Source organism: Globicephala melas, chromosome 18, assembly GCF_963455315.2.
Source record: "Globicephala melas chromosome 18, mGloMel1.2, whole genome shotgun sequence".
In the NCBI taxonomy this organism is placed as follows: Eukaryota; Metazoa; Chordata; class Mammalia; order Artiodactyla; family Delphinidae; genus Globicephala; species Globicephala melas.
Window position 1 is genome coordinate 78,836,576 of NC_083331.1, and position 142,318 is coordinate 78,978,893.

At 46.5% G+C, this 142,318-nt stretch overlaps 2 protein-coding genes across 17 annotated transcripts; one reads left to right on the forward strand and one right to left on the reverse strand.

Annotated features, from left to right (window-relative positions):
• The first annotated feature begins 16,161 nt into the window (after positions 1–16,161).
• Positions 16,162–80,339, forward strand: UPF3A (UPF3A regulator of nonsense mediated mRNA decay). 16 transcript variants are annotated; one of them, XM_060288022.1, is made up of 14 exons: positions 16,164–16,434; positions 17,138–17,244; positions 18,874–18,980; positions 20,161–20,259; positions 20,394–20,504; positions 23,785–23,840; positions 23,930–24,088; positions 29,042–29,202; positions 30,912–31,206; positions 41,313–41,461; positions 43,052–43,135; positions 56,856–56,976; positions 62,599–62,727; positions 66,386–68,599. In XM_060288022.1, the coding sequence occupies exons 1-14, from the start codon at positions 16,228–16,230 to the stop codon at positions 66,419–66,421; spliced, it is 1,821 nt and encodes a 606-aa protein (XP_060144005.1). In that variant the 5' UTR covers positions 16,164–16,227; the 3' UTR covers positions 66,422–68,599. The 16 variants fall into 16 exon arrangements, 15 of the variants coding, with proteins under 15 accessions (XP_060144009.1, XP_060144008.1, XP_060144005.1 ...); XM_060288026.1 differs by lacking the exons at positions 30,912–31,206; positions 43,052–43,135; positions 56,856–56,976 and adding exons at positions 61,627–61,825; positions 63,185–63,335 and having other exon boundaries at positions 16,162–16,434; XM_060288023.1 differs by lacking the exons at positions 43,052–43,135; positions 56,856–56,976 and adding an exon at positions 63,185–63,335.
• Positions 74,915–83,939, reverse strand: CHAMP1 (chromosome alignment maintaining phosphoprotein 1). The gene is made up of 3 exons (XM_030856640.3): positions 83,762–83,939; positions 80,952–81,071; positions 74,915–78,442 (listed from the first exon to the last, which is right to left on the reverse strand). Exon 3 carries the CDS (start codon positions 78,402–78,404, stop codon positions 75,924–75,926), a length of 2,481 nt encoding a protein of 826 aa, XP_030712500.1. The 5' UTR covers positions 78,405–78,442; positions 80,952–81,071; positions 83,762–83,939; the 3' UTR covers positions 74,915–75,923.
• Positions 83,940–142,318: the final 58,379 nt, after the last annotated feature.

Genomic DNA, 142,318 nt, shown 5'->3' on the forward strand with positions numbered 1-142,318 from the left:
CCCGTGAATGTCCTCTTTCCGCTCCTGCATCCGGGGGCCACGCTGCAACTAGCTGTCAGATTGCCTAGGCTCCTCTTGACTCAGACTTTTCTTATCTTTCGTGACCTGGACAGCTTTGAGAGGACTTGTCAGATATTTTGTAGAATGGTCCTCAGTTTGAGTTGTTTCAAGTGTTTCTCATGATTGGACTGGGGTTTTGGGTGTGAAGTACCTTTCTCACCACATTGTGTCAGGGTTACATGTTATCAGCATGACTTACACAGGAGGTGTGGACCTGATCACTTGGTGGCAATGGTGTCTGCCAGGTTTCCCCACTGCAAAGTCACTGTTTCCCTCTTCCCACACTTTAGAAGCAAATCACTAAGTCCAGCCTACCCTCCGTTTGTCGAGGGGTTTAAGTTAAGCTCCATCCCCTGACAGTTTCATCTGTTCTCTCCCATTTGTTCATTTTATTTATTTATCCCATTTATTTATCAGCATAAACTCATGTATACGTATTTTCTATTTTAGGTGATAATTTTATGCTAACGTTATTTATTTTGTGGCATCAGTTGTTTCAGCTTTGGCCATTGGAAGTCTTCAGCTTGGCTCTTACGTCCTTGTGACGTGCCTCCATCTTATGTCCTTGTGACGTGCCTCCATTTTTTCTTCTCATTTTTCCTTTATTTTGGTAAAATGTATGTATACAACATAAACTATGGACTTCAGTTAATACTAATGCATCACTCTTGGTAACAACTGTACCGCATCAATGCAAGATAGGGATATGGGGACACGGTTAGTATATGGGAACTCTTCTGTCCCGTTTTTCTGTAAGTGAAGAAATAAAGTGTGTGCATGTGTGGATAGGGAGCCATTTTAATCATTTTCAAGTGTCTAATTCAGTGGCATTTATTTCCAACTTTTTTTTTTCACTCCAAACAGAAACTTTGTACCCACTAAGCAGAAAGTCCCTCAGTTCTGGTAGCCTCCAATCTAATTTCTGTCTCTGAATTTGCCTATTCTAGATAATTTCGTGTAAGTGGTATCACACAATATTTGTCCTTTTGTGTCTGGTTTATTTTACTTAGAATAATATTTTCAAGGTTTATCCACGTTGTAGCTTTTATCAGAACTCCGTTCCTTTTTATGGCTGAATACTATTCCAAAATGTGTATATTTACCACATTCGTCTGTTGACAGACACTTGGGTTGTTTTCACCTTTTGGCTGTTGTGAATAATGTTGCTATGAACATGGCTGCCTGATTATCTGGGTCCCTGTTTTCAATCCTTTGGATATATACCTAGGAGTGGAATTGCTGGGTCATATGATGATACTGTGGTTAACTTCTTGAGGAGCCAGCAAACCTTTCTCACAGTGCCTGTACCATTTTACATTCCCATCACCAGTGCACGAGGGTTCCAACTTCTCTGCATCCTCACCAATGCTTTTTACTGTTTTTCTGTTTTTTGTTTTGTTTTTTACTGTAACCATTATAGTAGGTGGAAGTGGTATCTCATTTTGGTTGATTTGCCTTTCCCTAATCACTAGTGATGTTGAGCATCTTATCCTGTGCTTATTGGCCATCTGTATACCTTCTTTGGAGAAATGTCTATTCAAATCGTTTGCTTACTTTAAAATTGGGTTGTCTATCTTATTGTTGTTGAGTTGTTGGATTTCTTTATAGATTTTTGATATTAAACCCTTATCAGATACATGATTTGCACACACTTTCTCCCATTCTTTGGGTTGTCCTTTCACTCCCTTGATAGTGTCCTTCAATATGCAAAAGTTCTAATTTAATGAAATCCAATTTATCTATTTTTCTTTTGTTTTTGACTTTTGTAGACTGTATTTTTGGTGTCATTTAAGAAACTATTGCTAAATCCAAGGTTATGCAGAGTTTCACTTCTGATATTCTGAGATTTTTATTGTTTTAGCTCTTAAATTTAGGTCTTTGATCCATTTTAATTTTTTTAAATGTTGTAAGTTAAGGGTCTAACTTCATTGTTTTGCATGTGGATATTCAGTTTTCCTAGCACCATTTCTTGAAGAAACTGTTCTTTTCCCATTGAATAGTCTTGGCATCCATGTTGAATTGATGATAAATATGAAGGTTTATTTATGGGCTCTGAGTTCTATTCCATTGGTCCATATGTATATGCTTATGCTAGTACCGCACTGTTTTGTCAACTGTAGCTTTGTAGTAAGTTTTGAAATTGGGATGTGTGAGTCCTCCAACTTTGTTCTTTTTCAGGATTGTTTTGCCTACTGTAGTCCCTTGAATTTCCATATGAATTTTAGATTTTTTTTTTCCATTTCTGAAAATAAAGCCACTGGGATTTTGATAGGGATTTAATTGAATATGTATGTCTTCTTAGTATATGTCTAATCCATAAACATACGATGTCTTTTCATTTATATGTCTTTAATGTGTTTCAGCAATGTTTTCCAGTTTTCGTTGTACAAGTCTTTCACCTCCTTGATTAAATTCATTCCTAAGTGTTTTATTCTTTATGATACTATTGTGAATGGAATTGTTTTCTTAGTTTCCTTTTTGGATTGTCTCATTCCTAGTGTATAGAAATACAACTGATTTTTGTTTGTTGACTTTGTATCCTGAATGTGTTCATTAGCTGTAACAATTTGTGTGTGTGTGTTCGTTCTTCAGAATTTTCTGTGCAATAGGATCATGTCATCTGCAAGTTGAGATAGTTTTACTTTATCTTTTCCAATTTAGATTCCTTTTATTTCTTTTCCTTACATAACTGCTTTGGTTAGAATTGCAGTATTTTATTGAAAAGAAGTGGCAAAAGTAGGCATTCCTGATCTTAAAAGAAAAGCTTTTAGTCTTTCATAGATGTCCTTTTTAGTGTTGGAGAGGTTCTCTTCTATTCCTGGTTTATTGAATGTTTTGTTTAATCAGGAACGGGTGCTGATTTTGTCAAATGCTTTCTTTGGATCAGTTGAGATGTTCAGGTTTAATGAGTTCTAGGATTTTGGAACTGTTCAAGGAAAAGACAAAACCATAAATGGCAGTCGCACGCTTTATTTGGGGTAGCTTTATTTGAGCCCTGTTTTGACAGGTTGCAAGAGGGGATAGCCCCTTCCAGAGACAGCAGCATGAGGTCACCACCCAGAAGGGGAAGAGGGCAATGGAACTCCTGGGGCAGAGGGAAGTTCCAGAGGGGCTCACATGTCTCCATGATGGAGTAGCAGCATGCAGGGGGTCTCTGGGTTACAGAAGTACAAAGTGCAGCGGCACCTTGGGGTCTTTTTTGTCTTATTTACAGCTACCAGACACTGGGTGTAGTTTTGATGAGTATGCAAAATAGGCAGGCTCTGAATGGCTGAAGATATGCTTGTCTGGGCTACATATAAACAGGTGCATGTGAAAATTTTGATTTGGCTCTGGTGGACTTAAGCTAACCATCCTAGCCTGCTGTGAAGAAGTAAACAACATGAGGATCAATATGCAGGGGCCTATTTGACTCATTTGTGTAACATCTTTTAGGTTTCTTTCCCTTCATTCTATTGATTTTCATATACTGTACCACCCTTGCAGTCCTGAGATAAGTCTTCAATTTTTTTGAAATGTTTGAGAATAGATGTTAATTCTTTAAATGTTTGGTAGAATTCTTTAGTGAAGCCCTCTGGTCCTGGGCCTTTCTATGTTGGAGGGTTTTTGATTACTGATTCAGTCTCCTTACTTGTTACAGCTGTTTCTTGAGTCAGTTTTCATACTTTGTATGTTTCTAGGAATTTTTTTTATCTGGGTTATTCAGTTTGTTGGTGTACAGTTGTTCATAGTATCCTGTTATAATCCTTTTTATTTTTGTAAAGTGAGTAATAATTTCCTCTTTTCCGTTTTATGATTTAGAAATTTGAGTCTTCTCTTTTTTTTCTTTGTAAATCTGGTAAAGATTTGTCAATTTTTTATGGCTTTTCAAAAAAGTAACTTTGAATTTTGTTTACATTCTCTGTTGTTTTCTCAAGTATGTCTTATTTCCGCTCTAATGTATTGTTTCCTTATTTCTGCTAGCTGTGGTTTTAGGTTGCTCTTCTTTTTCTGGTTCCTTAAAGTGTACAGACCATTGAATTGGTACTTTTTTTTGAATGTAGGCATTTATAGCTATAAATTTCCCTCTGAACACCATTTTTGCTGATCCCATAACTTTTCCTGTTTTTGTTTCTGTCTTAAGGTACTTTCTAGTTTTCCATGTGATTTCTTTTTTGACCCATTGGTTGTTTAAGAATGTGTTTAATTTCCACATGTGTGTGAGTTTTCCAGTTTCCCTTCTGTTATTGATTTCTAGTTTCATTCCATTGTGCTTATTAGAAGGATATTTTGTGTGATTTTAGTCTAAGTGTGTTAAGACTCTTCTTGTGGCCTAATTTATGGTCCCTCTGGCGAATGTACCCTGTTCACTTGAGAAGATTGTATGTTCTGCTTTTGTTGGGTGGCGTGTTCTGTATATGTGTGTCAGGTCTAATTGGTTTATGGTGTTGTTCAAGTCTTCTGTTTCCTTGTTGATCTTCTGCCTCGTTGTTCTTTTATTAAAAGTGGGTTGTTAGAAGTCTCCAAATATTACTGTAGAACTTCTATTTCTCCCTTCAATTCTGTTCACTTTTGCTTCATATATTTGGGATTCCTATCAGATACATATATATTTATACCTGTTACAGCTTCTGAATTCATATGAAATAAGCAGGTGATCATTAATATGTCTTTTTAAAAATTTTTTTATAAAAGTATAGCTTATGTACAATATTACATACATTACAGGTGTACAACATAGTCAAAATTTTTAAAGGTTACATTCCATTTATAGTTAAAATTCTGGCTATATTCCCTGTGTGCACAATACATCCTTGTAGCTTATTTATTTTGTACATAATAGTTTTTACCTTATACTCCCTTACTCCTATCTTGCACCTCCCCCTTCCCTCTCCCCACTGGTAACCACTGGTTTGTTCTCTATATCTGTGAGTCTGTTTCTTTTTTGTTGCATTCACTATTTGGTTGTATTTTTTAGATTCCACATATAAATGGTATCATACAGTATTTGTTTTCCTCTAATTTATTTCACTTAGCCATAATATGCTTGAAGTTTGTCCATGTTGTTGTACATGGCAAAATTTCATTCTTTTTTATGGCTGAGTAGTACTCCATTGTGTGTGTATATCTATCTATCTATCTGTCTGTCTATATATATACCACTTCTTTATCCATTCTTCTGTTGACAGACAGTTAGGTTGCTTCCATATCTTGACAATTGTAAATAATGATGCTATGAATGTTGGGGTGTGCGTATCTTTTTGAATTAATGTTGGGTTTTTTTTGGATATATACTCAGGAGTGGGATTGCTGGGTCATATGGTAGTTCTATTTTTAGTTTTTTGAGGAGCTTCCCTACTGTTTTCAATAGTGGCTGCATCAAATTTACATTCCCATCAACAGTATACAAGGGTTCCCTTTTCTCCACATCCTCACCAATGTTTGTTATTTGTGTTCTTTTTGATGATAGCCATTCTGACCAGTAGGAGGTGATATCTCATTGTGGTTTTAATTTGCATTCTCTGATGATTAATAATGTTGAGCATCTTTTCATGTGCCTGTTGACTGTCTGCAGTCTTCTTTGGAAAAATGTCTGTTCAGGTCTTCTATCCATTTTTTACTTGAGTTTGTTTTTTAGATATGTGAGCTATGTATATATTTTGATATTAACCCCTTATCAGTCATCATTTGCAAGTATTTTCTCCCATTCAGCAGGTTGTCTTTCTATTTTGACGATGGTTTCCTTTGCTGTGCAAAAGCTTTTAAGTTTAATTAGGTCCCATTTGTTTATTTTTGTTTTCATTTCCTTTGCTTTAGGAGACATCCAAAAATATTGCTACGATTTATGTCAAAGAGTGTTCTAATTATGTTTTTATCTAGGAATTTTGGGGTTTCTGGTCTTAACATTTAGGTCTTTAATCCATTTTGAGTTTTTTTTTTATATAGTATCAGAGAATGTTCTAATTTTATTGTTTTATATGTGTCTGTCCAGTTTGCTAAGCACCACTTATTGAAGAGATTGTCTTTTTGCCATTGTATATTCTTGCCTCCTTTGTCACAGATTAATTGACTATAAGTGTGTGGGTTTATTTCTGGGCTTTCTATTCTGTTCCATTGATCTGTGTGTCTTGTTTTTTTGCCAGTATGATGTTTTTTGATTACCATAGCTTTGTAGTGTAGTCTGAAGTTAGGGAGCATGATTCCTCCAGATCTGTTCTTAAGATTGCTTTGGCTATTTGGGGTCTTCTGTGTTTCCATACAAATTTTAGGATTATTTATTTTAGTTCTGTGAAAAATGCCCTTGGTATGTTGATGGGATTGCATTGAATTTGTAGATTGCTTTGGGTAGTATGGTCACTTTATCAATATCAAGTCTTCGATCCATGAACATAGTGTATCTTTCCATCTGTTTCACCTTCAGTTTCCTTCATCAGTATCTTTTAATTTTCCAAGTACAGGTGTTTTACCTCCTTAGGTAGGTTTCTTCCTAGGTACTTTTTTTTTTTTTTTTTTTTTGTGGTACGCGGGCCTCTCACTGTTGTGGCCTCTCCTGTTGCGGAGCACAGGCTCCGGACGCGCAGGTCCAGCGGCCATGGCTCACGGGCCCAGCCGCTCCGCGGCATGTGGGATCTTCCCGGACCGGGGCACGAACCCGTGTCCCCTGCATCGGCAGGCGGACTCTCAACCACTGCGCCACCAGGGAAGCCCCCCTAGGTACTTTTTTTAATGTGATGGTAGATGGGATTAATTCCTTAATTGCCCTTTCTGATAACTTGAAGTTAGTGTATAGAAATGCACAGATTTCTGTATATTAATTTTGTATCCTGAAACTTTATTGAATTCATTGATGAGCTCTAGTAGTTTTTTGGTGGCGTCTTTAGGATTTTCTATGTGTAGTGTCATGTCATCTGCAAGCAGTGACAGTTTTACTTCTTCCTTTCCAATTTGGATTCCATGTATTTATTTATTTATTTTCTTGTCTGATTGCTGTGGCTAGGACTTCCAATACTGTGTTGAATAAAAGTGGTGAGAGCGGGCATCCTTGTTACTGATCTTAGAAGAAATGCTTTTAGCTTTTCACCATTTTGTATGATGTTAGGTATGGGTTTGTCACATATGGCCTTTATTATGTTGAGTTATGTTCCCTCTATGCCACTTTCTGGAAAACATATCATAAATGGATGTTGAATTTTGTGAAAAGCTTTTTCTGCATCTTTTGAGATGATCATATGATTTCAGTTCTTCACCTTGTTAATGTGGTATATATCACATTGATCAGTTTGGGAATATTGAAAAATCCTTGCATCCCTGGGATAAATCCCACTTGATCATGGTATATGATCCTTTTAATGTATTGTTGGATTCAATTTGCTAATATTTTGTTGAGGATTTTTGCATCTATGCTCATCATTGAGCCTATTTTCTTTTTTTTGGGATGTCTTTGTCTGGTTTGGGTATCAGGGTGATACTGACCTCATAGAATGAGTTCAGAAGCGTTCCTTCCTCTGCAGTTTTTTGGAATAGTTTGAGAAGAATAGGTGTTAACTCATCTCTAAATGTTTGGTAGAATTCACCTGTGAAGCCATCTGGTTCTGGACTTTTGTTTCTTGAGTGTTAAAATTACTGATTCAGTTTCATTGCTGGTAATTGGTCTGTTCATATTTTCTGTTCCTCCTGGTTCAACCTTTGGAGATTGTACATTTCTAAGAATTTGTCCATTTCTTCTAGGTTATCCATTTATGGGCATTTAGTTGTTTTTAGTAGTCTCTTACGATCTTTTGTATCTCTGTGGTGTTGGTTGTAAATTCTCCTTTTTCATTTCTGATTTTATTCATTTGGGCCCTCTTTTTTTCTTGATGAGTCTGGCTAAAGGTTTATCAATTTTGTTTATCTTTTCAAAGAACTAGCTCTTGCTTTTATTTATCTTTTCTATTTTTTTTAATTCTCTTTCATTTGTTTCTGCTCTGATCTTTATGATTTCTTTCCTTCTACTAATTTTGGATATTGTTTGTTCTTTTTTCATTTCCTTTAGGTGTAAGGTTAGGTTACTCACTTGAGATTTTTATTGTTTCCTGAGATAAGTTTGTACCTCTAGAAGCTTCCCTTTTAGGCCTGTGTTTGCTGTGTCCCCTAGATTTTGGGTGGTTGTGTTTTCATTTTCATTAGTCTTGAAGTATTTTTTTATTTCCTCTTTGATTTCTTCAGTGACCCATTGGTTGTTTAGTAGCATGTTGTTTAGCCTCCAAGTGTTTGTATTTATTGCAGCTTTTTTCTTGTAATTGATTTCTAGTCTCATAGCATTGTGGTCAGAACAGATACTTAGTATGATTTCAATTTTCTTAAATTTACCAAGGCTTGTTCTGTGACCTAGCATATGACTTATCCTGGAGAATGTTTCATGTGTACTTGAAAAGAATGTGTCATTCTGCTGCTTTTTGATGGAATGTTCTTTATATATCTATTAAATCCATTTGGTCTAATGTGTCATTTAAGGCCAGTGTTTCCTTATTGATTTTCTGCTTGGGTGATCTGTCCATTGATGTAGGTGGAGTGTTAAAGTCCCCTGCTGTTATTGCGTTACTGTCTTTTTCTCCCTTTATGTCTGCTAATATTTGCTCTATGTATTTAGGTGCTCCTATGATGGGTGCGTGTATCTACAATTGTTATGTATTCTTGGATTGATCCCTTGATCATTATGTAGTGTCCTTCTTTGACTCTTGTAACAGTGTTTATTTTAAAGTCTATTTTTTCTGATATAAGTATTGCTACCCCAGCTGTCCCTTGATTTCCATTTGCATGGAATATCTTTTTTGTTGTTGTTGTTGTTTTTGCGGTATGCGGGCCTCTCACTGCTGTGGCCTATCCTGCTGCGGAGCACAGGCTCCGGACGCTCAGGCTCAGCGGCCGTGGCTCACGGGCCCAGCTGCTCCGCGGCATGTGGGATCCTCCCGGACCGGGGCACGAACCCATCCCCTCACTTTCAGTCTGTGTGTGTCTTTAGATCTGAAGTGAGTCTCTTGTAGGCAGCATATATATGGGTCTTGTTTTCGTGTTGATTTCAGCCACTCTGTGTCTTTTGATTGTAGCATTTAGGCCATTTACATTTAAAGTATTTATTGATATTATGTTCTTATTACCATCTTGTTAATTGTTTTGTGTTTGTTTGTAGGTCTGTTACATTCCTTTCTTCTTTTGTTCTCGTCTGCTTTGATTTGATGACTACCTGTAGTGTGATATTTGGATTCCTTTTTCTTTTTTGTGTGTATCTATTACAAATTTTTGGTTTGTGGTTACCATCAGGTTTTTATATAGCAACCTATACATATACATGATTGAATTAAGTTGCTGATCTTTTAATTTCAAATGCATTTTAACATCCCTGCTTTGGACACTCCTCTCACGATTACTATGTTTGATATCATATTTTGCATCTGATTGTCTTCCGTATCCCTTAACTGCTTATTGTGGATATAGATGATTTTTACTTCTCTTATCGTTTAACCTTCCTACTAGCTTTGTGCTTTAGGTGATTTCCTACCTCTCCCTTATGTTTGCCTTTACTGATTAGCTTTTTCCTTTCGTAGTTTTCATGTTTCTAGGTGTGGCCTTTTCTTTTTCGCTTAAACAAGCTTTACATTTCTTGTAAAGCTGGTTTGGTGGTGCTGTACTCTTTTAGGTTTTTATTGTCTATAAAGCTTTTGATCTCCATCAAATCTAAATAAGAGCCCTGCCAGGGAGAATATTCTTGGTTGTAGGTTTTCCCTTTCATCACTTTAAATATATCGTGTCACTTCCTTCTGGCTTGTAGGGTTTCTGCCGAAATGTCAGCTGATAGCCTTATGGGAGTTACCTTGTATGTTATTTGCGGCTTTTAATGTTCTCTCTTTATCTTCAACTTTTGCCATTTTAATTACTGTGTGTCTTGGTGTGTATCTCTTTGGGTTCGTCCTGTATGGGACTCTGTGCTTCCTGGACTTGGGTGACTGTTTACTTTCCCAGGTTAGGGAAGTTTTTAGCTATTATGTCTTCAAATATGTTCTCAGCCCCTTTCTCTTTCTCTTCTCTTTCTGGGACCCTTATAATGTGAATATTAGTGCACTTGATGTGGTCTCAGCGGTCTCTTAAACGGTCATTTCTTTTCATTTTTCTTTTTTTCAGCATCAGTGATTTCCACTACTCTGTTTTCCAGTTCACTGATCTGTTCCTCTATATCATTTAGTCCATGGTTGATTCCTTCTAGTGTATTTTTCATTTCAGTTATTGTATTCTTCATCTCTGTTTTGTTGTTCTTTACATTTTCTAGTTCTTTGTTAAATATTTCTAATTTCCTGCTCTGTGCATCCGTTCTTCTCCTGAGTTCCTGGGTCCTCTTTACAATCACTGCCCTGAACTCTTTCTTGGGTAGGGAGCCTATCTCCACTTCACTTAGCTCTTCTGGGGTTTTATTTTGTACCTTCGTCTGGAACACGTTCCTCTGTTGCCTCATTTCACTTAAGCTGCGGTTTGTAATTTTATGTATCTGGTAGGTTGGTTATGTTTCACAACCTTAGAAAAGTGGCCCTCTGTAGGAGACATCCTCTGCAGCAGTGCACTCCCCTCTCGTCTCCCAAGCTGTATGCTCTAGGTGTTCCCCCTGTGAGGACGTGTGGGTCCTTCTGTTGTGGCAGGCTGACTATGTGGGCAGTCTGGTGGGCTTGGTTGGCACCTGGTTGGGGTGGTTGCCAAACTCTGCCTTGAGTGGAGGCTGCTAGCTGCTGCTTGGTGGGGCCTGGTCAGGAGGCAGCTAGCTGCAGAATCCCCAGGGGCTCCAGGGCTAGTGCTGGCTCACTGGTGGGCGGAGTCACGGTCCAGAAGAGTTCGGGGCTATTGCCTGCCCACTGGTGGGTGAACCCAGGTCTTGGGGTTAGTGCCAGCCTACTGGTGGGCAGAGCCAGGTCCTGGGGTCTGGTTGCAGGGCCCAGGGGTCCCAGAGCTGGTGTTGGATCTCTGGTTGGGGGGACTAGTTCTGACACAGTTGGGTCCAGGGTCCAGGGTGTCCTGAAGCTTGTGTTGGCCTTCTAGTGGCCAGGGCTGGGGCCCAGCTGGTCCCAGGGTAGGTCTGGCTGGCTGCGGGAGGCTGGGTTTGCAGGCTGTGGAGCTGTGGTTCTCTTGCGTCTGGCGTTTGCCCCCTGGTGGATGAGGCTGGTCTGGATGCTAGAGCCGGCTTCCTGAAGGGCAGGGTTGAGGCCCAGGGGATTCTGGGGCTGGTGCCTGCCGACTGGTGGCTGAGCTGGTTCCTGGGCACTCTGGTGGGAGGGCCTTGTCCAGGGGCGGCTGTGGTCTCGGGAGGTCTCAAGGCAGCCTCTCTGCTGATGGGTGGGCCTGTGTCCCCACTCAGTTAGTTGCTTGAGGCGTCTCAGCAGTGGTGCCTACAAGCTATTGGGCCAGGGCAGGGCTGTGTCCTGGGGCTAATAAGCTAGAGGAAGGGTTCCACAGTGGCCCTTCCCAGCACCAGTGTCCATGTGGTAGAAGGAGCGAGCTTCCAAGAGTGGCTGCCGCCAGCGCCTATGTCCCCAGGGTGAGCTGCAGTGGCTTCTTGCCTCTCCAAGATCAGCAGGCCAGTCTGACCCAGGCTCCTGTCAAATTACTGCCCCTGCCCTGGGTCCTGGAGCGTGTAAGTTTCTGTGTGTGCCCTTTAAGCATGAAGTCTATTTCCCTCAGCCCTCTGGCCCCCCCAAAAGTAAGTCCTTGTGGCCTTCCAAGCCAAGTGCTCTGGGGGCTTGTCTTCCCAGTTCAGGACCCCTGGGCTGGGGAGCCTGACATGGGGCTGAAACCCCTCCCTCCTTTGAGAGAACCTCTGCAATGTAATTATTCTCAAGTTTTTGGGCCCTGGAGGTATGGGACTTGACTATATCGCAAGTCTGTCCCTCCTACCTATCTCGTGGTTCCTTCTTTGTCGTCAATTGTGGAAGATCTTTTCTGGAAAGTTCCAGCCTTTTTCACGGATGGTTGTTCTGCCAATAGTTGTGATTTTGGTGTGCTCGTAAGAGGAGGTGAGCTCAGGCGCTTTCTACTCCACCATCTTGGCCAATCCAGGGGTTTTGTAATGCTGAGCCAGCATCCTTCCAGAGCCATTTCCCAGGCAGGTAAATACAGCCACGCCCAGTCCTCTGGGCCGGAGCCTGAGCTGATTAGGGAGTCTTAGTTTTGGAGCTGCTTTTCTCCTGTAATATGTCACTTTTAATATGTCATAGCTTAGATAATTGTCCAAGCATCTGGATCAGTTGTGGCAGAACTTACTGAAATGATGTAGCACATTTTTGGGGGGCAAGAAAGAAAATTTCTTATAGTTTCACCCATTGGCAGGTGATTTATTCCATGAAAGACATGTTAAAATTGTCTTTTATACAGTTTATACAGGGCTTCCCTGGTGGTGCAGCGGTTAAGAATCTGCCTGCCAACACAGGGAACACGGGTTTGATCCCTGGTCCGGGAAGATCCCATGTGCCGTGGAGCAACTAAGCCCGTGCACCACAACTACTGAGCCTGCGCTCTAGAGCCCTTACTCCGCAACAAGAGAAGCCATCGCGATGAGAAGCCCGTGCACCGCAACAAAGAGTAGCCCCCACTCACGGCAACTAGAGAAAGCTAGTGCAGCAACAAACACCCAACACAGCCAAAAATAAATAAATTAATTTATAATAAAAAAAGAACAACTCGGGGCTTCCCTGGTGGTGCAGTGGTTGAGAGTCCGCCTGCCGATGCAGGGGATGCGGGTTCGTGCCCCGGTCTGGGAAGATCCCACATGCCGCGGAGCGGCTGGGCCCGTGAGCCATGGCCGCTGAGCCTGCGCGTCCAGAGCCCGTGCTCCTCAATGGGAGAGGCCACAACGGTGAGAGGCCCGCGTACCAAAAAAAAAAAAAGAACAACTCTTAGTCATTCTAATAAAAAGATGGGATTAGGTCCTTCATTTGTTCAAATCTTTTCTTTCAAGCTCTTATCCTCATATTAGACACATTATCCTATTTTTTCATAGAAAAATGTTTTATTCCAAGGCATTTATTTACAGCATCATTAACAAGTAAGGTATTGTATAGAAATGAATTTTCCAAGCACCTAATATTCTCTCTTAAACACTAAAACTTTTTATCTTAGCCTAAAATGTATCTTATATATTTGTACCTTTTTAAGGGTTAGAAATATAATAGCTAAGGCAGAAAAATGTGATTTATAAGGTAGAAGAATAATAGCTGTCATTTCTTGAGGTCCCCATGTGCTAATAACTCCCGTAAGTCTTTGGAGTAAGACCTGCACAGATGAGGAATCTGAGCCCAGCTAGCGATGCATCCAAGGCAGCGCACAGGCCCCATTTCCTGTCTCAGCCCCTCACACTACACATGGGCTGTGTGCAGTGAGGCGCTTAGAGTCCCTGATAGCCTACTGCTATTTAGACTCAAATAGTGTGTTCCTGAGTTTTCATTTTTCTTTTAAAATGGCTTCTCTGTCTCTTCTCTGTCGGGCAAATGGCTTTTCTATCTCTTCTCTGTCAGGCAAATGGCTTCTCTGTCTCTTCTCTGTGAAGCATCACATGTGCCTATTTTTATGCCTCTCCTCTCTTTAGCTGGGCTAGAAAATCAAATTATGGAATGGAAAATAATCACTTTTAAAATAAATAAAAATGAAGGTATTAATACTCTTCCACACTTATTTTACCCACCAGACAATAACATTGCTTCATTTAGTTTTTTCATCGATCACGTGGTGTGATTTTTTTTCATGTTCTGGAAAAGTGAACGCCTGATAATTAACCCATGACCTTGTTGACAGTGCTTTAAGACATAAAAGAACAAGAACTTCAAGACATTTGACTAAGCTGTTTTTCACATTAACAAGTTTAATATCAATGTTTAGTCTTCAGAAAGTGTCAAAAAAAAGGGAGGGTAGTGTGTAATTGTAGTGCCAAGTATTTTTCTGATATGACTCTAGTATCTCATAATAATGCCTAGTTTCCTAAGAAGTCAGCCTTCTTGCCACCTTTAAAGTGACTGTGCTGTCATCTTTGAAGAAAAACAGAGTGTAACGGTCACCAGTTGCTTTAGGTCATGGTCATCCATCAATTAGACCCGTGCTCTGGAGCAAAATGTAACCCTTCCTATGACCAGGAGGTGGAGTGTTCAGTTAGGGTTAGGTTCACTGACATGTGGCGATTAGTTAATACGGCTTTGTTTTGGATGTAGTTCTATGTGTATTTTAAACGAAACATGCTGGGTAATGTGTAGGAAGGTAGATATTCTTTACGCTGTACTTTTCTTTCATATAAAATCATGAGCGATTTAACAGGTGTATGTCATTCACTGTCTTGAAATTGGTATTATAAAATTGTATTTAAAGAATAATTCCATCCACCGTGAATTCTGAAGTTCTGCCATTTCTCACCATCAGCCCCTTGTGCCCCTCCCTCCCACCCTCGGGATATAATAAACCATCTTCTCCGACAACCACATTTTCCTTTTCTTTGTCACAATAAGAGCTTTTGATCAGCAGAACTAGGCTTTCAATACCGAGTTGATTGGAGGCAGGAAAGGAAACTGGATCTAGTGTGTGTGCAACTTCAGCATAGTTTGTTCCTATAGGATTCCTTTAGACTTGATTTGAAATAATGAAAACTGCTCCTGGCCTCCTTTGTGGGGTTTTAGAGAACTCAGGTTTGGAACTGCTCTTTTGAGTCTTTCAGCCCATTTAAAATGACACATTTCAATTGTGTTCATAGGTAGTGAGTGGTTCAGGGATAAAGGACTGGATTGAGTTAACCCTGGATTTACTCCCAGCGGCTGCCAGCGATTCCCTTAATCTCTTAATGCCTCAGTTACTCTATTCTCCAGTTTCTTTGTTTGTTGGTACTTAAAGTTCTGGGAAGAAAGGTGCTACGAATGAAAAACATAGCCAACACGAATAAGTTGAAAATACGAAAAAACGTGGCATTTAAAAATTAACCTCTATATGAATTATTCTAACCAAAAGTGTTTCTGCCTGAATGTTTGTAAAAGAAAAACATGGCTGCTGTCCCATTGAGCGCCTCAAAAAGTTGAGCGAAAATTATATTGGAAAACATTAAGGCCCTGTTTTTTTCTTTTACATCTTTATTGGAGTATAATTGCTTTACAATGATGTGTTAGTTTCTGCTTATAACAAAGTGAATCAGTTATACATATACATATGTTTCCATATCTCTTCCCTCTTGCGTCTCCCTCCCACCCTCCCTATCCCACCCCTATAGGTGGTCACTAAAGCACCGAGCTGATCTCCCTGCGCTATGCGGCTGCTTCCCACTAGCTGTCTGTTTTATGTTTGGTAGTGTATACATGTCCATGCCATAAATGCTGGAGAATGTGTGGAGATAAGGCCCTATTTTGAGTGCCGTGAGTCTGAGCTACTCCAGTCCTTGCCACCTGAGTCCTAGGGACCGTCGAAGTGAGGCTTCTTTCTCTGCGGCCAATTTCTTCTCTCAACTCTGGGGCATTTATTCTACTCCGCAGAGGAAAGCCATGTACTGATCTGTGCTGTTTGTCAATCGCTTGCTTTTTCCTGAATGTAATTGCTACTCTCTGATGAAACGTTCAGATTTCCTTGGAAAAGACTAAATAGCTGTAAACACTTTATTAAGCATGTGTATGTCATTCTCTGGGATGTTTAGCCAAACGGCCAGCTCTTCTCGGTGGGAAAGAGATCCAGCCCTGCACAGCCCAATTCAAGGCTCCCGCTTGAGCCAAGTCCTCAGGTCCCGAATTTCCCGCTGACTCGCTCCTGGGCGAGGCCGCCAAGCCCCCGTCCACCCCCAGACCCTTCTAAGTCGGGCTGCAAGGAGACCAGGGCATGGGCCCCGAGCTGACCGCTGCTCTCGGGGCCGCCCCCGCAGGGCCAGGGCCCGCCCTCGGCAGCCCAGCTCCAGCTTCAGGTCCTGGCCCCGCATACGCCCCCCCACCCCCGCCCCCTCGTCCAGGAGCCGAACGTCCCTCCCCACGCGCGTCCCCGGGCCCCGGACGGGCGCGGCAACGGAAGTCGGAGTACGGGAGAGGGATGCGGAACTGCAGCCAGGGACGGGGGAGGGGGCGTGCGGCCTCTGAACAGTGGGGACTGGGTGGGGCGGCCCAGTCCTCGCGAGATTTCGGCCCTGACGAGAGGCTGAAGCGGCTCGGCGGCGGGTCTGGGATGCGCTCGCAGAAGGAGGGAGAGGGGGGCCCAGGGTTGCCCGTTACTACGCGGGGTCCGAGCGGGAAGGAGAAGCCGTCGCCCACAGAAAGCCACTTCCGCCGGGAGTCTCAGCGGCGGGAGCCTGAAGCGCCAGTAGCCTGGTCCTCCGGCTGTGGGGGCGGTGCAGTCGAACCTCGCGAGGAAAAGAGGACGGTCCTCAGCAAGGTGGGGGCGGGGCGGTGTGAGGGGCGGGGCCGAAGGTGCGGTATCCCTGCGCTCCGGGGCGGAGCCGCGGGCGCTTCAGCACCGCGGACAGCGGCCGGGCCGCGCTGCGCTGCCCCCGCGGCGTCTGGGCTGCTAGGGCGCCCTTGACGCGATCTTCTCTGGCTTTGGAGGAAGAAAAGTCACTTCAGCCTGTAGGTGTTTCCCGTCGAGGCTGGGACGCTGGGCTTACCAGTGCCGGGCAGTAGCCTTCCACGTTGCCGAGGGTCCGGTCCGGTCCAGGGGAGACGGCGCAGCCGGGAGAGCAGAGCCCGTGGCGCTGGAGTGGACGCGGGTGGACCCTGCGGGCGGGAGGCGGAAGGTGCTGCTGTGGATGTTGCCCTGCAGGTACCTTACCTCCTGGTAGGGAGCGTGGAGGCGGGCACATACCAACAGTTATCTGGTTTTAATGAAAAGATTTTATGAAAAACGGCTGCTATGCCCAGCCTTTTCTGACCTCACCGATCCCTTTTACATTATTCAGCCCTTGTTATTCTTTTGACAGCCATGTTCTCCATGCATATGTTCCTTAATCTTTACTAAAATGCGTGTTTCTGCTGGACTCCTGAGTTAGATTTTACTCTGAGCATAAACACAGGTGACCAAGCTTTCAGGTAAGCTTAATACAGTACTAGCGAAAGGAAACCCAGCCAGCGTTTCTCCCCAGGTGGTCATCCGGCGGCTTCCTCCCAGCCTCACCAAGGAGCAGCTGGAACAGCAGCTTCACCCCCTTCCTGCACACGATTACTTCGGGCTCTTTACTGCTGATCTCAGGTGAGAAGATTTTACCAACGTTACGAGGCTGAGAGGGAATTCCCTGGTGGCCTAATGGTTAGGACTCGGAGCCCGGGTTCAACCCCTGGTTGGGGAACTAAGGTCTCACCAGCTGTGCGGCATGGCCAAAAAAAAAAAGGCTGAGAGGTTTTGTCAGTTGATGGTAAAGGAATATAGATAATAGAAGCCATCTCTGTTTCCATCTTCGTTCCCACATATATGCGGAAATCAGTGCAGGCCTTTATTTCTGCACGTTATTTCTAAGTAGGCAGATAATTAAATTTACCTAAAATAGATTTGAAGATCTCCGTACCACCACCATAGCCTAAAAAGGAAAGCAGTCTAACAACGTATTAATTTTTTTATTTTGGATATCACTAAACCTTACTTCATATAACCTTTTAAAGTAAATTGTATTAAGATATAAGAAAGAAAAGTGAATAAATAATAGATGTATAACCTAATGAATTTTTACAAGTGAACACACCCATGTAACTAAGACCAGATAAAGAGGCAGAATATTCCAGACCCCAGCAGCCCCTAGTGTTCCCTTCTATCACTGACATCCCCACCCTCAACCCACGCCCACTAAGTTATATCTTTTTCAGTTACCTTTTACAGCTTGGTAGGAAGATGTTTCTGACAATAATTTAACACTTCAAAATCTCCTTTTTATTAAAAAAGAGAGCAGACCTCAAGTTAGCCCAACAGATGACAGTTCAGCTAGAATTTGGTGATTTTCACTATGTGATTTCTTATTATCTTTATTATTCTTTTTCTCTTCAATATCATGAGTTCTCATTTATGGTAGCCATTATAAACTTTCCTTTTGAATAAATACATTTAAGTAAAAAAATGTCAGTTCGGTCAAAGAAAAATATCACAGGTAAATGTAGATTTGGTTAAAAAAAAACACAACATAAACATGATTTTTTGAAATGACTAAAGTTTAGGAAAACTAGTACAGTTACAGGAGGTCAGGCACTGGACTCAGAGTGACTCAGATTGGAATCCCAGTCCCACCATTTTACTAACTGCTCCCTCTGTGAGCACCTAATTTCTCTGAGCCTCAGTGTTCTCATCTGTGAAATGGGGTTGAAAGTTCCCACCTATGAAGGACATTGGTAGCTGTGAGCTAGAGGGGAAAGGCTTAGTTCTTCTGTAGATCCTATGCCATGTGCTACAATAAATACCCTTTTAAGATACCTAAATGTGTTCTCTAAATCAGTAAAGGAGCTCATTTACAATACAACATTTCCTCCTCTGAATGAATCGTGACTAGGTTGTATTGCAGTCATGATATGTGATTAGGGATGATCTTTGAATAACCTTGCCTTTGATTTTCTACCTCTGAGCACCAGTATTTTAACCCTGGCTCTGTGCAGTAGAAAAACCAACCTAAAGTGTCTCTCCCAAATCATTAAAAAGATCTCGGTTAATATTTTGTTCGTTTTTGGTTTATTTGCTAAAGAATATCCAGATTGCTGTAATTAACTGACAAATGGTTCTTTGGCATAAAGGTTTTATCTGAAGTAGTTTGTTGTATCCAGAAAAGAAGAAAAAAAAAAAAGACAAAATTAAAAGAAGTCTTAAGTTTTTTACTGTTTTCATTGTTATCTCTTTTTTCAGTCTTTATCCTCATCTCTATTCAAGAGCATACATTAATTTTAGAAATCCTGATGACATCCTGCTTTTTAGAGATCGTTTTGATGGATATATCTTCATTGACAGTAAAGGTTGGGTCATTGGCTTTTTAAACTCTTTATTGTAATATCTAAGTACATTAATTAAGTTTTGCTGGATGTTTGTGAATTTTAATTGAGTCCTTAGATGCTAATCTAAAATAAATTCATAAATTTTGAGTATGTGATTGTGATTATGGGTTTATGTTAAAAATTAAAATTACATATAAACCAAAGAATTAATAGCAATTTTGTGTAGTAGTGACAGCCTAGTTAGGTATCATCATCAGAGAGTGAAGTTTTTCACATAAATGAGTTTTCTGGATAAGTGAACTTTTTACTCTTTTACGTTCCCAAAGTAAATTATTTTATCCTGGTACTATGTACTAGGCATCATGGATGCAGCACTGAAAATGGAGCAGACATTGTCCCTGTCTGTCTGAAGCCCTGCTCTCCTCCTGGTTCTTGACTTTATTCTGAGTAGTTGAGGATAAAATAAATACTCAAAAGTGTCTTCCAGATACATGAGAGTTAAAGTATCATAGCCCTCTGGCAAATGTGAAAGCGATCACTCAGCGGGTTTGGCAGCAGGGTGGAAGTGTTCCCTCTCTCCGTGAGGCAGATGCTGTCTGCGAGCGTTTCTGTGTGTCTGTTCCCCGCCACCCCTACATAACAACAGAGTCAGCTTCAAGTGACTTTCATTCTAGATTTTTCTATATGAAGCAAACCTTACCTGGATATCATGAACACCCTTTGAAACCCTCTCTTTTAGCTGAGTGTCTCTTGTAAACAGAGTCATTTCCTTGAACTCATATACCAGATTGATAATTAAATTAACCTTTTAAAATTAAAAAATGTAAGATGTTACTAGGACACCTATTGAAAGGTATTCCAAAATAAACTCTTTGGTGGGAGAGCGATAAGGTTTATTGAGGTAGAAATTACATATGGTAAAAAAAACCACTTTAAGGTATACGGTTTAAAGAATTTTGAATGTATTCAGTCATGTAACCACAACTACAATATGAGGAATTGTGTTATTTAGTAAATAAGTGCTCATCCTTTGTTTAAATCTGGAGTTTGATGTGCTAAGATTACTGTTACTTGAAAGTATAATTATATTTTAAACAGTAATATTGTCAATGCTATGCTCAGTGCTTAAGTAAGCTAGACTATTGTTTTAAAATGAATACAGAATTTCAGAATGGCTTTTGTAATTTGTTTCCTGTTAAAGGCCTAGAATATCCTGCAGTGGTAGAATTTGCTCCATTCCAGAAGACAGCCAAAAAGAAGCTAAAGAAAAAAGACACCCAAGCTGGAAGCATTGAAGATGGTGAGTCCTTTTTCAAATGCTGGATTGTGAAACTGCATTAAACACATTGGTCAAATTAAACACATTGGTCAAATATAATTTCTCTCCCTATATGGGGAAGAATATATTTATTTTCTTTCTATCTTAATATACAGATCCAGAATATAAGAAGTTTTTAGAAACTTACTGTGTGGAGGAGGAGAAAACTAATGCCAATCCTGAAACTCTTCTGGGGGACATAGAGGCAAAGACAAGAGAACTTATTGGTCTGTTTTGCTCATTTTTTTCCTCTTTATTGAGATATGTATTTATAGAGTATATATTTGTTTTTCCTTTTTCATGATTATTATAGAAAATTGACACATGTGACAGGCTTGGCAGAAATACAGAGTATTTCCCAGTTTTGACAAAAGGAAAAGGGTAGCAGGATGGTAACTTGGGAAAATATTTCTGAGCATCTGTTGATGGAGGGAGAACACCTGAGTTTTCAGTTACAGTCACTTTGTTTCAAAGTTATGACGCTTCTGAATGAGCAGTAGAGAAGACATTGGAGTGCTGTGTGCCGGGCTGCATCAGGTAAGCTTATGTCTCAAAGTTGAAGTCAGTCATCTTTGCAAAGAGCAGTCATAGAAAGGAGATGCTTTGCTTAAGTATGCGGTCATCTTGCTGTTGTTCAAAAAACTATCAAGGCCCCTGAGCGAGTGAGGCAGATGAGTGGATAAGCCCAGCCAGAGCACAGAATCTGGTTTGAATCAGGCCTTCAACCCTCTAGCCCCAAGTGGAATATTTTGGAAATGGCTCTCTCCTAGCAGCATTCCCCCAGAACTCAAGAGTAGACGTGAAACTCCTTTCTCTATCAGGCAACCTGTTTGTCTCTCCCAAACATGCTTGTAAGTGTCTCCCTTCCTGCCTCTGCCGGGGCTGGGGCCTCACCGTGCAGCCCGGTGCCCCTCCCACCTGTTCTGCCCTCCCTTCCCCATGCCTACCTCCTGCTCACCCACCAAGACTTACAGGACAGAGTGGTTACGCTGTTGATAATTTATCTTCTTATTTGTCTGTCTCTCTCTGCATTAACTCTCCTCTCACTTTGTCTCTCCACCCCCCAAGAGAACTGTATTTTTGTCTTTGTAGTCTTAGCATGTAATTGCTTGAACAAGTTTAGGTATTTGAGTAAATTAATAAAACAAGGTTAACATTAGTGAAGCGTTCTTCGTTAGTCTAGTAATGAAGTTCTGTATTTTATAAGAGGTGATTCAATGTGAGGCTCGAAGGATCTTTAATCACTAAAGTATTTATGGAGATGTGCTTAGCACATGTTGACTGGGTACCGACTCTGAGCCTGGGCACGGGGACAGCACTGGAACAGGACACACAGGCTTCTGCCCTCATGCAGCTGCCCTCCTACTGGGGCGACTGCAGCAAACACATGCAGAAATGCTCAAGCCAGAGTACTTCCGCTTGTGATAAGTGCCACAGACGTAATGGAATAGAATAATGGGATAGAGAGAGAGGCCCCTCTGAGACTGTATTTGAGCCGAGACCAGCTGGGCCAAGAGATGGAAGAAGGGGGAACTGCAAACACAAGGGCTGGAGGCTGGAGCTCTGGGCCTGCAGGAGCGGGGCGCACGCCTGTGTGCTTGGCACGTGGTGGGCAAGGAGCAGAGTGGCTGGAGAGGTGGGACCACAGCATGATGGGCTGGATTTTATTTGAGGGACAGCTGGGGACCGAGGGAGTGATGTGGTCTGATTGATTTTTTTTCCCCGTCACTCTGGTTGCTCCATAAGATGGAGAAGCTGGGCTCTGGTTAGGAGGCCCTCGCTGTCGTCAGGGAAGGCTGCTTGAACGAGAGCGGCAGAGTCAGCATGTGTTCTGGAGGTTGAACTGACCAGACCGGCTGAGGACTGGGTGTGAGGATAAGAAAGCAGAAAGGATGAAAGCCTCCGGGAGCCTGACTTGAGCAGATCAGTGGGTTATGGCACCAGGACTGACGTGGGGAGGAAACAATATTGAGGGCAAATCGTGATTTCACTGTAGAACATGATAAATTTCAGAAGAGTTAAACGAAGCAGCAAATTAGAAATTATTTACAGAACTCACCCTCCTCGTCTTGTTTCTTTACTGCTTCTTCTTAAATGCCCTTGTACAGGGCCGCTGCAGGGAAGTAGCAAGATCTTCCACTTCTGGGCAGTTGTTAGATATCCACTTGCTGATCACACACACATCCCCCACCAGAGTCCAGCCACCCTCCTGCAGAGGAGGGACGAGCCTGTCCTCTCCCGTTCCCAGCATCTCGCCCAGTGCTTGGTGCACAGTAGGTGCACCGTAATTGTTTACTGAATGAATAAATGTGACTTAGAATCCACTAGCCCAGGACGAGCCTGTAGAACTGTGACTCCTCTTTCTGCCTATTTAAATTTAGTCTTAATCAGGCAATTCGTGGCAAATGCCTTTTTCTTTTCTTAGATTTTGACCTTTAGTGGATTCTTATGGTCAAGGCTGAGCAGTGTGGGTTAAATGCAAATGTTAGTTCACTCTGAAGTTGCAGATTAGTGCAGGCATATCAGGGTCTTCAGAGCGCGGACAGACCTGGGCTCAGGTCCCAGCTCTGAGACTTAGCAGCCGTGGGACCGGCTTCCTCATACGTGGTTGTCGCCAAGCCTAGTAAGCGAGAACGGTTCTACTGTTGGTTAAATCAGTGTTGTACTGCGTGGTTGTGCATCTTGTATTTAGTAAATGATACACTTTTATGGCTTGTAAAGCACTTTCTTATACAGGGTCCTATTTACCCACCACATCAGTCCTTTGGGGGAGCAAGGCGGGTGTTTGTAAGGAAGGAGGGAAGGCGGGTGGAGCCTCAGCATCGGCTCCCCAGCCCCACCCGGGTAGGTCTCAGCTCTGCCCTAGTTGACAAGCCCAGAACCACCGCCGTACAGGGCAAAGTCCTCACGCCTCTCCAGCCCCGCCCTGACCCCATGGGTGCCAACATCTGTGGGTGCTTAAGTCCCCTGTGTAAAATGGCATTATATTTGCACGCAGCTTACCCACATCCTACTGTATACGGTAAGTCATGTCCAGATTACTTGTAATACCTGATACACTGTGAATGCTATGGAAATAGTTGCCACTGAGTTGCAAAGTCAAAGTTTTGCTTTTTAGAACTTTCTGGAATTTTTCTTCCCATATATTTTTGATCCACAGTTGGTTGAATCTGCGGATGTGGAACCAGTGGATGCGGAGGGCCGTCTGTATATAAATACGTTATAACGTTGGGGAAGTTTAATGTATTGTTCTCATTTTGCCGTTTTGCTTTGTACATTTTTGTGAGTAATGTATGGGACTCCCTTAAGACTCAGGAATTAAATGCCTAGTGTGTATAAGTCTGTCAGTGCCTCCAAATTACTTGACTTTATAGTGATAGAGTAGGAAAGTTTTAAAATGATATAGTCTTCCCTTAATTATTTTAAAGATTAAATTGAAAGCAAGTATTTAAAATAAAGAAATCTTATTTTAGAGTTAAACACTACATTGTAATTTTTGTATTTTAGCTAGAAGAACCACACCTCTTTTGGAGTATATTAAAAGTAGAAAATTAGAAAAGCAGGTAGGTCTGGCCTTTTACCCAGTGAATAGCCTTCTTGTTCCCATCATGTCTGTGCAGACAGTTTATACACATACTTTCCACATCTTTAGAGAATTCGAGAAGAAAAGCGAGAAGAACGGAGGAGGAGGGAGTTGGAAAGGAAGCGCTTACGGGAAGAAGAGATAAGAAGGAGAAGGGAAGAGGAGAGACGTAAGGGGAGAGCAGCGGAAAAACAGCAGAAAACTGCTGAGAAAGAAGTAAGGAGGAAGGTAATTTTGAGGAGACATTTCATTTCTTTTTTCCAAAAATGGTTCAACCTTTTCGGTATTTTAGCTCTTCAGAACTTGCAGAACATTTTCATTAGTGTAGTCTTTCACAATTATAGTTCTTTTTCTCTATTCTATGACAGTGGTTCTCAGATGGTGTTCCCTGAGCCCCAGGCTTTCTTGAGCTTGCTGTGTTTGGGGGACCACATGGGTGGAAGCGTGGGCGAGGACCAGGCTCCTGGGTGTGGCAGAAGCACTTCACGCAGAGGAGCCCACATTTAAATGTCGTAGGCTGGGCTTCTGCTTATATTTGCCTTTCAAGAGAGATTTCCTAACTAAAACACGACACATTTGAAACCCGCTGGCTTCGTGTCTACTGGCCTTTCTTCATGCCGACGGACTCAGAGAACTGGGTTGTATCATTTCTTTTGTGGTAGCAGCAATGGTTTCTACATCTCTTGCCCAATTTTCCCTTTGACTGATGCATTCATTTATGAGGGTGGTTTAATTCCCACAGAGGGAATTATCCTCTATGTAAAATTTATTGCCTAAATTGGGGTCAGCCCCTACCTTCTTAGTATTCTGCTCAGATGACTTTAAGCCTAGATTTCAACCGCATGTGAATCTTACCTCTTCCACAAAGGGTTTAAGGTGCCTTTTAGGGATTCGTTAACATTGTATAATATAAAGGAAAAAAATGGAAGGTCAGGACTTGAGGGAACAGAGGCAGAAAGGAAAGGATAGGGAAGAGACCACAGTTGCCGTAGTTGAGCCATAGATTCGTTTCTGATATGCTCAGCAGTCAAAAACAGAAAAGTTGATCAGAAACGTAGTTTTCACTATCCATGAGGAGAAAACATGCCATTTCTTCAAGGAAAGCAAAGCTTTTTCTAGGCCTTTGCTTCTAAAACAGTGTCTCCCGTAGGTGGTCCTGTGGGGTTCACTAGCAATGGAGGGGACTTCTTAACCATATTCCTGTGACACACACAGCCATCTGTATCGATCAGAACTGACTGGGCTATGCTGCAGTAAAAATAGTCTCAAGGTCTCATTGGTTTCGTGCAGCTAAGGTTCTCTTCTTGTTCACATTACGTGTCCATTGTGCATTGCTCATCATAGCCATTCAGTGAGCCAAGCTGACGAGGGTCCGTCTTGCATTTGCTTCCGCAGTCGTTATGAAGTGGAAGGAGGTGTGTAACACAGCAGGTTGCACACTGGTTCTTAAACCTTCCACACAGAAGTGGCAGGTCCCATGTGCCCACATTCCACTGGCCAAAACGCGGTGCACGTCCCCACCTACTCTCAAGCTGAGGGACATTGCAAGTGCTAGGAGGAAAACCTGGAATAGCTGATGAACAGCACTAATGAATAACATAACCTCTGAAGACTGTTGCTTGAAGTGGCTCTTTTTAAGTTCAAGGATTTGCTGAAAAACTCAACCTGATGGAAGGTGTGGGCCAGGTCATGCTGCTGCAGCACGTTTCCTGCAAGATAAAGCCTCAGCGGGCAAGATGAGGATGAGTAGGTAGCCGTTTGACCCGCAAGGAGTCAGCCAGAGTGGGTTCCTTCATTCTGGCTTTGATGACAATTGTTACAGATCCATGTAGTTTTAAAATCTCATAATCTGTTAGTAACATTGATGAAATTGAGGAGCCCAGTCAAGATTATTAAATGAAGATCGTCCATCCCACCTCTGCCAGGACATGGACCTAATAATGGGCGTAGCCAGGGTGTCCCTCTGGAAATAACTCTGAGACTGTTCTCTGTTTGTCCATGTGGTTTAAGTATGAACACAGTTCTTCATAACAAAAGTGTAGCAGATATACTTCCTATAACAATCATATGTAGTCTCAACAGTATAAACTAACAGCCCTTGAAAGATAATAAAATGAAACCTTAATATTACGGGAAGGCCTTTGTCATCTTGGAAAGACAGCTCTGTCATGACCAGGGGGCAAGTAGGTATCCATCTACAGGTATGCAAATATTGTCTAACCTTTTCCTTTACCTTTCTCAGCAAAGAATAATAGCACCTAATGCTTTATATTCTGAAAAGCATTTTTGTCAATAGCTTTGAGAGTTTTTCAAGAAGAGTCATTAAAACGTGTAGCCTACAATTTTGCCTATAATTTTAAGTAAGACTTACAGTATTTGGAATATAGCATTTTATTTTTACATGTTTGAATATGGAATTAGAATCCAAAATAAACCAAAGACATAAAAGCAAATGATGTCAAAAAGTAACTGTGGGGCTCTTCATACAGAAACAAAGAAACCAACACAAACTGTGGGGCTCTTCATGCAGAAACAAAGAAACCAAGTAACTGTGGGGCTCTTCATACAGAAACAAAGAAACCAACACAGGCACAGCAAGAGAAAGGCTTAGTCTTACTGAATCTGGTAAAACAGAATCCTGGTGGCAGCTTAGACCCCAGTGACGTGGGCCGCCCACAGCTCTGTCCTTCGAGTGTCTGGTGTTCTGACCTGACAGTACATATTTGACTCCCAGGGTGGCCTTTAGTGAGCATCTGTGCTCAATTTGGGGATCTCTGACCTAAGATTCATCTAGAGAATTCAAATTAAAAAAAAAAAGAAGAAAACCTAAAAAATAAAACCTGTAAAAAAAACCCAAAAGAATTTGTATTAATACCCTAAAAGTAGAGAGGCAGAGAGAGGTCCTCGTGGCTGTTGTTAACAGTAAAGAAGAATGATTCAAGGAGAGCCACCCAGTGGTTTATTTTCCTCTGAGACTTGAGAACTAAGCAGTGAGCTCAAGTTGAAGTAGGAAGTCAGGTTACCAAAGTCACAAGTAAAATTCCCGAATACTGTATATAAATTGTAGGCTATAAATACTGTTACCTGAAAGAGTTGTGCGATCCTTTCCACGAAGCTCTTTAGAAACAGATGTGTGTGTGAGATAGGTTACACGCATGTAGAACAAGCATAGATGTGGGCTGCACGGGGACACTTGGCCTGACCGCCCCCCCCCACCGGCTCCCCTCGCAGGGAGCTTCCCCCCCACCAGACTCACGCCCTCTCATGAGTAGCCCCCCCCCCACTGTCTGGTCCCTGCCTTCCCTGACCCCCTTGAGAAACCATTCCCCCTCCTCCCCTGCCCCACACCTCATTGTCCTTTTAGTCTGTTTATCATGTGTTTGTAGCGTTTCATACCACCTGAGATTATCTGGTTCACGGTTTTCTATTTTTGTCACTGTGTATACCGTCCTCCCACCCCCATGGCCACCACCGCCTTGGCAAGACTATCAAGTGTGAGTCCTTAATTGTGGGCACTTGTCTCTTACCCACAACTGCGTTCCTAGCCCTGAGCCCAGGGACTTTACCCCAGTTCATGGCACACAGCTGCTAAAACCCTTGTAATCTCTGGAGTGACAGGAGTGTTCTCTGTATGCTAATGAGCTGACAGGTGGCTGGGACCCTGGATAGCTTCAGGATGGGAGCTGCTCATCAGAAAGACCAGGCGTGATTATAGCATTGGAACCTCCAGCCCCATCCCCACCTCTGAAGAGGGAAAGGGTTGGAGATTGAGTTCAGTCACCCATGGCCAGAGGTTTAATCAATGATGCCTGTGTAACGGCGTCTCCATAAAAGTCCCTGAAGCGTGGGGTTTGAAGAGCATCCCAGCTGGTAAACACACGTATCCCACTGCCAAGGGGGTGGAGCCGAGAGAGCCCTGTGCATCTCTCCATCGGGCTGTGCCTGATTTGTATCCTTTATAATAAACCAGTAATAGTAAGTAAAGCACTTCCCTAAGTTCCATGAGTCAGTCTCATTCAAGAACCCCCTGAATTTATAGCCGGCCAGTCAGAAGTACTGGTGACAACCTGGGACTTGCAACTGGCCTCTGAAGTGGGGACAGTCCTGTGGGATCTGACATCAATTCCAGGTGGATAGTGTCAGAACTGGGTTGAGTCATGGGACACCCAGCCTGTGCTGGACAGCTGGGGAGGTGGTGTTGGAAAAAGCTTTGGCTTCAGAAATATTGTAAAAACAGTTCATAGGTGCACTAAATTATTTGTTGGATGGATGGAGACTTATACTGTTGCACTGCCCTGTGGTTTGCATATATTAATTTTTTAATTAAAAAAAGATACACTGTTGTCTGAAAGGATCCCCCACAGGCAGGGAACATAGTCCACTGATGAGAAGCAGCTGGCAGCGTTTGCCTGACGGTCCATGTTTCATCCTTAAATGGACTCGTTTAGTCTAGGTGTATCTGTGTGTAGTTTTTGTCTGCTGCAACTTACATAAGTTCACTTTTATAAGTGAGAACAAAATTCTCACAAGTAGACTTCGGTTCATGTTCTACAAACTGACTGTACCTGTGGTACTTAAAGTTCAAAGAGCAGGAACAGGGAGGAAGAGGCCTAATTTCATACCTAAACGAACGTATCATAGGAACCTTCTAAATCTGTTTCAAGAAAGAGAGTAATAGGTGTTTTTAAAACTATTCTCAGTCATTAATATAAAGCCATCCTTTAAAAAAATTTTTTTCCTTATTACTGAAGTAATACATGTTCATTTTAGAAAAACTGGAACCTGTAGATGAAAGGAAAGAAAATAATTTCATTTCTGCCAACTAAAAATAATAACTCTTAACACAGCGTTGCAAGCCTTTTAGAGGTTTTTCTATGTGTGTGAATGAACATGCAAATAGAAATTGGATCATTCCACTTTGTAACATTCTTTTCTTTGTTAATGTAATATCTTTTTTATCACATTATCCTAAATTGTTTTTCATAACTAGAAAGTATTTCATTGAAAGAATGTTCCCCTGTGTATTTAACCAAAAACCTGTTCATTGGACCTTTAGCTTATGTTTTTTTGCTATTCAAACGTTTGGGCTCAATGTTGGTGTATATTTTAAATTATTTATTAAATACCTTCTTTTATAATATATTCCTAAAGTGATATTTTACTATCATTATAATTTCTCAGCTTCTCAAGAAATCAGAAAAGGGAGAGGAGTCAAGCAGTGAGAAGCCCAAAGAAAGAGGAGAGGAAATTGACACCAGAGGTGGGAAACAGGAACTCGGTCCCAGCTGTGTAGTCGTGAAGCCCAGGCCCTTGGAGAGCTCGCTGCAGGAGCTCAGGGAAAAGTGAGCCGTGCTTTTGTTTCTCTGACCATGTTAAGCACCCGAGGTTGTCATCGAGTTGTGGTTGTATATCCTTTGTCAGTATGGGTGCTTGTATTTCATAATCTACCTGGAATTCAGGAGTTTGCTGGGCTGCTCTTGCCCACACCTTTGTCTCTCCTTGGCCAGCAGTCACGCTGATGGTGGACTGCTCAGTCTGCATCCTCGAGGCTGTCTTCAAACAGGGAAGTGTCCTGGTATTGTTTCCTCCATATCTCCTCTCCTGGTTATTCTCTTGGATTCCTGCCTCTGCACTTCCATCTTCAAGATCTCCTTCCCACTCTCTTTACTTGGTGATTTTATCAGTTTGTAATTTTCCTCTGTCTTTTGAGATATCTTGCCCTTTTGATCTTCCAGACCTCCTTCAGTGTAGCTGCAGAATTGTAAATTGGAGAGCCCAGCCTTTTAGGTGCTGGAGATCTTCTGTGATACAGAAATAGAGTCCCAAGTGCTGCCCTTTCTCTGTTGGAGTGGTCAGTCCTCTGGTCCCGCCAGGATCTGCCCAGCAGCCGTGGATGCTGGTGTCCACTGGCCCCGCCTCTACGCGGCGGGGGTGTCCCCCGTCTGCTCACGCACAGCGGCTCATGAGAGGAGTTTGAGCAGAGTGCTCTGGGGACGGGATGCACGGCAGCCTCAGCAGGGAGCCCCTCCCTCCTGGGTCCACAGTCAGGGGGCCGTGTGCAGCTGGGATTCTTGTGCCCCTGACCCAAGGCTCCTCCCCATGTCCTGCACGTGGGTGCCTGCAGAGCTTCCTGGAGCCCAGGACCACGCTGCTCAGAGGGGTGGCTAGGGGTGAGTTTGGAGGGGAAATGGCAAGGTCGTGGGATGAGGCTGCTTTTTGCCCAGAATCACAGTACTCGGAATGACTTCTTACGACCTTTCTTGCACGGTTGTGATAAAGGTTTTGTTTCTTCTTTATAGGGATTCTGGTTAATTGGTTTGTTTATAAGATTAATTTGTGCATGACTATCAAATCTGTGGGCATTCTGGTTTATGTTACGGGCGTATCTCTTATTATTGCTTATGATACAGCAGCGCCTTTGGCACGTTTCTGGCACAGATCTGTGCTTGTAGCTCTTTGTTCCCATCAGCCCTGCTGCCATTGCGTGCGGGGAGCCACAGACGTACGTATATGAGGCTCGTGGAGAGAAGGACTTTAAGAACCAGATGAGCTAAGAAGCAACTTATTTACTTACTATTCCTTTAATTCAGTTTGATATATGCATGCATTAATTTGTTTAGTTAATTTTAGCTCTGCTTGGAACAGAAACTCAGCTGTAAATACCAGCTCTGTGTCACGACGGATGTGCACCTGGGCTGCTAGGAAAGTCCCTTGAGTACTTTTAGTTTCATTTACTTTATCTGTAAAAAAAAGGGAGGATTATATTTACTAAGAATTATAAAAATATGTGTATATGGTACCTTAGCATAGTGCCTATTACATATGTGTGACTCAAGTGTAACAGTAAATATTGTTATTACTATTGTTTATTCATGTTTTCAAGTTTCTTATTGAATGCCTGTCGTGTGCCCGTCATGTGCAAACTTGGCACTGCAGTGATGAGCAGACTTACATATCCCCTGTCTGCTTTTGAACTTATAGTCTGGAAGGGAAGACGGGTAATTGACAAGCAGTTTATGGAAGGTTATTGATAATTTGTGTTGAATCACAGGTCAGAAAATGACAGTGATAAAGAGCAAAGGGGCGTGGAGAGAAGATTCCGAGAAAAAGAACTTGAAGCACAAAGATACCACTTGGATGACAGCAGAAAACATAGAGCTCACTATGAGTTGGATAAGTTTTCAGGAAGAAGCAAAGAAGAGCTGAAAAGGGGGAAAGGATTCACCCCAGACCGAGGGAAGAAGGGGAGCCAGGATGGGGGCGGCCCTGTGGGGGCAGCAGAGACACCAGGAAGGGAGAAGAGTGAAGATGAGCTGGCACCCAAGAAGGAGGACACGGGAAGCAAGGTTCTTTTATTCACTGGGGATAACCTTTCACTTCATTTTCGTCTGCTCAGAGTATCAGCTGTAATCCTGCAGGCTTACAACTGCTTTTCCAGACAGAAATGTTTTATCTAACCAAGAGTCTTGAGGTGTCTTGAGGTGCAGGATCGTAGCTTCTGACAGCGTCCTAGGGAGCTCACTGCCCTGAGAGTCTGTATTTGCAGAGCAGTTATTCTTGTCCAGTGAGAGGCACCAAGTCCTGAAATGAAACCAGCATCATCTTTGCTCAGAGAATCAATTTTTTTTTTTAACCAGGAAAGAAAAAGAACCTTTTATTTAGTATAAAACTGGCACATTCACACTATTTGCTTGAGAATAAGTAATGGAAAGATTATACATTTTACCCCTAAGACAGTAAGGAAAATATTAATGACATGTCATGGTGCTTTCTTTTACATCATTAACAGAGTTACGATTTTTTTAAATTGAAGTTTAGTTGATTTACAATATTGTGTTAGTTTCAGGTGTACAGCAAACTGATTCAGACATTTTTTCCAGATTATATCCCAATATAGATTATTACAAGATATTGAATATAATTCCCTGTGCTATACAGTAAATCCTTGTTGCTTATCTATTTTTATGTATAGTAGTTTGTATCTGTTAATCCCATACTCCTAATTTGTCCCTCCCTCCTTCCCTCTCTCCTTTGGTAATTATAAGTTTGTTTTATGTGTCTGTGAGCCTGTTTCTGTTTTGTATATACTTTCATTTGTATTATTTTTAGATTCCATATATAAGTGATATCATATAGCATTTGTCTTTCTCTGTCTGACTTAACTTCACCTAGTATGACAATCTGTAGGTCGATCCATGTTGCTGCAAATGGCAGAATTTCATTCTTTTTTATGACTGAGTAATATTCCATTGTATATATACCACATCTTCTTTATCCATTCATCTGTTGATGAGCATTTAGGTTACTTCCATATCTTGACTACAGCAAATCCCCTACATATGAATGAGTTCCATTCTTAGAGCATGTTCATAAGTCCAATTTGTTTGTAAGTCCAACAGAGTTAGCCTAGGTACCCAACTAACACAATCGGCTATATAGTACTGTACTGTAATAGGTGTATAATACTTTTCGCACAAATAATATATAAAAAAACACAAAAAATAAAACATTTTTAATCTTACAATACAGTACCTTGAAAAGTACAGTAGTCCAGTACAACAGCTGGCATACAGGGGTTGGCATCAAGTGAACAGGCAAGAAGAGTTACTGACTGGAGGAGGGAGAGGAGGTGGGAGATGGTAGAGCTGAAGGGTCATCAGCAATAGGAGATGGAGGGCAAGCTGCAGTTTCACTCACACCTGACATTGATGGAACACACGTTTGCATCTTTGAAAGTTTGCAACTTGAAGGTTCACATGTAGGGGACTTATGTATTGTAAATAGTGCAGCTGTGTACATTGGGTGCATGTGTCTTTTCGAATTAGAGTTTTTGTGTTTTCCAGATATATACCCAGGAGTGGTATTGCTGCATAATATGGTATCTCTATTTTTAGTTTTTTTAAGGAACTTCCAAACTGTTTTCCATAGTGGCTGCACCAATTTACATTCCCACCAACAGTGAACGAAGATTCCCTTTTCTCCACACCCTCTCCAGCGTTTACTGTCTGTATACTTTATAATGATGGCCATTTTGCCCAGTGTGAAGCGATACCTCATTGTGGTTTTGATTTGCATTTCTCTAATAATTAGTGAGGTTGAGCATCTTTTCGTGTGCCTGTTGGCCATCTGTATGTCTTCTTTGGAAAAGTGTCTATTTAGGTCTTCTGCCAATTTTTTTGGATTGGGTTGTTTGTTTTTTTGATACTGAGTTTTATGAGTTGTTTATGTATTTTGGATATTAACCCCTTGTTTGTCACATCATTTACAAATATTGTCTCCCCTTCTGTAGGTTGTCTTTTCGTTTTGTTGATGGTTTCCTTTGCTGTGCAAAAGCTTTTAAGTTTAATTAGGTCTCATTTGTTTATTTTTGCTTTTATTTCTTTTGCCTTGGGAGACTGACCTAAGAAAATGTTGCTACGATTTCTGTTGGAGAATGTTTTGCCTATGTACTCTTCTAGGAATTTTATGGTGTCATATCTTATATTTAGGTCTTTAAACAATTTTGAGTTTATTTTTGTATATGGTGTGAGGGAGTGTTCTAATTTCATTGATTACATGTAGCTGTCCAGCTCTCCCAACACCCCTTGCTGCAGAGACTGTCTTTTCTCCATTGTATATCCTTGCTTCCTTTGTCATAGATTAATTAGCCATAGGTGTGTGGGTTTATTTCTGGGCTCTCTATTCTGTTCCATTGATACGTATGTCAGTTTTTTGTACCATGATGCTTTGATTACTGTGGCTTTGTAGTATAATCTGACATCTGAAAGTGTTATGCCTTCAGCTTTGTTCTTTTACCTCAGGATTGCTTTGGCACTTCTGGGCCTTTTGTGGTTCCATATACATTTTAGGATTATTTGTTCTAGTTCTGTGACAGATGTCATGGGTATTTTGATAGGGGTTGCATAAAATCTGTAGATTGCTTTGGGTAGTGTGGCCCTTTTAACAGTATGAATTATTCTGATCCAAGAGCATGGGAAATCTTTCTATTTCTTTTTTTTTTTTTTTTTTGAGGTACGCGGGCCTCTCACTGTTGTGGCCTCTCCCGTTGCGGAGCACAGGCTCCAGACGCACAGGCTCAGTGGCCATGGCTCACGGGCCTAGCTGCTCCGCGGCATGTGGGGGCTTCCCGGACCGGGGCACGAACCCGTGTCCCCTGCATTGGCAGGTGGACTCTCAACCACTGCGCCACCAGGGAAGTCCTCTATATCTTTGTATCATCTTCAATTTCTTTTATCAGTGTTTTATAGTTTTCAGCATATAGATCTTTCACCTCCTTGGTTAAATTTATTCCTGGGTATTTTATTTTTTGACATGATTTTAAATGGGATTGTTCCTTTACTTTCTCTTTCTGATATTTCATTGCTGGTGTAAAGAAACAACAGATTTCTGTGTATTAATTTTGTATCCTGCTACCTTGCTGAATTCATTTATTAGTTCTAATAGTTATGTGTGGAGACTTTAGGTTTCTCTATAGAAAGTATCATGCCATCTGCAAATAATGACAGTATACTTCTTCCCTTCCAATTTGGATACATTTTATTTCTTTTTCTTGTCTGATTGCTGTGGCTAGGACTTCCAATACTATGTTGAATAGAAGTGGTGAGAGTGGGCATCCTTGTCTTGTTCCTGAATTTAGCAAGAAGGCTTTTAGGTTTTCACCATTGAGTATTATGTTGGCTGTGGGTTTGCCATAAATTGCTTTTATTATGTTGAGATATGTTTCCTCTATACCCACTTTGGTGAGAGTTTTTATCATGAATGGATGTTGAATTTTGTCAGATGCTTTTTGTGCATCTACTGAGATAATCCTGTGGTTTTTCTCTTTCTTTTTGTTAATGTGGTGTATCACATTGATGGATATGTATATGTTGAACCATCCCTGCAAGCCTGGAATGAATCCAACTTGATCATGGTGTAATGATTCTTTTTATGTGTTATTGGATTTGATTTGCTAATATTTTGTTGAGGATTTTAACATCTATATTCATCAAAGATATTGGCATGTAATTTTCTTTTTTTGTAGTGTCTTTGTATGGTTTTGGTATCAAGGTGAGGGTGGCTGCATAGAATGAATTCGGGAGTGTTCCCTCCTCTTCAATTTTTTGGAATAGTTTTAAAAGGATAGGTATAAGTTCTTCTTGTATGTGTGGTAGAATTCCCCACTGAAGCTGTCTGGTCCTGGACTTCTGTTTGTAGGGAGTTATTTTTTATTACAGATTCTATTTCACATCCAGTGATTCGTCTGTTAAAATTATATGTTTCTTCTTGACTCAGTTTTGTTAGGCTGTATATTTCTGGAAATTTGTCCATTTCTTCTAGGTTGTCCAATTTGTTGGCATATAACTGTTCATAGTGTTCTCTTATGACTTGTATTTCTGTGGTATTAGTTTTTATTTTCATGTCTTTCATTTCTTATTTTATTTATTTGGGTCCTCGCTCTTTTCTTGGTGAGCCTGGCTAGAGGCTTGTCAATTTTATTGATCTTTTAAAAAAAACAGCTCTTGGGCTTCCCTGGTGGCGCAAGTGGTTGAGAGTCCGCCTGCCGATGCAGGGGACACGGGTTCATGCCCCGGTCCGAGAAGATCCCACATGCCGCGGAGTGGCTAGGCCCATGAGCCATGGCTGCTGAGCCTGTGCGTCCGGAGCCTGTGCTCTGCAATGGGAGAGGCCACAACAGTGAGAGGCCCACGTACTGAAAAAAAAATACAAAAAAAAAAAAAACAGCTCTTGGTTTTATTGATCTTTTCTGTTGTTTTTTTAATCTCTATTTCATTTATTGCCTCTCTGATCATTAGTATTTCCTTCCTTCTGCTAGCTTTGGGTTTTGTTTGTTCTTGTTTTTCTAATTCTTTTAGGTGGTAGGTTAGGTTGTTTATTTGAAATTTTTCTTGTTTCTTGATGAAGGCCTGTATCGCTATGAACTTGCCTCTTAGAACTGCTTTTGCTGCATCCCATAGATTTTTGTAAGGTTGTGTCTTCATTTTTTTTTGACTCAAGGTATCTTCTGATATCTTCTTTGATTTTATCGTTGACCCATTGGTTTTTTAGTAGCATGTTGTTTAGTCTCCATGGGTTCATTCTTTTCCCATTGTCCTTTCTGTGGTTGACTTCTAGTTTCATACCACTGTAGTCACAAAAGATGCTTGAAGTAATTTCTGTCCTCTTAAATTTTTTAGGCTTGTTTTGTCACCTAATACATGGTTTGTCCTAGAGAACATAACATGTGCACTTGAAAAGATGTGTATTCTGGATTTTTTTGGATGCCGTGTCCTGTAGATATCAGTTAAGTCCAACTGGTCTATTGTGTCATTTAGGATTTCTGTTGCTTGATTTTCTGTCTGGATGATTGGTCCAGGGATCTGATGTCAGTGGGGTGTTAAAGTCTCCTGCTATTATTATATTATTGTCAATTTCACACTTTATGTCTGTTAGTATTTGTTTTACATATTTAGCTGCTCCTCTATTGGGTACATGTATGTTAACAAGTATAATATCCTCTTCTTGTATTGATCCCTTTATCATTATATAATACCCTTCGTTGTCTTTCTTTATGGCCTTTGTTTTAAAGTCTAATTTGTCTGATATGAGTATTGCTACTCCCGCTTTCTTGTCATTTCCATTTGCATGAAGTATCTTTTCCCATCCCCTCACTTTGTCTGTGTGTGTCTTTCACCCTGAAGTGAGTCTCTTGTAGGCAGTATATTGTAGGTTCTTGTTTTTTTATCCAATCTACCACTTTTTTTGATTGGAGCATTTAGACCATTGACATTTAAAGTAATTATCAATAAATATGTACTTACTGACATTTTAATCCTTGTTTTCCAGTTGTTTTTTGTAGTTCTTTGTTCATTTCTTCTTTTTCTTCTTTTTGTTTTTCTTTTTGTGGCTTGATGATTTTCTTTTGTGGTATGCTTGAGTTTCTTTCTTTTTGGTTTTTGTGAATCTATTGTATATTTTTTATTTGTGGTTACCATGGAGTTTGAGTATTTTAACCCATCACTATATCTATTTTCTTTACACTGATAGTAATTCAAGTTCAAAAACATTCCAAAATACTTACATTTTAAAACTCCCCTCCCTCACATTTTGTGACTTGTAATGTCCTGTTTTACATGTTCATGCTTATCCTTTTACTGTTAATTGTAGTTATAATTGCTTTTACAATTTTTTTATTGTTTTTTAACCTATGTACTGGCTTATTTAAGTGATCTCCAATCATTTTATATACTTGCCTTTCCTATAGATCCTTGCTTCCTTTCTATTTAGAGAAGACCCTTCAATATTTCTTTAAGGGTAGGTTTAGTATTGCTGAATTCTTTTAGTTTTTGCTTGTCTGAGAAATTCTTTATCTCTTCTTCTATTCTAAATGATAATCTTGCTGTGTAGAGTATCCTAGTTGCAGGTTTTTCCCTTTCAGGACTTTGAGTATATCATGCCACTCCCTTCTGGCCTGAAAGTTTCTGCAGAGAAATCAGCTAATAGCCTTCTGGGGGTTCCCTTGTAACTAACTCCTTGTTTTTCTCTTGCTACCTTTAGAATTCTCTCTTTATCTTTCATTTTTGTCATCTTAATTCTGTGTCTTGGTGTGGGTCTGTTTGGATTCATCTTGTTTGGGACCCTCTGTGCTTCCTATACCTGGATATGTGTGTCCTTCTCTAGGTTTGGGAAGTTTTCAGCCATAATTTCTTCAAATACATTTTCAATCCCCTTCTTTCTCTCTTCTCCTTCTGGAATCCCTATTATGTGTAGGTTGGCACATTTTATATTATCCCATAGATCTCATATTTTGTTTTCATTTTTTTAAAATTTGTCTTTCTGTCTGCTTCTCTGATTGGGTGATTTCCATTATTCCATCTTCCAGATCACTTACACATTCTTCTGTGCCACTTAGTCTGCTGTTCATTGCTTGTTTTTTCTCTCAGAAATTGTCTATTTTTGGTTGCTTCATCTTTATAGTTTCTAGTTCCTTGTTACAGTGATCTACATTTCTATCAATAATCTTTCGTAATTCAGGTAGCACCTTTATTACCTCCTTTTTGAACTTGGGGTCCAGTAGACTGATGAGCTCTGTCTCATTATTTGTTCTTTCAGGAGATTTCTCTTGTTCTTTTAATTGGGAGTTCCTCTGCCTTTTCACTCTACTTAATTTTCTCTGTCTCTAAGAATTTAGGAGAAAGAGTTATCTACTGAGGTCTTGAAAGTGTGTTTTTATGTGGGACTGTCCCTGTGCAGACGGTGTGTATTCAGTGTTTTTGGTGCCAGGGCTGGTTTTGGTATGCCCACCAGCCACGTCATTCCTCAGGGTGTGCTGTCCGTAAGCCCCTTGATGGGGTGTGGTCAGTGTTGTACTATACAGAGCCTGGGCTGGCTGTGAGGTGGGGCCTCCTCTCTGCTCCGTGGCTGTCACTGCCCTGTCGGGGGTGGGGGCTCTGCTCCCCAGTTGTTGGAGTAGAAGCCCTGAGGGTCGAGTTCAATCAGGCTCTGTTGCTCTTGAGTGTCTGCCCCAAAGGAGGTGAGTGCTGAAGCAGCTGAGGCCACAGAGGACCTAGGCGTCACCTGTGTAGGTGTCCACAGTTCTGCTCAGAAGCAGCCCGGGGTCGCATCCTTTTCTCTGTTGTGTTCATCCCAGATCTCACGCAAGGCTGTGGTGTGGAGTAGGCTGGGGCTGGGGGTTGGGACGTCGTGGGTACAGGAATTGAGGTGGCTGCACTGCTGTGTGAGACCTGTCTGCCCCAGATCCAGCACTAAGCTGCCATGTGGACTGGGCGGAGCCAGGGGCTCACACTGACAATGGCTGTTGCCGCCCCACCTGGACCCTACCCGAGACACAGGTCTGTCTCTTCACTGCTAGGCCGAGTCTCTGCCCAGATCTCATGCCAGGCTGTGGTGTGCAGGGAGCCATGCCAGGGTGTTCACCCCTTCAGGTCTGGAGTGCAGAGAGGTGGCAGCTGTGACTGCAAAGCTCTCTCCGCCCTGACTGTCAGCACGCTGCACACAGGCACTCCTTGTGAGTAGAGTCCCAGCTTCTCCAGCACCTCTGTCTGTCTCAGCGGATTTCCCAGCAGGCAGGGGGGCCGTCTCCTCCGTGCGGGACCCTAGGACTGGGATGCCCAGGGTGTTGCTCAGCCTGCCTGCTCCCCGGGGTGAGGGTCCACCCACGAGGACTTTCTCCTCCTTACAGATCTCCCCGGGGCACAGGTCCTGACCCGGTGCCTTTCCTTCTGTCCAGGCCAGTTACATGGAGCTGTTTCTTGCAGCTTTGGCTGTGTAGAGGGTCTTCTCCCAGTTTCTATGAGAACCATTCCACAGGTAGATGTGTTTCTGATGTGTTTGAGGGGGGAGATGATCCCCCTCCAAGAGCGTTCTGATTATTAGTGGGTAATGAGGTAGCCGTAAACACCCAGGCCAGCTCTGCACAACTGGCATGGCATTGGGATCACAGCGTCACAGAGGAGCACTGTAAAGGGTCATCTCCCTGCCAGGCCCGGCCCCGTGGTGCTGGCCAGCCCTCACAGCCTGGCGTCCAGGTGAGCCGAGGGCACGGAGGCCTGGGCTGCAGGCCGTATCCACGTGCCCCGCCACCCCCGACCCTGGCAGCCTCCCTCTGTCCTGTGTCTGATTCTGTCATTTCAGGAAGCTGTAGAAATGGGAGCACAGCATGGAACCTTTTGAGGCTGGCTTTTTCACTCAGCATAATCCCCACAGATCCATCCAGGGGGTGGTGGGTATCAGCGATGTTGATTTTTATTTATTTATTTATATTTTTTATAAATCTATTTATTTATTTTTGGCTGCGTTGGGTCTTTGTCGCTGCGCGCGGGCCTTCTGTAGTTGCGGTGAGCGGGGGCTACTCTGTTGCGGTGCGCGGGCTTCTCCTTGCTGTGGCTTCTCTTGTTGCGGAACGTGGGCTCTAGGCGCACGGGCTCAGTAGTGGCTCACGGGCTCTAGAGCGCAGGCTCAGTGGTTGTGGCTCACGGGCTTAGTTGCTCCACGGCATGTGGGATCTTCCCAGACCAGGGCTCGAACCAGTGTCCCCTGCATTGGCAGGCGGATTCTTGACCACTGTGCCACCAGGGAAGTCCCGCTATGTTGATTTTTAAAGTGTCTGCAGTGAAGGCAAGGCCAGCCCCAGCCAGAGGGAGTCTTTCACCCTTGACCAGCCCCGTCCATCTACTCAGAGGTTTCTGCAGTTACTGTAGCCTCAGAGCTTTCTGCTGGGTTCGTTCACGCGAGCACTGGTTTCTCACCTGCCTCTTCATTTAGCAGCAGTGAGTGACGGGCATTGGCACAGCTTTGGGAGTGGGAACCCGAGGTGACTCTCCCGCTCAGTTAAAGCTGTGGTGCTGTAGTGGCGATAAGGTGCTATGTGTCATAGCTCCTTTCTCACGAGGTGAGCTGCGATGTCCTTCTAGAATCCGTCTGTACACACAGACATTACCCTGCGAAAGCAGAGCCATGCTTTTGGCCCCGGGCAGAGGTGGTGTGTGAAGCCTGTCTCTCTGTCTACATGGGATTCGGGTCTGTATGGCCTGCCAAGCCCTTTCCCACCCTTCTCATTGGCCAGGCTGATATTAAGGAAAAGAACATTCTGGTAAACCCCATGGTGGTAACTGTGGGGCCTCCACACACAGCCCAGGAGTGGGCAAAGGTGAGTGGTGAGCCCTGGAGAAACAGCATAGGACGTGCCCACCCGAGTCACACTGCCTGGCCCCTAGGTGGCCGTGGAAGGCTACGGCTGCTGCTCCGCCCACATGAGCAGACGGCTCCCTCGGGTGGGTCCACGGCAGAGCTGGCTGGCTTCCCCAAGGCTGGTCCTGGCCTGCAGAATCGCTTTGTCCTTCCCTGGCTTTGCTTTCCTCATTCCCTGAAGCAGTTTCATTTCATTTTATGTACTGTATCCAGGAATGTTTTTATCCCGCCACCTCTAAGAGATTAGTATGATGGCTGGCTAGCATTTTCCATAAAGGGGACAGTTGAGGAATAAGCTACACAGAAATTGCCAATTACAAATGTATGTGACTGTTCAGGTCAGAGCCCTAAACAGCCACACCTCTAGAGGCCATGCCCCATTATGTTCCAGACTCGCATCCGCCCTGCGTGGCGAGTTTGAGGGGCTGAGATGAGTGTGTCTGAGTCTTCACCTCTCAAAATAGGAGGGAATGCCGTGGTTGTATTAATTCCACAGAGTGTTCTGGCTTTGAGCAGTAACAGTTTCCCAGACACTAACTTTACTTACAAGTTACTATTAACTGTCTTTCTTTTTCGTGGCTCTTTTTTTTTTTAATCTCAATGCCTGATTTCTGAGATAGTGCTGTGAAAAAGTCTGATTTTTAGCTTCAAGACTGATTTTCTTTAGATAATTAGGATTATCAGGCCCTAGAAATAGATAGACCTGTCGCCCCCTCCTGTATTGCTGGCCCTTGGAAGAGTAACACGCCCTCTGTCCTGGCAGGACCGACCAGGCTTGCAGCTGTACCAGCCCAGAGGTGGCATCCGAGCCCGTGAATGTGATGGAAGACCCCCTGAGGAGGGCCGTGACGGGAGGAGGGATGAGGTGGAAGATTCACCAGGGGCTGGAGCTGAGAAGAGCGAAGAGGCAGAGTGAGTCAATGTGCATGTTGGTGACGTGGGTGGTCTCCCACCCACACTCTGTGGATTAGAGAGGGCATTCCTTCCGGAAGCATGTAAATTAGCCTGGAATAAAACCGACAGGTGAAACTACTCCTTATAGAGAAACTAGAACTATAAAGGTGGCATAGAGATACCTAGAAACCATTCTCAAGCGATCTTTTAAAACTTTGAACAGAGTTATAGATTTGGCCATTTCTGATATAAACTAGTATATGTAATTTAGCCAAAGCAGAAGAAAAATAATCTCCTTCAGAAAGTAGCAAAGTATGACCAAAACCAGAAGAAAGCTAGTATTGTGTCAGTGTGAATTCTGAAGCATTTCAAACATGGTGTAGGAATAACTTGGACTTTCAGTTTTACACATTTGTAAGTCAATGGTCTGTATCTCATTGTGCTTTTTGTTGGTTTTCTGTGAGCTGTGGTTTCTGGAGAGTGAGCAGCTCTCATTTCTCATAACCATTGTAATTCAGTCGTTCATGCACCTTCAGTCGTAAGGATTAGCTGAAGCCTGTCGTGCTGCATTCCCTCTGATAGGAACTTTAACACCGTATAAAGCCCAACGGCTTTAATTGTTGCCCTTTTAACAATACGGCCACTGAATTAACAAAAAGAGTCCAGTCTTTTGATGGAGTGCTCATGTTTTATAACATAAATGGCATTATTTTAGAGAGGACTATTTAGGTATGGCATCTGGAGTCTTTCTTTTTGCAGTCTGAGGCAGTTTTTTCATAACTTAGTATAGTTTTCTGCAGCTGTGCATTCTACAGTATTTTTTCCTTTTAGTGAAATTTTTAAATGTTAATGCTTTTGGCACTGTGCTTTGAACCATTTATTAAATAAAAATTTTAGTTGCTATGAATTTGAACTCCAGTTATGGTACTTGTCCTATATAGAATTATATATAACAAAATACTGCTTTTTAAAACGTAGCTTTAATCATCTGAATATTTTGCTTATTATATCTATTCCTTATAAAATATAAAATGTTTATAAAAAACTGAGATTAATTATTAAAAAACCTCTATGACTGTTAGACATAAGGTCAGTTTCAAGCATTGCTGTGCTCGTGTTCTTGCCTTATGAGCTCCAGAAGGTGGGGGAGGGGAGAGAAGAACTTGCTGTGGATTCAGTGAGTTCCAGGTGATCCAGCAGCATCAGCTCTGGCTGAAAAGGGCTAGATAGTAAACACTTTAGACTTTATAGGCTATACGGCCTCTGTCACAACGATTAAACTCTGCCATCATAGTGAGCCTTAAAATACATTTACAATAGAAAATGAATGGGCCGGGCTGTGTTCCTATAAAACTTAATATATAAAAACAAGCAGCACACCATATTTGGCCTGTGGGCCATAGTTGGTTAGTGTTCAAGATTCATGGTTTAAAACAATGGTTGTTATACTTTTTGGTCTCAGGAACACTTTACGTTCTTAAGAATTATTAACAACCCCAAAGGACTTTTGTTTATTAGCTAGATTATATCTATTGATGTTTAATGTATTCAGAATTAAAGCAAAAATGTTTAAGCACAAGAATACATAAACACATGTTCTTTTTATAGCTGTCAGAGTAATAACATCAACACACATCATTCTAGCCTCTGGAAAACTCCACTATACACCCGTGAGAAGATCACAGTAAAAAGGCGAGTAATGTCTTTTAGTCTCTTAATGAGTAATTATACCCAAGGGAGGGACCAAGATGGTGACATTGGAGGCTCCTGAACGTCCCTCCTCCCATAGACACACCAAATATACAGCTACACACACAGAAGTTCCCTCAGAGAAAAATCCAGAAACTAGCCAAGCGACTCCTACACACCAGACAAATGAGTCAATACCCACATCGAAACAGGTGGGAAAGTCGGAGACAACCTCTCACCATAAGCCCAAACCCCAGCACAGCACCATACAATCGCAAGGGAACCCCCAGTTCCCAGCTTTTTCCTGAAGAAAAGCTAGGGCTGCCACATCTAGCACCCCAACTTTTAAGGCTCCCCATCTGAGGGATGGACCTTTAAATCACCTGGTTCTGAAAGCCAGTGGGGCTTCTGTCCATGAGACCCACAAGACAGGTGCATGAGAGCCCTCTCTGCAGCTATCCCCCCAGGTCTCTGCACAGGAGCAGGCAAAAACGCTCATCTACCAGATCCTCCCTGGAAGGGTGGACTGCGTACTCTTCTGGTTGCTACTTGAGAGCCCAGATTCTAATCAGCCTGCACGTGCGTGGAAGTGGACTGAGACATTGATGGGTCTTGGCACACCTTCCACTACTGGAAGCCACTAAGAACAAAGACAGTAGCATGGACAATCATAAAGGTTTGAGAGGCAACCACATACTCAGGCCAAGCTGATTGACAAGGTTTATCTCCTACATGAGACTAGTCTGTCCAGACTGGGAGAGGTGGCTGTTTTATCTAATGCACAGAAACCAACACAGAGACTCAAGGAAAATAAGAAATAGGGGAATATGTTTGAAACAAAAGAACAAGGTAAATATCTCGAAACTGATCTTAATGGAGATATGTGATTTACCCAGTAGAGTTCAAAATAATGGTCACAAAGGTACTCACTGAGGTCAGGAGAGCAATGCAGGAGCACTGTATGAATTTCAACAAAGATATAGAAAATATTAAAAAGTACCAAACAGAAATCATAGAGCTGAATCTTATAATAACTAAACTGAAAATTTCAATAGAGGAGTTCAACAGCAGACTAAATCGAGTGGAGGGAAGGATCAGTAAACTCAAAGGTAGGGCAGTAGAATTCATCCAGTCAGAGGGGCAAAAAGAAAAAAAAAAAAAGAGTAAAGATAGCTTAAGGGACTTATAGGATACCACAAGAAGACCAATATGTGCATTATAGGGGGTCGCAGAAGGAGAATAGGGAGGGAAAGGGGTAGAAACGTTATTTAAAAAATAATAATAATGGCTGAAAACTTCCATAACCTGTGGAAAGAAACACCCAGATACAGGAAGCCTAAAGAATACCAAATAAGATGGATTCAAAGTGACCCACACTGAGACATATTATTATATTGTCAAAAGTTAAAGAAGACAGAATCTTAAAAGCAGCAAGAGAAAAGCAACTTGTTATGCACAAGGGAACCGTCACAAGACTGTCAGTGGATTTTTCAGCAGGAACTTTGCAAGTCAGAAGGGTGTGGGATGTTATATTCAACATACTGGAGGGGAGGGTGGGAAAACACCAACCAAGAATACCCGGCAAAGTTGTCCTTCAGAATTGAAGGAGAATAAGGAGTTTTCCAGACAAAGCTGAAGGAATTCATCACCACATCTTGTAGCCTTACAAGAAATGTTAATAGGAGTTCTTCAAGCTGAAACAAAAGGCCACTGATTACCAACAGGAAAACAAATGAAAGTATACAACTCAGTGGTGCAAAGGTAAATACATACTTAAATTCAAAATGTTCTAATATTGTCATGGTAGTGGGTAAATCACTTATAACTAGTATAAAGGTTAAAAGGCAAAAGTTTTAAAATAACTATAACTACAATAATTTGGTAATGGCTACACAATATAAATAGATGCAAATTGTGACACCAGGAAAAAAATGTGGGATGGGGAAGTAAAAATATAGAGCTTTTGTATGCCTTCAAAATTAAGTTGTTATCAGCTAAAAGTGAACTGTTTTAATATGTTTTATGTAAGCCTCATGGTAACCACTAAGCAAAAACCTGATGTAGATACACAAGGCATAAAGAGAAAGGAATCAAAACATACCTTTAAAGAAAATCATCATGTCAGAAAGCATGAGAGCAAAAGAGGAAGAAAGGAACTTCAAAACAGCCAGAAAACAATTAACAAAATGGCAATTGTAAGTTCATATCAATAATTATTTTAAATGTAAATGAACTAAATTCTCCAGTCTAAAGACAGAGTGGTTCTTTTAGTCAATGTAGTATTGGAGGTCCTAGCCACAGCAATCAGACAAGAAAAAGAAATAAAAGGAACCCAAATTGGAAAGGAAGAAGTAAAACTGTCACTGTTTGCAGATGACATGATACTATATATAGAAAACCCTAAGGACGACACCAGAAAACTACTAGAGTTCATGAATGAATTCAGTAAAGTTGCAGGATACAAATTAATACACAGAAATCTGTGCATTTCTAAACACTAACAAGTTATCAGAGAAATTAAGGAAACAATCCCACTTACCATGACATCAAAAAGAATAAAATACCTAGGAATAAACCTATATAAGGAGGTAAAAGACTTGTACTTGGAAAACTATAAGACACATAAATTGAGGATGACACAAACAGATGGAAAGATATACTGTGTTCATGGATTGGAAGAATTAATATTGTTAAAATGATTATACAACCCAAGGCAATCTACAGGTTCAGTACAATCCCTATCAAAATACCAACAGCATTTTTCACAGAACTAAAACAATTTTAAAATTTGTGTGGAAACACCAAAGACCCCAAATAACCAAAAGAATCTTAAGAACAGAGCTGGATGTATCATGCTCCCTGACTTCAGACTATACTACAAAGCTACAGTAATTAAAACAGTATGGTACCAGCACAACAACCAGACACACAGATCCGTGGAACAGAATAGAGAGCCCAGAAATAAACCCATGCCCTTATGGTCAATTAATCTACGAAAAAGGAGGCAAGATTATACAATGGCAAAAAGACAGTCTCTTCAATAAGTGATGCTGGCAAAACCAGAAAGATACATGTAAAGCAGTAAAATTAGAACATTCTCTAACACCATATACAAAAATAAACTCAAAATGGATTAAAGACTTAAAGGTAAGCCCAGAAACCATAAAACTCCTAGAAGAAAACATAGGCAGAACACTCTTTGACATAAATTGTAGCAATCTTTTTGTGGCTCTGTCTCCTAAAGCAAGGAGCAATAAAAGCAAAAATAAATAAATAGGACCTAATTACACTTAAAAGCTTTTGCACAGCAAAGGAAACCATCAACAAAGTGAAAAGACAATCTACTGAATGGGAGAAAATATTTGCAAATGATATGACCAATGAGGGGTTAATATCCAACATATATAAACATCTCATACAACTCAACATCAAGAAAACAAACAACCCAATTAAAAAATGGGCAGAAGAACTGAATAGACATCTTTCCAAAGAGGAAATGCAGATGGCCAACAGGAACATGAAAAGATGCTCAAGATCGCTAATCATCAGGGAAATGCAAATCAAAACCACAATGAGATACCACCTCACACCTGTCAGAATGGCTATCACCAAAAAGAACACAAATAACAAATGTTGGCGAGGATGTGGAGAAAAGGGAACCCTATTCATACATTGTTGGTGGGAATGTAAATTGGTGTAGGCACTCTGTAAAACAGTATGGAGGTCCTCAAAAAACTAAAAATAGAACTGTTTGACCCAGCAATTCTACTCCTGGGTATATATCTGAAAAAAAAGAAAACACTAATTCAAAAAGATGCTTGCACCCCAGTGTTCATAGCAGCACTATTTACAATTGCCAATGTACAGAAGCAACCTGTGTCCATCAACAGAAGAATGGATAAAGAAGAAGGGATATACATATACACACACACATACATACACACACTGGAATACTGCTGAGCCATAAAAAAGAATGAAATTTTGCCATTTGCAGCAACACGGATGGACTTCAAGGGCATTATGCTAAGTGGAATAAGTCAGACAGAGAAAGACAAATACTGTATGATATCACTTATGTGTAGAATCTAAAAAAGAAAACTAGTGAATAAAACAAAAAAGAAAGACTGACAGATATAGAGAACAAATTAGTGGTTACCAGTGGGGAGGGGCAGGAAGGAAGGGCAAGATAGGAATAGGGGATTAAGAGGTACAAGCTATTATGTACAAAATATTTACGTACAAGGATGTATTATTGTACAACACAGGGAATATAACCAGTATTTTATACTAACTATAAATGGTATATATTAACCTTTAAAAATTGTGAATCACTATGTTGCACACCTGTAACTTATGTAATATTGTACATCAATTCTACATCAATTTTAAAAAACAGAAAAAGAAAAAAGGAGTGGCTGAATGGATGGAAAAAAAAAGATCCAACTCTATGCTGCTTCAAAGAGACTCATTTCAGCTTTAAGAGCACACACAGACTGAAAGTGAAGGGATGGAATAAGATATTCCATGCAAATGCAAACCAAAAGAAAGTAGGTTTAGCTATGCTTATATCAGACAAAATAGACTTTAAGTCAAAAATTGTAATGAGACAAAGAAGGTCATTATACAATGATAAAGGAGCTAATTCTTCAAGAGGATTTAACAATTATAAATATTTATGCACCCAACGTTGGAGCACCTAAGATATATAAAGCAAATATTAACAGATATGATGGGAGGAATAGACAGCAATGAGATAATAGTGGGGACTTCAAGACCCACTTTCAACAATGGCTGATCATCCAGACAGAAAATCAATAAGGAAACATTGGACTTAAACTACACATTAGACCATATGGACCTAACAGAACATGTCAACCAACAGCAGGAGAATTCACATTCTCCAAAATAGATCAAATATTAGATCACAAGACAAGTCTTAATAAATTTAAGAAGATTGAAATCATATCAAGCATCTCTTCCAACCACAATGGTATGAAACTAGAAACAATTAGAAGAAGAAGATTGGAAAATTCAAAAATGTGTGGAGATTAAACAACATGCTTCTGAAAAACCAATGGGTCAGATAAATCAAAAAATATCTGAGACAAATGAAAATGGGAACATGACACATCAAAACTTATGAGATGCAGCAAAAGCAGTTCTACGAAGGAAGTTTATAGTGATAAATGCCTACATCAAGAAAAAAGAAAGACCTCAAATAAACAACCTAACTTTACACTTCAAGGAACCAGAGAAAGAACAACAAACTAAGCCCAGAGTTAGAAAGAAGGAAATCACAAAGATCAGACCAGAAAAAAAGGAAGTAGAGACTAAAAAAGAAAAATCATTTTTTTAAAGATCAATAAAACTGAGAACTGGGTTTTTGTGGTTTTTTTAATAAAGAAAATTGATAAACTTTTAGCTAGACTAAGGGGGAAAAAAACAAGACAAATAAAATTAGAAATGAAAATAGGAGACATTACAACTGATAACATAGATACTGAGGCTCATGAGAAACAACTATGGACAGTTATACACCGACAAATTATATAATCTAGAAGAAGTGGATAAATTCCTAGAAACTATAACCTGCCAAGATTGAATCATGAAGAAGTAGAAAATCTAAACAATTACTAGGGAGGAGATTGAATCAGTAGTCAAAAACTTCCCAACAAACAAAAGTCCAGGACCAGATGGCTTCACTGGTGAAATCTACTAAACATTTAATGAAGAATTAATACCAATCCTTCTCAAATTCTTCTAAAAAGTAGAACAGATCAGGATGCTTCCAAACTCATTTTATGAGACCAGCATTACTCTGATACCAAAGCCAGGCAAAGACACTACAAGAAAAGAAAATCACAAGCCAATATCCCTGATGAACATTGATGCAAAAATCCTCAACAAAATATTAGCAAGCCGATTTGACCAGTACATTAAGAGGATCATACACTATGTCAAGTGTGGTTTATCCAGGGATATCAGGATGGCTCAATATACACAAATCAGTCAATGTGTGATACACCACATTAACATAATGATGGATAAAACTCATATGATCATCTCAATAGATACAGAGAAAGCATTTGACAAAATTCAATGTCCTTTCATGGTAAAAACTCTTGAGAAACTGGGTATAGAGGGAAGGTCCCTAAACATGTTAAAGGTCATATATGCAAACACACAGCTAACATCATACTCAACAGTGAAAAGCTGCAAGTTTTTTCCATAAGATCAGGAACAAGGCAAGGATGCCCACTCTCATAACTTTTTTCAACATAGTACTGGAAGTCCTAGCCAGAGCAAATAGGCAAGAAAAAGAAATAAAAGGCATCCAAATTAAAAATAAGTCAAATATTCTGTTTGCAGATGACATACTATGTACAGAAAGCACTAAACATGCCACAAAAAATCTGTTAGAAATAATAAATGGAAACAGTAAAATTGCAGGATACAAAATCTGTATACAGAAATCAGTTTGTTGTTAGTGTATAGAAATGCACCTATCAGAAAGAGAAATTAAGAAAACAATCCCATTTAAGTAGCGTCAAAGAGAATTAAATACTTAGGAATAAATTTAACCAAGAAGGTAAAAGATTATACACTGAAAACTATAAAATTCATAAAAGAATTAAACACAAATAAGTGGAAAGGCATTCCATGTTCATAGGTTGGAAGAATTAATATTGTTGAAATGTCCAAAAGGGCTTCCCTGGTGGCACAGTGGTTGAGAGTCTGCCTGCCGATGCAGGGGACACAGGTTCGTGCCCCGGTCCAGGAAGATCCCACATGCCGCAGAGCGGCTGGGCCCGTGAGCCATGGCCACTGAGCCTGCGTGTCCGGAGCCTGTGCTCCACAACAGGAGAGGCCACCACGGTGAGAGGCCCATGTATCCAAAAAAAAAAAAAAAAAAAAAATCCAAAAGAAGACCAAAAAGGACTTCAAATAACCAAAGCCATCTTGAGAAAGTAGAACAAAGCTGGAGGCATCATGTTCCCTGATTTCAAATTATATTACAAAGCTATAGTAATCAAAACAGTATGGTATTGGCAGACACATGGAGCAATGGAACAGCATAGAGAGCTCTGAAATATACCCATACATATATGATCAATTAATGTTCAAGAAAGGAGCCAAGAATACAATTGGGAAAGGATAGTCTCTTCAATAAATGGTGTTGGGAAAACTGGACAGCCACATGCAAATGAAAACGGAGCAATTTCTTACACCATACACAAAAGCAACTGAAAATGTGTTAAAGACTTGACTATGAGACCTGAAACCACAAAACTCCTAGAAAAAAACATGGGGGCAAGCTCCTTGACATTGGTCTTGGCAAGATTTTTTGCATTTGACACAAAAAGCAAAGGCAACAAAAGCAAAAATAAACAAATGCTACTACATGGAACTAAAAAGCTTCTTCACAGCAAAGGAAACGATCAACAAAATAGGAATTGGGAGATTGGGATTGACATATATACACTAATATATATAAAATAGATAACTAATGAGAACCTGCTGTATAGAACAGGGAACTCTACTAAATGCTCTGTGGTGACCTAAATGGGAAGGAAATCCAAAAAAGAGGGGATATATGTATACATATAGCTGATTCACTTTGTTGTACTGCAGAAACTAACACAACAATGTAAAGCAACTATACTCCAATAAAAATCAATTTGAAAAAAAATATCTGAACTAAACACCTTTTCAAATAATTGTGAAGGAAGTGATGTTTAAAAATAAATTACAGGGACTTCCCTTGTTGTCCAGTGTTAAAGAATCTGCCTTCCAATGCAGGGGACGTGGGGTCGATCCCTGGTTGGGGAAGTGAGATCCCACATGCCGTGGGGCAACTAAGCCTGCGTGCCACAACTGAGCCCGCGTGCCTCAATGAGAGAGCCTGCATGTGGCAAACTACAGAGCCCACGGCGCTCTGGACCCCATGCACCACAACTAGAGAGAAGCCTGCACACCACAACGAGGACCCCGTGTGCCACAAATAAGACCCGACGCAGCGAAAAAAATTAAGAAAAATAAGTAAATAATAAAAAACAAATTACAATAGAAGAGGTTAAAAAAAAGCAACCTATGGAATGGGAGAAAATGTTTGCAAACCACATGTCTGGTAAGGGGTTAGTGCCCTAAATATACAAGTAACCCATACAACACAACAGCAAAGAAAAACCAAACCACTTACAGACTGTCCCCAGCTTAAAATGGTTTGACTTGCGATTTTTTAAGTTTACAATGGTGTGAAAGCAATATACATTCAGTAGGAACTTTGAATTTTGATCTTTTCCCAGCTATCAATACGCAGTACAATACTCTCTCATGACGCTGGGCAGTGTCAGTGAGCTGCAACTCCCAGTCAGCCAGGCAATCACAAGGCTGAACAACCCATTTATACACTTACAACCATTCTGTACCCATACGACCATTCTGGCTTTGACTTTTAGTACAGTATTCAGTAAATTACACGAGATACTCAATACCATATTAAAAATAGCTTTTTATTAGATGATTTTGCCCAACCGTAGGTGAATGTAAGTGTTCTGAGCATGTTTAAGATAGGCTAAGCTAACTGCGATGTTTGGTAGATTAGGTGTATTAAATGCTTAATGATATTTTCAACTTATGATGGCTTAATCGGGATATAACCCCACCATAAGTCAAGGAAGAGCTATACCCAGTTTAAAAATGGGCAAAGGACCTGAACAGACATACTGCCAAAGAAGAAATACAGATGACCAACAGGTACATGAAAAGGTGCTCTTCAATATCACTAGTTACCAGGGAAATACAAATCAAAACCACCATGAGATATCACCTCATGCCTGCCAGAATGGCTGTTGTCAAAAAGACAAGAGATAAGTGTTGGCGAGGGTATGGAGAAAAGGGAGCCCTGGTGCACTGTTGGAGGAATGTAAACGGATACATACTATGGAAAACAGTACAGAGGTTCCTCAAGAAATTAAAAATAGAACTGCCGTATGATCCTGCAGCCCCACTTCTGGGTGTGTATCCAAAGGAAGCAATCCCGATATTGAAGAGACATCTGCATCCCCATGTTCGCTGCAGTATTATTCACAATAGCCAAGGTATGGAAACAACCTAAGTGTCCATCGATGGATGACTGAATAAAGAAAATGTGAGATATCTACATAGATATAGATATCTATAGATATATCTCTATCTATCTATATGCAACAAAATATTATTCAGCCTTAAAGAAGAAGAAAATCCTGCCATTTTCAACCATATGGATGAACCTGGAGAGCATTATGCTAAGTGAAATAAGCCAGACAGAGAAAGACAAAGACTACATGGTATCACTTATATTTGGAACCTAAAAAAAAAAGTTGAACTCATAGAAACAGAGTAGAATGGTGGCTACCAGGGACTGGGGCATGGGGAAAGTAGGGAGAGGTTGGTAAAAGGGTACAAACGTTGAGTTATCAGATGAATAAGGTCTGAGGATCTAATGTATAATATGGTGACTGTAGTTGATAACGCTGTATTCTATAATTGAAATTTGCTGAGTAGAACTTGTATTCTAATCAAAAAAAAAAAGTAAATATGTGAGGCAATGAGCGTATATTGATTAACTTAGTGGGAATCCTTTCATACTGTACATACATCAGATCATCTCATTGTACACTTTAAATATATCACAATTTTTTATCTGTCAATCATATATCAATAAAGCTGAAAAATATATAAATACAAAAGTATTGAATAGTTACACCCTCTGAAAGGTGCCTAAGATACCTCTTCAGGGATTATCAGAACTCATTTTGAGACCACTGTTTTAAAACAGTAATACCTCTTTATATTGGTACACACTTCCCAATGTAGGCTTTCAGATTGGCTGGGCAGGGCACGCACAGTGTCTGAGGTTTGGGGATGTCTAGCAACCTGTGGCTGGTAAGATCAAAAGCTGTTCACATATGTGTGAAGATTTTATTACCAATTACAGAAAAACTTTGAGTTTATCATATGTCTAAGAAATGGCAAAAATGTTAAGGAAAGAATTACCGTTCGTGTGGACACATCGTGTGGAATCACAGCTGACAGTCATGGGGAGGGACCGAGTTCTCCGTGTGACTGAGGGCTCGAGTGAGGGTTGGCCTCCTGTTTCACTTCTTTGTAATTCCTCTGCAAAACTTTCTTTTAATGTTTTCTGTTGTTTCTCATTTTGGATTTCAGTCCTTGGTTTTATTCAACTACTTAGTGATTTTAATAATTATATTCTAAACATGAACATAACAAAGGAGAGGAGCTGCCTATTGGGATTTTCATTGCTCTCAGCCTTTGCTAGTAAATCATAGACACCAACTGGAGTAATTCCTCAAATCTGACATGAAATATAGGCCCTTTGAAGGATCTCATTTACCATCTTTGGAAACAAGTTTTTACTTGCTAAATAATAGTAGTACTTACTGAGTAATCGTCTCCCATTTCATAAATCCCAAGGCAGTGAAACACCTGCAGATGTTTCTGCAGCAAATCCAGCAAATCCAAGGAAGGAGAGTGGCTGCTCCAGCCACTTCCCAGCAGCCCACTGTTTCTTCCCCAACCGCATTCCTCGTGGGGTGAGTGAATTCTGCACGTGGGGAAGATCCACGCGGACAAGGGCGCGAATTTTTTCACAACACACTATGAGAAAGGATCATTTACTTTCATCTCTTTCACTGAATTCTCATTTTTGTGTCTGTCTTAACTCTGATGAAAAGACATATAATCATCTATACTTTAAGCAGATTTGCTTTCTATTCTGTTCTTCCTATCTTTAAAATTAAGGACATGTATTAGGTTAAAGAGGAGAATTAAGTAGGTATTTGATCCTCTTGATCTGTTCATAGATTAATAGCAGTAAAGAAAAAGAAAAAAGAGAAGTTTATTTTCAGAACACTATTCAGAGTCAAGAGGTTTTTTAAAAAACAGATTTTCCCACTTAAATCTACCAGATAATTGCTTCAACCCAATCTTAGCTATAGGCAAGGTCTACTCGTAGTTATTTTTACATGAAAATTCAGTTTTAATCATTATTTTTTAATTTTGTCACTTCAGTTAGGTTTAGAAAAATGCTGTCTGTCTTCTTTGTGTGAATTTCTGCCAGGCTGCATTTTGGTGGAAAGCTAGCAGTTTCTTGTAAATGGTTATCCCTATCTTCTTTGTATCAAAAGCATGTTTATCCTGTGAAGCTCTAAATCTCTCCCAGAATTCTTCATTGCTACACATCTAAAAGAAAAATAAATACAGAAGTAGCCTTATATCACAAAAGAGATTTTTTAAGAAAAAGTCTTAGTCAAGTTAAACGTAAGCAGCCTGCCCCATAGAAAGAATGGTATTCTTCAGTAAAATAATTTAAATTATTATCATGGTAGAAAAATCAGTGTGCCAAGTTGCGAGCAGTGTGCCTACAGGTTACACACAGTGTGCCTACAGGGTACATACAGTGTGCCTACAGGTTACATGCAATTACTCCATCACATGCTCATGGAGTAGCCATTTCCTACATCACTAGGATCATACTTTTCTGAATCAAAAAATGGAGCAGTTGATTGGACAGAGGATTCTTATGCCAGTTTGGGGTGTGAGGGCCAATGTCGGAGATGCTATTTGGACACCAAACTGCTGGCATTTCTAGGATATCTTAATAGGTGGTAGAACCCATGACGTTTGGATTCAGGCCTTGCTATGGGCTGAATTGTGTCCCCCTCCACCCCAGTATTCACTTGTTGAACCCTTAGCCCCCAGTGTGGCCGTATTGAAGTAAAGAAGCAACTAAATGAGGTCATGAGGATGGGGCCCTGATCCGATAGGAGTAGTATCCTTATAAAAGAAGACACCAGACTCACTAGCTCTCTCTGCCACATGAGCACAGAGCCAGAAGGCCGCTGTCTGCCATCTGGAAAGGCCCCCACCAGCACCAATAGGCTAGCACCTCGATCTTAGACTTCCAGCCTCCAGAACTGTGAGAAATAAATGTCTCAGTTTATGCTGCCCACTCTGTGGTATTTTGTTATGGCAGCCTGATCAGGCTGAGACAGGCCTGTCCCAGGAAACCCAAGGACTGCAAGGGAAGGAACCCAATGGTGGTGGCCTGCAGCAATGGCTCCTCTCTCCTGGACCCCCAAGTCTTCCTCTTTTGGATAATTTTGTCAGCTTTCAAATGAGATTTGTTAGTTCTTATGTTATTAAAAAATTCCTCAAGCTAAATTGCCTTATCTCTCAAAACATAAAATAGAAGTATCCTTACACCCAGCATTGGAACTCCTAACACTGCACCCTACAGATTGAACTGCTGCTACCAAGCATAGACACACCAGCCGTTAGATGCCCTTCTTTTTGGAACAGCCCAGGTGTTCCTCCTGGGACGTGGCTAAGTGACAGCTCCACAATGCGCAACACTAACACCAGCTTCTCCACAGGGTGGGGTAAAGTCCAAAGTGCAGAATGCGCTTCAAACCCTTTATAGACTCACGGGATGTTTGCATTTGCAGAGAAAATGTTTGGGAAGATGTGTGCCAATTGCTAACATGTTTACAGTGGCTAAGAATTGAGGCTACACTGTGGAAGTAGAGCTTTTATGTTTTGATACACATTTTAAATCCTGCTTTGTAAAACCTCCGCAGACTCCGTCACCCCCCACCCCATGGCCCCGTCACTCCTCCACGGCCCACCCACTGGATGACAAGCCCATGGAGGCAGAGACTGAGATGTTTCCTACTGTTTATGCCAAATGGGTGGAACTCAGTATTTATTGAATAAATGCTCGAATGAGCAAAAGGACAAAAGACCTTACATTGCAACTTGCTCGTTCTTAAATGAGAAAATTCATCTTTAAGCCAATATTTATCTTACAAATAACAAATTGTTTTATGACTAGAATTTCTGACTACCTGAATATTTTTATGTATGTATTTTGCTCTAGAAACCACCTAAACCTCACAGTGAAATAGCTTTAAAAGTACTCAAGCTTTTAGGACAAATACTGATAAGAAATATGCCAAATTTTAATAGCAACTGAAGGTAGGATTAAGATGATTTTTAGTTCTTTTCTTTCTAATTTTTGAACAATGATTATGTACAAAAAATAGATTTTCTTTACTTCTCTTTCCAAATGGATTCAAAGCTTATAATTACCAAATGTATATGAATGCCTGAAATGAGGCATTTGAATTTGAAATGAGGAATTTGAAAACTAATTCTTTCCCCAAGGATCTCTACCAATCTGCTACTGAGTTTCCCAGGGAAGAACAATGGCAAAGTCTGCACTTAGGAATTCCTATGCAATTTCTTTTCCTGTTTTTGGTATTTGCTTAAGTTTATGCATGAGTAGGAACTATATTAGTACTATTTTCAACATTCTCTCTAATGTGTGTCTTTTTAAAAATGTCACTTACCTTGGAATGCAGCGTGATATATTTCTTCTTGCTAGAATCGCTTTGTTTGTGACCCTCCCTGTCTTACATTTCACAGATGTGACCACTTTATCATTCTCTCTTCCTGTGCTACTGTTTCCTCTTGAGCAGAGTCGCTTAGCCAGTTTTTTAGGTTATAGGTTTAAAAAAAAAAGTTTTATTATTGCACAAACCCCATGTTTGTCACTATATGAAGTTAAAATTTTCTAAATCATTCCCTTTCTCTTTGAAATTCTGTGTAATATTTACCAGTAAAAATTATCTTAAGGTCTTCCTTTTGGAATTGTTTGCAGGTTTTTGACAGCTGCCCAATGTCATCCAAATCAGGAAAGGAGAAGATCTGAAGGATTATGTTGTCAGGCCTGCGAACTAGCAAGTCAGACTGCCCCTGACACACATTCAAAGGATAATCCAGTACTTCTCTCTCAAGCACTTTCTCCATCTGCCCTAAACATCAGTGAGAAAGAGAAACTGAGAGACAGACTAAATTATGACAGGCCAGCTGAATCCCACCCCCTCACAAAAAAGTCACTTGAATTTAAAAGCACCTGTGCTTCTTAACACAGATGAACCTGTCTTTAGAATAAAGTTCTGTCCCACTGAAGAGACAGTCACCATTGAGCAGTCCTGGCTTAAGTGGAGTAGATACTCCCATTTATGAGTTCTTTACATCCAGACAACAGCTCTTTGGAGACACAGTGATTGTCACATTCATTCGTCAAATGGTCACTGCGTGCCTCTGTGTGGCAGGCAGTTTTCTAGGCATCAAGCATTCAGTGGTGAGCAAAGCAGACCCGTTCCTGACTTCACAGGCCTCAAAACCCTTCCTTTCACTTAAAAGGAGTGGGAACCCCTAAAAGCTCACCAATTCCCCTAAATCAGGAATTCTTTTTTTTTTTTTTTAAAGAAGATGTTGGGGGTAGGAGTTTATTAATTAATTAATTAATTTATTTTTGTTGTGTTGGGTCTTCGTTTCTGTGCGAGGGCTTTCTCTAGTTGTGGCAAGCGGGGGCCACTCTTCATCGCGGTGCGCGGGCCTCTCACTGTCGCGGCCTCTCTTGTTGCGGAGCACAGGCTCCAGACGCGCAGGCTCAGTAGTTGTGGCTCACGGGCCTAGTTGCTCCGTGGCATGTGGGATCCTCCCAGACCAGGGCTTGAACCCGTGTCCCCTGCATTAGCAGGCAGATTCTCAACCACTGTGCCACCAGGGAAGCCCCTGGAATTCTTAACTCGAAATCCGTGTTGGGTGCTCTTGTAACATTGCCACTCTTGTGGTCATCCATAGGTTCCCTAAATTAGTATCATGTTATGAATAAGCATATCATACATTTTTCTATAGAATGGTCTATATAAGCTTTCATCAGATCCTCAAAGGAATAACTTTTAAAAAGTAAAAATTTTTATACAGTAGGCTGTCAGTAATCCAGCATTGAATTGTTTTCACAATCTTCTTGCCACAAACATAAAATGGAGCAATTCGATATTATAGGCAGAAACTATCATCTAAAGTAACAGACACTTCATAAGTATGTTCTCTCCACTGAAGAGTTGGGGGGTCATCACTGTCACCTTCTTTATACTGAACAGAACCTGCCCCTCCCACCACTGCAGCTCTCCACCCCTCCCACCCCTCCCCAGGCCCACGTGGCTCAGGCCAGTCTGATCAGGGCAGCCCCCAGACATGGGCCGGTCTTCTCCTAGCGTGTGCCTGGGGGCTGCGCTGGCCAAGTGACGTGCGAGTCCAACAGGATGGCAGGGCAAACTCACCCTGTCGTTCTGTATGTGACCAAGGAGGCCCAAGGGGAGTCCACCTTCCCATGGAGCTGAAGTGCGCACTCAGAGCAGAGGTGAGAAGATGGTGGGCTCCTGTCGGCAGTGCTGGAGCTGCTGGACCAGCTCACCCTGGAGCCCACCTTCCCGCGGGCTTGTTGGGGGGCGGGGCGTGTCTTGTTGCTAGAGCAGTGTGAGTGGCTGTGTCTGTTACTTCAGTGAGATCTGATCTTAACTGGCAGCTTTGCTTTGGGTTGAACGTATGAGAAAGCTTTGACTTGGCGGAAAACCCTGCTGCTGTGGCGCTCAGGCCTCAGCTCTTCTCAAGCCCTGCCTCAGAACTACTGATATTCTAGGGACCCCCTTCCCTCCACCATGCTGCCTTGTAAGACCAGGAAGCCACACCAGCTTTCAGCCATAACCTCCACTTACAAAATAACCACAGAGAAGCACCCCAAAGGCTCAAGGTTCTAACCCAGAACTGACTGGTAGACTGCGATAAAGCTGTGCTTCGTCTTGCAACTTTGACTAGTTAAACAAGAAACATTCAGAAAAATTCTAAGTCTTCCAGGTGTCCTGGAGCCTAGCGTTTCCATTTAATACACATTTCAATAAACCTCTTGTGCTGCTTCTAAGAGGTAAATTACAGGTTCTACCCTCTAAGGAATAAGGGGCACAGCTGCTTCTCCACCTCTGCACACCACAGACACAAGCTCCCACTTGCCAAGGACAGCCCTACCCAAGGTCTACTCGTCATTCGTTCAGTTCAACTACGCTCGTCTGAGTGTGAACTTTGTGCTAGGGACTGTTGCTACACCCTCAAGACACAAAGCACAAGACTTTGCTGACAACAGTCTTTCCAGCTGGCAGGGAAACCCACACAAGTGAGTGGGTGATTATAATTCACTGGGATGTGCGCTGAAGTAAGGTGTGGACAGGAAATAGGATACTTCTTATTTTATCAATCATCTTCTCCCCAAGTACACTGATCTATTTGGGAGGAATAAAATCTGGGGTCCCTTGCCCTGGCAACAGGAGGCCAGAGCTCAACCAGTGAGGAGCTCCTGCCTATGACCCTGCCTCACGAGTGATGCAGAGGTGAGGTGATGGCTTGGGGCCGTTCACAGCAGCGTGTGGGGTGTTGCTAGCGGTGCCCAACAGGTGACAGCAGTGACTCCACAGGGGCCTGGCGTGTGCTCGTGCATATGCTGCCCTGCCTCTGGCTTCTGAGCCCCATCCCATTCTCCAGTCTTCCAGCTGATTCTCTGAGCTGTTTGAGATGCTTCCAATAAGTTCTCTTTCTGCTTAAGTCAGCTAGGATTGGTTTCTGTTGCTTAAAACAAAGAATTTCAAAAGAAAACTGATAAACAGGGAGATGGTTAGAGGCAACAGTAAAGACATTTGGAGAAAGGAAATTTGGGGAAATAAGTTACACTGCCCTGAGTAAAAAATCCCGCTAATATTGAGGAATGAGAATCTGGCAGCCTATGTCCTATGGTGGAAAATGGCCAATTACCTGTGGTCCCCTGAAATAAACTGTTCATTATGGGTCAGGTTTGGGGAAACTGCATTGGTGCTGCCACAGAACAGTGTGAAAGGTAAGAGGGATTCAAGATTGTAGGGAAGAGAAGCAATTCCTAACAGCACTGAACATTGTCAAATGGCAAACAAAATGTCTGAAGTCGTCAAACGTAAGAATTGGGACTTGCTATGCACATGCTAAAATAATGGGTGCCTTACAGTCAGAGGGTTGAAATAGCCACAAAGTGTCTGTGTGAAAGTTGGTTCAACAATCTGGAAAGAATGAGACTCTATGTCTCAGAATGAAGGTATGCCGCAGGCCTCAGCAGACGCAGAATACGTCAGACCCACAGATACCCAGCTGATTCTCCACGCCATCCCCCCACCAAGGAAGCTGACTTCCTTAAGCTCCCCCCATGCCACAGCCTTTTCCAGATCTGAAGTAGCCAATAACAAAGTCAATGTCTGGAGGAGGCAGCTTCCAACCAAAAGAACAAGCACTTTATTACTTCACGTCAGCAAACGTGAGGGGAACAAATGTAGGAATGGATTCCGAGTGTAGGGTTCTGAACAAGAAAGAAAAGAATACAGGTTGGACTGAATTTATGGACAGTGTGGTGGTTTAAACATCAGTTCTAGTTGTTTACTCAGCTGATTAATAGCAGCCTAAACTGAGTGGCAGCCAAGTAAAGTCGAGATGCCAAAAACTTCCATCAGAATTCAGAGACTTCCCAGGATAGTAAGGCTGGAATGAACTGGTTATGGGCAACCCACCCTCTTCCTCTGAACTATGGCCCCCAAGGGGCCAATAATACTCTTTTCTACAAAACATTGAGAATGCACTGATGAGGAAACACCAGAATCTCTGCAAAGACTTTAGTGACTGCAATTAAAGTGGGCTCTGTAGTAGACTGATAGCTACATTCTCAAATCTGGAACCTGTGACTATTGCCGTATGTGGGAGAAAGGGGGGATCTTTGCAGAGGCAACTAAGTTAAGGGTCTTGAGATGGGGAGATTCTCCTGGATTGTCCGTGTGAGCCCTAAATGCAATCATGTGTCCTTTTAAGAGGGAATCAGGAAAAGATTTTCCTCGCAGACATGCAGAAGAGAAGGTGACATGAAGGCCGAGCAGGAGAGACATGGGAAGATGTGGCCTTGGGGACCGGGGAGCTGCTGTCGCAAGCCTAGGGATGCCAGCAGAAGCCGGAGGAGGCAGGGAACAGACTCTCCCCCAGAGCCTCCAGAGGGAGGGGCCCCGCTGACACTGATTTCAGACCTCTGATCTCCAGAACTGTAAGAGAATACATTCTGTCCTTTGAAGCCACGAAACTCATGGTAATTGTTACAGCAGCAGTAGGAAACTCACAGGCTCCCTGACTTAAAGGGAAGATACAGGTGTTTTAGAGTCAAGGTCAGGAAGGTGACCCTAACAGTCAGAAGGGCCTGTACGGTAATCAGAATAGCCCCGCCCCCAGTCGCTCTGCGGCTGAAATGGACGAACCACCCACTAGATTCCTGCTTGGTCTGCAGAGCTAAAGCCCGTTTTGGGTCTTGTGAGCGCAGGTGTGACTTGATTCACCATGAAAGTGAGACATGGCCCTTCAACCAATTTCTAGATAAGAGTCAGTTCACAGACCCAGAGACCTTCGACTATTCGGAAAGACGGCTACGTTTGAAGAGCCTTGTAAGAACTTACGTGACTCTTCTTCCTATAGGCATTTACCTTAGATTGACCAAAATCCACAAGCTTCGCACTGCATTCTGTTCGCAGGGCCTCTGCCAGAAAGATGCAGGGCAAGGATGCCAGCAGGACCTCAGCTCCTGGCATCTTGTGAGCAACTGTGGAGTCGACTGTCTCAAGTAGGGGACGCAGGGGACAAGCATGGGTGCACCCGACGGGGTCGGCCAGCCTGGGGACAGCACTGCTGCAAACCTGGGTGCCCTGACGTGGCGAGCCTCAGGGACAGCTGGTACTTCCCTGTGCCCCCGCACATCCCTCTGTGTCCAACATACCCTGCTGCCTCGACCTCCACGTCTTTGTGGCTTTGTGTCGTCCTCATCTGGCCGTCCCCACAGCTGCTGGGAGGCCTCTCTCTCACCTCCTCACACAGGAACTTGCTTGATGTGCAGAATCTCAGGCCCCGCCCAGACCTCCTGACCAATCAAGGCTCCCACATGCCTGGGCCTTGCTGGGAAGCTCACTCTCCCCCTAGACTCAGCACAGTGTCCGCTTGCCCCTCACAGCGCTGGTTACCTGTGGCCCCGCCCCTCCGTCTCGGAGCAGGGCTGCTTCAGCCTTTTCGCATCTGACATAGTAGGCACCTAAAAACGCCCACCAAGTGACTAAATCAATGCACCCTTCGCTGGTCTAACGCATGTCCCCACTCCTTGGATGGAATATAAGAAGAGCAGCTGACCATGTGGCCCGTGCAGGACTCCTGGCAGCCACTAGACACGGGCGGCACTGCAGCTCTGCCCTGGGCTGCTGCACACCGTGGATGCCCTGTGGGAGTTCAGCGGAGCGGGGCTGCCCCTGGGCTCCCTCACGGCTCCCAGACAGGCTTCTAGGGCCAGCAACAAAAGGTTTCTTTAAAGAGGGAGGAAGGGACAGCCACGGGTGCCTGGGACACTTTGAAACTGCCACACCCGCCAAAGCCCAGTACTTGCTGTGCTGCTGCTTGTTCAGCAGGAAGCCTGCAGGGGGCGCCCTCGCTGCTCTAGGGAGGGTTGTTTCTTCTTCTAGGTGGAGAGAAACCATCCACGACTTCCAGATAACCTGCCCCCAAAAGCAAACACACACAGTCTGGCCCAGAAGTTGCCCACCACGGAGGCCAGAGAGCAGAGCTCCCAAAGCATTCTGGATATGGGCAAGGTGAGTGAGGCACTGGCACAAAAACTCAGTAGTTGATGTAAATACTATTTCCATGCGGTATTTTTAAAAATCTAAATTAATGCTAAGGAATCTATGAATAGCAAAATATAAACTTTTTTTTTTTTTTTAAAGTAAGAAGTGGATTTATTTACAGAGAAACACACTCCACAGACAGAGTATGGGCCATCTCAGAGGTCAAGAGGCCCCAGGGTACAGGGTGGTTAGTTTTTATGGGCTGGGTAATTTCTTTTTTTGCTTCCTAACTTTTATTTATTTATTTATTTATACAGCAGGTTCTTATTAGTTATCTATTTTATGCATATTACTGTATATATGTCAATCCCAATCTCCCAATTCATCACACCACCACCAATCCCCCTAAACGTTTTTAATAAAGACAGGATCTAGCCAACTCCTTTGTTTTTTTTTTTGTTTGTTTGTTTTTTTTGACGAGCAGGCTCAGCGGCCATGGCTCACGGGCCCAGCCGCTCCGCGGCATGTGGGATCTTCCCGGACCGGGGCACGAACCCATGTCCCCTGCATCGGCAGGCGGACTGTCAACCACTGCGCCACCAGGGAAGCCCCTAGCCAACTCCTTTGGCTGGTCTGTGAGTGTTGACGTGACATGGTCCTGAAGCTCCAGTGTGGGAAGGGCTCATGCATGTGGATGTGTCATCTACGTTGAAACCTTTTCATTGAGATGTACCATGAAGGAAAGCTGCTGGGCCCTTCTCCAGGCCCACTGGATCACAATCTGCATTTATTAAACCCCCAAGTGGTACTTACAAGCTATGTCAGACTTTTTCACCTTCTCCAGTCTCTACGGGACTGGCTGATAAACAATGTGCCGGGTTTGCGTGCACCAGAAAATCACAAAACGTGCTGAGGAACCGGGGAAGACTTGGCCCAGTTTGAAACTAGTAAAGCTTTACACTTAGCCTACTGTTGTTTCCTTAACAAGCGGTCCGCAAAACTTTTGCTCCTGTACCTTCCAAAAGAATTTTCATAATTTAATTTCACATACTTTTATCTTAATGAGAAGGACAAAATTCCCAGCAATAAAAATGTACATGTTAATTAAAATTTTGGACTTCCTATCACAGGTCTTAAGTACTAAGAAATATCTCTATTACAATAGTACATAACTAATCAAAACAAATATTAAAATAGAGGTATAAACTGCTATAGCCTGAATGTTTGTGCCCCTCCCCCCAAACTCACATGTTGAAATCTAATCCCCAGTGTGATGGCATTTGAATGGGGGACCTTTGGGAGGTCATTAAATCATGAGGGTGGAGCCCTCAGGAATGGGATTAGGGTCTTACAGAAGAGACCCCAGAGCGTCCCTCACGCATTCTGCCATGTGAGGACACAGTGAGAAGATGGCCTCATCTGGACAAGGAAGCAGGCTCGCCCCAAACACTGAATCTGCCAGCCCCTTGATCTTGGACTTCCCGTGTCAAGTACTGTGAGGAATAAATTTCTGCTGCTTATAAGCCACCCCGTCGAAGGCAGTTTCCTATAGCAGTCCAAACCAACTAAGACATAAACATAAAAGTCTGATGGTTAGAAATAACCTTCCTTGAATTAAAAACAGCAGGATGTTTATAATTCTCGAAACTGGTGAGGGCTCAGTTTCTCTCTCTACTCTCTCTACTTATGTGCGTGTTTAAAATAGTCAACAATAAAGTGTTAAAAAGAAAATTCCTCTCAGAAAGATGGGGATATTTTCCCCAATGGGTTCATATATTGACAGATGAATTTGATGAATACCTTTTGCTAGTAGAATAAGACAATGTTGGACAATTCTATTCCAGGTTTCCATTTTTATTGAACTAACTGCTGAGAAAGCTTGGTGACACTGAATGGAGCAGAGGAGTTTTGTTATAAAATACCACTTAACCCTTTAAAATTCTTTCAAGTTATATACCAACTGTTCATAGTTATCTATAATCAAAAATTACTTCTAATGTCTACCATTTGATAATTCTAATTTAATTGAAAGCAAAGAATTAGAAATCATCTGACTTTTGAAAGGCTTTGCAATTCAATGATTGGAGTCGTTCAGTTTCTCGGTTCCTGGGAAATATACAAAAGTCTTTTCCAACATCTCAAAAAATTATTAATTGTACCTGCTAGTCTTTCATTCTTGGTTTATTTATTTATTTTTTGACTGCACCACACGGCATGTGGGATCTTAGTTCTCCGACCAGGGATCGAACACACACCCCCTGCAGTGGAAGTGCGGCGTCCTAACCACTGGACCACCGGGGAAGTCCCTAGTCTTTCATTCTTGGAAGTGAACAGTTTAATCTGATCTACTCAAAAAGGCTTGGGGAAAAATAATCAAGGCAGTCCTTTCAGAACATCGTTGCCAGTATATTTTCATAGAGAGTTTTCTAAAGCCTTGGGTTGCAAATGTAATGAATCCAATTTATGGAAAATAGTCACCATGTAATAACCTTTGCCAGTTAGTTCTTACTATCAAGCCAGTCAGCCAAATCAGCCTTATTTATTCAGAAAAACTTCATTTTTCAATTCAAATAAACATGAAATTGATGTCTCAAAATGAGGACCTATTTATACAAAAGTTAGAAACATCTTGTAAGTAAATGCAGTAATGTCAAGATTAAAATTAAATGGAGTTAATAGTCTTTCTTATTAGCTAACTTAGAATAATGTGTGGCTAAACCAATGGGTTATTGATGAAGCAAAGAATGTGATAATGGAAGTTATATTTCTTCAGTAAATATGTGTACATGAATATATCTAACTCTAGCATTGAGCTTTTGGGAAAACTTAAATAAGATTTATTTTAAAACTCACAAATAAATCCTTTGATTTTGTTTTATACCATTTTAAAAAACAGTAAAATATACTGCTAGAAGCTACCCTGCCTGGCAACTAGCATATAAATTCACTTTTTAATCAATGGGAGGCATGAATGATAAAATATTTAATTGGATGAAGAATGATCGTAATTGGTAAATATACTTGATCAAAAGAGTTTTTTAAAACTATCTTAATGATTACTACACATCTTATCAGGAAGAAATCACATAAAATTTTACCCATAGACTTTCTGGAATGTATTTTGGACATCGTCCCGTTAACCAGTTTTCTCTAACTTAGCAAGCTTATTTCAGCCTGCCTTTACTATTTAAACTGCTGTTCCCTAAATTCTCCTCTGAACTAGCTCATTCGCTCATTCCACACTCACAAGCTCACAAGCTGATTAAACCCTGAAATGTATTCATTCTGGTGTCACTTTCTGGAAATCATACTTGGACCTCAAGCCCACACACCCTTAACAGTTTTTCTAAATTTTCAACTCTTTTATCCCATCACGTCCTGGAACTCATCTTGCGAAGCAGGCATCATCATCTCAGGTGTGTTAAAAGACAAACCATTTAATGTGCCAACGATCAGCAGACCTGTGAGTGAACGAGGTCTTAGCCCAGGTCTTGTTGTACCAAATCACTGATTCTTTTTGCCATTTGTTCACTTATCCCAAAGCCTTAAATGCCATCCCTCCTCCAGCCTACTACTTAAAGGAATAATACAGGAAAATTTAGACTTCATAACAGGAAAGCTCGATTAATCATTTGGATAGATATGTAGTCTCCTGATCCTTTCTGCTTGCCTTAACTCTGTCCAGAGCGAATCCCACCGCCGGAGTGGAAGAAGCTGGTGAAGGAGAGCGACGCTGCTGTCTTCCCACCGAGCCAGGAGCCCTGGGCAGGCCTGCTCCCACCTTGGTGCCTCTCTTCCGGTGAAGGAACATGGATTCACGGATGATAGGAAGCTCCACAGGTGAAATGTGGACCGTCGAGTTTCCCTGCTGGGAACAGTCATGTGATCTTTTAATGTGCAAGCCCCACTTAGCCCCCAGGGAGACCAGGCCTCCCCTTTTCAGAGCTGGATGAAGACAAGGACAGTCTGGACTTGAGATGCGCCCAGATGGTGAAAATCCTGTTCCTCAGAACTCCTCTCAGGGAGAGAAGTCCATGTGGCAGGAAGAAATACTTAGGAGAAATGATCGTTGTGGATGGGTTTCCTGAAGGAGCAGTGATTGGGCCCTCAACTGCCTTCTGAGGGTCTTTTCTGAGGCTAGAGCTGAATTGCTCAGGGCAGCAGGGAGAACCTGTGTTCTCCCCACCTGGCCCTCAGCCTCCTCTGAATGAATGTTGAGCAAATATTTTAAAACAATCAGCTTGAAGGGGAACCAACCTATTAACCACATTGGGCACCCACGTGGCTCAATCTGGCTTTGTTTCAACCCCCTTCCGTCCCTGAAGGTAGACAGACCACAGTTAAAGAGCTGAACTCCTTTGGCATCTTCTCTGCTTGTTTAGATACTGTATTTTATAACTAAAACCACAGTGTGAGCTAGGACGTTCCTGCTTCATCACAAATGTGACTCGCGATGCGAGCAGACACTTCCTCTCAGTCACTTTCTTCCTAACTGCTCCGTGCAGTAGATGTCATATCACCATTTTAAAGACAAAAGAACCCGAGGTGGAAAGATGTAAGTTGCCCCCTTACTTGGAGGCTGGTCTTCTTCTTCCCACACAAGTAGTTTCTCAGAGTGTGGGCAAGCCTGTGGGCCTAACAGTCATGGCTCATAACCGTGGTTCTCAACCTTGGCTGTATTAGAAGCATGTGAGACTCTACAAAACACCCAGTCCTGTGCTCCACACCCAAAAGACTTCACTAGTCTGGGTGCGGCCCAGGAACCAGTCGTTCTTAAAGCTCTGCAGGTGATTCAAATGTGCAGCCAGATTTGAAAACAGCTGGTAGGTAATATTGTATCTATGGGAAGGTAATATTGTATCTATGGGAAGGTAATATTGTATCTATGGGAAAACGCTGGGTAGCAAAGAATGCCCCCTCCTCTGCTCTTTCAACAATTATTTGAGAAAGTACTATATTCCAGGAATAAGGCCCTCAGGGTGGGGGAGACAGTCCGATAAAAGTCAGTAACAATAGAAGACTCGGCGTCTGTGAGTCAGAGAAGGCGTGACTTGCCCAGCCCGGGTGGCAGGAAAGCCTTCTTAGCTGAGGAGGCGGTGCCTGGGCTGTTTTCATCAGGACCTGAGGCCTCACTTCTGTGGTGACAGCAGGAAGGGTGCACAGGGAGTCAGGAACAACTTCTTGATCACTGGAGCCCCAGACCAGATGGGGGTCCACTGTAGACATTTTCAGGGTGGTGACAAGTTGGCTACACATAACTCAGATGTTCGATAGAATGAAATCCCCAAAGGACCTAACTCACTGCCAGGAAGAGGCAAGCCATAAAATCCTAAACTTTCAATACTAACTCAGTTTCCCTACCAGTGGTCAAGTTCTTGTTAGTATAATTCAGTCAGAGCAGTAAGTAACAATGGCATCTAACATTTATCAAGCGCTCTGTGCAATTCATTCTGTCTTGTGCCAAAACCACCTTGAGGTAGGTCTTACGAGACTGCCCCATTGTGCGTGTGAAGATACTAGGTCGCCCAAGTTCTCACACACACACACACACACACACACACACACACACAGAGTGATGGAGGCAGGTTCAAACAGGTTTGTCTGACTTCATAGCTCAAGGTCTCAAAGAGTGTGCCCTTTATTCCCAGCATGAGAGGAAGTGCGTGCTCGGCAAGCATTAAAGCTGTAACACCCAGGAAGGCAGCTCCTTAGCTTTACTGGTGCCTTACCTCAGTTTTGGTGATGGCCAGGTGATGGAAGTCCTTGCTTGGAGTGGGAGCTCGGCTTCCAGCCTCATACAGAACACTGGGCAGGAGAGAAGTCATGGGCTCCTTCGGCAGCTCCACAAGCACAGTGTCCAAGGCCAGGTCGGTTTCTATGCTGCTCCTTACTTATTTTTTTTCACCAGCAAGAGCAGGTGACCTTCACACTTGGGGCAGCCTGCTTGAATCAAAAAGTACCCTCTGCCACTCCCTTCATTGGTGCAAAGAAGACCGTTTGGAAGAGGTTGACTTCGCACTGTGACGATTCGTTGGCCATGCATAAAAGAACTCAGCAGACCAGTGTCAGGTTCCTGGTAACCTTTCATCGGCAGGTGTGTGAAAAACCTATTCATTCATTTATTCAGTTAGTATTTATTAAGTGCCTACCATGTGCCAGGCACCGGGGAATCAGTTGATCCTGTCAGTTTCACCTGCCTCACCCTGGTTGGCTGTGTGACCCTTAGATGGTCATTCAGCAGAGCCAGTTCTGCCTGGCAGCAGAGAAAGAGCAAAGGATTCTGGGGGCCCAGGTTCACCCTGCTGGTCCCTCCTATAAGGGGACTCATGATTGGCCATCCAGTTCTTTCTTGCTGACGTGGAAAGCATCTGCCCCATTCACTAGGTGAGACATTGTGCTATTTGTTTTCTGTATGCTCTATAGCACGTAGAGCGTATACAATGTTTGTCTATATTTTTGTTCCTCATTTCCTGCATTTCTGTCTTCTTTTGAATTTAGTTGACTTTTTCTGTAATGAAATGTTTAAATTCGTTCTTAATTTGCTTTTGTTTATATTCTATAGCAATTTTCTTTGTGGTACCATGAGGATTTACATCCTGAAATCATTCCTCTAATTTGAATTTACAGCAGCTTAACTTCAATAACACAAAAACTCTGCTCCTTTACAGCTCTATCCCCAGCCCTTTAGGCTATTGATGTCACAAGATTACATCTTTATACATTGTGTGCCCCAAACATTAATAATTCTTTTAAATGCACTAGTCTCCTAAATTATGCAGGAAACAAAATTTGGAGTTACAAAGTTACAGTAATATACATTAATACTAGTTATACACTAATACTTTTTTCTTTAAATGTATTAGTCTCTTAAATTATGCAGAAAACAAAAAGTACAGTTACAAACCAATGTCATAAAAATACTAGCTTCATAATTGCCCTATTTGACCTTTACTAAGATTTTTATTTCTCTACACGGCTTCAAGGTGCTGTCTAGTGTCCTTTCATTTCACCTGCAACACTCCCTGAGCATTTCTTGCAGGGCAGGTGTAGTGGCCACAAACTCCCTCAGCTTTTGTTTAACTGGGAATGTCTTAATTTCTCCTTCACGTTTGAAGGACAGTTCTGCTGAATACAGGATTCTTGGTTGACAGTAGTTTTCTTTTAGCACAGAGAATATATCAACCCAGTGTCTTCTGGCCTTCAAAACTTCTGATAATAAATCTTCAGATAATCTTATTGAGGATCCCTTGCAGGTGATGAATCTCTCCTCTTTTACTGCTTCCAAGATTTGCTCTTTATCTTTGAAAGTTTGATTATAATGTCTCAGTGTGGTTCTCTTTGAGTTCATCTTACTTGGAGTTTGTTGAGCTTCTTGGAGGTTTATGGTCATGTATTTCATCAACTTTGGGGAGTTTTCAGCCATTATCTCTTCAGATATTCTTGCTGCCCTCTCTCTCCTCCCCCTCAATGCTTGTGTTGGTCAACTTGATCATGTCCCACAAGTCCCTTAGGCTCTGCTCACTTCTCTTCGATCATTTTTCATTCTGTTCCTCAGCCTCAATAACTTCCATTGATCTGTCTTCAATTCACTGATTCCTTCTTCCTCCTGCTCTAGTCTGCCTTGAATCCCTCTAGTGAAATTTTATTTCAGTTGTACTTTTCAGCTCCATAATTTCTTTTTGGTACCTTTTTAGGTTTTCTATCTCTTTATGGATATTCACATTTTGTTCACACACCAGTTTCTTGACTTTCTCCCCATCTTCCTTAGTTCTTTGAGCATCTTTAAGACTGTGGTTTTAAAGTCTTTGTCTAGTATGTCTGCCATTACATCTTTTTTAGGTACAGTCTGTTGAGTTTTTTCCCTTTGAACAGGCCATACTTTCCTTTTTCTTTGTATGCCTTGTGATTTTGTTGTTGTTGTTGAACACTGGCCATTTGAATATAATAATGTGTAACTCTGGAAATCAGATTCTTCCCCTTCCCCAGGGTTTGCCATGTTTATTATTTATGTACTTATTTGTTTTACTGTTGTAGACTGTCTCTGTGCCAAGGATCAGCCTGAAGTGCAAATAATGTCTTTTTTTATGTCTCTTCTGAGCCTTCCCTTGGGCAGGTGCAGTCACTTTCTAATTTTCCCTGTATATGCAGTAGTATTTAATGTCTGGCTCCCAAAAGGAGAAAAGCAAAAAATGAAGTGTGTCAGGGGCAGGGGGTGGGGGTGGGGGTTGGGGAGGGTGCTGGCCCTTTAAATCACCTGAAAGCCACTTCAGCTAGAGGTGGAAGTATTTACAGAAGGAATGGCTGCCTGCCTCTTTGTCTGCACCTCTGTGAGCAAAAGCAGCAACTAGAAATCAAAGCACAGATGCTCGGTATTTGCAAGACAGGGGCCTTCTTACCCACACCAGCTCCTGCCAGTTGTGTGCAAGCTGCTTGCATGGCTGTGGGTGGGGAACAAGTAGCTGCTGCTCTGTGAAGAGCCAAAATTGACCAAAGTTAACCACGATTTACTGTCCAGTTCTTCCCCTGGAAGTTGCAAGCCTTCAACAGACTCCAGAGTTCCAAAATAGTTATGTCAGATGAATTCTGCCAGTACAGTTGCTGTCTGGGTGGGGAGACAGATTCCTTGGGCTTCCTACTCCACCATCTTCCCAGAATCCTTTCTGCCAGATTGCTTTGGATTTACATGTTTCCTAGGTTGAGGCAATTTTAGAGGCTTCCTACTGGCCTTTCCAACAATAATAGCCCTCACCTCACAGGTCAGGGAACCAATGTGGGGATACCGCCAGTTCCTGAGTATGTCTACTGTTAATTATGCATCCTAGGACTGGAGAAATGACCACAGGATGGTTTGAGGATACTGGACCCACTGTGAGATGAACCTGAGCTGAAACTCCATTGATTATCTGACCTCCAGAAGCCCCTACTCTGACTGGAGGGCCACAGTTATGCTTGGTGTCTCCTGGAATCAGTGTCAGTTCAGAACCAGTGTCCAGGCATTCCTGAAGGGTCTGATTAGTTCCTTTTGCCCAGTGCAGCCACCCTGGTAAATGGCCATCTGTACCTTTGGGGAAGGCTGGGAAAAAGGTTAACAGTATACATTTTTGGCAGTGTACTGGGATCCTTGCTCAAGGGGACCCAGCCTCCCCTTCATTCAAGGTCTGTGAACTGGCTCAAGTCTGGGAAATGACTGAGGGGCCATGACTGTTTTTATGATTCAAGTTGGAATTTTGTTCACTTGACCTAGAACTCTTCCATTTATACAAATCTAGTAAGAATTTAGTAGGCTTCCCATCCACTTCATCTAATCCTCCGTGTGGCCCATGGCAAACATTTACAAGAGATCAGTGGGTGTTAGAAGCAAAGTTAATTGAAAGTATGCTCAATCCAACTAAGCCGGTAGTTGATCAGGATCAAAGGGGTTGAAATATCATATTTTATTCCAACAGCATTTTCAGTTTTAGGGTTGAATGTAGCATCCAGTGTGCGGTATTTGTAATAACAAATAGCATTCCCGTGTTGCATTAACACTAAATTAGGTCCAAATCAGTCCTATAGGGTTTTTTTTTCCCTCAATTCATAAAATGAAAAAAGTAGTCTTGCAAAGGTAGACTTGGAAGGTGGAGAGAACCGTGCCAGGCTTAGTAAGGGTAGGACTTTAATAGGAAGGACTGACCAAGTATTATGAGGTGGGGTGAGAAGGTTATTGAGTAAGGTGTGGTTTGCCAATGGAAGGCCTTAAGTAACTGTACCTTAAGGGGTAATTTTGTATAAAGAATGCAACATACAATCAGTATTGTGGAGACCTTATTTTGGTGTGTAAAGCGTGGGCTGGGGTTGATACTGGAGGCCCCAGGCTATGGAGCAGTCTACTGCACCAACGATGAGGGCCTAGACCAGTGAGGCTGTAGCAACAGACATGTTGCCAAAGAAACCCAACCTGGCTTGCTATAGGCTAAGCAGAGGAATCAAAACCCCAATTTTCAAGCCCAGGTGTGGAAGGCAGAATGACCCCCAAAGTACAAGATTGCCAGAATCTGTGAGTGTGGTAGTCTTTATGTCAGAGATTTAAGGTTGCTAATTAGCTGACTTTAAAATACAGATCATCCTAGATTGTCTAGGGGCCCAATGTAATAACATGGTCTTTAAGTGTATGAGGGAAAGTCAGAGAAACATGTGATAACAGAAGCAGGGTCAGAGATGCCATGTGCTAGCTCACAGATGCAGGAAGGGAATCATGCGGAGAGTGCAGGTGGCCTCTAGAAGCTGGAGAAGTGAAGGGGATGAATTCCCTTTAGAGCCTCCAGGAAAGAACGCAGCCCTGCTCTCACCTTGACTTCAGCCCAGTGAACTTCGTAACTTTAACAGATCTGCATTGTTTCAAGCCACAAAATTTCATGCAATGTATAGCAGCAATAGGAAGTGAATGATCAAAATTACATGTGAACAGAAAGAGCTAGATTGAGAAAGGAGACAATTTCTGTGTTTTTTTTTTAATCTAAGGGTGTAATTCATCTTAAAGAGGCACCCTTCATCTTGTGATGCTTGCAGATCAGATCTGATTAAGCATCAGTCTGTCTTCATCCAAGACAAAGCTATGGAATCTACACCATTAAAAACAAAAGCAGCATCTGCCACACAGACACATTACAATTCACGAACTCAGAGTCAAATTAATGAAAACGACATTGGCTCCCTAGAACATAATGGCATCAAGGCCATGAATGTTGTGTAAAAATGGTACGGTAATTTTTATTCCCTTTCATGTTATGTAAAATCACTGGGGAGTCATTAGAAAGTTGTAATTTCATAGGTAAATAAGAAAATGAAAAGATAGAGAGGGTCATATTGATTAGTGAGGGATGCTATTGTATAGAAGGCAAAGTTACCAACGATTAAAAAGAACGTAAACAGGTTCTAAAGTAAGGGTACAGCTAACTAACCCTTGACCTTAGAGGTAAAAGGAGAAAAAAGTGGGAAGCCACAACTGAGGTGAGCCGAGAACATCGTGCTTTGGTCTAAAATTAAGGCCTTAATGCCCAGACTACACATGCATCACCGCTGCTTACCCTAGCGTTAATATCCTCTCTTATAAAAATATTATTAAAAAACCACCATGAGATGCCAAGTCGTAGGATCTAGTTAGCGCCCCCTTGAGCAAAGGTATAGGAAGGACTCTGTGAGAAGTCTGCACCGGAAAGTGTGAAGTCCTAAGAATCTGTTGCATGTTGTTACATATGCTCAAGCATGGTTGCTCTGACTGCAGGCTTCAAAAGGGGTTCTGGGCACTGGAGGCCCGTTGTTCTACCCATCATTTTAATCAAGTCAGTATACAAGACGGATATGGCCAGGATATCTTACCTCTCCTACTTGCTGGCATCATGCCTAGAAGCAAACTCCAGAACTGGAAGCTTGTTGTCAAGGTGCCCAGTATAAACCAACAATCCCATCAACCAGTACCTTGCCTGCCAGACTGTGCTCTCCAAACAAGTGACAGGTCTGAAGCTTGTAAGGTCTTCCCAGCATTATCTAAACATTGTCTTCCCAATTGGCATATGCATTTGGATGCCATGAATAAAGCGCTCCTTGTTCAGGTGTCTGGGAACACCTTGATAAAAGCCAGTATCTCAACCCCGGCCGTGTATCAGAGTCCTTATGGCACTAAATGCTTCCCATTGTTTAAATGAAGCACTCAGGACTGACCACCACTGAGATTAAATGACCTTTAATGGGCTAATGTGGATTAATGAGAATTTTCATAGAGAGCCTAATGTAGCCAGGCCTCTGTATCCTTGGTTTCCACATTCATGGATTCAACCAATCACAGATCAGAAATATTAGAAAAAAATTTCCAGAAAGTTCCAAAAGGCAAAACTTGAACTTGCCACTTGCTGGCGACTGTTTATATAGCATTTACATTGTATCAGGCGCTATGAGTAATCTGGAGATGATTTAAAGCATATGGGAGGACATGTGTAGGTTATATGCAATCTGCAGGGGGTCCTGGAACTGATTCCCTGTGGACACCAAGGGATGACTGTACAGTGTTTCCCTTAACCTACCTGACCACAGAACTCTGAGAAAACCGAGCTCAGAAAATGCTGCTCCAAGTATGAAAATTAGTATGCTAAAAACAAGTGGAAATAGGAAAGAATAACGGAATTTGGTATCATACAATGAAAGTTACACAAAAGAAAACACACATGAATATGTTGCTAACATGAAAGCCTTTGTTTTTAATTTGATTGATACACATTTGACAAAATATTTTAGAATAAAATAATCCATTAACAGGCACAAGGTATTTACAGTAACAACTGTGAAAAACATAAAACTGATGTACTCTTAAACAGTAATGTCTATTTATAAAATTTTTTGTTGTGAATCCGGAAGACTTTCATTTCTGCTCCTTACCCTGGTCTGAAGCCCCGACAGATGGTGCGGAAGGCCCAGGAGTAGGAGGTGCAACCCTGACACATTTGGCAAATAAGGATCATCTATTGGTTTGAGCTCACGGGGAAGTGAAGGGCCAGATCTTGGGGTAAGGTCCAGAATGGAAGACTCCAAAGGAAACAACTAAAGACAAGGCCTAAAATCACACTCATGTTTCTCAGTTTCCTACAGGAGAAGGCTGCAAACTATTTTTTAAACGGACTCAATTTCCCCTCTTTTAGCAGAAAATCAGCAACCCTGAGACTCCAATCTTCCATAATATAAAAGTTAATAAACACCTAGAAGGGGTTCAAGATTTAAAAATAACTTTATATGACCAAATAGAAACTTTAAAATAATTTTTATGATGTGAAAATACTTGAGAACAAAATATCTCAAAATTTTCATGCCTAATTCTTAAACATTCTAACGAATAATTTCCAATGTCTGAAATTAGTTGCACAAAAAGATACACTTTAACTAGATGTTTTAAATTGAGTACAACTTGCTCTTGATTGTTAAATGGAATGCCTACCTCTTCATATTATTCAAATATACTGAAATTAATTTTACCCATCTGGAATATACAATATGAATTTACTGACTTACACGACAACCACATAAACAAAGATCAAGAAAAAAATAACCAAACGCTTATGCTTTGTAACACTACTGAGACACAGTACACCATACATGTCAACATCTACTGATCCAACTAGGCTATTTAACTATACTTTCAACAATGGGTTCAATAAACAACTCTGTAGAGCATATATCCACACTGTATTTAAAAATCAAATTTGCTGCTCCTCCAGTGGAGGTTCCAGAGCTTCCATTAGCTTTTTATTTGCCTCTTCATTATGCCGGCTTTGACAATGAGTTAAATGTTTCTTAAAGCCTCTTGGAAAATTTGACTCAAAATTACAACGTGGACATTTAAGTAAACTTTGCCCATGAGCTGCTACATGATTTTTAAGGAGAGATTCCAAAAGGAAAGCCTTTCCACAAATTGTACATTTGTAGGGACTGTGGACATTATGCTTGTTAACCAAATGATGCAAAACAGCACCTTTTTTCATAGCACGACAGCAACAGATTTTGCAGTAATACTTTCCTTTTCCACGCTTCATGTATTTTGCAATCTCCTCTTCAGAGATAAAAGCCTCTTTTTCTTCAGTAAACTGCAGTACATTCTTGGACTGCTCTGGACTAGTCATGTCTATTTTGTTCTCTTTACTAAAATCAATCGATTCCACGTCAACCTGCTCTTGATCACTGCTCGATTCTTGGCCCTTACTATCTATCGCATCCAGATCTGCTTTTATATACTCACTGCTACTAAGCTCAGCATCCGAGTTCTCTTGGTTGTCTTTCTTGAGCTTCTTTGAGGAAGGAAATAAAGTGTCTTCTAAGAGTTTCTTAGGTGTAGCTAGTAGTTCTTCCTGAACCAAAACATCACACTTTTGATCGTCTATGGCATCTGCCTGTAGTTCATCACCAAGCTCAACTGCCTTCTGAGATTCTGAGAAGACAGCAGCTTTGGGAAGTTCGGGGAAAAGGGCATGTTTCCGGGGCTCTGGAAAAAGAGCACGTTTTCGTGGTTCAGGAGAAGCACGAGAGGCTGTTTTGGTAGGCTCAGAAAACAGGGCAGGTTTTCTAGGCTCAGTATCAATAGAGAGAACAGGCTTCCAGATATCAGAGGAAGCTTTAGGGGACTCAGATGGCCCAGAAGGACCTGGTTTCCGGGTCTCAGGGAAGACAGGTTTCTGAGGTTCAATAAAAAAGGAAGACTTCCAGAGATCAGGGGAACCACCACGGGAACTCTTCTGGGACTCAGAAAAATCAAGTGAAGCAGGAGAAGTTTTCCGCTGATCAGGGGAAAGCTTCCAAAGCTCTGGAGACCCTGAGGGTTTTCTGAGCTCTGGAGATCCCGCTGGACTACGGATCTCTGGGGACAGTGGTGGGCCTGGTTTGCGAAGCTCAGGAGACAAGGGAGGTCCTGATTTACGGAGCTCAGGAGACACTGGAGGAACTGTCTTCCAGTGTTCAGGTGACAAGGTGGGCGCTGTCTTTCGGAGTTCTGGTGGGCCAGACTTCCATGACTCAGGAGATGCGGGGGGAGATTTCCAGGAACCAGGTGAGACTGATGAAGACTTCCAGGACGCAGGGGACATGGATGGAGTTGGTTTCCAAGGTCCAGGTGATATAGAAGGAATTGGTTTCCAAGGTCCAGGAGACACAGATGGAGCAGGTTTAGCTGGCTTCCAAGGTCCTGATGATGCTGACGGACTGGACTTCCAAGACCTGGGAGACCCAGGTGGCCCTGGCTTCCAAGAACCTGGTGACACAGCTGGGGCTGGTCTCCGAGGCTCTGGGGACACAGCAGGGAATGGCTTCCAAGGTTCAGGAGACTCCGATGGGGACAGCTTCCTTGGCTCAGGGGAGACAGTCCGGACCGGCTTCCGAGACTCTGGAGACGCTGTTGGGGAAGGTCCCCAAGGTTCAGGGGAGGCAGCCAGAACTGGTGAGTCTGGAGATGAGGCTGAAGGTGGCCCCAATGTTTCTGGGAAATGAGAGTGTTTCTGGGGTTTGGGATTAGTAAGAGTTGCCTTCACTGGCTCAGGAGATACGGGAGCAAGTTTCTGTGGTTCTGGAGAAGGAACAGGGACTGGTTTCTGAGATTCAGAAACAAGAGGGACTGGTTTTGGAAGTTCAGGAGAAGAAACAGGGGCAGGTTTCGGAGGCTCGGGAGAAGGAAGAGAAGGTGTCTGTGGCTCAGGAGAAACAACAGGGCCAGGTTTCTGAGAGTCCAGGGAAGTAAGAGGAGTAGATTTTGGTGATTCTGGAGACATAACTGGGCCAAATTTCTGTGTTTCTATGGAAAGGGCAGGTATAGGTTTCAGGAGTTCTGCTGAATTAGAGGCCATTTTCTGGTGTTCAGGAACAGAAGGGCTTTTCACAGGATCTGCTTCTTTGTTTAACTGATTTTTTGGTTTCTCATTCCATTTCTCTGGGGCTGAATGTTTGGATGTGATGTGATAGTATACATTAGAGTACATCTTGCTGGTGAAAAAGCATTTATGGCAGTGAAATAGCTTTGCACTTTTCTGGTAAAATATCATTTTACCTAACCCACCAGCATCCATTTCATCACAGAATTCTGGATGGATGGTACCCATGTGGATTTGTACATTTTCATAATCCGTGCCTCTGAAATTGCAGTGGTCACACTCCAAACGTGCCGATGGCTTACGAAGTTCCTGGAATACTTCCATTTTTCTAACATACACGATTGTATTCTTTAAAAACAGTGCTGCAATAAAGCAGAAATAAATGATTTTCAGAGAACGTTTTTGAATAAAATGCTGTTTCTAGTCCATTCTTACTTGCATAAGTCTAGAATGGCACGTGCATCTATTAGATAATATCTCTATAAAGATTTTGAAGAGATGGGAAAAATAATAATTAATTTTAAACTGAGTCCCAGGAACTCTGCTATTTTTACATACATCATCTCATTTAACACTCCTAACAACATGACTCAAATATTACTTTCATTTACAGATGAAGAAATTAATGTTCAAAGAAACGACTTACCCAGGTTACAGGACTATCAGGGACCCAAGCTTCACTCCAGAATTATCTATTGCATGTGCCTTACACTTTGACTCTAAAACCGCGAATCAACAAGCTGTCAGTACGCAAAGCTGAGTAAATATCAAAGCTAAAGCTAGGCTATTAAGGCAGAGCAAGAAACTTTAGGTCCATTTCAGAAAGCACTTGTTAAACTAATCTAACATGAAAAGACAGCTTTAAAAAAAAGTCAACATATCTTGTAATGTTTTATCCATCCTAATATACTTTATCCATTCATTTAATAAATTAATTATTTTGTGCCCCATGCTTTTCTAGGCGCTTGGGTTTAAAGGCGTGTCTTGCAATATGGTGCTTATATCAATTGGGGAGGTAAGAATGTGGAGGGCAGCACAGGAAGGCACTCAAGCAGAGATCCTGAATGATGCGATGGAGTGTGCCACAAACGGCAATTCAGATGGAGGACACACTTGAGGCAACTTGCTTGCCAGAAAACAAGACTTTTAAACTTTTAAGCTAGCCTTGTTAAGGTGGTAAAAGTAACAGAAGCTCACAGTTAAAAACATACTCATTCACGCAGTACAAGGTACTCACATAGTATCACTCCCCAGGGGTAGCCACTGTACTTATGTGTCACCGAAGAGAATGTCTATGTTTACACATTCTACACAAATGAGATATTAAGCATATTTTTCTGCAACGAGCGCTCATTTAAGGAAGAGAAGGTGTCTGTGGCTCAGGAGAAACAACAGGGCCAGACTCCAGGGAAGTGAGAGGTACATGTTTTGGTGATTCTGGAAACAACTGGGCCAGGTTTCTGTGTTTCTATAGTAAGGGCAGATACAGGTTTCAGGAGTTCTGTTGAATTAGAAGGCATTTTCTAGGATATTTTTACATACAGAGTAAGCACTGAATTTCCTTTGAATGTGAGAGTATTTCTGAAAGGGAAATTCCTAGAAATGGATTACCTGGTTCAAAGGCTATTTGCAATTGAAACTGACATTTTACCAAACTCTCAAAAAGTTGTTGTACTATTACACACCAACCAAGAATGTTGATGTGAAGACTAATTCCCCAGCTCCCTCAGCATCAGAGTATCATTAAACTTCGAATCCTTTCTACTTCTTAGGTGAAAACTGATATCTCACTAGTGTTTTAATGTAGTTTAATGACAAAGACTGAATATTTCCCCTTGTTTATTAGCCATGTGTATTTCTTTTTTTTTTTTTTTGCGGTATGCGGGCCTCTCACTGCTGTGGCCTCTCCCGTTGCAGAGCACAGGCTCCGGACGCGCAGGCTCAGTGGCCATGGCTCGCGGGCCCAGCCGCTCTGCGGCATGTGGGATCTTCCGGGATCGGGGCACGAACCCATGTCCCCTGTGTCGGCAGGCGGACTCCCAACCACTGCGCCACCAGGGAAGCCCAGCCATGTGTATTTCTTTTTCTAGGGTGTGCTTTGCCCATTTTTCCTAATTATTTGTAAATAGTCTTTGTATGTGAAAGAAGTCAGTCCTTTTATGGAAACTATCTTCTCACTTTATTATTTGTCTCGACTTTATGATTTTTTTTTTTGCTACATACAGTTGGTTTACATAAAAATTAAAAACTTAAAAGTGCTTCCCTTATGACTGTGTTTTAAGTTATGCCTTCCATTCCATTATTTTTTTTTAATCACTCAATATTTTCCCTATGACAATTTCATTCTTTTCTTACATTTGTATCTTTAATCCTCTGTGATCCAGCCTATATTTGACCCCAAATGGATAGTTCAGTCATCTCAACATTGATTACACATGTAACCAATGACATGTAATGTTCTATTTAGCAATTACTAAGTTTTGTGTATGATGCTATTCTGGGCTCTATTCTATTCCCCACCAGCTCCATCTGGTATGCTCTTCTTAGCATGGGTATCCAACAACTGCTAAAACAGATTCTGTAACTAACGTATTTAGCACACGTTCATGCATCATTATATATATGGGTGTGTATGCTTTTATAGTTTTCCCTCAAGAACTCCAAGCACTTTTCAAAAACATACTCATCATAAAATATTCTCTTAAACGTTAGAAAGAAATGTTAAAAGCACACAAAAATACATGCAAAGCAATGCTGGTACAATACCGTTATTAAATATTGTATATTTAATTTACAATATAAATCCAGGACAAGTACTTTTAGAATGGGGAAGAAATACAGACCAACATGCTTTTCCCCTAGTAGACTTACCAGCTGTCTTACTAGAAGTCTTAAAAGTGGTCTTCAAAGGGCAGGCAAGTCTACATGGCTTTTCGACTAAACCACAGAAGACAGTGTGTAGTACATGAAGGACAAGATGAGCAGTTGGACCTGAGAAACAAAAGGGAAGGGGAATCCAGATTACTTCTCTGTGAAAATCTGTGCCCTCTGTAACAGAATTCTGCCCATTTCCCTCACTACCCTGCCCCTTCCAATAGCAAGAGGGGTCCAATCCAAGGCCTGGACACTAACTTTAATGAAACGACACCAAAGACTACAGTAGATACTATCCACGACGCCATCCTTGTTGAATTTTATTTTAATGATCCTCTATGGAATTAATGCCTGACCCTCGCCCAACCAAACCCTTCTCAAACCCATCATCTAACTTCAGCTAACATGACAAGCACTCAGAAGACTCCTGCCGTGACTACAGGCTATTCTGTCAATTAAAACTTCTTATAGTTGAGGAAACTCAAACCCAGACATTAATAACTTGCTCAAGGTTAGGCAGTCCGCGTCTGATGAAGGACCATAGCAGACCATGTTCTGCTATCTATCCAGGTTCTTCCTCAAATATCTTGACCAACCTAATACAGTGGAATTTAGTAAGATCCTGAAAAGCCAGTAAATGGGCCCAAATCAGACAGATGAAATTTATCAAACATTTAGAATCCAAATATCAATTACAAAACATAGGACTATAGTGAACTGCACTAGGCAGAGTATCCCAGTGGATCACTGTCTCCAGCTCTGGGCAGGAAGGACACTTTAAGATCTTGAGTCCAAGCAGTGGGAATATGCAAAAGAAAGCAAACAGAATGGTAGGAAGTCTTTAAAAACATGTCATTGGTGAGCACAGACACTTAACTTCAAAAGAGGAAGAATTATGGATAATACACAAGCTGTCCAAAAACAAGCGGAAGCCAGCAGGAAAAGAGATTTCAGCTCAACACAAAATTTTACCAAGCACTCAATCATGGAGTAGAGTGAGCTGCGCTGTCAGGCAGGAGCCCTCCATAACTGGGAGCCAATGATTAGTACAGGACCAGAAGGGTCCTCAGAGGACTTAAGTCCAACCGCATCATTTTATAATTGAGAAAAGTGATGCTGAGGGAGAGAAGTGACTTGTTAAAGATCACAACAGTTAGGTCAAAGAAAGCAACAGAAGACCCTGATTTCCTCACTCTGGATCTCTGCTGTAACAATAATGATGTCTTCCCCATGGGGATGCTGCAGAATTGAGTTCAGAATTCAGCTGCTGGGTAGAGGCTAGAAACTGAGATTACTTCCAGCTTCCAGATTATAGCATTTTTTCCCCCTAAGTTTCAGAGTTCCTTAGCCTAATTATGAAAGTAACTCTACATTGTGCAGGTTAATAAAAATCTCTCAACCTACATTTCACCTCTACAGACCACATATTGTGTCTAAAAAACATAAGTTTGAATCACGAGTGTTTTGCCAGTCCACCATCCTGTATTTTTCAGAGAAGTTCTACCATATGGTATCACACCTATTTCCATTTCCCATCCAGTTTCTTTCTTAACATCTAGCACCATTGGTCTTTTAAAACATTTTGATGCACAGCTCTCCCATGTAAACTCAATATGCAGAGCATGTCTATAGCTAATTTGCTCTATTAATATATATACAGTAGCACGGCTCTTCATCCTTGCTGATTTTTAAAAAATTATTAAACTTTAGAGACGTTTTAGGTTTAAAGAAAAACTGAACAGAAAGTTCTCTGCTCTCATATACCTCCTTTCCTCCCCTGCACATCCTTTGTCCTATTATTAACACCCTGTATTAGTGCGGTAGATTTGTTACAACCGATAAACAAATAACATGTTACTGTTAACTAAAGCAGAAACTCTATACCCGTTCAACAATACCCTCTTTGAGTCAAATCATACAACACTTGCTCTTTTGTGTCTGGCTTATTTCACTTAGCACGTCTAAACTGAATCATGTATCATAATTTTATTCTTTTTTAAGGATAAGCAGCATTCCAACTTTTTCCCGTTCACCTGCTGATGGTCATTTAGAGTCACCGCCTTTTGGCTGCTTCGAAGAAGGCTGCTCTGAACACTGGTGTCCAAGTACCTGGGTCCCTGCTTTCAATTCTTTGGAGTTCACACCTAGGAGGGGAAGTGCTGGACCATGGGCAACTCCATGTTGACACTTTTGAGGAACCCCTGAACCATTTTTCCACAGCTGATGGCCGCTCCATTTTAATTCCCAGCCACCAGTGCAGGAGTGTTCCAATTTCTCCACTTCCGAACCAACACTCTGGGTGTGAAGCGGCATCTCGTTCTGGATTCCCTTTCCGTAACTCTGCCGGCTAAGAGCATCCTTTGATGTGCTGCCTGGCGATCTGCACATCTTCCCGGGAGAGACCCCCACGCAAGCCCTCTGCCCACTTTTACGCAGCTTTTTGTTGCTGGGTTATCAGATGCACACCACATTTCTCCCACTCCGTGGGTTACCCCGCCGACTTCTGAACAGCACTGATGACAAAGCCCACGCAGCCGAGGGCGGCAGAGAAAACTGCCTCCAGGACCGGACCCTCGCGGGGCCGGGTCCCGCCTTCCCAGCGCGGTTTTAAACAAAACATTTCGTGCCTCCACGGGATGACGCAGGGCCTCCCACCCCTAGTGCCGGCAGCCCTACCCCGCCCGCGGCTCTGGGGGGAGGGGTCCTTCCGCCGGCGCCAGCTGCCGGGCCCCTCCTCGGCGGCCGCCCCAGGCTTCCTCGGGACTGCGGCCCAGACGACGCCCCTCCCTGCCCGCCCCGCTTCTCACCGGTGGGCCGCGGGCGGCGTCCAGGCGGGGAAGGACTGCGGGAGGCCGGGCTCGCGGTCCGAGGCGGCTCCGCGAGGCCCTGCGGCGCGGCGGCCTCCCGAATGGCGACGAGGCGCAGGCGCGAGCTCCGGGCGCGCGAACGTGTGCGCGGCCACAGAATGGGCCGGATGGGGCTGACGGGAAGCGAGTTTGGCGCCGCGCGCCCTCCCGCGAAGACCAATCAGATCGCTGGTCGCGGAGCGCCGCTTTGTGGAGAGAGCGCTGGTCTGTTGAGCGGCCCGCCCCGCCCCCGGAAGTGACGCGTGCTCCCACTCCGCCCCCCGGACGCGCCCGCCCCGGCTCCGCCCCAGAAGTTACAGCGAGCAGGCGGGCTTCAGGGACTGTCTCTGCTGCCGTGGACGGTGAGGGCTGGCAGGGTGGCCGTACCTGTCCTTCCCGCCGGGTCGCGGGTCCGAGCCGCGGCCTGGGACCACCCGGCCGCTCTGAGTTTGGGATTTGTTTCTGTCTTTGGCCGGGTTCTTTAAAGTTAACAGCTCCGTAGCGCTTAAGTGCCCCGCCGAGACAGTGCTGCGTAGGGAGGAAAACGGCTGGCCGCCAGGTTCCCTGTGAGAGCCAACGGCATCCACTACCTCACTTGCAGGCACCTCTGGTCTATGCCTATGTTTTTTGTTTTATGCTCACTTTCACGCCAAATTTAAAACCTTGCATTCTTTTAATTTCTGGAAATAGTCTAACTTTAAATAGTAACTGGGGTGCTTTCTAGGAAATTTTCAGCAAAATGATCCATACTTTTGACCGGTTTTAATTTAGTTATTTATTTTTGGCTGTGTTGGGTCTTTGTTGCTGCGCGCGGGCTTTCTCTAGTTGCGGCGAGCGGGCTTCTCATTGCGTTGGCTTCTCTTGTTGCGGAGCATGGGCTCTACGGTGCAGGCTCAGTCGTTGTGGCGCACGGGCTTAGTTGCTCCGCGGCATGTGGGATCTTCCAGGACCAGGGCTCGAACCCGTGTCCCCTGCACTGGCAGGCGGATTCTTAACCACAGCACCACCAGGGAAGCCCTAGATTTAGCTTTAAAAGAAGACCTTCCACATAATTAAAGGCTTTACAGTTTTCAGTTATCTTTTACCTGAGCTGCGTGGACTCCTGGAGGGAGGCATCGCCTGGGCTGAAGAGAACCTGCCCAGGTTCACTGTAAACTCACTTCTGGGAGGGGAGAGGGAGGGGGAATGGGTGACGGGACCACAAATAAATGAACACCATTCGTCTTTACCTAGGCAAACGCTTCCCATCCCCCAAGGCCCAACCCTGAAACGAACTCTTGTCTCCTAACTTATGAAAAAGTTCTGTGTCAAAAAATAAAAGTTGAAACGCCACTAGAAATACAGGCAAAGGACACAGATTATTTAGAAAAGAAGAACATAAATGTCCAATAAACAAAAAAATCTAAAGCTTTAATAATAAAAATGCAAATAAAAACACGTTTAAAGCTGTAAATTTTAAAGGTAGAAATGAGATCTTTTCTTTGAAGATCAAGTTTTATATTTTAAGAACTTTTGAGATCGTTATCTTGAATATGAAGCTATGTTGTGAAATTCAGCTTGGGAATAGAGGGAGTGCTGATTTTCTTATTTTAAAAGTCTTTAATAATTTTATTGTAAGTGTTGCTGTTACGTCAGCGTTACCAAAATAACTTGCAACCTGTATTGTTGTCGCAGTCTTTTATTGTCACTTGTGAGGCCGCCTCCTGAAAGGTAGTTTAATTTGTCATCCATATCACACAATTTCCAGTTAAAGAGCTGGTTAGAGCCCAGAGACTGTTAGCAAGATATCAGTTTATTATTTCTGCCATTGGTGAAGATCAGTTGGAGTGACGTGTCAGTGAAATATCAATGTGTGGATGTGTACCTGTTCCTTTAGTCCATCTGCAGAAAGGAGTCCCTTCCATCTAGAGGCAGCTGTGGCGTGTGAGGACACTGCTGGAGTGCCGGAGTTCTGGATTCCTTTCCTTTAAGAAGCCTCTGGGGCCTTTTTACCTTCTGTTACGAAATTCACCTTTAGAAACAAGGCTCGTTGTGGCTGCAGGCTGTAGCTTGACCAAGTTCTTTACTTTGTTTTCTTCTGTGTTAGAATGAGTTGATTATTCCAGCTGAACTCTGCACAAGCCTCTAGCACAGGGCAACTTCTGGAAGCCAGTATCTAGATTGTGCTGGGGCAGTAACTCTGCGTCTTTCTCATTGATGTTTTCTTTATGAATAGACAACAACAAAAAATAACAAAACACCAAAAAACCTGCCATTATTTTGAATTGAAATGTAAACAAAGCTATTGTAGCTCTAGAATATATAAATACTTCAAGATGAATGACACAAACGGAGCTCCCAATTATTGAAATTTTGGTATTTTAAAGCTTCTCAGAATAGTGCCCTAAACTTGAAAGTATGCAAAGAAAGCAGAAATAACTCTTACACAACCCACTAAAATGAGGACTTACAGGCTTTCAAACACAATCTAGTTTAAGGCTCCTACTTAACACATACTTTTTAATAACTAATCTGGGTGTTTTCTCAACTTACACTAGATTCCAGGTGCCAAACTTGAAGAAGGGAATGAATTGGTGGAGGCAGGTGAACTAAAATTGCAGCGAGAAGTGACAACCTTAACAGTTCTGGGGATGAGGACCCAACACACAACCAAAATGGCATTGGGCTTTGTCATTTGTCATATGTGCATAAAGGATAATGACATTGAGCCTCTGCACATACTCAAAACCTACACAGAATCACGATTGCAAACCCAAACCCTGTGCACATTGTCAAATGAAGTGGTCAAAATCAGACTGACTTTTCTGTCAGAAAAAAAGACAGTTTTTCAATTCAAACTAGTGCATTAATATACATGTGATGAATTATAAAAATGACTGAGACATAAATTAAGGAATGCTTCCTGTAAGAGAAATAATAAAAGCAGTGCAGATTATAATATAGATCGAATACAATTAACTTATCCACTTTAAGAGTAATAAAAACAAGACAGATAACTCTCCCTACTTAATTTATAATAATGCAAAATAATGTTAACTAAAATGATGTTAGTATTTTAATGAGGAGTACAACTTTGGTGAATGTCAGTATACTTTCAAAGGTTAAAAACATGACTCTCACACAAATATAAAGTGAACACATATCAGAGATTTATTAACTCAAGGGAATAAGAAGAATAAAGCTCATTCAAAGAGAATTCATAAGACTGAGAATGTATAGCCATAGAAGAAAGAATGCTAGTTAGATACAAAAGTGGTTAAATACAGGGCAGTAAACCTATAACCTTTGAGTTTGTCTTTCCTGTCGGACAGAAATCATTCACATCTCTACTATACAAAACTCTACATGTTAGCATACAACTTCATGTGTGTGGGTCCAAATCAAAAAGAGATAACAGATCAAACACTCAATAATCCTTACCCAGTCAGACCTGACAGAGAAAGCTGTGAAATCACTCTTTTGCCTTAGTTCCAAGTTTTGGACAATTTTTTAAACAGCACAAATTAAATAAGAATCAATATAAACATGAGAATCAAGTGCATTCCTAGTTTTGATATGGTTACTGGGCTTTTCCCAATATAAAGATTGGAAATAAGGATGTATGATGCCTGTTTTTGGAAGGCTTTCATGTGCCCTGTGTGCCCGTTTGTAACAAGACTTTAACCAGTGCTGTTAACACTCTTCATGAAAATAACCCTCAGATATTACCTCAGGGTTGAAGGTGAGAAAAATGTTCAAGGAAACACAAATACTTATTGCTGGAGTCATGAGCAGAGCCCAAGATCTTCGTTTCCTAATTCCACCTAGTGACCTGTACTCATAGAATTCACAGGTTAAATTTACATGCTTTTTTCCTCGGTATAGTTATTTGACTGCTCCCATTAGAAGCTTAACACAACAAAATATGATTAGCATTCTCCAAGTTAGTTTTGAGGACAAAGGAACCTCTTGCCTATTTACCACTTTCCTAGACTCAGCAGACAAAATGGAGGAAGCCTATTTACACGTGAAAAATCTACTCTCTGCTGATGTGCTCTTGGTTGATGGGTGTGCCTGGAACTCTGAGGTCGCTTGCTCCCAGTGTGAGTGAGCTTGGCCTTGGAAGGCTGGGGCCTGCGTGGCTAATGCCACAGGTGGAAGCCAGCAGTGGCTCGAAGCAAATGGAAGGACATTGACTCGCATCCCCGAGGTGGTGGCCAAGTCTGAGTTGCACCCCATAGGTTGGTCTGAGACAACTTGGGCCTCCAGGGACTGATGCTGTAGTAGGATGTGAATTCTGGCGATGGGGATCCTTCAGGAGGGGGCTGTTAAAGTCGGGCTCAGGCTGCACTTGGGCGCAGAGCAGGGTCCAACCCCCTCTTGGTTCAGTCTGGGAGAGATTTAGTGTGGGACATTACATGTGAATAAAAGTTCTAATACAGGCTTAATAAAAGGTTTAACATAACAGTTATACACGTTTATGTCCTTAATGACAGGTCGTCAAAATATATGAAGTGAAAACTGACTGAATGAAGGGAGAAATTGTTTTACAGTAATAGTTGGAAATTTCAGTACCCCAGTCACAATGATCGGTCAAACAACCAGACAGAAGAAGAGCAAGGGAATCGAGGACTTAACAAACCAACTAGCGCCAGCAGACAGACACAGAACCCTCCAGCCCAAAACAACAGAACGCACACCCTTCTCAAGTGCACAGGGGACATTCTCCAGGACAGACCGTATGTGAGCCCACAAATTAAGTGTCAGTAGATTTAAAAAGTGTCTTCTCTGACCACAAAGGGCTGAAGTTTATAGTTATAAATGTTTGTGGTAAAAAAAAACAAGAAAGATCTCAAATCAACAGCCTAACTTTACAATTTATGGAACTGGAAAAGGAAAACAAGCTAAACACAAAGCCAGCAGAAGGAAGGAAATAATAAAGATTAAAGCAGAGATAAATGAAATAGAGAATAGAAAAACAATAGGAAAAAAACAATGAAACCAAAAGTTGGTTTTTCAAAAAGATCAACAAAATTGACAAAGCTATAGCTGGATGGGAGTAAGAAAAAAAGAGAACACCAAGTTACTAAAATCAGAAATGAAAGTGGAGACATTACTACTGGTTCTACAGAAATAAGGATTGTAAGAGAACACTATGAACAATTGTACACCAATAGATTGGATAACCTAGAAGAAATGAACAAGTTCCTAGAAACACAAAACCTGCCAAGACTAAATCACAAAGAAATAGAAAATCTGAATAGACCCATAAGTAGTAAGGAGATTGAACTAGTAATAAAAAAATCTCCACACACACAAAAAGCCATGGCTTCACTGATGAATTCTACCAAACATTTAAAGAAAAACTAATACTCATTCTTGTCATGTTTTTCCTAAAAATTGAAGAGGAGGGAACACTTCTAACTCACCATTTTAAACCATCATAACCTTGTTACCAAAGCCAGAAAAAGATACTATGAAAAAAAAGAAAACTACTAACTAATATCCCTCATGGGTATTGATGCAAAAATACTCAAAATAGTTTTCACAGTGGTTGGTCCTGCATAGAGGGGACAATAAAAATTTAATGAATTTGAACCTGCCCATACGTTTGATGAAGGAATAGGTAGCATCTTATAGAGAGCTAAAGGAAGTTTTAAGGTTACCTTCACTGAATGAACACTGAACAGTGTTTTGTATGGTGGAGTGAAAGTTTGGTATTTGGCCCAATGTTTTCCCGTCTCCTCACTTGCCTGCCTCGTGAGTAAACCCTTTCTCTGCTGCAAACCTCAGCGTCTCGGGCTTTGGCTTGCTGCCACTGGGCAGCAGCCTTAATCAGTAAAGGCAAGTTACACGCAGAGGAGCTTCTAACAAGCTGTTCCCTTATCTGCTGCTGTGTGAGACATACTGAAGGAGTTCTGTTACGGTGCCAGCTTCTGTTAATCCTACTGGGCATGGTTTCACTAACTCAAAGGTGAACATGCAGGATATTTACCAGGCAGAGGTCTTGTATCAACACCTGTGGAAGGGAAGGGATGAGAAGGAGGCAGGGTTGGGCAGAGGGAGAAATTGCGCTGTGATACGGGACCCACAGAGGCCTCAGCTGACCTCGTGGGGGCACCTGAAGCTGGAGTGACTCCTAGGATGTATTTAGCTGGAAGGTTTTAATATGAAATAAACCTTGCTGCTCTAAACAAGTTTGAATTTTTTTTTAAAATTTATTTGTCTGTGTCGGGTCTTAGTTGCAGCACATGGGATGTTTCGTTGCAGCGCATGGCCTCTTTGTTGTGGTTCATGGGCTTCTCTCTAGTTGTGGTGTGCGGGCTCTACAGCACGTGGGCTTAGGTGCCCCGGGGCATGTGGGATCTTAGTTCCCTGACCAGGGATTGAACCTGTATCCCCTTCATTGGAAGGCGGATTCTTAACCACTGGACCACCAGGGAAGTCCCCTGAAATCTTCCTTATAGTGCTGACAAGACAACTTAAAATCAGGTCTTGATTACAGCTTGGGCATTCTATTCTACATGGCCTGAACATGCCTGCAATACTTGAATTCAAGTCAGAGATAATTTCTCTTGAAAAAGTATCAAATATTAAGGCTTGCATCAGCCCCCTTGAAGCATCAATATGATGTGAATGCGGACAGACCCAGGAGACCTAGCACCAGATTGTCCAGGGGCAACCCATTCCCACCTGCCTCTCCCTGCTTCACTTATTTGTCTGTTTTGAAGTCCTCAATCAACACATACATTCTCATTATAAAAATTCAAACAGTGCAAACATGTACAGAGCAAACTGTGGAATCCCTCTTTCACTATGGCTGATTTGAAAAATCTGTGCTTTAGGTTTGGGTGGATCCAATAGAGACAGCACTGCACGAGAGAAATAAAGAAAAGCAGTCTTTGGCAATAGCAACATGCTGACATAGTTGGAGAGATGGCATTTTGTCCTGGTGAGCACAAGACAGCAGGAGGGCTGGGACCTGGTTGCCTCAACACACTCGGCTTTAATGGAGAAAAAAAAAGTGGAGAAAACTTTAATGTGTCTGCCACCCTCCCAGGCTCTCTATGCGGATTCTTTAAGAGGATGAAGGAGCTTTGTGGTCTCCATCCACAAGGAGGTTTGGCTGGAGGGAGAAACACTGCAGGCACTGATTTGGGAAGGTTTTGATGGGCTTCCACTCCAAAGTGCTACAACTTACAGCAGCCTAATTTATACAATTGAATGTAAAATGATCAGCCACTTTTTTGGGCCAACTCTTCCTTGCTTTTCTGGCAGAAACTGGTAGGTGAGAGCTACTGAATGGCATGGTCCCATCTTTGGCAAAAGTGGAAGGATTTGCATACAGGAAGTGACAGGAGGGACCCTGGGAACCCCTGGGCTCCCCTTCTCCTGCCGTGACCCAGGCCCTGGCACCTCTGCTTCCCCCTCTCTCTCCATCTCCCCTTCCTGTGCCCGAGACCCAGCCCTGAGCAGTCTCGTCCTCCACATCCTGCGTTTCCACTTCATCCAGTCTCAGCTCAGGCATGACACACGGATCCCACTCCTCAAGTAGTGATTAAGTTGGTCACTACTGAGGGGACTTGTTGTGACATGGCTTCCAAGTTTTAAAAAATTAATATTGGAAAAAAAAATCCAGACAGTTAGTGGTCTAAATGAGCACGAGGGTGAGAGCAGTTCCCTCTGGTTCCTGTTGATGATGGAGCCCTAGTCCTGGAGGGACGGAGAAGGTGAACTTGGTGGACACATGGCCCGTGTTTAGTCCTTTCATCTATTTGGTGTTTTAATCCTCATTACATTTTTCTGAGTCCCTTCCTGCATCAGGCCCAGTCCCCTTACAGAGCTCACAGACTGGAGAGGTAATCAGAGTGTGAGCAGGTCCCAGGTGAGGGCAGAGGGGGCTGTAAGGGGTGGTGAGGATCATGAAGGGCTTCATGGAGGAGGTGACCTCTGAGCTGGGTCTCCAATGACAAGTCATCATCTAGCCAGGAATTTGCAAAATGGAGAGTGTTCCATAGGATGTTTGTCTTAGGGTGAGAATCTTGAAAAAAATATCCTTGCAAATATTGTCTCATTATGTATTTGGCCAGGACAACCAGTAAATTCTCCTGGCAGTATCGAACTTTTATTTCCTTCCAGGAGGTCTCCAAAGGTATACCTATTCCATATGTGGCTCAAAACCAATAAGCCTTTTTATAGCTTAACCATGGACAAAAAGATGTCACTAAAGAAGGTGAAAAGAGAGCAGCCCCCATGATCCAGAGTCACTCCCAAAGACAGCCAAAGAAATAAAGAGTAGATGAACAGAGGAAAGGTTTATTTCTAGGCACACAGGAACCAATCAAAAAAGTAACTAACGTGTTAATGATGAAAGTTAAAGGATTATAAACCTCACTTCATAGGGGAAAGGGAGAGGGAGAATTGGCTTCTATGGGAAGAACAGATGGGTTTCTTCAGGAGAGACTAACGAGTTCTTTGGAAAACAACGTGTTATAAGAAAGTTTGTGATCATGTTTGTCTGTCTGTGCGTGAGTGTTCTCTGCATCTTCTTCAGGGTCATAAAACACCTCACAGAAGGGATTTATGGTAGGTTTATTTTGGTCTCTCTCCTGGGAATAGAAGCCACCCTGAAGAAGGAATTTATGGCCGTGGTCATTTCTCAAAAGTTTCTGCTTTTATTCAGATAAGGGGAACTCCGAGAAGGCTTTTTTTCTGTATCTGTTGAATGTCAAGTATATTCAGGGTTAATTGTCTTTATACCAATCGTGGGGTTCCACCTGACTCTCCATACCTCCAACGTTTTCTTCTTTTTCAAGATTCCTTGATCTGTTTTGAGCCCCTTGCATTTTTCACGTGAATTTTAGATTGGTTGTCAGTTTCTGCAAAACACAACCTGGGATTTTGGTAGCAATTCTTTGACTCTTTAGATCTATTCATGGAGTAGTTCCACCTTAACAGAATTAAGACTTCTGACCCATGACTATGGGATTATTTTCCAGAAATTTAGAAATTTTTCTTAATTTCTTTAACAAGCTATTGTTGTTTTCAGTGTGCAAGTCTTTTTGCGTTTTCTCAATGTCATAAGATCAGTGTACAAGTCTTATCCACCTTTTTCCTCACTTCTACTGAATGCTGATTCAGAACATACACAACCTCCTGGAGAAACTTGCCCCAACCCTGCCGTGTACTGCCACCTAGCTGGCCTGGAACTGAGTCACCGAAAGCCTTTGTTATTTACTTAATTCTTAATTCCTTTAGAATTCATTATTGTCATAAGTATTTATTGTCCTTGTAATAAATCTTTTAAAAATAAAAAAGAAATAATGTACTTTAGTTACTCCATAGATGAAAACAAATGGATCACGCGACATACGACTTTAATCTTTGTAGAATTATTAAAGTAATACACACATTATAAAAATTGAAGTATCACCTAAGGGAGAAGAGAAGAGCTTTGCAAACCCCACCCCCAGAGGCGACTGTCATGGATGGCTTGGTGCATCTCTCTCAGACTCTGTCTCTCCTTCTGTCTCTCTCTCTGTCTCTCTCTCTCTCACACACAACCAGATTCATTTACATCTATGTTGATTTCACATATATGCAGTCTTACAGATGGGATCCTGGGTGCAGACGGTTGGTTACATGCATCCCACATATACACCCTGAAGTCTCCCCTGTCGTCAGGTAGAGACCCTGCAACCACTTTCCCAGCTGCACAGCATCCATTCATCCGTGTGGACCAGGACTGATGGATCCCACCCCCTCTCCATGAACATTAGTGTTGTTTCCAATCACCTTCTGTTTCAGCCAGTGCTGTGATGAGTATCCTTGAAATGACATCTTTGAAAAATGGTGCAGGGATTGTAGTGGGATCGACTCCAAGAGTCAGCACTGCTAGTAAAGGGTCACACCTGTGGGACTTTGATGGGTCCTGCACACTGTTCTCCCAGAGAGGAGTGTCTGGTCACTCTTCCCTCTAGGGGATCTGCTGGGGCCTCTTCTTCCTCACTTTGTCCCCTGGGCTGGTGGTCACCAGACTAGAAACCTGCCAGCGTGATGGTGACGAAAGCTGTCTCCATAGTGTTTAGTTTGCTTGTGTCCTCATCTGAGAGGCTGAGCATCTCTCACATACACTGGCCATATGCACGGCCTCTCAGTGGAATTGCATGTGTTTGCTCTCTTTTTAGAACATTGATCTTCAAGAGGTTTTTGGACCACAGGTATTCTCCGGCCTTGGTTATGAGGAATGCTTTTCCAGTTTGTGTGTGTTGGCTCCTGCAAATCAGTTCATTCTGGGAACCTTCTGTCGTGACTACTGTGGTGCTAGTTAGCTTTGTGATGACAAAGCCAACTCCTCTCCCTGCCTGTTTATGAGAAAAGGCCTGAGTCTGAGCCGCTATAGATTCTCTAGATTTCTTGGCACATGGACCGAGCCCCACCCTCCCATCCTGCCAGACCCCTTGTACAAACACCTGCATTTGAAGAGTTCTTTCGCCTCATCCAGAAAATAAACAGCACACGCCCCTCCCCCCAATACCCAACAAACAAGCAGACAGACATCCAGCTGGCCTCCTTCCACCTCAACCTCTCCAGAGAGCCACTCTCTTAGAAATACCTTAAGCTCAATGACATACCGCTGTCTCCCTTTCTCTGGCACCATGCCAACCCCGGGTGAGCCCCGTCTTATGTGGGCACGACGGCACCACTCAGGTGAGCCGGAGACAGTACCCCGAAGTGGCCTGATGGTACCACCGTACATTGAAAATGGCCTACACACCAAATCGGCCTTAAACACGGTGGTTCAGAGACCAGAGATGTGCATGCGCCTCCGATAAAATCACTGCTCAGGAGACCCCAGCGTCTGTCAGCGATCTTCTCCACATTTCTCTGACCTTTACTCTTCCTCTTTTCAGCTGATATCTTGCTAGATCGTTCATGGAGAAGTTAGATCCCATTTGGCAAGCAGAATCATCTTCCCAACACATGAGAAGAGAACAGGCACAGGCCCGCACCCATCTTATCCCTCCTTGCCTGCCCCGCCCGTCATGTCAGAAACATGTGTCCCTCCTCTTGTCAGAAGCCTAACCCCAGGTAAAGGACTTAGATGTAAAGGAAACCAGAATATTGTCTTGAGCTACGGACACTTCAAAAAACAAAGCAAAAACAACTCCTCCTCCCTCCACAATACAGCAGGTGCAGAAGGGCGTTCTGAGCCTTCTCCTCTTTCTTCCTGGAAGCAGCAGATAACATGTCCCCCGGCCCCACCCCCAGAGGAAGACGCCTTCCCTCTGCTGGAAGGAGAGTGACATTGCGATTGTCAAGGGCAGAGAGTGGAGAGTGAGAGAATTCTGTGCAAACAGACCTTGTTCAACCTAATTCTCAACCTCCTTAGCCTCCCCACATAGTGTAGTTCCTTTTCCACAATCGCCTCTGTGTTCAACCCAACAGAAAAGAATTTAGGTTTCGCCACTTCTCTGGGTCTTTCTTCATTTCCTTAGAGGGCGCCCTGGTCAGGTAAAACTTGTGGGAAATAAATGTGTATGGTTCCGTCCTGTGAGTCTGTTTCACGCCCATTTAATTCTCAGGACCAGCCGTCAGCTCTAAGAGGGTGGAGGTCAGGTTCGGTCTCGCCACATCTTCCCCGCCGGCACCTTTGAATTCTACCTGCTTCGTTGGCTTGAGTCCTCAGCATGCTGACATGCTCTCAGCGACCATCTTCAGAAGCTCTGTGAACGTGGGCTGCGTCTTTCAAAATGAAACGCATTCATCCTCTACGATCCAGCCCTCAAACTCCTTGGTACTGATGGACCTAAACGAGTCGAATGCTTCCATCTACACAGAAACTTGCCTCTGGACGTTTACGGCAGCTTTATTCATAACTGCCAGAACCTGGAAGCAACCAAGATGTCCTTCGGGAGGTGAATGGACAGATAGACGGGGCTCCATCCATGCAGCAGAATGTTCTTCAGCACTGAAAAGAAAAATGAGAGAGAGAGGGAGCCACGGGGTGACAGGTGGGGCACCTTAACTGCATGTCACTCACTGAAAGAAGCCAGTCTGGAAAGGTGGCATAGCTTAGGGTACCAACTACCTATGACATTCGGGAAAAGGCGAACCACGGAAAGGGTGGGTTGCTAGGGGTTTGTGGCGGGGTTAAGGGGTGGGGTATGATAAACAGGTCAAGCACAGAGGACTTTCAAGGCAGTGAAACTATTCATTGTGATACATTCATGGCGAGATACATTTGTCAAAACCCATAGAATGTACAACACCAGGAGTGAACCCTAGTGTAAACTCTGGACTCTGATGACCATGATGTGTCCATGTAGATTCAGCGATAATGACCAACACACAGAATGTTGATAGGCTAGTTGGGGAGAGGGAAACTCTGAGCACCTGTGTGGGTGGGCGGAGGGGGTGGATGGAGAGAGCAGTAACAGCAGAGCAGGGGGCACGTGGCACCTCTCTGTACTCTGCCCAATTTTGCCGTGAATTCAAAACTTCTTTAAAAAAATAATAAACCCCATTTAAACAAAGAAACAAATGAACATTCCAGTAGCATCACATGACTCCTCCTCTTCAAGTCCTCAATTTGCCTGGGCCACTTGAGAGTCAAACTTCAGGAGGCACTTGGCCTTTCAATCAGCATCCTTTCAAAGTTTCATCTGACGCCCGCTCTTTATCTCACCACACTCATTTTTACACATTTTTAATTAAAAAAATTTTTTTTGCCTGCAGCGTGCAGCTTGCCGGATGTTAGTTCCCTGACCAGAGATTGAACCTGCACCCTCAGCAGTGAAAGCACAGAGTCCTAACCACTGGACCACCAGGGAATTCCCCAACACTTAAAAAATATATATTTATTTATATATTTGGTTGCAACGGGTCTTAGTTGCGGCAGGCGGGCTCCTTAGTTGCAGCATGTGGGCTACTTCGTTGCGGCAGGTGGGCTTCTTAGTTGTGGCATGTGAACTCTTAGTTGTGGCATGCATGTGGGTTCTAGTTCCCTGACCAGGGATCAAACCCCGGCCCCCTGCATTGGTAGCACAGTCTTACCCACTGCGCCACCAGGGAAGTTCCCCCTTCTCTTTTTTTTTTTCTCTTTATACCTGAGGTTTTTTTTTTTAAAAAATCTTTATTGGAGTATAATTGCTTTACAATGGTGTGTTAGTTTCTGCTTTATAACCCCCTCCTCTTTTTAAGATAGTGTTTTCTCTTCTTTTGTAAAATTGGTGTATACTTGACAGGCAATATTATATATTAGTTTTCTGGAACACAACGTAGTGACTTGATATTTTTATACTCTACAAAATGATCACCAAGATAAGTCTAGTTACAATTTGTCACCATACAATGTTATTACAGTATTACGGACTCTATTCCCTATGCTGTAAACTACACCCCAGGACTTTTGTTTTATAACTGGAATTTGGAACTTCTCGATCTTTCTCAACTAGTGCACACATCCCTCCACTCCCTCCCATCTGGCAGCCACCAGCGTGTTCTTGGCATCTATGAGTCCATTTCTGTTTTGTGGTGTTTGTTCATTTGTTTTGTTTTGTAGATTCTACATATAAGTGATATCGTAAGGTAATTGTCTTTCTCTGTCTGCTACATCTCACTTAGCATAATGCCCTCTAGGTCCATTCATGCTGCCATAAGATTTCATTCTTTTTATGGCTGAGTAATATTCCAGTGTGTGTGTGTGTGTGTGTGTGTCCAGTTTTCATACATATACATGAAAACTTCTTTATCCAATCGTCTATTGATGGACACTTTGGTGGCTTCCACATCTTGACTATTGCCAATAAAGCTGCCATGAACATAAGGCTGCATGTATCTTTCTGAATTTGTGTTTTGGTTTCCTTCAGAAAGATGCCCCCAAGTGTAATTCCTGCATCATATGGTAGGTCTATTTTTAATTACTTGAGGAACCTCCATATTGTTTTCCATAGTGGTTGTACCAATGAACATTCCCAACAAAAGTGCATGAGGGTTCCCCTTTCTCCACATCCTGAGCAATACTTGTTATTTGTTGTCTTTTAGATGGTAGCCATTCTTTGAGGTGTGAGGTGATAATCTCACTGTGGTTTGGATGTGCATTTCCCTGATGATGAGTGATGTTGACCATCTTTTCATGTGTCTTTTGGTCAACTCTATATATTCTTTGGAAACATGTTTGGTCTTCTGCCAATATTTTATTTGGGTTTTTTTTTTTTGGAGGCTGACTTGTGTGAGTGAGTTCTTGGTCTATTTTGTGTATGAACCACTTACCAGACATATTGTTTGTAAATATTTCTCACATTCAGTAGGCTGCCTTTTTGTTTTGTGGATGGTTTCCTTTGCCATTGAAAAACTTTTCAGTTGGATGGAGTCCCATTGCCTTATTTTGCCTTTGTTTCCCTTGCTTGAGGCGACAGGTCCAAAAAACATTGCTAAGACTGATGTCAAAGAGTGTACTGCTTGTTTTCTTCTAGGAGTTTTATGGCTTCATGTCTTGTTCTAGTTCTCCTAAAAATTCCATTGGTATTTTGCTAGAAATGGCATCAAATCTCTAGATAGCCTTGGAGTGTGGAATCCTTTTAACAATACGAATTCTTCTCATCCATGAGCATGGTTATGTCTTTCCATTTGTGTCGTCTTCAGTCTCTTTCATCAATGTCTTCCAGTTTTCTGAGTATAGGTCTTTCACCTCCTCGGTTAGATGTATTCCCAGGCATTTTATCTTTGTTAATGTCATTGTCCATGGGGTTGTTTTCTTAATTTCTCATTCTGACATTTGGTTGTGGGTGTATAGAGATGCAACCGATCTCTGTAGATTGATTTTGTGTGCTGCAACTTAACTGTGCTTTCTGATGAGTTCTATTTGGCTTTGGGTGTCATCTTCAAGGTTTTCTGTATAGAGCACCCTGTCATCTGCAAACAGTGACAGTTTTACTTTTTCTTCTGCCATGAGATTCCTTTTATTTTTATTTTTTTAAAATCTAATTACTATGACTAGGACTTCTTAAACCATGTCAAATGAAAGTGGCCGGAATGGTCAGGGTTAGAGTTAGGTTTAAGCATAACTGGGCCTCTTCCCCTTCCTCTCTCTCCATGTCTCTGACACCTCCACGAAGGACAGGACTAGTCCACAGTTACAAATGGCTCAGGGAGTTGAGCTGGACCATTGTTTTTCTGCCCCCTAGTCCTGGGCATAGTTTTGTGTACTGTCCGTGTATCTTCTTTGGCCAGGTGTCCATTCAGATCTTTCCCTATTTTAATTGGGTTGTTTGTGTTAGAGTTATTTGTATGTTTTGATAAAAAACGTTTATTCGATATGTGTTTGCCAATATTTTTCTCCTGGTTTGTGACTTGTCTTTTGATTTTCTGAGTAAGGTCATTCACAGAGTACAAATCTTTAATTAAGTCCATGTTATTGCTTGTTTTCATTTTTAGATTGCCTTTTTGTGTTGTGTGTTAAAACTCCAAAGTTCATGATTTACATGGGCAAACCCAAGCTCATGTCAATTTTCTTCTATAATTTTGAATAGTTTTGTATTTAAAATTTGCCTGTGGGGACTTCCCTGGTGGCGCAGTGGTTAAGAGTCCGCCTGCCAATGCAGGGAACAAGGGGTCGATCCCTGGTCCGGGAAGATCCCACATGCTGCAGAGCAACTAAGCCTGCTCGGCACAATTACTGAAGCCTGCGCGCCTAGAGCCCGTGCTCCCCAACAAGAGAAGCCACCGCAATGAGAAGCCCGTGCACCGCAACGAAGAGTAGCCCCACTCGACGCAACTAGAGAAAGCCCCCATGAAGCAACGAAGACCCAACGTAGTCAAAAATAAATAATAAAATAAAATAAAATTTGCCTCTGAATAACTTTGAGTGAATTTGGTATAAGTTGTAAAGTTTGCATCTACATTCATTTCATTCCAAATGGTTTCCAATTAATTGTTCCTTAACTAATTTTGGAAAACGTTTGGGATAGAGACTCCATTTCAGTTTGAATTTCCAGTTTAATGGATTCAGCAGTTCTGTCAGTAGGAGCCGCTGTCTCCAGTGACCTGTGAGGGAGGCGCTGCCTGCACTTCCTGCACTGACCACATGGTGGCGCCAAGCTCCCCTCTCTGACCCACAGCGTATGCCTGTTCCCTGCGGACTCGATTCTGAGCGCAGCTGAGAGGAGTTGTGCCTCCTCCGGCGCGGGGGCGGGGGCTTCGGGTGGGACGCCCGGCTCAGCGTCTCTGCTGAGAGGAGCTCGGTCTCCGTCTCCTTAGGACTCGCTGGGGTTTCGACTTCAGGACAAAGTGGGGCTGCGCCCACGCTGACTAGGGAACAGGTTTCCTGAGGACCCAGGTGATGCCTGAGGGAAAGGTGAGGAGACAGTGAGGAAAAGTGGGGAGAAGCTCTCTGTGGGCGACTGACGGCTGAGGGGGTCCCTCTTCATGTGACCGAGGAAGGGCTTGGTGTGGAAAGCTGGGTTTTTGGTCAGGTTTGTGTGCAGGGTAGCCAGCATGAGTTATGGGGTGTCCAGTTTTCCCAGCACCATTTACTGTGGGGAGTGTCGTGCTCCGTGGTGTGTCCTTGGTCCCTTTGTCATAAATTAACTGACCCCGTCCGTGTGGGCTGAATTCTGGGCTCTCTGTCCTGTTCCTATGGTCCCTGTGCCTGTTTTGAGCCACTTCCGCACTGTTTTGGGGACTGTAGCTTCGTGAGGTAGTGTGAAGTCAGGGAGGGAGATGCCTCCAGCCTGTTCTCTTTTTCAGGGTCGCTTTGGCTATTTGGGGTCCTTTGTTGCTCCACACAGATACTAGGAGGATTTGCTCTATTTTGGGGGAAAATACCGTGGAATTTTGGGAGGGGTTGCATTCACTGTGTCCATTGCTTTGGGTAGAATGGGTATTTTAACAATATTAATTGTTCCATTCCCTGAGAACAGGATGTCTTTCCATTTATTCGTGTGTTTTTCAATTTCTTCGTCAATGTCTTAAAGTTTTCAGTGTGCAGGTCTTTCACATCCTTGGTTAACTTTATTCTCAGGTATTTTGTTCTTTTTGATGCATTTGTAAATAGGGTTGCTTTCTTTCTCTTTCTGATGGTTCATTATTAGTGTTTAGAAATACAACTGATTTCTGTGTATTGATTTTGCAACTTTACTGAATTCATTTATTAGTTCTAATAGTTTTTTTTGTGGAATGAGGTGGAAAATTGGAATTCAAAAATCCCACTGTTTCTATCATATCCAGGTCGTCCACAACACGGAGGACAGTGGCTCCTAATATAACCTTCCCACAGTGCCTCTAAATGACATGTGGACTTTGGGTGAACTGGATCTGGGTAAATCTTGGCTTCTATATGGAAGTTTGATTTTTTCTCTGCTTTTCTGGCATGCTATTGGCATACATGATATTTTGAAAAGTAATTTACTTTCCAGTAATTTCAAACATACAACTTTACATGCATAAAACAAGTCTTGTACCTTGATTAAATATACTCCTAAATATTGATGTTGACATTATTTAAAATGGAATTGTTTTCATAAATTCTTTTTCAGATTATTTTTTGCTAGCATATACATATAAGACAGATTTTCATGAATTGATATTTTGTTCTATAACTTTGCTTAATTAGTTGATTAGCTCAAATAATTTCTTTGCTGATTTTAGGTAGTTTTATATATAAGATGATGTGACCTATGTTCTGTGAAGAGACACAGTTTTAATTTTTCCATTCACCCACGGATGCCTTTAATTTTTTCCTCAAGAGTCTGGGTAGAACTTCCAGTCACTACTGAGTAACGGTGATGGGGGCCAGCTTCCTGGCCTTGCTCCTGATTTCAGGAGTAAATCTTTCAGTGTTTAACGTTGAGCATGATGTTTGCTGTGGCTTTTTGTACTACTCTTTTCCATATTGAACAAATTTCCTTTTAGTCCTGCTTTCTTGAGTGTTTATCATGAAATAACACTGGATTTTCATTGTAGTTTTTTTGCATTAATTGATATGAGTATGTGTTTTTACTTCATACCATTATTGTGATTTATTACATTGCTTACTTTTAATATGTTGAGCAACCTGAAACTTCTGGTGTAGAGATACTTGCTTATGGCATTATCCATTTAAAGTTCTGTTGGTTTCATGTTGCTATTATTTTATGATAGATTTTTACATTCATATTTATAAGTTATATTGGGGTAGTTTTCTTTTTTGTCTTTATTTTTAAATCTTTTTTTAAATAGTGGTTTTATTTCATTTTATTTATTTATTTATTTTGGCCACATCCCATGGCTTGTGGGATCCTAGTTCCCCAGTCAGGGATCGAACCTGAGCCCTTGGCAGTGAAAACACAGAGTCCTAACCACTGGGCCACCAGAGAATTCCATAGTTTTCTTTTTAAAGATGTATTTGTATAATTTGATTAGATTTGGCTCAGTGTAAGTGGTTTGGAGGGTTAGCATTAGGGCTGGGACTGGTGTGAGGGCTGAGGCTGTGTATGGTTTATGATTGCTGTTAGGGTTTACGTTTTATGGTTATGTTTTATGGTTATGACTTATTTATGTGTATGGTTAATGAATGTATTTTATGGTTTATGGTTTGGTTATGGTTATGGTTTTGCTTATTGGTTAAGGTTTATGGTTTTGGTCTCAGGGTGTTAGCGTTCTGTGTTAGAGTGGGTGTTAGGGTATGGGTTAGAATTGAGGTACAGGTACGATACGGGTAGAGTATGGGTTAGGGTAAGGTACAGGTTTAGGGTACGGGTTAGGGCTAAGGTTAGGTCAGGACTTCGGGTCAGGACCAGAGTTTAGGGTGAGGATCCATGTCAGGATTAGCGTCAAGGTTGAGCTCGGCCGTTGTTTTCTGCTCCTCCAGTCCTGGATTCTGATTGATAGATGAATGAAATGTCTGCTCTGGTCACTCACTGTTTCAAATTGAGCTCAGCCTTAGTCAAGTGTTCTTAGGGCTTCAGAGGTCATGCAGGGTTTCCCTCCACCCTCCGTTCTGGGAAGTGTGATGCAGGCCCCACTCTGTCTGGGCAGCCCCAGGTCCAGCATGGCCCTGACATGCAGGTACTAAGTAGACGTGTGTGTGTTTATATAAGACTTGGTGCATCAATCTGCCAGCCCCCAGGTGCTGCCTTTTTTTAAAAAAATTAATTAATTAGTTTATTTTTGGCTGTGTTGGGTCTTCATTGCTGCGCGGAGGCTTTCTCTAGTTGCGGTGAGTGGGGGCTTCTCATTGCAGTGGCTGCTCTTGTTGCAGAGAACAGGTTCTAGGCACGTGGGCTTCAGCAGTTGTGGCTCGCGGGTTCTAGAGCGCAGGCTAAGTAATGGTGGCTCGCAGGCTCTAGAGCTCAGGCTCAGTTGTTGTGGCGCACGGGCTTAGTTGCTCCGCGGCATGTGGGATCTTCCTCTACCAGGGCTCAAACCCATGTCCCCTGCATTGGCAGGTAGATTCTTAACCACTGCGCGACCAGGGAAGTCCGGTGCTGTGTTCTTGAGGGCTGGTGGGGCCCTCCTGAGACTGGATGGATCCTTTGTTCCATCTGCATGGGTGTATAAGCAGGTCTCAGAACAGCCCTTGGCCTCTGAGCTTCCAGGCAAGCATCCATGTTCCCCCAGCTCAGGTTAGCCTTGGCCCCTCAAGACCCCGTGGCCAATTACTGAGCTGATTGTGTCTTTACTCTTTAAAATTAAATCACTCTCTCCAAGAGGGCAAGAGGTTTACTTGTGGACTTGCTTAGGGTTAGGGGTAAGGGGTTAGGGTTAGGGGTTATGGGTTAGGGCTAGGGCTAGGGGTTAGGGGTTAGGGTTAGGCTTAGGGTACGGGTTAGGGTACGAGTTAGGGTACAGGTTAGGGTACGGCTATGGGTTAGGGTTAGGGTACGGGTTAGGATTAGGGTATGGGTTAGGGTATGGGTTAGGGTACAGGTTAGGGTTAGGGTATGCTTTAGAGTTAGGCTATTTATTAAACCTCTTCCATTCTCCAGATATCACTTAGCACGGAAAGGAATATTATTTGGGGTCCAGCCAAGGAGAAGACTTTAGACTCTAGGATAAGACAAAGAACACACACATTATAAATAAATCACATTAGGATTTTGTTTTTAACCTGTACATTAAAACACTAGTGCTTAGGAAATCTAAGGGAGACAGAAGCAGTAAAGGGTAGATTTATGGGAATAACATCACAGATTTTCTGTAGAATACATAGATTTTGACTGGTTAGAAAGTCAAGGGGGAATGCTTTTCTTCTGAATATATAAACCCTCTTGTAAATTGAGCTGTTATTGGAAGTTAGAAATTTTTTGTTGCTGTTGTATTGCTTTGTGTTTTCATGATTATTCTGCCTGCATCTCCCTTGTTAAACCTTTGATTTGGGGAAGAGTGCCATTACTGGAAATGAGTTCACAGAATTATTCTCAAAAACAGAAGGAACTGGTTCTCACCTAAATATTAAGAACTAATCTCGGGCTTCCCTGGTGGCGCAGTGGTTGAGAGTCCGCCTGCCGATGCAGGGGACACGGGTTCGTGCCGCGGTCCGGGAAGATCCCACATGCCGCGGAGCGGCCGGAGCCTGTGCTCCGCAACGGGAGAGGCCACAGCAGTGAGAGGCCCGCGTACCGCAAAAAAAAAAAAAAAAAAAAAAAGAACTAATCTCTATACTGGTGTACTAACAGAATTATGATTCAGGGATAATAGTTCTACGAAATGTAGTTAAACACACAATATACATTTTTTCTTTTAAATTTCCATTGTTACTTTTTAAAAGTACAATTATAATTCAAGTTCTTTGTAACAAGTGAAATTTAAAAAGATTAAAGGAAAAGAAAATATTTTAACACTTGCCATCCTTCCGCACTCCCTGAAATGACCAGCATAATGTATAGCTTTCTCATTTTATTCAGGTGTTCCTTACATGTGGAACATCATGTTTCTCACTGTAGAAAAACAGGTTGAACTCTCACACCTTTTATAGGCTACATAACAGTCCGTAGAACAGAAGTTCCAAGTATTTCAGACTTAGCTTTTGGAGGGACACTCAGGTTACTTTCTGTCTTATTTTATTGTTCTGCTAATTTGTTTTAACCCCAGAAAAATATTTTTTTAAATACAAAAAAAAATTAAGTTAAGGGTAAGGATTAGGGTTTAGGGTATGGGTTAGGGTTCGGGTACAGGTTAGGATTAGGGTACAGGTTAGGGTTAGCATAAGGGTTAGGGTACGGGTTAAGGTAGAGGTTAGGTTACGGGTATGGGTTAGAGTTAGGGTATGGGTTAATGTACATGTTAGGGTTATGGTATGGGTTAGAGTTAGGGTATGGGTTAGGGTTAGGGGATGGGTTAGGGTTAGGGGATGGGTTAGGATTAGGGTTCGGGTGGGGTTAGGGAACAGGTTAGGGTATGGCTACGGTTTAGGGTTAGGGTATGTGTTAGGGTTAGGGTACGTGTTAGGATTAGGGAACGGGGTAGGGTTTGGGTACGGGTATGGGATAGGGTTAGGGTTTGGGTTCAGGTACGAGTTAGGGTACAGGTTAGGGTATGGCTACGGGTTAGGGTTAGGGAATGGGGCAGGGTTCGGGTACAGGTACGGGTACAGGTTAGGGTTCGGGTATGGGTTACGGTACAGGATAGGGTACGGCTACGGGTTAGGGTACATGTTAGTGTTAGGGTAGAGGTTAGGATTAGGGTAGAGGTTAGAGTGAGGGTTAGGGTACGGGTACGGGTTAGGGTACAGTGTAGGGTTAGGGTACAGTTAGGGTAAGGGTTAGGGTTAGGGTTCGGGTGGGGTTAGGGTACAGAGTAGGGTATGGCTACGGTTTAGGGTTAGGATATGTGTTAGGGTATCCATTAGGGTTGGAGTACGTGCTACGGTTAGGATACGGGGTACGGGTTCAGGTACGGGTTAGGGTACAGGTTAGGGTATGGCTATGGGTTAGGTTTAAGTTGTGGGTAGGGTACCTATTAGAGTTAGGGTACAGGTTAGGGTTAGGGTACGGGGTAGGGTTCGGGTACGGTTACAGGTACCAGTTACAGGTCGGGTATGTGGTAGGTACAGGTTAGGGTATGGATATGGGTTAGGGTACATGTTATGGTTAGGGTACAGGTTAGGGTTAGGGTACGGGGTAGGGTACAGGTTAGGGTTAGGATATGGGTTAGAGTTAGGGTACAGTTTAGTGTATGGCTATGGTTTAGGGTTAGTGTACCGGTTAGAGTATGGGGTAGTGTTAGGATATGGGTTAGGATTATGGTATGGGTTAGGGTTAGGGTTAGGGTTCAGGTAGGGGTTAAGGTACAGGTAAGGCTATGGGTTAGGGTTAGGGTTTGGGTAGGGGTTAGGGTACAGGTTAGGGTACGGTTTAGGGTTAGGGTATGTGTTAGGGTACATGTTAGGGTTAGGGTATGTGTTAGGGTTAGGGTATGGGATAGGGTTCTGGTACGTGTTAGGGTTAGGGTTTGGGTTCGGGTACAGGATAGGGTAGAGTTTAGGGTATGGCTACGGGATAGGGTTAGGGTGTGTGTTAGGGTACATGTTAGGGTTAGGGTATGGGTTAGGGTTACTGTACGGGATAGGGTTAGGGTTAAGGTACAGATTAGAGTTTGGGTACAGTTTAGTGTACGGCTATGGTTTAGGGTTAGTGTACGGTTTAGGGTATGGGTTAGTGTTAAGATATGCGTTAGGATTAGGGTACGAGTTAGGGTAGAGGTAGGGTTAGGGTTCGGGTAGGGGTTAGGGTACAGGTTAGGGTACAGCTACAGATTAGGGTTAGGGTATGTGTTATGGGACGTGTTAGAGTTAGAGTATGTGTTAGGATTGTGGTAAGGGGTAGGGTTCGGTTACGTGTACGGGTGAAGGATAGGGTGTGGGTATGGTTTCGGGTATGACAATGGGTTTGGGTTAGGGTATGTGTTAGGGTACGGGTTAGTGTTAGTGTATGGGATAGGATTAGGGTATGGGTTAGGGTAAGCCTTAGGGTTAGGGTTAGGGAACAGGTACAGTTTAGGGTACAGGTTAGTGTGACAACGCTTTAGGGATAGTGTACGTGTTAGGGTATGGGTTAGTGTTAGTATAAGGGTTAGGATTAAGGTACGGATTAGGGTAAGGCTTCGGGTAAGTGTTACGGTTAGGGTTAGGGTTAGGGTTAGGAAACGGGTATGGTGTAGGGTACATGTTAGGGTACAACAATACTTTAGGGTTAGCGTATGTATTAGGGTATGGGTTAGTGTTATTGTACGGGTTAGGATTAGGGTACGGGTTAGGGTAAGCCTACAGGGAAGTGTTAGTGTTACGGAACAGGTACGGTTTAGGGTACAGGTTAGTGTACGACAATGCTTTAGGGTTAGCGTACATGTTAGGGTATGGGTTAGTGGTAGTGTATGTGTTAGGATTAAGGTATGGGATAGGGTAGGGCTTCGGGTAAGGGTTACGGTTAGGATTAGGGTTAGGGTTAGGGAACAGGTACGATTTAGGGTACAGGTTAGGGTACGACAAAGATTTAGGGTGAGTTTACGTGTTAGGGTACAGGTTAGTGTTAGTGTATGGGTTAGCATAAAGGTACGGGTTAGGGTAAGGCTTGGCATAAGGGTTAGGGATACGGTTAGGGTTAGTGTTAGGGTTAGGAAACGGGAACAGTTTAAGGCACCCGTTAGGGTACGACAAAGTTTTATGGTTAACATACGTGTTAGGGTATGTGATAGCGTTATTGTATGGGTTAGGATTAGGGTACGAGTTAGGGCAAGGCTTCGGGGAAGGGTTACTGTTAGTTTTAGGGTTAGGGTTAGGGTAAGGGTTAGGGAATGGGTACGGTTTAGGGTACAGTTTAGGGTATGACCACAGTTTAGGGTTAGGGTGTGTGTTAGGGTATGGGTTAGTGTTAGTGTATGGGTTAGGATAAAGTATGGTTTAGGGTAAGGCTTTGGGTAAGGGTAACGGTTACGGTTAGTGTTAGGGTTAGGGTTACGGTTAGGGAACTGGTACAGTTTAGGGTCAGGTTAGTGTACGACAACATTTTAGGGTTAGTGTATGTGTTAGCTTACATGTTAGTGTTTTTGTACGGTTTAGGTTTAGGGTACGGTTTAGGGTAAGGCTTCGGGGAATGGTTAGGATTAGGGTAAGTGTTAGGGTTAGGGAGTGGGTATGGTTTAGTGTTGAGGTTAGGGTACGACAACGTTTTAGGGTTAGTGTACGTGTTAGCATAAGGGTTAGTGTTTCTGCATGGGTAAAGATTAGGGTACGGTTTAGGGTAAGGATTCAGGGAAGGGTTAGGGTTAGCATTAAGGGTAGGGTTAGGTGTAGGGAACAAGTACGGTTTAGGGTAGAGGCTAGGTTATGACAATGCTTTAGGTTTAGTGTACGTGTTAGGGTATGGGATTGTGTTAGTGTACAGGTAAGGATTAAGGTACGGGTTAGGGTAAGGCTTCGGGTAAGTTGTAGGGTACTGGTTAGGGTTAGTGTTTGGGGATGGATATGGTTTAGGGTACATGTTAGGATACGACAACGATTTAGGGTGAGTGTACATGTTACGGTATGTGTAACTGTTAGTGTACGGGTTAGAATAAAGATATAGGTTAGGGTAAGGCTTCGGGAAAGGTTTAGGGTTATGGGTAGGGTTATGGTTATGGTTAGGGCACAGGTAGGGTTTAGGGTACAGGTTAGGGTACGAAAATATTTTAGGGTTGGTGTACGTGTTAAGGTACGGGTTAGTGTTATTGTATGGGTCAGGATTAGGGTACAGTTTAGGGTAAGGCTTTGGGGAAGGGTTAGGGATCGGGTCCAGTTTAGGGTACAAGTTAGGTTACGACAAAAGTTTAGGGTTAGCGTACGTGTTAGGGTATGGGTTAGTGTTATTAGTGTTAGTGTATGGGTTAGGATTAAAGTACGGGTTAGGGTAAGGCTTCGGGCAATGGTTACGGTTACGGTTAGGGTTAGGGTTAGGGTTAGCGTTATTGAACGGGTATGGTTTAGGGTACAGGATAGTGTATGACAAAGCTCTAGGGTTAGCATACGTGTTAGGGTACATGTTAGTGTTAGTGTACAGGTTAGGATTAAGGTACGGGTTAGGGTAAGGCTTCAGGTAAGGGTCACGGTTATGGTTATGGTTAGGGTTAGGGAATGGGTACGCTTTAGGGTACAGATTAGGGTGTGACAACAGTTTAGGGTGAGTGTAAGTGTTAGGGTACTCGTCAGTGTTCTTGTATGGGTTAGGATTAAGGTACGGGTTAGGGTAAGGCTTCCGGTAAGGGTTACAGTTACAGTTAGGCTTAGGCTTAGGGTTAGGGAACGGGTATGGTTTAGGGTACAGGTTAGAGTACGGCAACGCTCTAGGGTTAGTGTACGTGTTAGGGTACGGGTTAGTGTTAGTTTACGGGTTAGGATTAAGGTACGGGTTAGGGTAAGGCTTCAGGTAAGGGTTAGGGTTACGGTTATGGTTAGGGTTAGGGTTAGGGAATGGGTACGGTGTAGGGTACAGGTTAGTGTACGACAGCGCACTAGGGTTAGTGTACGTATTAGGTTATGTGTTAGTTTTATTGTATGCATTAGGATTATGATATGGGTTAGGGTAAGGCTTCGGGTGAGGGTTATGTTTAGGGTTAAGGGTTAGGGTTAAGTTTAGGAAACGGGTATGGTTTAGGGTACAAGTTAGGGAACGTCAACACTCTAGGGTTAGCGTACGAGTTAGGGTAAGGCTTTGGGTAAGAGTTACGGTTACGGTTAGGGTTAGGGTTAGGGAACGGGTAAGGTTTAGGGTACAGTTTAGTGTATGACAGCGAATTAGTGTGAGTGTACATGCTAGGGTATGGGTTAGTGTTATTGTATGGCTTAGTATTAAGGTACGGCTTAGGGTAATGCTTCGGGTTAGGGTTGGAGTTACAGTTAGGGTTAGGGTTAGGATTACGGAATGGGTAGGGTTTAGGGTACAGGTTATTCGACGACAACACTCTAGGGTGAGTGTTTGTGTTGGGTTACGTGTTAGTTTTAGTATATGGGTTAGGATTAAGGTACGCCTTAGAGTAAGGCATCCGGTAAGAGTTACGGTTAGGTTTAGGGTTAGGGGTTAGGGTTAGCGTTAGGGATTAGGGTTTAAGGTTTAGGGTTAGGGATAGGGGTTACGGGTTAGGGTTAGGGTTAGGGTTAGGGTTGGGTTACGGTTAGGGTTAGGGGTTACGGGTTAGGGTTAGGGGTTAGGGTAAGGGTGAGGGTTAGGGTTAGGGTTGAGGGTTAGAGTTAGGGTTAGGGGTTAGGGTTAGGGTTAGGGTTAGGGTTAAGGTTAGGGTTAGGGTTCAGGGTTAGGGTTAGGATTAGGGGATAGAGTTAGGGTTAGGGTTAAGGGTTGGGGTTGGGGTTGGGGTTAGGGATAGGGGACGGGGACGGTTTAGGGTACAGGTTAGTGTATGACAAAGGTTTAGTGTGAGCGAATGTGTTAGGGTACGGGTTAGTGTTAGAGTAAGGGTTAGCATTAGGGGACGGGTTAGAGTAAGGCTTTGGGTAACGGTTAGGGTTAGGATTAGGGTAAGGGTTAGGGTTAGGGGACGGGGACGGTTTAGGGTACAGGTTAGGGTATGACAACGGTTTAGTGTGAGCATACATGTGAGGGCACGGGTTAGTGTTAGCATACGGGTTGGGATTAGGGGACGGGTGAGGGTAAGGCTTCAGGTAAGGGTTAGGGTTAGGGGACGGGGACGGTTTAGGCGACAGGTTAGGGAACGACAACGGTTTAGGGTGAGCATACGTGGGAGGGCACGGGTTAGTGTTAGCGTACGGGTTAGGATTAGGGGATGGGTTAGGGTAAGGCTTCAGGTAAGGGCTAGGGTTAGGGTTAGGGTTAGGGTTAGGGGATGGGGACGGTTTAGGGGACAGGTTAGGGTACGACAACAGTTTAGGGTGAGCGTACGTGTGAGGGCACGGGTTAGTGTTAGCGTACGGGTTAGGATTAGGGGACGGGTTAGGGTAAGGCTTCAGGTAAGGGTTAGGGTTAGGGTTTGAGCTTGGGTTAAGGGACGGGGATGGTTTAGGGGACACGTTAGGGTACGACAATTGTTTAGGGTGAGCGTACGTGTGAGGGCACGGGATAGTGTTAGCATACAGGTTAGGATTAGAGGACGGGTTAGAGTAAGGCTTCGGGTAAGGGTTAGGGTTAGGGTTTGAGCTTGGATTAAGGGACGGGGATGGTTTAGGGGACACGTTAGGGTACGACAATGGTTTAGGGTGAGCGTACATGTGAGGGGACAGGTTAGTGTTAGCGTACAGGTTAGTATTAGGGGACGGGTGAGGGTAGGGCTTCGGGGAAGGCTTAGGGTTAGGTTCGGGCTAGGGTTAGGGTTAGCGGACGGGGACGGTTTAGGGTCCGGGTGAGGGTACAACAATGGTTTGGGGGGGCGTACGTGTGAGGGCACGGGTTAGTGTTAGCGTACGGGTTAGGATTAGGCGATGCGTGAGGGTAAGGCTTCGGGGAAGTGTTAGGGTTAGGGTTCGGTCTAGGGTTAGGGTTAGGAGACGGGGATGGTTTAGGGTCCGTGTGAGGGTAGGAAAACGGTTTAGGGGGAGCATACGTGTGAGGGCAACGGGTTAGTGTTAGTGTACGGGTTAGGATTAGGGGACGGGTGAGGGTCAGGCTTCGGGGAAGGGTTAGGGTTGGGTTCGGGCTAGGGTTAGGGTTAGGGGACGGGGACGGTTTAGGGTCCGGGTGAGGGTACGACAACGGTTTAGGGGGAGCATACGTGTCAGGGCACGGGTTAGTGTTAGCGTTCGGGTAGGATTCGGGGATGGGTGAGGGTAAGGCTTCGGGGAAGGGTTAGGGTTAGGGTTCGGGCTAGGGTTAGGGTTAGGGGACGGGGACGGTTTAGGGTCCGGGTGAGGGTACGACAACGCTTTAGGGGGAGCGTACGTGTGAGGGCGCGGGTTAGCGTCAGCGTACGGGTTAGGATTAGGGGACGGGTGAGGGTCAGGCTTCGGGGAAGGGTTAGGGTTAGGGTTCGGGCTAGGGTTACGGTTGGGGACGGGGACGGTTTAGGGTCCAGGTGAGGGTACAATAACGCTTTAGGGGGAGCGTACGTGTGAGGGCGCGGGTTAGTTTTAGCGTACGGGTTAGGATTAGGGGACGGGTGAGGGAGAGGCTTCGGGGAAGGGTTAGGGTTAGGGGACGGGGACGGTTTAGGGTCCAGCTGAGGGTACGACAACGCTTTAGGGTGAGCGTACGTGTGAGGGTGCGGGTTAGTGTTAGCATACGCGTTAGGATTAGGGGATGGTTGAAGGTCAGGTTTCGGGGAAGGGTTAGGGTTAGGGTTCGGGCTAGGGTTAGGGTTAGGGGACTGGGACGGTTTAGGGTCCAGGTGAGGGTACGACAACGCTTTAGGGGGAGTGTACGTGTGAGGGCGGGGGTTAGTGTTAGCGTACGGGTTAGGATTAGGGGACGGGTGAGGGTCAGGCTTCGGGGAAGGGTTAGGGTTAGGGTTCGGTCTAGGGTTAGGGTTAGGGGACAGGGACCGTTTAGGGTCCAAGTGAGGGTACAACAACGCTTTAGGGGGAGCGTACGTGTGAGGGCGCGGGTTAGTGTTAGCGTATGGGTTAGTATTAGGGGACAGGTGAGGGTCAGGCTTCGGGGAAGCGTTTGGGTTAGGGTTCGGGCTAGGGTTAGGGTTAGGGGACGGGGACGGTTTAGGGTCCAGGTGAGGGTACGACAACGCTTTAGGGGGAGCGTACGTGTGAGGGCGCAGGTTAGTGTTAGCGTACGGGTTAGAATTAGGGGACGGGTGAAGGTCAGGCTTCGGCGAAGGGTTAGGGTTAGGGTTCGGGCTAGGGTTAGTGTTAGGGAACGGGGACGGTTTAGGGTCTAGGTGAGGGTAAGACAACGCTTTAGGGGGAGCGTACGTGTGAGGGCGCGGGTTAGTGTTAGTGTATGGGTTAGGATTAGGGGACAGGTGAGGCTCAGGCTTCGGGGAAGCGTTTGGGTTAGGGTTCGGGCTAGGGTTAGGGTTAGGGGACGGGGACGGTTTAGGGTCCAAGTGAGGGTACGACAACGCTTTAGGGGGAGCGTACGTGTGAGGGCGCGGCTTAGTGTCAGCGTACGGGTTAGGATTAGGGGACGGGTGAGGGTCAGGCTTCGGGGAAGGGTTAGGGTTAGGGTTCGGGCTAGGGTTAGGGTTAGGGGACGGGGACGGTTTAGGGTCCAGGTAAGGGTACGACAACGCTTTAGGGGGAGCGTACGTGTGAGGGCGCGGCTTAGTGTCAGCGTACGGGTTAGGATTAGGGGACGGGTGAGGGTCAGGCTTCTGGGAAGGGTTAGGGTTAGGGTTCGGGCTAGGGTTAGGGTTAGGGGACGGGGACGGTTTAGGGTCCAGGTGAGGGTACGACAACGCTTTAGGGGGAGCGTACGTGTGAGGGCGCGGGTTAGTGTCAGCGTACGGGTTAGGATTAGGGGACGGGTGAGGGTCAGGCTTCGGGGAAGGGTTAGGGTTAGGGTTCGGGCTAGGGTTAGGGTTAGGGGACGGGGACGGTTTAGGGTCCAGGTGAGGGTACGACAACGCTTTATGGGGAGCGTACGTGTGAGGGTGCGGGTTAGTGTTAGCATACGCGTTAGGATTAGGGGATGGTTGAAGGTCAGGTTTCGGGGAAGGGTTAGGGTTAGGGTTCGGGCTAGGGTTAGGGTTAGGGGACTGGGACGGTTTAGGGTCCAGGTGAGGGTACGACAACGCTTTAGGGGGAGTGTACGTGTGAGGGCGGGGGTTAGTGTTAGCGTACGGGTTAGGATTAGGGGACGGGTGAGGGTCAGGCTTCGGGGAAGGGTTAGGGTTAGGGTTCGGTCTAGGGTTAGGGTTAGGGGACAGGGACCGTTTAGGGTCCAAGTGAGGGTACAACAACGCTTTAGGGGGAGCGTACGTGTGAGGGCGCGGGTTAGTGTTAGCGTATGGGTTAGGATTAGGGGACAGGTGAGGGTCAGGCTTCGGGGAAGCGTTTGGGTTAGGGTTCGGGCTAGGGTTAGGGTTAGGGGACGGGGACGGTTTAGGGTCCAGGTGAGGGTACGACAACGCTTTAGGGGGAGCGTACGTGTGAGGGCGCAGGTTAGTGTTAGCGTACGGGTTAGAATTAGGGGACGGGTGAAGGTCAGGCTTCGGCGAAGGGTTAGGGTTAGGGTTCGGGCTAGGGTTAGTGTTAGGGAACGGGGACGGTTTAGGGTCTAGGTGAGGGTAAGACAACGCTTTAGGGGGAGCGTACGTGTGAGGGCGCGGGTTAGTGTTAGTGTATGGGTTAGGATTAGGGGACAGGTGAGGCTCAGGCTTCGGGGAAGCGTTTGGGTTAGGGTTCGGGCTAGGGTTAGGGTTAGGGGACGGGGACGGTTTAGGGTCCAGGTGAGGGTACGACAACGCTTTAGGGGGAGCGTACGTGTGAGGGCGCGGCTTAGTGTCAGCGTACGGGTTAGGATTAGGGGACGGGTGAGGGTCAGGCTTCGGGGAAGGGTTAGGGTTAGGGTTCGGGCTAGGGTTAGGGTTAGGGGACGGGGACGGTTTAGGGTCCAGGTAAGGGTACGACAACGCTTTAGGGGGAGCGTACGTGTGAGGGCGCGGCTTAGTGTCAGCGTACGGGTTAGGATTAGGGGACGGGTGAGGGTCAGGCTTCTGGGAAGGGTTAGGGTTAGGGTTCGGGCTAGGGTTAGGGTTAGGGGACGGGGACGGTTTAGGGTCCAGGTGAGGGTACGACAACGCTTTAGGGGGAGCGTACGTGTGAGGGCGCGGGTTAGTGTCAGCGTACGGGTTAGGATTAGGGGACGGGTGAGGGTCAGGCTTCGGGGAAGGGTTAGGGTTAGGGTTCGGGCTAGTGTTAGGGTTAGGGGACGGGGACGGTTTAGGGTCCAGGTGAGGGTACGACAACGCTTTAGGGGGAGCGTATGTGTGAGGGCGCGGATTAGTGTCAGCGTACGGGTTAGGATTAGGGGACGTGTGAGGGTCAGGATTCGGGGAAGCGTTAGGGTTAGGGTTCGGGCTAGGGTTAGGGTTAGGGGACGGGGACGGTTTAGGGTCCAGGTGAGGGTACGACAACGCTTTAGGGGGAGCGTACGTGTGAGGGCGCGGGTTAGCGTCAGCGTACGGGTTAGGATTAGGGGACGGGTGAGGGTCAGGCTTCGGGGAAGGGTTAGGGTTAGGGTTCGGGCTAGGGTTAGGGTTAGGGGACGGGGACGGTTTAGGGTCCAGGTGAGGGTACGACAACGCTTTAGGTGGAGCGTTCCTGTTAAGGCGCGGCTTAGTGTCAGCGTACGGGTTAGGATTAGGGGACGGGTGAGGGTCAGGCTTCGGGGAAGGGTTAGGGTTAGGGTTCGGGCTAGGGTTAGGGTTAGGGGACGGGGACGGTTTAGGGTCCAGGTGAGGGTACGACAACGCTTTAGGGGGAGCGTACGTGTGAGGGCGCGGGTTAGCGTCAGCGTACGGGTTAGGATTAGGGGACGGGTCAGGGTCAGGCTTCGGGGAAGGGTTAGGGTTAGGGTTCGGGCTAGGGTTAGGGTTAGGGGACGGGAACGGTTTAGGGTCCAGGTGAGGGTACGACAACGCTTTAGGGGGAGCATACGTGTGAGGGCGCGGCTTAGTGTCAGCGTACGGGTTAGGATTGGGGGACGGGTGAGGGTCAGGCTTCGGGGAAGCGTTAGGGTTAGGGTTCGGGCTAGGGTTAGGGTTAGGGGACGGGGACGGTTTAGGGTCCCGGTGAGGGTACGACAACGCTTTAGGATGAGCGTACGTGTGAGGGCGTGGGTTAGTGTCAGCGTACGGGTTAGGATTAGGGGACGGGTGAGGGTCAGGCTTCGGGGTAGTGTTAGGGTTAGGGTTCGGGCCAGGGTTAGGGTTTGGGGACGGGGACGGTTTAGGGTCCAGGTGAGGGTACGACAACGCTTTAGGGGGAGCGTACGTGTGAGGGCGCGGCTTAGTGTCAGCGTACGGGTTAGGATTGGGGGACGGGTGAGGGTCAGGCTTCGGGGAAGGGTTAGGATTAGGGTTCGGGCTAGGGTTAGGGTTAGGGGACGGGGACGGTTTAGGGTCCAGGTGAGGGTACGACAACGCTTTAGGGGGAGCGTACGTGTGAGGGCGCGGGTTAGTGTCAGCGTACGGGTTAGGATTAGGGGACGGGTGAGGGTCAGGCTTCGGGGAAGGGTTAGGTTTAGGGTTCGGGCTAGGGTTAGGGTTAGGGGACGGGGACGGTTTAGGGTCCAGGTGAGGGTACGACAACGCTTTAGGGGGAGCGTACGTGTGAGGGCGCGGCTTAGTGTCAGCGTACGGGTTAGGATTAGGGGACGGGTGAGGGTCAGGCTTCGCGGAAGGGTTACGGTTAGGGTTCGGGCTATGGTTAGGTTGTAGGGGACGGGGACGGTTTAGGGTCCAGGTGAGGGTACGACAACGCTTTAGGGGGAGCGTACGTGTCAGGGCGCGGGTTAGCGTCAGCGTACGGGTTAGGATTAGGGGACGGGTGAGGGTCAGGCTTCGGGGAAGGGTTAGGGTTAGGGTTCGGGCTAGGGTTAGGGTTAGGGGACGGGGACGGTTTAGGGTCCAGGTGAGGGTACGACAACGCTTTAGGGGGAGCGTACGTGTGAGGGCGCGGGTTAGTGTCAGCGTACGGGTTAGGATTAGGGGACGGGTGAGGGTCAGGCTTCGGAGAAGGGTTAGGGTTAGGGTTCGGGCTAGGGTTAGGGTTAGGGGACGGGGACGGTTTAGGGTCCAGGTGAGGGTACGACAACGCTTTAGGGGGAGCGTACGTGTGAGGGCGTGGCTTAGTGTCAGCGTACGGGTTAGGATTAGGGGACGGGTGAGGGTCAGGCTTCGGGGAAGGGTTAGGGTTAGGGTTCGGGCTAGGGTTAGGGTTAGGGGACGGGGACGGTTTAGGGTCCAGGTGAGTGTAAGACAACGCTTTAGGGGGAGCGTACGTGTGAGGGCGCGGCTTAGTGTCAGCGTACGGGTTAGGATTAGGGGACGGGTGAGGGTCAGGCTTCGGGGAAGGGTTAGCGTTAGGGTTCGGGCTAGGGTTAGGGTTAGGGGACGGGGACGGTTTAGGGTCCAGGTGAGGGTACGACAACGCTTTAGGGGGAGCGTACGTGTGAGGGCGCGGGTTAGTGTCAGCGTACGGGTTAGGATTAGGGGACGGGTGAGGGTCAGGCTTCGGGGAAGGGTTAGGGTTAGGGTTCGGGCTAGGGTTAGGGTTAGGGGACGGGGACGGTTTAGGGTCCAGGTGAGGGTACGACAACGCTTTATGGGGAGCGTACGTGTGAGGGCGCGGGTTAGCGTCAGCGTACGGGTTAGGATTAGCGGACGGGTCAGGGTCAGGCTTCGGGGAAGGGTTAGGGTTAGGGTTCGGGCTAGGGTTAGGGTTAGGGGACGGGGACGGTTTAGGGTCCCGGTGAGGGTACGACAACGCTTTAGGGCGAGCGTACGTGTGAGGGCATGGGTTAGTGTCAGCGTACGGGTTAGGATTAGGGGACGGGTGAGGGTCAGGCTTCGGGGTAGTGTTAGGGTTAGGGTTCGGGCTAGGGTTAGGGTTAGGGGACGGGGACGGTTTAGGGTCCAGGTGAGGGTACGACAACGCTTTAGGGGGAGCGTACGTGTGAGGGCGCGGCTTAGTGTCAGCGTACGGGTTAGGATTGGGGGACGGGTGAGGGTCAGGCTTCGGGGAAGCGTTAGGGTTAGGGTTCGGGCTAGGGTTAGGGTTAGGGGACGGGGACGGTTTAGGGTCCAGGTGAGGGTACGACAACGCTTTAGGGGGAGCGTACGTGTGAGGGCGTGGCTTAGTGTCAGCGTACCGGTTAGGATTAGGGGACGGGTGAGGGTCAGGCTTCGGGGAAGGGTTAGGGTTAGGGTTCGGGCTAGGGTTAGGGTTAGGGGACGGGGACGGTTTAGGGTCCAGGTGAGGGTACGACAACGCTTTAGGGGGAGCGTACGTGTGAGGGCGTGGGTTAGTGTCAGCGTACGGGTTAGGATTAGGGGACGGGTGAGGGTCAGGCTTCGGGGAAGGGTTAGGGTTAGGGTTCAGGCTAGGGTTAGGGTTAGGGGACGGGGACGGTTTAGGGTCCAGGTGAGGGTACGACAACGCTTTAGGGGGAGCGTACGTGTGAGGGCGCGGCTTAGTGTCAGCGTACGGGTTAGGATTAGGGGACGGGTGAGGGTCAGGCTTCGCGGAAGGGTTACGGTTAGGGTTCGGGCTATGGTTAGGGTTAGGGGACGGGGACGGTTTAGGGTCCAGGTGAGGGTACGACAACGCTTTGGGGGGAGCGTACGTGTGAGGGCGCGGGTTAGCGTCAGCGTACGCGTTAGGATTAGGGGACGGGTGAGTGTCAGGCTTCGGGGAAGGGTTAGGGTTAGGGTTCGGGCTAGGGTTAGGGTTAGGGGACGGGGACGGTTTAGGGTCCAGGTGAGGGTACGACAACGCTTTAGGGGGAGCGTACGTGTGAGGGCGCGGGTTAGTGTCAGCGTACGGGTTAGGATTAGGGGACGGGTGAGGGTCAGGCTTCGGGGAAGGGTTAGGGTTAGGGTTCGGGCTAGGGTTAGGGTTAGGGGACGGGGACGGTTTAGGGTCCAGGTGAGGGTACGACAACGCTTTAGGGGGAGCGTACGTGTGAGGGCGCGGCTTAGTGTCAGCGTACGGGTTAGGATTAGGGGACGGGTGAGGGTCAGGCTTCGGGGAAGGGTTAGGGTTAGGGTTCGGGCCAGGGTTAGGGTTAGGGGACGGGGACGGTTTAGGGTCCAGGTGAGGGTATGACAACGCTTTAGGGGGAGCGTACGTGTGAGGGCGCGGGTTAGTGTCAGCGTACGGGTTAGGATTAGGGGACGGGTGAGGGTTAGGCTTCGGGGAAGGGTTAGGGTTAGGGTTCGGGCTAGGGTTAGGGTTAGGGGACGGGGACGGTTTAGGGTCCAGGTGAGGGTACGACAACGCTTTAGGGGGAGCGTACGTGTGAGGGCGCGGGTTAGCGTCAGCGTACGGGTTAGGATTAGGGGACGGGTGAGGGTCAGGCTTCGGGGAAGGGTTAGGGTTAGGGTTCGGGCTAGGGTTAGGGTTAGGGGACGGGGACGGTTTAGGGTTCAGGTGAGGGTACGACAACGCTTTAGGGTGAGCGTACGTGTGAGGGCGCAGGTTAGCGTCAGCGTACGGGTTAGGCTTAGGAGACGGGTGTGGGTCAGGCTTCGGGGAAGGGTTAGGGTTAGGGTTCGGGCTAGGGTTAGGGTTAGGGGACGGGGACGGTTTAGGGTCCAGGTGAGGGTACGACAACGCTTTAGTGGGAGCGTACGTGTGAGGGCGCGGATTAGTGTCAGCGTACGGGTTAGGATTAGGGGACGGGTGAGGGTCAGGCTTCGGGGAAGGGTTAGGGTTAGGGTTCGGGCTAGGGTTAGGGTTAGGGGACGGGGACGGTTTAGGGTCCAGGTGACGGTAAGACAACGCTTTAGGGGGAGCGTACGTGTGAGGGCGCGGCTTAGTGTCAGCGTACGGGTTAGGATTACGGGACGGGTGAGGGTCAGGCTTCGGGGAAGGGTTAGGGTTAGGGTTCGGGCTAGGGTTAGGGTTAGGGGACGGGGACGGTTTAGGGTCCAGGTGAGGGTACGACAACGCTTTAGGGGGAGCGTACGTGTGAGGGCGCGGGTTAGTGTCAGCGTACGGGTTAGGATTAGGGGACGGGTGAGGGTCAGGTTTCGGGGAAGGGTTAGGGTTAGGGTTCGGGCTAGGGTTAGGGTTAGGGGACGGGAACGGTTTAGGGTCCAGGTGAGAGTACGACAATGCTTTAGGGGGAGCGTACGTGTGAGGGCGCAGCTTAGTGTCAGCGTACGGGTTAGGATTAGGGTACGGGTGAGGGTCAGGCTTCGGGGAAGGGTTAGGGTTAGGGTTCGGGCTAGGGTTAGGGTTAGGGGACGGAGACGGTTTAGGGTCCAGGTGAGGGTACGACAACGCTTTAGGGGGAGCGTACGTGTGAGGGCGCGGATTAGTGTCAGCGTACGGGTTAGGATTAGGGGACGGGTGAGGGTCAGGCTTCGGGGAAGGGTTAGGGTTAGGGTTCGGGCTAGGTTTAGGTTTAGGGGACGGGGATGGTTTAGGGTCCAGGTGAGGGTACGACAACGCTTTATGGGGAGCGTACGTGTGAGGGCGCGGGTTAGCGTCAGCGTACGGGTTAGGATTAGGGGACGGGTGAGGGTCAGGCTTCGGGGAAGGGTTAGGGTTAGGGTTCGGGCTAGGGTTAGGGTTAGGGGACGGGGACGGTTTAGGGTCCCGGTGAGGGTACGACAACGCTTTAGGGCGAGCGTACGTGTGAGGGCGCGGGTTAGTGTCAGCGTACGCGTTAGGATTATGGGACGGGTGAGGGTCAGGCTTCGGGGTAGTGTTAGGGTTAGGGTTCGGGCTAGGGTTAGGGTTAGGGGACGGGGACGGTTTAGGGTGCAGGTGAGGGTACGACAACGCTTTAGGGGGAGCGTACGTGTGAGGGGGAGGCTTAGTGTCAGCGTACGGGTTAGGATTAGGGGACGGGTGAGGGTCAGGCTTCGGGGAAGCGTTAGGGTTAGGGTTCGGGCTAGGGTTAGGGTTAGGGGACGGGGACGGTTTAGGGTCCAGGTGAGGGTACGACAACGTTTTAGGTGGAGCGTTCCTGTTAAGGCGCGGCTTAGTGTCAGCGTACGGGTTAGGATTAGGGGACGGGTGAGGGTCAGGCTTCGGGGAAGGGTTAGGGTTAGGGTTCGGGCTAGGGTTAGGGTTAGGGGACGGGGACGGTTTAGGGTCCAGGTGAGGGTACGACAACGCTTTAGGGGGAGCGTACGTGTGAGGGCGCGGGTTAGTGTCAGCGTACGGTTTAGGATTAGGGGACGGGTGAGGGTCAGGCTTCGAGGAAGGGTTAGGGTTAGGGTTCGGGCTAGGGTTAGGGTTAGGGGACGGGGACGGTTTAGGGTCCAGGTGAGGGTACGACAACGCTTTAGGGGGAGCGTAAGTGTGAGGGCGCGGGTTAGTGTCAGCGTACGGGTTAGGATTAGGGGACGGGTGAGGGTCAGGCTTCGGGGAAGGGTTAGGGTTAGGGTTCGGGCTAGGGTTAGGGTTAGGGGACGGGGACGGTTTAGGGTCCCGGTGAGGGTACGACAACGCTTTAGGGTGAGCGTACGTGTGAGGGCGTGGGTTAGTGTCAGCGTACGGGTTAGGATTAGGGGACGGGTGAGGGTCAGGCTTCGGGGTAGTGTTAGGGTTAGGGTTCGGGCTAGTTAGGGTTTGGGGACGGGGACGGTTTAGGGTCCAGGTGAGGGTACGACAACGCTTTAGGGGGAGCGTACGTGTGAGGGCGCGGGTTAGTGTCAGCGTACTGGTTAGGATTAGGGGACGGGTGAGGGTCAGGCTTCGGGGAAGGGTTAGGGTTAGGGTTCGGGCTAGGGTTAGGGTTAGGGGACGGGGACGGTTTAGGGTCCAGGTGAGGGTACGACAACGCTTTAGGGGGAGCGTACGTGTGAGGGCGCGGATTAGTGTCAGCGTACGGGTTAGGATTAGGGGACGGGTGAGGGTCAGGCTTCGGGGAAGGGTTAGGGTTAGGGTTCGGGCTAGGTTTAGGGTTAGGGGACGGGGACGGTTTAGGGTCCAGGTGAGGGTACGACAACGCTTTATGGGGAGCGTACGTGTGAGGGCGCGGGTTAGTGTCAGCGTACGGGTTAGGATTAGGGGACGGGTGAGGGTCAGGCTTCGGGGTAGTGTTAGGGTTAGGGTTCGGGCTAGGGTTAGGGTTAGGGGACGGGGACGGTTTAGGGTCCAGGTGAGGGTACGACAACGCTTTAGGGGGAGCGTACGTGTGAGGGGGAGGCTTAGTGTCAGCGTACGGGTTAGGATTAGGGGACGGGTGAGGGTCAGGCTTCGGGGAAGCGATAGGGTTAGGGTTCGGGCTAGGGTTAGGGTTAGGGGACGGGGACGGTTTACGGTCCAGGTGAGGGTACGACAACGTTTTAGGTGGAGCGTTCCTGTTAAGGCGCGGCTTAGTGTCAGCGTACGGGTTAGGATTAGGGGACGGGTGAGGGTCAGGCTTCGGGGAAGGGTTAGGGTTAGGGTTCGGGCTAGGGTTAGGGTTAGGGGACGGGGACGGTTTAGGGTCCAGGTGAGGGTACGACAACGCTTTAGGGGGAGCGTACGTGTGAGGGCGCGGGTTAGTGTCAGCGTACGGTTTAGGATTAGGGGACGGGTGAGGGTCAGGCTTCGAGGAAGGGTTAGGGTTAGGGTTCGGGCTAGGGTTAGGGTTAGGGGACGGGGACGGTTTAGGGTCCAGGTGAGGGTACGACAACGCTTTAGGGGGAGCGTAAGTGTGTGGGCGCGGGTTAGTGTCAGCGTACGGGTTAGGATTAGGGGACGGGTGAGGGTCAGGCTTCGGGGAAGGGTTAGGGTTAGGGTTCAGGCTAGGGTTAGGGTTAGGGGACGGGGACGGTTTAGGGTCCCGGTGAGGGTACGACAACGCTTTAGGGTGAGCGTACGTGTGAGGGCGTGGGTTAGTGTCAGCGTACGGGTTAGGATTAGGGGACGGGTGAGGGTCAGGCTTCGGGGTAGTGTTAGGGTTAGGGTTCGGGCTAGGGTTAGGGTTTGGGGACGGGGACGGTTTAGGGTCCAGGTGAGGGTACGACAACGCTTTAGGGGGAGCGTACGTGTGAGGGCGCGGGTTAGTGTCAGCGTACTGGTTAGGATTAGGGGACGGGTGAGGGTCAGGCTTCGGGGAAGGGTTAGGGTTAGGGTTCGGGCTAGGGTTAGGGTTAGGGGACGGGGACGGTTTAGGGTCCAGGTGAGGGTACGACAACGCTTTAGGGGGAGCGTACGTGTGAGGGCGCGGGTTAGCGTCAGCGTACGGGTTAGGATTAGGGGACGGGTGAGGGTCAGGCTTCGGGGAAGGGTTAGGGTTAGGGTTCGGGCTAGGGTTAGGGTTAGGGGACGGGGACGGTTTAGGGTCCAGGTGAGGGTACGACAACGCTTTAGGGGGAGCGTACGTGTGAGGGCGCGGCTTAGTGTCAGCGTACGGGTTAGGATTAGGGGACGGGTGAGGGTCAGGCTTCGGGGAAGGGTTAGGGTTAGGGTTCGGGCTAGGGTTAGGGTTAGGGGACGGGGATGGTTTAGGGTCCAGGTGACGGTAAGACAACGCTTTAGGGGGAGCGTACGTGTGAGGGCGCGGCTTAGTGTCAGCGTACGGGTTAGGATTACGGGACGGGTGAGGGTCAGGCTTCGGGGAAGGGTTAGGGTTAGGGTTCGGGCTAGGGTTAGGGTTAGGGGACGGGGACGGTTTAGGGTCGAGGTGAGGGTACGACAATGCTTTATGGGGAGCGTACGTGTGAGGGCGCGGGTTAGCGTCAGCGTACGGGTTAAGATTAGGGGACGGGTGAGGGTCAGGCTTCGGGGAACTGTTAGGGTTAGGGTTCGGGCTAGGGTTAGGGTTAGGGGACGGGGACGGTTTAGGGTCCCGGTGAGGGTACGACAACGCTTTAGGGCGAGCGTACGTGTGAGGGCGCGGGTTAGTGTCAGCGTACGGGTTAGGATTAGGGGACGGGTGAGGGTCAGGCTTCGGGGTAGTGTTAGGGTTAGGGTTCGGGCTAGGGTTAGGGTTAGGGGACGGGGACGGTTTAGGGTCCAGGTGAGGGTACGACAACGCTTTAGGGGGAGCGTACGTGTGAGGGCGCGGCTTAGTGTCAGCGTACGGATTAGGATTAGGGGACGGGTGAGGGTCAGGCTTCGGGGAAGCGTTAGGGTTAGGGTTCGGGCTAGGGTTAGGGTTAGGGGACGGGGACGGTTTAGGGTCCAGGTGAGGGTACGACAACGCTTTAGGGGGAGCGTACGTGTGAGGGCGCGGGTTAGCGTCAGCGTACGGGTTAGGATTAGGAGACGGGTGAGTGTCAGGCTTCGAGGAAGCGTTAGGGTTAGGGTTCGGGCTAGGGTTAGGGTTAGGGGACGGGGACGGTTTAGGGTCCAGGTGAGGGTACGACAACGCTTTAGGGGGAGCGTACGTGTGAGGGCGCGGGTTAGTGTCAGCGTACGGGTTAGGATTAGGGGACGGGTGAGGGTCAGGCTTCGGGGAAGGGTTAGGGTTAGGGTTCGGGCTAGGGTTAGGGTTAGGGGACAGGGACGGTTTAGGGTCCAGGTGAGGGTACGACAACGCTTTAGTGGGAGCGTACGTGTGAGGGCGCGGGTAGGCGTCAGCGTACGGGTTAGGATTAGGGGACGGGTGAGGGTCAGGCTTCGGGGAAGGGTTAGGGTTAGGGTTCGGGCTAGGGTTAGGGTTAGGGGACGGGGACGGTTTAGGGTCCAGGTGAGGGTACGACAACGCTTTAGGGGGAGCGTTCGTCTGAGGGCGCGGGTTAGTGTCAGCGTACGGGGTAGGATTAGGGGACGGGTGAGGGTCAGGCTTCGGGGAAGGGTTAGGGTTAGGGTTCGGGCTAGGGTTAGGGTTCGGGGACGGGGACGGTTTAGGGTCCAGGTGAGGGTACGACAACGCTTTAGGGGGAGCGTACGTGTGAGGGCGCGGGTTAGTATCAGCGTACGGGTTAGGATTAGGGGACGGGTGAGGGTCAGGCTTCGGGGAAGGGTTAGGGTTAGGGTTCGGGCTAGGGTTAGGGTTAGGGGACGGGGACGGTTTAGGGTCCAGGTGAGGGTACGACAACGCTTTAGGGGGAGCGTACGTGTGAGGGCGCGGGTTAGTGTCAGCGTACGGGTTAGGATTAGGGGACGGGTGAGGGTCAGGCTTCGGGGAAGGGTTAGGGTTAGAGTTCGGGCTAGGGTTAAGGTTAGGGGACGGGGACGGTTTAGGGTCCAGGTGAGGGTACGACAACGCTTTAGGGGGAGCGTTTGTGTGAGGGCGCGGGTTAGTGTCAGCGTACGGGTTAGGATTAGGGGACGGGTGAGGGTCAGGCTTCGGGGAAGGGTTAGGGTTAGGGTTCGGGCTAGGGTTAGGGTTAGGGGACGGGGACGGTTTAGGGTCCAGGTGAGGGTACGACAACGCTTTAGGGGGAGCGTACGTGTGAGGGCGCGGGTTAGTGTCAGCGTACGGGTTAGGATTAGGGGACGGGTGAGGGTCAGGCTTCGGGGAAGGGTTAGGGTTAGGGTTCGGGCTAGGGTTAGGGTTAGGGGACGGGGACGGTTTAGGGTCCAGGTGAGGGTACGACAACGCTTTAGGGGGAGCGTACGTGTGAGGGCGCGGGTTAGTGTCAGCGTACGGGTTAGGATTAGGGTACGGGTGAGGGTCAGGCTTCGGGGAAGGGTTAGGGTTAGGGTTCGGGCTAGGGTTAGGGTTAGGGGACGGGGACGGTTTAGGGTCAAGGTGAGGGTACGACAACGCTTTAGGGGGAGCGTACGTGTGAGGGCGCGGGTTAGTGTCAGCGTACGGGTTAGGATTAGGGTACGGGTGAGGGTCAGGCTTCGGGGAAGGGTTAGGGTTAGGGTTCGGGCTAGGGTTAGGGTTAGGGGACGGGGACGGTTTAGGGTCCAGGTGAGGGTACGACAACGCTTTAGGGGGAGCGTACGTGTGAGGGCGTGGGTTAGTGTCAGCGTACGGGTTAGGATTAGGTGACGGGTGAGGGTCAGGCTTTGGGGAAGGGTTAGGGTTAGGGTTAGGGTTAGGGGACGGGGACGGTTTAGGGTCCAGGTGAGGGTACGACAACGCTTTAGGGGGAGCGTACGTGTGAGGGAGCGGTTTAGTGTCAGCGTACGGGTTAGGATTAGGGGACGGGTGAGGGTCAGCCTTCGGGGAAGTGTTAGGGTTAGGGTTCGGGCTAGGGTTAGGGTTACGGGACGGGGACGGTTTAGGGTCCAGGTGAGGGTACGACAACGCTTTAGGGGGAGCGTACGTGTGAGGGCGCGGCTTAGTGTCAGCGTACGGGTTAGGATTAGGGGACGGGTGAGGGTCAGGCTTCGGGGAAGGGTTAGGGTTAGGGTTCGGGCTAGGGTTAGGGTTAGGGGACGGGGACGGTTTAGGGTCCAGGTGAGGGTACGACAACGCTTTAGGGGGAGCGTACGTGTGAGGGCGCTGGTTAGTGTCAGCGTACGGGTTAGGATTAGGGGACGAGTGAGGGTCAGGCTTCAAGGAAGCGTTAGGGTTAGGGTCCGGGTTAGGGTTAGGGTTAGGGGACGGGGACGGTTTAGGGTCCAGGTGAGGGTACGACAACGCTTTAGGGGGAGCGTACGTGTGAGAGCGCGGGTTAGCGTCAGCGTACGGGTTAGGATTAGGGGACGGGTGAGGGTCAGGCTTCGGGGAAGGGTTAGGGTTAGGGTTCGGGCTAGGGTTAGGGTTAGGGTACGGGGACGGTTTAGGGTCCAGGTGAGGGTACGACAACGCTATAGGGGGAGCGTTCGTGTGAGGGCGCGGGTTAGTGTCAGCGTACGGGTTAGGATTAGGGGAAGGGTGAGGGTCAGGCTTCGGGGAAGGGTTAGGGTTAGGGTTCGGGCTAGGGTTAGGGTTAGGGGACGGGGACGGTTTAGGGTCCAGGTGAGGGTACGACAACGCTTTAGGGGGAGCGTACGTGTGAGGGCGCGAGTTAAGGTCAGGGTACGGGTTAGGATTAGGGGACGGGTGAGGGTCAGGCTTCGGGGAAGGGTTAGGGTTAGGGTTCGGGCTAGGGTTAGGGTTAGGGGACGGGGACGGTTTAGGGTCCAGGTGAGGGTACGACAACGCTTTAGGGGGAGCGTACGTGTGAGGGCGCGGGTTAGTGTCAGCGTACGGGTTAGGATTAGGGTACGGGTGAGGGTCAGGCTTCGGGGAAGGGTTAGGGTTAGGGTTCGGGCTAGGGTTAGGGTTTGGGGACGGGGACGGTTTAGGGTCCAGGTGAGGGTACGACAACGCTTTAGGGGGAGCGTACGTGTGAGGGCGCGGGTTAGTGTCAGCGTACGGGTTAGGATTAGGGGACGGGTGAGGGTCAGGCTTTGGGGAAGGGTTAGGTTTAGGGTTACGGTTAGGGGACGGGGACGGTTTAGGGTCCAGGTGAGGGTACGACAACGCTTTAGGGGGAGCGTACGTGTGAGGGAGCGGTTTAGTGTCAGCGTACGGGTTAGGATTAGGGGACGGGTGAGGGTCAGCCTTCGGGGAAGTGTTAGGGTTAGGGTTCGGGCTAGGGTTAGGGTTACGGGACGGGGACGGTTTAGGGTCCAGGTGAGGGTACGACAACGCTTTAGGGGGAGCGTACGTGTGAGGGCGCGGCTTAGTGTCAGCGTACGGGTTAGGATTAGGGGACGGATGAGGGTCAGGCTTCGGGGAAGGGTTAGGGTTAGGGTTCGGGCTAGGGTTAGGGTTAGGGGACGGGGACGGTTTAGGGTCCAGGTGAGGGTATGACAACGCTTTAGGGGGAGCGTACGTGTGAGGGCGCTGGTTAGTGTCAGCGTACTGGTTAGGATTAGGGGACGAGTGAGGGTCAGGCTTCGAGGAAGCGTTAGGGTTAGGGTCCGGGTTAGGGTTAGGGTTAGGGGACGGGGACGGTTTAGGGTCCAGGTGAGGGTACGACAACGCTTTAGGGGGAGCGTACGTGTGAGAGCGCGGGTTAGCGTCAGCGTACGGGTTAGGATTAGGGGACGGGTGAGGGTCAGGCTTCGGGGAAGGGTTAGGGTTAGGGTTCGGGCTAGGGTTAGGGTTAGGGTACGGGGACGGTTTAGGGTCCAGGTGAGGGTACGACAACGCTTTAGGGGGAGCGTTCGTGTGAGGGCGCGGGTTAGTGTCAGCGTACGGGTTAGGATTAGGGGACGGGTGAGGGTCAGGCTTCGGGGAAGGGTTAGGGTTAGGGTTCGGGCTAGGGTTAGGGTTAGGGGACGGGGACGGTTTAGGGTCCAGGTGAGGGTACGACAACGCTTTAGGGGGAGCGTACGTGTGAGGGCGCTGGTTAGGGTCAGCGTACGGGTTAGGATTAGGGGACGGGTGAGGGTCAGGCTTTGGGGAAGGGTTAGGGTTAGGGTTCGGGCTAGGGTTAGGGTTAGGGGACGGGGACGGTTTAGGGTCCAGGTGAGGGTACGACAACGCTTTAGGGGGAGCGTACGTGTGAGGGCGTGGCTTAGTGTCAGCGTACGGGTTAGGATTAGGGGACGGGTGAGGGTCAGGCTTCGGGGAAGGGTTAGGGTTAGGGTTCGGGCTAGGGTTAGGGTTAGGGGACGGGGACGGTTTAGGGTCCAGGTGAGGGTACGACAACGCTTTAGGGGGAGCGTACGTGTGAGGGCGCGGGTTAGTGTCAGCGTACGGGTTAGGATTAGGGGACGGGTGAGGGTCAGGCTTCGGGGAAGGGTTAGGGTTGGGTTCGGGCTAGGGTTAGGGTTAGGGGACGGGGACGGTTTAGGGTCCAGGTGAGGGTACGACAACGGTTTAGGGGGAGCGTACGTCTGAGGGCGCGGCTTAGTGTCAGCGTACGGGTTAGGATTAGGGGACGGGTGAGGGTCAGGCTTCGGGGAAGGGTTAGGGTTAGGGTTCGGGCTAGGGTTAGGGTTAGGGGACGGGGACGGTTTAGGGTCCAGGTGAGGGTACGACAACGCTTTAGGGGGAGCATACGTGTGAGGGCGCGGCTTAGTGTCAGCGTACGGGTTAGGATTAGGGGACGGGTGAGGGTCAGGCTTCGGGGAAGGGTTAGGGTTAGGGTTCGGGCTAGGGTTAGGGTTAGGGGACGGGGAAGGTTTAGGGTCCAGTTGAGGGTACGACAACGCTTTAGGGGGAGCGTACGTGTGAGGGCGTGGGTTAGTGTCAGCGTAAGGGTTAGGATTAGGGGACGGGTGAGGGTCAGGCTTCGGGGAAGGGTTAGGGTTAGGGTTCGGGCTAGGGTTAGGGTTAGGGGACGGGGACGGTTTAGGGTCCAGGTGAGGGTACGACAACGCTTTAGGGGGAGCATACGTGTGAGGGCGCGGGTTAGTGTCAGCGTACGGGTTAGGATTAGGGGACGGGTGAGGGTCAGGCTTCGAGGAAGCGTTAGGGTTAGGGTCCGGGTTAGGGTTAGGGTTAGGGGACGGGGACGGTTTAGGGTCCAGGTGAGGGTACGACAACGCTTTAGGGGGAGCGTACGTGTGAGGCCGCGGGTTAGTGTCAGCGTACGGGTTAGGATTAGGGGACGGGTGAGGGTCAGGCTTCGGGGAAGGGTTAGGGTTAGGGTTCGGGCTAGGGTTAGGGTTAGGGGACGGGGACGGTTTAGGGTCCAGGTGAGGGTACGACAACGCTTTAGGGGGAGCGTACGTGTGAGGGCGCGGCCTAGTGTCAGCGTACGGGTTAGGATTAGGGGACAGGTGAGTGTCAGGCTTCGGGGAAGGGTTAGGGTTAGGGTTCGGGCTCGGGTTAGGGTTAGGGGACGGGGAAGGTTTAGGGTCCAGGTGAGGGTACGACAACGCTTTAGGGGGAGCGTACGTGTGAGGGCGCGGGTTAGTGTCAGCGTACGGGTTAGGATTAGGGGACGGGTGAGGGTCAGGCTTCGGGGAAGGGTTAGGGTTGGGTTCGGGCTAGGGTTAGGGTTAGGGGACGGGAACGGTTTAGGGTCCAGGTGAGGGTACGACAACGCTTTAGGGGGAGCGTACGTCTGAGGGCGCGGCTTAGTGTCAGCGTAGGGGTTAGGATTAGGGGACGGGTGAGGGTCAGGCTTCGGGGAAGGGTTAGGGTTAGGGTTCGGGCTAGGGTTAGGGTTAGGGGACGGGGACAGTTTAGGGTCCAGGTGAGGGAACGACAACGCTTTAGGGGGAGCGTTTGTGTGAGGGCGCGGGTTAGTGTCAGCGTACGGGTTAGGATTAAGGGACGGGTGAGGGTCAGGCTTCGGGGAAGGGTTAGGGTTAGGGTTTGGGCTAGGGTTAGGGTTAGGGGACGGGGACGGTTTAGGGTCCAGGTGAGGGTACGACAACGCTTTAGGGGGAGCGTACGTGTGAGGGCGCGGGTTAGTGTCAGCTTACGGGTTAGGATTAGGGGACGGGTGAGGGTCAGGCTTCGGGGAAGGGTTAGGGTTGGGTTCGGGCTAGGGTTAGGGTTAGGGGACGGGAACGGTTTAGGGTCCAGGTGAGGGCACGACAACGCTTTACGGGGAGCGTACGTCTGAGGGCGCGTCTTAGTGTCAGCGTAGGGGTTAGGATTAGGGGACGGGTGAGGGTCAGGCTTCAGGGAAGGGTTAGGGTTAGGGTTCGGGCTAGGGTTAGGGTTAGGGTACGGGGACGGTTTAGGGTCCAGGTGAGGGTACGACAACGCTTTAGGGGGAGCGTTCGTGTGAGGGCGCGGGTTAGTGTCAGCGTACGGGTTAGGATTAGGGGACGGGTGAGGGTCAGGCTTCGGGGAAGGGTTAGGGTTAGGGTTCGGGCTAGGGTTAGGGTTAGGGGACGGGGACGGTTTAGGGTCCAGGTGAGGGTACGACAACGCTTTAGGGGGAGCGTACGTGTGAGGGCGCTGGTTAGGGTCAGCGTACGGGTTAGGATTAGGGGACGGGTGAGGGTCAGGCTTTGGGGAAGGGTTAGGGTTAGGGTTCGGGCTAGGGTTAGGGTTAGGGGACGGGGACGGTTTAGGGTCCAGGTGAGGGTACGACAACGCTTTAGGGGGAGCGTACGTGTGAGGGCGTGGCTTAGTGTCAGCGTACGGGTTAGGATTAGGGGACGGGTGAGGGTCAGGCTTCGGGGAAGGGTTAGGGTTAGGGTTCGGGCTAGGGTTAGGGTTAGGGGACGGGGACGGTTTAGGGTCCAGGTGAGGGTACGACAACGCTTTAGGGGGAGCGTACGTGTGAGGGCGCGGGTTAGTGTCAGCGTACGGGTTAGGATTAGGGGACGGGTGAGGGTCAGGCTTCGGGGAAGGGTTAGGGTTGGGTTCGGGCTAGGGTTAGGGTTAGGGGACGGGGACGGTTTAGGGTCCAGGTGAGGGTACGACAACGGTTTAGGGGGAGCGTACGTCTGAGGGCGCGGCTTAGTGTCAGCGTACGGGTTAGGATTAGGGGACGGGTGAGGGTCAGGCTTCGGGGAAGGGTTAGGGTTAGGGTTCGGGCTAGGGTTAGGGTTAGGGGACGGGGACGGTTTAGGGTCCAGGTGAGGGTACGACAACGCTTTAGGGGGAGCATACGTGTGAGGGCGCGGCTTAGTGTCAGCGTACGGGTTAGGATTAGGGGACGGGTGAGGGTCAGGCTTCGGGGAAGGGTTAGGGTTAGGGTTCGGGCTAGGGTTAGGGTTAGGGGACGGGGAAGGTTTAGGGTCCAGTTGAGGGTACGACAACGCTTTAGGGGGAGCGTACGTGTGAGGGCGCGGGTTAGTGTCAGCGTAAGGGTTAGGATTAGGGGACGGGTGAGGGTCAGGCTTCGGGGAAGGGTTAGGGTGAGGGTTCGGGCTAGGGTTAGGGTTAGGGGACGGGGACGGTTTAGGGTCCAGGTGAGGGTACGACAACGCTTTAGGGGGAGCATACGTGTGAGGGCGCGGGTTAGTGTCAGCGTACGGGTTAGGATTAGGGGACGGGTGAGGGTCAGGCTTCGAGGAAGCGTTAGGGTTAGGGTCCGGGTTAGGGTTAGGGTTAGGGGACGGGGACGGTTTAGGGTCCAGGTGAGGGTACGACAACGCTTTAGGGGGAGCGTACGTGTGAGGCCGCGGTTTAGTGTCAGCGTACGGGTTAGGATTAGGGGACGGGTGAGGGTCAGGCTTCGGGGAAGGGTTAGGGTTAGGGTTCGGGCTAGGGTTAGGGTTAGGGGACGGGGACGGTTTAGGGTCCAGGTGAGGGTACGACAACGCTTTAGGGGGAGCGTACGTGTGAGGGCGCGGCCTAGTGTCAGCGTACGGGTTAGGATTAGGGGACAGGTGAGTGTCAGGCTTCGGGGAAGGGTTAGGGTTAGGGTTCGGGCTCGGGTTAGGGTTAGGGGACGGGGAAGGTTTAGGGTCCAGGTGAGGGTACGACAACGCTTTAGGGGGAGCGTACGTGTGAGGGCGCGGGTTAGTGTCAGCGTACGGGTTAGGATTAGGGGACGGGTGAGGGTCAGGCTTCGGGGAAGGGTTAGGGTTGGGTTCGGGCTAGGGTTAGGGTTAGGGGACGGGAACTGTTTAGGGTCCAGGTGAGGGTACGACAACGCTTTAGGGGGAGCGTACGTCTGAGGGCGCGGCTTAGTGTCAGCGTAGGGGTTAGGATTAGGGGACGGGTGAGGGTCAGGCTTCGGGGAAGGGTTAGGGTTAGGGTTCGGGCTAGGGTTAGGGTTAGGGGACGGGGACAGTTTAGGGTCCAGGTGAGGGTACGACAACGATTTAGGGGGAGCGTTTGTGTGAGGGCGCGGGTTAGTGTCAGCGTACGGGTTAGGATTAAAGGACGGGTGAGGGTCAGGCTTCGGGGAAGGGTTAGGGTTAGGGTTTGGGCTAGGGTTAGGGTTAGGGGACGGGGACGGTTTAGGGTCCAGGTGAGGGTACGACAACGCTTTAGGGGGAGCGTACGTGTGAGGGCGCGGGTTAGTGTCAGCGTACGGGTTAGGATTAGGGGACGGGTGAGGGTCAGGCTTCGGGGAAGGGTTAGGGTTGGGTTCGGGCTAGGGTTAGGGTTAGGGGACGGGAACGGTTTAGGGTCCAGGTGAGGGCACGACAACGCTTTAGGGGGAGCGTACGTCTGAGGGCGCGGCTTAGTGTCAGCGTAGGGGTTAGGATTAGGGGACGGGTGAGGGTCAGGCTTCGGGGAAGGGTTAGGGTTAGGGTTCGGGCTAGGGTTAGGGTTAGGGGACGGGGACGGTTTAGGGTCCAGGTGAGGGTACGACAACGCTTCAGGGGGAGCGTTTGTGTGAGGGCGCGGGTTAGTGTCAGCGTACGGGTTAGGATTAAGGGACGTGTGAGGGTCAGGCTTCGGGGAAGGGTTAGGGTTAGGGTTCGGGCTAGGGTTAGGGTTAGGGGACGGGGACGGTTTAGGTTCCAGGTGAGGGTACGACAACGCTTTAGGGGGAGCGTACGTGTGAGGGCGCGGGTTAGGGTCAGCGTACGGGTTAGGATTAGGGGACGGGTGAGGGTCAGGCTTCGGGGAAGGGTTAGGGTTAGGGTTCGGGCTAGGGTTAGGGTTAGGGGACGGGGACGGTTTAGGGTCCAGGTGAGGGTACGACAACGCTTTAGGGGGAGCGTTCGTGTGAGGGCGCGGGTTAGTGTCAGCGTACGGGTTAGGATTAGGGGACGGGTGAGGGTCAGGCTTCGGGGAAGGGTTAGGGTTAGGGTTCGGGCTAGGGTTAGGGTTAGGGGACGGGGACGGTTTAGGGTCCAGGTGAGGGTACGACAACGCTTTAGGGGGAGCGTACGTGTGAGGGCGCGGGTTAGTGTCAGCGTACGGGTTAGGATTAAGGGACGGGTGAGGGTCAGGCTTCGGGGAAGGGTTAGGGTTAGGGTTCGGGCTAGGGTTAGGGTTAGGGGACGGGGAAGGTTTAGGGTCCAGGTGAGGGTACGACAACGCTTTAGGGGGAGCGTACGTGTGAGGGCGCTGGTTAGGGTCAGCGTACGGGTTAGGATTAGGGGACGGGTGAGGGTCAGGCTTTGGGGAAGGGTTAGGGTTAGGGTTCGGGCTAGGGTTAGGGTTAGGGGACGGGGACGGTTTAGGGTCCAGGTGAGGGTACGACAACGCTTTAGGGGGAGCGTACGTGTGAGGGCGCAGCTTAGTGTCAGCGTACGGGTTAGGATTAGGGGACGGGTGAGGGTCAGGCTTCGGGGAAGGGTTAGGGTTAGGGTTCGGGCTAGGGTTAGGGTTAGGGGACGGGGACGGTTTAGGGTCCAGGTGAGGGTACGACAACGCTTTAGGGGGAGCGTACGTGTGAGGGCGCTGGTTAGTGTCAGCGTACGGGTTAGGATTAGGGGACGAGTGAGGGTCAGGCTTCGAGGAAGCGTTAGGGTTAGGGTCCGGGTTAGGGTTAGGGTTAGGGGACGGGGACGGTTTAGGGTCCAGGTGAGGGTACGACAACGCTTTAGGGGGAGCGTACGTGTGAGAGCGCGGGTTAGCGTCAGCGTACGGGTTAGGATTAGGGGACGGGTGAGGGTCAGGCTTCGGGGAAGGGTTAGGGTTAGGGTTCGGGCTAGGGTTAGGGTTAGGGTACGGGGACGGTTTAGGGTCCAGGTGAGGGTACGACAACGCTTTAGGGGGAGCGTTCGTGTGAGGGCGCGGGTTAGTGTCAGCGTACGGGTTAGGATTAGGGGACGGGTGAGGGTCAGGCTTCGGGGAAGGGTTAGGGTTAGGGTTCGGGCTAGGGTTAGGGTTAGGGGACGGGGACGGTTTAGGGTCCAGGTGAGGGTACGACAACGCTCTATGGGGAGCGTACGTGTGAGGGCGCTGGTTAGGGTCAGCGTACGGGTTAGGATTAGGGGACGGGTGAGGGTCAGGCTTTGGGGAAGGGTTAGGGTTAGGGTTCGGGCTAGGGTTAGGGTTAGGGGACGGGGACGGTTTAGGGTCCAGGTGAGGGTACGACAACGCTTTAGGGGGAGCGTACGTGTGAGGGCGTGGCTTAGTGTCAGCGTACGGGTTAGGATTAGGGGACGGATGAGGGTCAGGCTTCGGGGAAGGGTTAGGGTTAGGGTTCGGGCTAGGGTTAGGGTTAGGGGACGGGGACGGTTTAGGGTCCAGGTGAGGGTACGACAACGCTTTAGGGGGAGCGTACGTGTGAGGGCGCGGGTTAGTGTCAGCGTACGGGTTAGGATTAGGGGACGGGTGAGGGTCAGGCTTCGGGGAAGTGTTAGGGTTGGGTTCGGGCTAGGGTTAGGGTTAGGGGACGGGGACGGTTTAGGGTCCAGGTGAGGGTACGACAACGGTTTAGGGGGAGCGTACGTCTGAGGGCGCGGCTTAGTGTCAGCGTACGGGTTAGGATTAGGGGACGGGTGAGGGTCAGGCTTCGGGGAAGGGTTAGGGTTAGGGTTCGGGCTAGGGTTAGGGTTAGGGGACGGGGACGGTTTAGGGTCCAGGTGAGGGTACGACAACGCTTTAGGGGGAGCATACGTGTGAGGGCGCGGCTTAGTGTCAGCGTACGGGTTAGGATTAGGGGACGGGTGAGGGTCAGGCTTCGGGGAAGGGTTAGGGTTAGGGTTCGGGCTAGGGTTAGGGTTAGGGGACGGGGAAGGTTTAGGGTCCAGTTGAGGGTACGACAACGCTTTAGGGGGAGCGTACGTGTGAGGGCGCGGGTTAGTGTCAGCGTAAGGGTTAGGATTAGGGGACGGGTGAGGGTCAGGCTTCGGGGAAGGGTTAGGGTTAGGGTTCGGGCTAGGGTTAGGGTTAGGGGACGGGGACGGTTTAGGGTCCAGGTGAGGGTACGACAACGCTTTAGGGGGAGCATACGTGTGAGGGCGCGGGTTAGTGTCAGCGTACGGGTTAGGATTAGGGGACGGGTGAGGGTCAGGCTTCGAGGAAGCGTTAGGGTTAGGGTCCGGGTTAGGGTTAGGGTTAGGGGACGGGGACGGTTTAGGGTCCAGGTGAGGGTACGACAACGCTTTAGGGGCAGCGTACGTGTGAGGCCGCGGGTTAGTGTCAGCGTACGGGTTAGGATTAGGGGACGGGTGAGGGTCAGGCTTCGGGGAAGGGTTAGGGTTAGGGTTCGGGCTAGGGTTAGGGTTAGGGGACGGGGACGGTTTAGGGTCCAGGTGAGGGTACGACAACGCTTTAGGGGGAGCGTACGTGTGAGGGCGCGGCCTAGTGTCAGCGTACGGGTTAGGATTAGGGGACAGGTGAGTGTCAGGCTTCGGGGAAGGGTTAGGGTTAGGGTTCGGGCTCGGGTTAGGGTTAGGGGACGGGGAAGGTTTAGGGTCCAGGTGAGGGTACGACAACGCTTTAGGGGGATCGTACGTGTGAGGGCGCGGGTTAGTGTCAGCGTACGGGTTAGGATTAGGGGACGGGTGAGGGTCAGGCTTCGGGGAAGGGTTAGGGTTGGGTTCGGGCTAGGGTTAGGGTTAGGGGACGGGAACGGTTTAGGGTCCAGGTGAGGGTACGACAACGCTTTAGGGGGAGCGTACGTCTGAGGGCGCGGCTTAGTGTCAGCGTAGGGGTTAGGATTAGGGGACGTGTGAGGGTCAGGCTTCGGGGAAGGGTTAGGGTTAGGGTTCGGGCTAGGGTTAGGGTTAGGGGACGGGGACAGTTTAGGGTCCAGGTGAGGGTACGACAACGCTTTAGGGGGAGCGTTTGTGTGAGGGCGCGGGTTAGTGTCAGCGTACGGGTTAGGATTAAGGGACGGCTGAGGGTCAGGCTTCGGGGAAGGGTTAGGGTTAGGGTTCGGGCTAGGGTTAGGGTTAGGGGACGGGGACGGTTTAGGGTCCAGGTGAGGGTACGACAACGCTTTAGGGGGAGCGTACGTGTGAGGGCGCGGGTTAGTGTCAGCGTACGGGTTAGGATTAGGGGACGGGTGAGGGTCAGGCTTCGGGGAAGGGTTAGGGTTGGGTTCGGGCTAGGGTTAGGGTTAGGGGACGGGAACGGTTTAGGGTCCAGGTGAGGGTACGACAACGCTTTAGGGGGAGCATACGTCTGAGGGCGCGGCTTAGTGTCAGCGTAGGGGTTAGGATTAGGGGACGGGTGAGGGTCAGGCTTCGGGGAAGGGTTAGGGTTAGGGTTCGGGCTAGGGTTAGGGTTAGGGGACGGGGACGGTTTAGGGTCCAGGTGAGGGTACGACAACGCTTTAGGGGGAGCGTTTGTGTGAGGGCGCGGGTTAGTGTCAGCGTACGGGTTAGGATTAAGGGACGGGTGAGGGTCAGGCTTCGGGGAAGGGTTAGGGTTAGGGTTCGGGCTAGGGTTAGGGTTAGGGGACGGGGACGGTTTAGGGTCCAGGTGAGGGTACGACAACGCTTTAGGGGGAGCGTACGTGTGAGGGCGCGGGTTAGTGTCAGCGTACGGGTTAGGATTAGGGGACGGGTGAGGGTCAGGCTTCGGGGAAGGGTTAGGGTTAGGGTTCGGGCTAGGGTTAGGGTTAGGGGACGGGGACGGTTTAGGGTCCAGGTGAGGGTACGACAACGCTTTAGGGGGAGCGTTCGTGTGAGGGCGCGGGTTAGTGTCAGCGTACGGGTTAGGATTAGGGGACGGGTGAGGGTCAGGCTTCGGGGAACGGTTAGGGTTAGGGTTCGGGCTAGGGTTAGGGTTAGGGGACGGGGACGGTTTAGGGTCCAGGTGAGGGTACGACAACGCTTTAGGGGGAGCGTACGTGTGAGGGCGCGGGTTAGTGTCAGCGTACGGGTTAGGATTAAGGGACGGGTGAGGGTCAGGCTTCGGGGAAGGGTTAGGGTTAGGGTTCGGGCTAGGGTTAGGGTTAGGGGATGGGGAAGGTTTAGGGTCCAGGTGAGGGTACGACAACGCTTTAGGGGGAGGGTACGTGTGAGGGCGCTGGTTAGGGTCAGCGTACGGGTTAGGATTAGGGGACGGGTGAGGGTCAGGCTTTGGGGAAGGGTTAGGGTTAGGGTTCGGGCTAGGGTTAGGGTTAGGGGACGGGGACGGTTTAGGGTCCAGGTGAGGGTACGACAACGCTTTAGGGGGAGCGTACGTGTGAGGGCGTGGCTTATTGTCAGCGTACGGGTTAGGATTAGGGGACGGGTGAGGGTCAGGCTTCGGGGAAGGGTTAGGGTTAGGGTTCGGGCTAGGGTTAGGGTTAGGGGACGGGGACGGTTTAGGGTCCAGGTGAGGGTACGACAACGCTTTAGGGGGAGCGTACGTGTGAGGGCGTGGCTTATTGTCAGCGTACGGGTTAGGATTAGGGGACGGGTGAGGGTCAGGCTTCGGGGAAGGGTTAGGGTTAGGGTTCGGGCTAGGGTTAGGGTTAGGGGACGGGGACGGTTTAGGGTCCAGGTGAGGGTACGACAACGCTTTAGGGGGAGCGTACGTGTGAGGGCGCGGGTTAGTGTCAGCGTACGGGTTAGGATTAGGGGACGGGTGAGGGTCAGGCTTCGGGGAAGGGTTAGGGTTAGGGTTCGGGCTAGGGTTAAGGTTAGGGGACGGGGACGGTTTAGGGTCCAGGTGAGGGTACGACAACGCTTTAGGGGGAGCGTTTGTGTGAGGGCGCGGGTTAGTGTCAGCGTACGGGTTAGGATTAGGGGACGGGTGAGGGTCAGGCTTCGGGGAAGGGTTAGGGTTAGGGTTCGGGCTAGGGTTAGTGTTAGGGGACGGGGACGGTTTAGGGTCCAGGTGAGGGTACGACAACGCTTTAGGGGGAGCGTACGTGTGAGGGCGCGGCTTAGTGTCAGCGTACGGGTTAGGATTAGGGGACGGGTGAGGGTCAGGCTTCGGGGAAGGGTTAGGGTTAGGGTTCGGGCTAGGGTTAGGGTTAGGGGACGGGGAAGGTTTAGGGTCCAGTTGAGGGTACGACAACGCTTTAAGGGGAGCGTACGTGTGAGGGCGCGGGTTAGTGTCAGCGTAAGGGTTAGGATTAGGGGACGGGTGAGGGTCAGGCTTCGGGGAAGGGTTAGGGTTAGGGTTCGGGCTAGGGTTAGGGTTAGGGGACGGGGACGGTTTAGGGTCCAGGTGAGGGTACGACAACGCTTTAGGGGGAGCATACGTGTGAGGGCGCGGGTTAGTGTCAGCGTACGGGTTAGGATTAGGGGACGGGTGAGTGTCAGGCTTCGAGGAAGCGTTAGGGTTAGGGTCCGGGTTAGGGTTAGGGTTAGGGGACGGGGACGGTTTAGGGTCCAGGTGAGGGTACGACAACGCTTTAGGGGGAGCGTACGTGTGAGGGCGCGGGTTAGTGTCAGCGTACGGGTTAGGATTAGGGGACGGGTGAGGGTCAGGCTTCGGGGAAGGGTTAGGGTTAGGGTTCGGGCTAGGGTTAGTGTTAGAGGACGGGGACGGTTTAGGGTCCAGGTGAGGGTACGACAACGCTTTAGGGGGAGCGTACGTGTGAGGGCGCGGCTTAGTGTCAGCGTACGGGTTAGGATTAGGGGACGGGTGAGGGTCAGGCTTCGGGGAAGGGTTAGGGTTAGGGTTCGGGCTAGGGTTAGGGTTAGGGGACGGGGAAGGTTTAGGGTCCAGGTGAGGGTACGACAACGCTTTAGGGGGAGCGTACGTGTGAGGGCGCGGGTTAGTGTCAGCGTACGGGTTAGGATTAGGGGACGGGTGAGGGTCAGGCTTCGGGGAAGGGTTAGGGTTGGGTTCGGGCTAGGGTTAGGGTTAGGGGACGGGAACGGTTTAGGGTCCAGGTGAGGGTACGACAACGCTTTAGGGGGAGCGTACGTCTGAGGGCGCGGCTTAGTGTCAGCGTAGGGGTTAGGATTAGGGGACGGGTGAGGGTCAGGCTTCGGGGAAGGGTTAGGGTTAGGGTTCGGGATAGGGTTAGGGTTAGGGGACGGGGACGGTTTAGGGTCCAAGTGAGGATACGACAACGCTTTAGGGGGAGCGTATGTGTGAGGGCGCGGGTTAGTGTCAGCGTACGGGTTAGGATTAGGGGACGGGTGAGGGTCAGGTTTCGGGGAAGGGTTAGGGTTAGGGTTCGGGCTAGGGTTAGGGTTAGGGGAAGGGGACGGTTTAGGGTCCAGGTGAGGGTACGACAACGCTTTAGGGGGAGCGTACGTGTGAGGGCGCAGGTTAGTGTCAGCGTACGGGTTAGGATTAGGGGACGGGTGAGGGTCAGGCCTCGAGGAAGCGTTAGGGTTAGGTTTCGGGCTAGGGTTAGGGTTAGGGGACGGGGACGGTTTAGGGTCCATGTGAGGTTAGAACAACGCTTTAGGGGGAACGTACGTGTGAGGGCGCGGGTTAGCGTCAGCGTACGGGTTAGGATTAGGGGATGGGTGAGGGTCAGGCTTCGGGGAAGGGTTAGGGTTAGGGTTCGGGCTAGGGTTAGGGTTAGGGGACGGGGATGGTTTAGGGTCCATGTGAGGGTACGACAACGCTTTAGGGGGAGCGTTCGTGTGAGGGCGCGGGTTAGTGTCAGCGTACGGGTTAGGATTAGGGGACGGGTGAGGGTCAGGCTTCGGGGAAGGGTTAGGGTTAGGGTTCGGGCTAGGGTTAGGGTTACGGGATGGGGACGGTTTAGGGTCCAGGTGAGGGTACGACAATGCTTTAGGGGGAGACTACGTGTGAGGGCGCGGGTTAGCGTCAGCGTACAGGTTAGGATTAGGGGACGGGTGAGGGTCAGGCTTCGGGGAAATGTTAGGGTTAGGGTTCGGGCTAGGGTTAAGGTTAGGGGACGGGGACGGTTTAGGGTCCAGGTGAGGGTACGACAACGCTTTAGGGGGAGCGTTTGTGTGAGGGCGCGGGTTAGTGTCAGCGTACGGGTTAGGATTAGGGGACGGGTGAGGGTCAGGCTTCGGGGAAGGGTTAGGGTTAGGGTTCGGGCTAGGGTTAGTGTCAGGGGACGGGGACGGTTTAGGGTCCAGGTGAGGGTACGACAACGCTTTAGGGGGAGCGTTTGTGTGAGGGCGCGGGTTAGTGTCAGCGTACGGGTTAGGATTAAGGGACGGGTGAGGGTCAGGCTTCGGGGAAGGGTTAGGGTTAGGGTTCGGGCTAGGGTTAGGGTTAGGGGACGGGGACGGTTTAGGGTCCAGGTGAGGGTACGACAACGCTTTAGGGGGAGCGTACGTGTGAGGGCGCGGGTTAGTGTCAGCGTACGGGTTAGGATTAGGGGACGGGTGAGGGTCAGGCTTCGGGGAAGGGTTAGGGTTAGGGTTCGGGCTAGGGTTAGTGTTAGGGGACGGGGACGGTTTAGGGTCCAGGTGAGGGTACGACAACGCTTTAGGGGGAGCGTTCGTGTGAGGGCGCGGGTTAGTGTCAGCGTACGGGTTAGGATTAGGGGACGGGTGAGGGTCAGGCTTCGGGGAAGGGTTAGGGTTAGGGTTCGGGCTAGGGTTAGGGTTAGGGGACGGGGACGGTTTAGGGTCCAGGTGAGGGTACGACAACGCTCTAGGGGGAGCGTACGTGTGAGGGCGCGGGTTAGTGTCAGCGTACGGGTTAGGATTAGGGGACGGGTGAGGGTCAGGCTTCGGGGAAGGGTTAGGGTTAGGGTTCGGGCTAGGGTTAGGGTTAGGGGACGGGGACGGTTTAGGGTCCAGGTGAGGGTACGACAACGCTTTAGGGGGAGCGTACGTGTGCGGGCGCGGGTTAGTGTCAGCGTACGGGTTAGGATTAGGGGACGGGTGAGGGTCAGGCTTCGGGGAAGGGTTAGGGTTAGGGTTCGGGCTAGGGTTAGGGTTAGGGGACGGGGACGGTTTAGGGTCCAGGTGAGGGTACGACAACGCTTTAGGGGGAGCGTACGTGTGAGGGCGCGGGTTAGTGTCAGCGTACGGGTTAGGATTAGGGGACGGGTGAGGGTCAGGCTTCGGGGAAGGGTTAGGGTTAGGGTTCGGGCTAGGGTTAGGGTTAGGGGACGGGGACGGTTTAGGGTCCAGGTGAGGGTACGACAACGCTTTAGGGGGAGCGTACGTGTGAGGGCGTGGCTTAGTGTCAGCGTACGGGTTAGGATTAGGGGACGGGTGAGGGTCAGGCTTCGGGGAAGGGTTAGGGTTAGGGTTCGGGCTAGGGTTAGGGTTAGGGGACAGGGAAGGTTTAGGGTCCAGGTGAGGGTACGACAACGCTTTAGGGGGAGCGTACGTGTGAGGGCGCGGGTTAGTGTCAGCGTACGGGTTAGGATTAGGGGACGGGTGAGGGTCAGGCTTCGGGGAAGTGTTAGGGTTGGGTTCGGGCTAGGGTTAGGGTTAGGGGACGGGAACGGTTTAGGGTCCAGGTGAGGGTACGACAACGCTTTAGGGGGAGCGTACGTGTGAGGGCGCGGCTTAGTGTCAGCGTACGGGTTAGGATTAGGGGACGGGTGAGGGTCAGGCTTCGGGGAAGGGTTAGGGTTAGGGTTCGGGCTAGGGTTAGGGTTAGGGGACGGGGAAGGTTTAGGGTCCAGTTGAGGGTACGACAACGCTTTAAGGGGAGCGTACGTGTGAGGGCGCGGGTTAGTGTCAGCGTAAGGGTTAGGATTAGGGAACGGGTGAGGGTCAGGCTTCGGGGAAGGGTTAGGGTTAGGGTTCGGGCTAGGGTTAGGGTTAGGGGACGGGGACGGTTTAGGGTCCAGGTGAGGGTACGACAACGCTTTAGGGGGAGCGTACGTGTGAGGGCGCGGGTTAGTGTCAGCGTACGGGTTAGGATTAGGGGACGGGTGAGGGTCAGGCTTCGAGGAAGCGTTAGGGTTAGGGTCCGGGTTAGGGTTAGCGTTAGGGGACGGGGACGGTTTAGGGTCCAGGTGAGGGTACGACAACGCTTTAGGGGGAGCGTACGTGTGAGGGCGCGGGTTAGTGTCAGCGTACGGGTTAGGATTAGGGGACGGGTGAGGGTCAGGCTTCGGGGAAGGGTTAGGGTTAGGGTTCGGGCTAGGGTTAGGGTTAGAGGACGGGGACGGTTTAGGGTCCAGGTGAGGGTACGACAACGCTTTAGGGGGAGCGTACGTGTGAGGGTGCGGCTTAGTGTCAGCGTACGGGTTAGGATTAGGGGACGGGTGAGGGTCAGGCTTCGGGGAAGGGTTAGGGTTAAGGTTCGGGCTAGGGTTAGGGTTAGGGGACGGGGAAGGTTTAGGGTCCAGGTGAGGGTACGACAACGCTTTAGGGGGAGCGTACGTGTGAGGGCGCGGGTTAGTGTCAGCGTACGGGTTAGGATTAGGGGACGGGTGAGGGTCAGGCTTCGGGGAAGGGTTAGGGTTAGGGTTCGGGCTAGGGTTAGGGTTAGGGGACGGGGACGGTTTAGGGTCCAGGTGAGGGTACGACAACGCTTTAGGGGGAGC

Coding starts and splice junctions, on each gene's coding strand:
- UPF3A (XM_030856641.2), top strand. CDS start 16,228: ATGCGCTCGCAGAAGGAGGGAGAGGGGGGCCCAGGGTTGCCCGTTACT. Junction 20,505..23,784: donor AAAGACAAGAGAACTTATTG/GTCTGTTTTGCT, acceptor TTTGTATTTTAG/CTAGAAGAACCACACCTCTT. Junction 56,977..62,598: donor CACATTCAAAGGATAATCCA/GTACTTCTCTCT, acceptor TTCTTCTTCTAG/GTGGAGAGAAACCATCCACG.
- CHAMP1 (XM_030856640.3), bottom strand. CDS start 78,404: ATGGAAGTATTCCAGGAACTTCGTAAGCCATCGGCACGTTTGGAGTGT.